Source organism: Cupressus sempervirens, chromosome 11, assembly GCF_028749045.1.
Source record: "Cupressus sempervirens isolate cs-2001-9-10 chromosome 11, ASM2874904v1, whole genome shotgun sequence".
Classification (NCBI taxonomy): Eukaryota; Viridiplantae; Streptophyta; class Pinopsida; order Cupressales; family Cupressaceae; genus Cupressus; species Cupressus sempervirens.
The window spans coordinates 178,520,306-178,664,484 of NC_143128.1; positions in this window are offsets into that span (position 1 = coordinate 178,520,306).

Consider the following 144,179-nt stretch of genomic DNA (forward strand, 5'->3'; position numbering starts at 1 on the left):
TCTTTTGATACAATAACTTCGTCATCTGACTCATGATAGTTATACAAATCAGCAATATTGAATATAGGAGATATATCCATGTCATCAGGTAACTCAACTTCATAATGATTTCCACTATCAAACTTCTTCAATATCTTAAAGGTCCAAACTTCTTCAGCTTTAGCTTAATATATGTTCCAACAAGAAAACTTCCTTTTTTCAAATGAACCATCACCTCATCACCAACTTCAAAAATATGATGTCTTCTAGACTTATCAACATTCTCCTTATACTTCTAATTACTTTGTTCCATCCTCAACTTTACCTCCTTATGCAAAGACTCCATAAAATCAGCAAATTCTTTTCCTACAACACTTCTCTTTTCTTCACCAGCAACATCCCTTAAATTTGAAACTCCTCTAGGCTACATTCATATAACAATCTTGAAAGGTGTTTTCCCTATACGCCTGTTGATAGAATTATTATATGCAAACTCAACTTTTACCGATACCATCTCCCAATTACTTGGCTTATCTCCAACTAAACATCTCAAAAAATTACCTAGGCTTCTATTTAGAATCTCTATCTATCCATCTATTTGTGGATGGAATGTAGAACTAAACTTCAACTCAATACCCATCTTCCACAAAGTCTTCCAAAAATAGCCTACAAACTTATAATCTTTGTCAGAAATAATACTTCTTGGTAATCCATGAAATCTTACAATCTCTCTGAAGAAAATTTCAACAACATGCTTAGCATCTAATGTCTTCTTACAAGGTATGAAATGGGCCATCTTAGAAAATCTATCCTCAAAAAAAAATATAGAATCATACCCCTTTACTATTTTAGGCAATCCAAGAAGAAAATCCATACTAATGTCACTCCAAGGTTTCTCAGGAACATAAATAGGTGTATATGAACCAGTATTCTAACTTACTACTTTTGTAACTTGACAAACTCCACAACTCTTCACAAATTTCTAAACATCCTTATACATTTGTGGCCAATAATACTTCTCTTTTACCAAAATCAATGTCTTATTAATTCCAAAATGTCTAGCCAGTCTACCACTATGCTTTTCATTAATCAAATTCAACCTCATAGCACTTCTAGGGATACACAATTGAATACCTTTGAAAAACATACCTTCTTGAATGAAATAGTCATCATACTTACTTATGTGATCTATTAGATTTGGTGCTCTGCACTTTCTCCATGCCTTAGAAAAATCAGGGTTAGCATCATACAACTCTTTCATTTCATCAAAACCAAGAACTTCAACCTTCATCTCAATCAATAAAGAACATCTTCTACTCAATGCATCAAAAGCTCTGTTAGTAACTCCACTCTTATGCTTAGTGACAAATGTAAAATTCTACAAATACTCAACCTACTTCATATGTCTTTGGTTCAATTTATGTTAACTTCCCAAGTACAATAAAGCTTTATGATCAGTATATAACACAAATTCCTTAGGTATCAAATAATGTCTCCACTTTAATGCTTGAACAATAACAGAAAACTCTTGATCATACATAGAATATTTTCTTTTAGCATCATTCAACTTCTCACTAAAGAAAGCAACAGGTTTACCTTCTTGACTTAGTACAACTCCTATTGCACTACCAAGTGCATCACATTTAACTTGAAATACCTTATTGAAATTAGGGAAAGCCAATATAGGTAACTCAACAACCTTTTGTTTCAAAATCTCAAAACTCTTATCAGCTCCATGTGTCCACTTGAAGTCCATTTTATCTCCTCTCATTCTCTTAGTCATAGCATTACAAACAAACCTAAAATTCCTTATAAACTTTCTATAAAAACTAGCCAAACCATGAAATGGTCTTACCTCTCCCATATTCTCAAGTGTAGACCATTCCATAATTACTTTAACCTTCTTATGATCCATTCTCAAACCATCATTCGAAATCAAAAATCCCAAATACACAATCTCTTCTTGCATAAAAGAACACTTTTTCAGATTAATCACCAACTTCTCCTCTTTCAATCTGTGTAATACTTTCTTAGCATGCTCAAGATTTTCTTCCTTAGTCTTATTGAATATCAAAATATCATGCAAATAAACAATCACAAACTTACCCAAAAATCTTTTTAGAACTTCATTCATTAAGCTCATGAAAGTACTAGGTGCATTAGTCAAACCAAAATGCATAACCAACCATTCATAAAAATCATCTTTTGTTTTAAAAGAAGTCTTCCATCCATCACCTTCTCTGATTCTGATCTAATGATAACTACTCTTCAAGTCAATCTTGGTAAAATACTTTTCTCAACTCAAACAATCCATTATGTCATCCATCCTCAAGATAGGAAACCTATATTTCAATGTGATCTTGTTAATAGCTCTAGAATCAATACACATTCTCCATTCTCCATTCTTGTTAGGTGATAATACAATAGGTACAACAAATGGACTCAAAATTTCTCTAATCAAACCTTTCTGTAACAACTCATGCACTTGTCTATTAAGTTCTTAATTCTCTTTAGGTGTCATCTATATGGTGCTTTATTTGGAAAACTAGCTCTAGGAATCATATCCATACAATGACTTATACTCCTTACTAGTGGTAAACCATTAGATATACCTTCTACAATAATTTCTTTATACTCATTCAACAAGTTTTCAATTTATGCTTGTACTCGGCCTCTACTAGTTTCTTTTGTCACTCGGTTGTTACTAGTTTTAGCTATCACTTGTTCATTACTACTAAAACTTGGTCCTCTAGGAATTATGGAAAAATAGATTTGATTCTTCTTCACTTCCTTTTTAGATTGCTTCCCATTAACCATGCAAACTTTCACAGTATTACAATTAACCTCATCTAAACTTTCAATCAAAGGCAATAATATTTTCTTTCTCCCATTCACCCAAAGAGTATATTGATTCAATCTTCCATCATGTATAGTATATATATCATATGACCAAGGTCTACCCAACAAAATATGATAACAATCCATAAGCATAATATCACACAAAAAATCATCAAAGTAATGCCCAATCTTGAACTTCACAATACATTATTCACTTACCAATATCTTATGCTCATCCTTGATCCATGAAAAATGATAGGGTTTAGGATGCTTTAGCTGCTACAACTACAACTTTGTAACCATCTCTTCTAATGCCAAATTTGTTAAACTTCCTATTGTGGTTCCACAACCCATGCCCCATTTTGATTAGAAATTGGGACCCTGTACTTCTTTTTTGGGATTTTTAGATCCCTAGTCTAGGGTCTGAGTCATTTTGAGGTCTTACCTAGTGTCATAGTTCTTGTCTAGGTCCTAATTGAGAAACCTAGAGGTCAAGATATCATAATTTTAACAAGGAACAAGTCTCTTAAAGTTTTTGGCATACCAGGTGCACTAGTGCATTGAAACTTGAAGATTTTGTATTTTTGTGCATATATGATGAGTAGCTACATAGTTGCACACCTACATAGCTATGCAACACCAAAGGTAATGGTGGCTATATAAAGGGGGGGAGGTCCCCTTCCCCCTTACTTGCCATAATCCTTCACTTACTTGCACCTTGTACCAACTTCTAGCTACAATTTTGTAGTAATAGAGGTGCGCCCCTCTGCAAAAACCCACTGCTACTCCACACACTTAAAAATTTTAAAAAAGCATAATGCATACACCCAAAAGGGGTGCGCATTAGTGCACCTACTCAGGTGTGCATCAATTTGGTTTCAAAAACTAAAATACTAAAAAACAAACCCTTGAAGAAACCCAACACAACCACATGCATAGTAGCACACCTAATTAGGTGTCTACTGCACACTTAAAAAACATAAAGAACACAAAGAGTTACATAGTAGTGCACCTAATGAGGTGCGCTACTATGCACCCATTTCTAGAAATTCTTTATAAAATAAAAGTTCACTAGGTGCACCTATTAGGTGTGGCTGGTGTACAATTTTTTTGTGCATTATAGGTTAAAACTAGTTTTTGGTGATTTTCAAAGTAATTAGGTTATTGGGTTTTGTACAAGTCTATTTTAAGGCATTATTAATCTATTATTCCACAATTCCAAACTAATGAACATACTTTTTGTGCAAATATAATAGCATCTTCCTCATCTTTCCTTGGTGAGAAAATGGCACTAACTAGTAGTGTTTAAGTTCTAGGGTGTTCTGACAAAATAAAGGTCTCAAGATGACAACTCGAAGATTAGAGATACAGATTTGAGACATAGATTTGGGAGAATTCTTGAAGCTTTGTAACAAACTCACTAAGAGGTCTGCTATGGTTTCCACTCTAATTCACTTCAATTTAGTGAACGCAACATCTCACCCAGTGTCAATGCAGTCTTTAGAACTTATTATGACATTGGAAAAAGATTTTGTCCTCAAGAAGAGGGTTGTAAAGAGAATAAAAAGAGAGATCATACTGATCTCCAACCGAAGAACATCAAAAAAGTGTTCCATCTCTCGAGGGTAGATCAATTCATTAGGCTAACCTATGAGCAAGCAAAGAGGTGGTACCAAAAACACATTGAAGAGGCTTATGAGATCATCCAATCTTCATACCTTACAGAGATGACTCCTCTTGGAAAGAAAACCAGCAAAGTGGACATGAAAAAAGGGTACATGAAGGAAGACATTGGGTACTCAATCATACTCTTGAGTAGAGTAATGGGTTTGCCAGTAGCTAGATACCTGAATATTTTCATGGTGCATTTTATCAAGACCATCAAGACAAAAAAGATGCCACTTGATTAGGCCTCTAGTTTGAGTGAGAACTTGGGAGAGTAGTTGGTAGGAGTGAAGAGTAAAAGGAAATTTTATATGAAAACATACTTAGTATACTTGCTAGCTGCAAGAGCAACAAATTATCTAGAGCTCTACAAGAAGGGTAGTATGCAGGATGCCAATGCATGCCCATATATTATATACCCCAAACTAGTGAAGAAAATGATTTTAGAGAAAACCAAAGAATACAGAATTGTGAAAAATGCTTTCATCTTTTCCATAATTCAGTTTATAGAAGGAGATTATGCAAAGAGAATATTAGAGGAGGCAACTAAATAGATTTTACTAGTTAGAGCTTATTACATCTAGTTCTATATATTCACATATTTAAGGGTACCAAGTACAACTCTCAACATGAAGAAGCTACCTAGATACCCTAATGAAAAACTAATTCTCCTAGAGATCTCCTGATAACTCTTGTCTACATATGATAGGGTTAGAAAACAACACAAGATATGTTGGACATGGCCTTTGACTATAGGACCTTTTAGCTTGGATAGGAGATAAGATATCCCTTCCTTTGAATGTAAATGGGTTCAGTATCCATTAAAAGAGTATAATTCTTCATGGCCATATTTTGACAATATTGGGAGAGTGCAGTACTTAGCAAGAAAAACATTTAACCATGAAGAAGCCATTTAAGATCATTGGATGAATGCAACAAATGACTACAATGTCCGCATTAGGGATTATTATAGGATGAATTTGTATTTGGCAGAGAAGGCCATGAAGATGAAGGTTCCACTACAGGTTGTACAACAAGAATTAGAGGAGTTGATAGATCCATTATTCAAGAGATATAAGATTGGTGACTGGCCTATTATGAATGCCAAGATAGATAGAGAAGAAAACTCAGACATCAATCACAGGGTAAGGTACATCATCAAATTGATTTAGGATTAGATCAAGAAACCATTTAAGCTTGATCCAATTCTAAAGAAAGTGATCTTTCATGCACAATCCCATCTAGCCAAAGGTAGAGGAAAAAAGGTCACCATCCCTACATTTATAGCTCAGTCACCAACAAGGCCAAAAATGGTGCACCAACTTGATAGGTTGGTTGGTTATTATCAAGCTCAAAAGGAAAAAGGTAAGAACAAGAGGAAGAGGAATTCTCCTCAACAAGGTGAACCTGAAGAGGGAAAAAATTTGGCACCTCCACAACAAGGAGAGGATAACATACAAGGGCCAAAGAATGTAGAGGTAGTACAAGCTCAAGGGGATCCCCAAGTGCCACCCGTTGAACAACGACAAGGAGGGGATGAAGTAGAAATTCAAGAAATACCTCAGCAGTAAGTACAAGCATCCCCCTCCATGCCTAAGAAGAGAGTAAAGATCAAGACTCTAGTCAAGAAAAGACAAAGGGTGATTCCTTTCCCATCTATCCCTAAGCCTATCCTAGAGGAAGAAGAAGGGGAATAGGATGATGAGGATTTAGAGGATAACTTACCCTTTAATTGAGGACTCAACTGGCTAGAGACACAGAGGAGGAATGGAGGAGAGGTTCCACAACCACAACACTATCTATCCCTAATGAACCTATATAGACCAATACATTAGAAGATAAAATGTAGTAGTGGATAGATGAGTAGGATGTTGAGGGTACTAATGTTTTTTAGATGTCATATTTTGACTATATTCCTATAGGTACTGAGTTGGTCAAGGAAAAGATCAAAGGCACACCAACTAATCAACCTCAATAGGAGGATTGTAATCAAATGCCCCCTGAATCACAAGGACTTGAGATAGTTCCAGATTCCCAACTACAAGTCACATTCTATGTTGACAAGGGATCAACTACTGCTTTGCCTCCAAATAATGGAGAACAATAGGTACAAGAAGAAGAGACCCAACAAGTATCCACCGAAGAAGTGTTGAAAGAAAGGAAAATGAATGAACAACCTCAAAAATATTCTCAAGATACATAGGTGTGAACTATTGACTCCAAGGAAATAGAGACTCCTAGTATAGATCCCTCATAGAAAGAGAAGACTCCAAAGAGGAGTGGTAAGGGAAAAGGCATAGAGAAAAAAACTCCATCTTCCTTAAAAGGAAAATCTCTAGTGGAGCACATCCCAAGGTGGCTCACAAAAGAAGTGATAAGAAACAAGAAACAATGATTTAATACTAAGGAGGAGGATAGAATGGAATTGATAGAAGCTATAAGAAAACCCAATTCACCTCCAAAGGATGCACAAGCATTAGCCTTTATTATGAGTGATTAAGATCAAGAACTTTTTTCTCACGTAGCTATCCCTTCTCTAGAATCAAGTGTTGAATAATTGACTCCAAGGGATTATTAGATCCAGGAAGTTATGCTTGGAAAGCCAACCTTGGATACTACAATGTTGATGGTAACAACGTGGATGAAGGAAGTTTTCAAGAGCCTAGAACAAGATGGGGAAGAATTGATAACACTTTGGCAATAGAATGAAATCCTTAAGGGATATTTGAGCAAACTTCTTGGCCCCTTGGATCACATTGACCCTAAAGAAACTATAAATGCAATAATTTAGAGAAGGGATAGAGGTGTAGTGCTAATGGACCCATTTTTGAATGCATGTCAGAAATGGCAGGAAAGTTTTGAGGAAAAGGGCATACTAATTATCCAAAGAAATCTTAAATTGTTACATGTTATGTAGAAGAATGTGGGTAAGTTAGTAGAAATTTTGAATCAAGATTTTAATTTCATGGATGAAGTGCATACCTAGGGGAAAGACTCATAGGCATTACAGGCAATTAAAGACCAGACGTATCAGATGCTCATAAATGTATATACAGTTGAGGAGTTGGATAAATTAGATGATTGGATAGAGAAAATTGTGGATTGTAATAAAGTAATGGAAAAATTACACACAAAGATCCACAAGCTCAAGGACTAAGCCCAAAAGCAAATTTTGGTTGCTGAGAAACATTATAGTGATGCATGTTTAGACATTTTTGAGGATGATGTGTGGGAGAGACTAATTCTAGTAGAGATAGTAGTGAAGAGACCTTGAAGGACTTTTGAAGAATTTGTCAATATTGATGATATCAGAAAGGCATTCTCAATGGAAGAGGCATTATTGGAGCTTGACAAGAAACTCGAGGATTTTGCAGAAACTCGTATAGAAGTGGATAGCTATAGACAGAAAGTAAAGGATAAATATGAGGCCTTAGATTTTCTAGATGGAGCTCAAGTCACTAAGCTGATGGAGAAATTCAAGGGCAAATATCAGGACATAGCTCTGGGATAAGGGGCAGAAAACCCAAATACCATAATTTCAATTTTGCCACAGTGAAATTTTTCATTTTTGGAACCTCCTTTCCAAGGTGCACTACTGGGCCAATTGTGTTAGGTGCACTGGTGTGCTTTTTGAACAAGTATTTTGGAAGATTTTGAAGAAGTTATAGGTGCACCGATAGTTAACTACTAGTTCTAAAATTAGAGATTTCCATGCATCAAAAATGCATTCTGATAGCAGTTTAACTCCCATAGACACCTAGTAAAGATGGAGTTCCTATTTTTGGCACTTCCAGATTCTACATCAACTAAAGGCTTTCTTCTTATTATTCTTTTATGTTTTTTTTTGTTTTATGATATGTAAAGACTCATGCATCCAATTAATAATATAAAATAGATGGAGTCCTACTTAGCACCAGTTAAATAGTTAGTTTGTACATAAATAGATTTGTTTTATTAGTTTAGAAGAATATGAGTGTATAAAGATATCTCTCACTCTCAACACAAATTAAGGAGAATATTTCTTATAAATTCATGAATGTAACATGTATTCTAGGCTATTGTTATTTTGTAATAATGTATGTTTTTGGTGCTTGCATTTGGAATGTAGTGATTCTTGCCTAAGTGTGTTATATTTTGTGGATGAATGTTCATGGAATGTGATTGAGCCAAAATTTTATTGCATTATTTCAAGTTGTGCAATCTTTTAATTTTGGTGTTTTCTATGGGTCTACAAATTTTTTTGATGTATCTAGTTCGAGAAGAGATCACCATATTGTTCCTACATAGCTTTTTGTCTCTCATGAGTGCACTTTCCATGGCCATGCAATTTGATGAAAAGTGAAACATCCTATAGTTACTAAATCCTCATAGATTATTGTATCGGTGGAATTGAGGAAGTGCTACTCCTACTTTCATTGGTTACCCACCAATATTTTTGAAAGCTTAACTTGTTGACATATTGTTTCGATAGTTATTGTCCATTAGGAATAACTTTTCATGTTATTTTCTTAAACTCCTTGTTACCCTATATTTGTTATTTGATTTATTAACCCCTTGGTTAATTTGGGAATTCATATAGTTGCATTGTTAGATTGCATTCATTAAAAAACAAAAAAATACAAAACATAGTTCTTTTGTGTGTTTATTATTTTGAAGTAGTGAACAAAATCTACATCTTATCCAAAGTTATCGAAACTAGCAAAGGCCTCCTCATCAACACTCATATTTATCTTCAATTGATTGAATTCTAGCAGGTTACAAGATCATCCAAAACCTTGGAGTTGATCTTCAAATTATCTTTTCAAGAGAGGATTTCGAAAGGATTCCTACCGTTAAGCATCATGCAAAATGACAACTCAACACTTCCATTGTCAATGGTCACTTTACAACATTTTCCAACCATCTTATATTTGGTCTTGAAAATACTTCTCCTAAGGATAGGTTCCTCATCACTTCCCTTATTGCATAAGGTTCTTCTCACCATGAAATTTTCTCCAGCCTCAGGTCCACTTGATGAACCCTCAATGTCTCCTTCAATCATAGCATTTCTATTACCTTGCCTACTTTTAGAGGATCTACATCAAAAGATGTATGCCCTTCTTTACCACCTATACAAAAATTACCATGAAAACCACCTCTAGAATAAGAATTACCTCTTCCATGGTAAGAACCAATACCTCCTCGCTAAGAACTGCCTACTTTCCATTCACTCTTGTTTTTGTCATCACTTTTCCATTCAAAATTTCCCTTATCTTGTATAGAATTATCAGATCTACCACCTTCTCCATAGGATCTACCTCTGCCTCTCTAGAATTTACCACCTCTACTTATTTTTCTTTGTTCATGCTTCTTTGTCAAGATCTCCTTAGCTTTCAAGGCATATATTGGTATGCTTCCTCCACACTTTCCAATGTCACAAAACTTATTTCATCCTGAATTCTAGATCTCAATCCATTTAGATATCTTGCAATTTTATCAACATCATCATCCACATGTCTATATTTGATGTCTAATCTATAGAATTCCTTAGTATACTTGTTGTCACTTAGGTTTGCACCATTGTCCAAGGCCTATGCACGAGGACAACCTAGTGAAACATGGAAACAAACTCCAAGCTATGGGACTTGAACTGCGAGGTTGAGTCTCTGGAGAAGGCCAACTTCCTCTTACTATCAGGGTGCACCTAACTATTCTTGGAGAGGAAAAGGGAGAAAGAGAGCACAAAAGCAGATCTACCTAGTCTAATCTAAGGAGGTGATGCACCAAAATAGGGTGTTCAGACTCATTTCTACCCATATATGCACTACCAAAACCAGGATAACATTCAAAGGACATACACACCCAAACTTATGTCAATCAATAACTACATATAGATTAGGAAACCAAACTAAATAACATAAGGAAAAGGATTTCACTTATATATTATCTAATAGGCCAAAAATAGATACAGTATGCAAGCCACAGATCTCAACAATACACCAATGAGAGGCAAGACGGATGCACATACACATTGATGGCTGAAGGAGGTTATATAGAATGTTATACAGCTCAGAGACAAAGGAAATTTTACACTATAGACCTGTGAGCAGTAGCAGAGAAATCAAAAAAAAAGTCCCCTAAGAAAAGATCACAAAATTGCCTTTATAGTTCAGGCATAACTGAGGATTTTTTGCATTACATTTACTTCTCACCTACTAGCATTAACTTCTCACCCTGAAAATCCAATCAAAGATCTGGTGGTTTGAGTACCAAAAAATCTAATATTCCTCTGAGAAAGAGCTTGGAGGAGATAGAACGGTGCCAGAAAACATCCCCTGATATAGTAGATAGATCTATAATGGTGGTAGAATGTCCTTGCACTTTGCATTCACTTCTGAGTCAGTGGCATTGATCACAGGATCAAAATCTCGTGACAAAAAACTTGATTCATTATTTCGGGCTCATGAATCCGTGAGGTTAAAGTAAGTCAAATAGTTCCTTATGTACCAACTGGGCCATGCGAGCCAATCGCTTCTTTTCGTTCTACCACCTGGGAAGTCCTCTATGGTTGACCTTCCTTTATTGAACTAATCGCGCCACCCTCAAACTGCTATCATTAACTATGGTAATTACAAACCTGACCATGACATCAACTGCCAGCTGCTAACTATCAACCCTGGTCTACCAGCGAGACACGTGTTAGCAAGATGCTATGTCGCTATGGTAAAGATCGCACAACTTCACCATAGCGAGACAATGCCTTCTGTTGATTTTCTCTGATTTGATGATCGTAAAGACTCATCATGCTCTGTGCTATCCTTCAACCTCTGGGCTTGTCAAAATTGGTGCCACCTGAGCAATCACACCACACCCAAATGACACTTGGCAATAACTGACCGATGTACCCTGGTGCAACTTGGCCTCGCTGATCCACATGGCGGATGGGTGTTATGTCGCCATGGTAAAGACCATGCAGCTTTACCATAGTGAGATGGCACCTATCATTGATTAGAATCAATTTGGTAGTTACAAGCGACCTAAACCCTTTACTGTGCTAGCTACATGAAAATATGGTCCCACCAGGACACATGGCGCCTAGGCGCTATGTCGCTGTTGATATCTCTCAAGCAGTTCCTCATAGCATGATGGTGCCCATCGTAGATCAATCTTAATCTAATGATCAGAACCACCTTGTACTATGCACATCCCCTAAAAATTGATGGGGCCCGTGAACTGACTACCTACCGACCACTGGGACTCACCGTAGAACACCCTCCGGTCAATCAGGAACTATGTCTCTATCAGAAAACTCATGATTTTTTCGATGGCGACCTAGTGCCTTGCCACATTTTGAACTTTCCAGCCCGTGAAATTGACCGTTCACTGTAAACACTTCTTGGTGATGTAACTGTCTCGTTTGGTCTTTCTGTCAGGCGCTATGTCGCTATGCAAATTTTTTGACCAACACACGATAGCGACATAGTGCCCACGGTGTCGTGGAACTTTTTCGACCTACCAAAACATGTTGCCTAACTTGTTGGACCCACCGAACACATGTCATCAGGGCACCATGTCGCAAACATAAATCTTGCATAGCTTCTGATAGCGAGATAGCGCCAATCGTAGATCTTCTCGAATCTGACGAAGGAGAACTTTCAGGCTGTGAAAACCATGTTATAAGCTTAGGCATTAAAATAATATTAACTTTGGGAATTAGCCATTGGATGGGCTGGATGTTTTGAAATTTGAATCTTGGCGGGGCGAACAAATTATAACATTTCTGGCGACTCATAGGGGACATGAGCCTGCTCGATGCATGACCAATGCTTGTAAACAATCCATTGGGCTACAGGGTTTGAAAAGTATGAATCTGAGAACTACAAAACCCTAACCCTTCCTATGAGAGATTAAAACATGAACACCCTAAAACTCTGCAACTGCAACTAGAACCGAGACAAAACTTCCTCTACAACTTGAGACACCTCAAAATCTGCTACCTCACAGGGAGATGGATGTGCCCGCGCACTTCTTGAAAAGCAGGAAACAACAGAAAAGAAACTAAACTACTTATGTACATGGGTTCTCAATATTTCAGAAACAGGGCTTTAGATAGATTCCATTGATTGGAATGGGCAAAATTTCTCCATTTGGCCTGCTCAACTGAAATGCATTAGCCTATTTGCAACTGGAAATCAGATAAGGACCACTCCATAGTGCATCAAATTTAGAATGTCTTCCTGGTTTTGCTCTGTCTGAATCCCACTTTAGAACCAAATCTCCTTCTCTAAAGGTTCTGACCCTAGTTTTCTTATCAAAACTCCTTTTCATCTGCTATTGATGCATCTCTAGGGTCTGCATAGCTTTATTTCTTTTCTCTTCTAGTTCAATCAGCTCTGCCATTCTTACTAACATAGCATTATCTTCAATCAATTCCAGCTGATGAGCCAACTCCAAGGATGGGAATTCCAATGAAATTAGGAGTCTGGCCTCCCTACCATATACCAGCACAATGGGTGAATTCCCAATAGATCTCTTGGGTGTTATCCTATCAGCCCACAGAGTAGTTCTTAATTTCTTATGCCAAACCCTCTGAATGTCTTCTATTGTCCTCTTCATGATTCTGATCAGATTCTTGTTGGAAGACTCAGCCAAACCATTACCCTGGGGATACTAATTTGATGATGTGCTCAAGTAAATATTGTGATTCATTTCCCATGCACAAATCTGGGTTCCAACAAAAGACTTAGCATTGTTCGAGATGATAGTAGAAGGAGCACCAAACCTAGATACAATCCCATCAAGGAATTCAACAACTGATGGTTCTGTGGCATCCTTCAAGGCAACTGCCTCTTTCCATCTAGTGAAATAATTAGTACCAGCCAAAATCCATTTATGACCTGCACTAGATGGAGGATTAATGGGGCCTATAAAATCCAACCCCCACTGGGTAAAGGCTGATCCACCTGAATAGGATGAAGGGGGAGAGTTGCAAGCCTCTGTTTGCCTGAGAAGAAAGCACATTTCTCACATTTTCTCACATATCTATAACAATCATGAAACAAGGATGGCTAGTAATAACTAGCCTTCATGATCTTCATGGCAGTTGTTCTTGCAAAGAAATGGCCACCATCAGGGCCATCATGAAGTTCCTTAATCATCCTCTCAGCCTGATCCTCTTCAATGCATCTCAACAGGGTTCCATTAGAATCTCTTCTGAATAGGATACCATCAATTACAACATAGGGAATGGACTATAGTCTATATGATCTTCTTTTAGCTCTGTCCAATCCCTAAGGGTATCCATTCTCTGATAAGAAGTTCCTCATGTTATTTATCCAGCTCCTTGATCCATTAATGTCTCCTTCCTCTTGTTGCTCTATTATTACCATAGCAGTTTCTTCATCAGAATCCTGACCTGATAACATTTCTTTGCACAATCCTCTCCCTCTTACTAGCTTGGTAATCTGAATATCAACATCATATTCCATTACCCTAGTGATCCATCCAACTCTCTTTTCACTGATATCTTTGCTTAACAGGAAGTCTTTTACACTGGCATGGGGCACCAACAAATGGATCTTATTGTGGGATAAGAGGTGCTTGAATTTCTTCAAGGCTCTGATGATCGCAAGGGCCTGCTTCTCAATAAAGTTGTACTTATCTTCATATTCTTTGAGCCCTTCACTAAAGAAGGCTATGGGCTGCTCCTCATCCTTGTCATTTTTTTGAGTCAAGATAGCAAAGATACTTGACTCACCACCTAGAGTGTAGAGAATGAAATCTTTTTCAAAATTTTGGTTCATGAGAGTAGGGGCTGAGGCTATGGCTGCCTTGATCTCTTCAAAACTCTCCTTCCCTTCCTTGGTCCATGAGAAGACCATACCTTTCTTAAGCATAGCTGTAAGAGGTTTCACCATGGTAGCAAGATTAGGAATAAATCTTCTTACAAAATTTATCCTACCAAGGAAACTTTGCAGCCCCTTCTTGTGTTTAGGAAGAGGAAGGGCAAGTATTGCCTTTGTTCTTTCTAGATCAATGGTCAGCCCATCCTTAGATACAATGTGTCCCAATAATTTTCCTTTGCTCATAGCAAAGACACACTTGACTAGGTTGAGGGAGACCCCAAACTCTCTACATCTTAGAAATACCTGTCTTAGATGATCAAAGTGATCTTCTACATTTTTTGAATATATAGTTATATCATCAAGGTATACTAATACAAATTTGTCAATTAATTTTTTAAAGGCCATCTCCATTGCCTTCTGAAATGTGGCACCTACATTTGTTAGTCCAAATGGCATCTTGAAATAAGCATAGGTGCCCCATTTATTAGTAAATGTTGTCTTATATCTATCAGATTCTTCAACCAACACTTGGTTATAACCAGAGAATCCATCAAGAAAAGAGAATCTCCTTGACCCACTGACCTTGGATAGAATTTGCTCCATGGAAGGGAGAGGATAGTGATCTTTAAGAGAAGCCTGATTAAGATCCCTAAAGTCCACACACAGTCTGATTTCTCCATTCTTCTTCCTTACAGGGACAAGGTTAGCTACCCATGATGAGTGTTTGATAGGAAATATTATATTAGCCTCTATCAACTTGGATAGTTCTTTTCTCATTAGAGGTTCAATCTTAGGATTCACTAGCCTCTATTTTTGCCTTATTAGTTTGGCCCTATCAATTAAATCTATGGTATGCTAAAAAAAACTAGGATCAAATCCTTTTAATTCATCATATGTCCAAGAAAATACATCATTAAATTCTTGACATAGATGAATGAAATTTTCTTGCTCAGTTTCAAAACATACCTTCCCCATATTTAGAGATTTTCCATCAGCAATTGTAACTGGGGCATAATCATCTTTTTCTATAGCTAGATTCATTCCTTTGCCTCTTGTTTTATCATCAGGATTAAAGACACTCTCCAAGGTAATGAGACCCTTGGGTAACTTGTTAGAACTAAGATGAATGATCTAATCACCATACTAATCTTGTAGCCTTGACTGGTTTCTATCTGAGAATTCTGCTTCATTCTGCAAGAAACTCATAATTTTCTCATCATAATCAAACACCTGCCAATGAGCGTTGTTGTCAAGGATGGTAGGCCTCACTACCACCTTTATTTTTTGCTTCTTTTCTTCCTCAATATTCCTTGGTACATCATAAGTTGCACTCACTACTGCAAGTCTATCAGCATGTTTATTTTCTTTCCTAGGAATACTCTGAATATTAAATGCGTTGAATCCCTCAAGAAAATCCCAAACTCTATATTTGTAAGATTTGAGCAGGCCATTTTTGGTGATATTCTAGTTTCTCACTTGGTTAACTACTAACTCACTATCCCCATATACTCTCAAGGGTTGAATTCCTCTCTTTTGGGCAAGTAAGAGACCTTGAATCAAAGATTCATACTCGGCCACATTATTGGTGTAACTGAATTGGAGCCTAAAGGAGAAGTAGTATCTTATTTGTGTAGGAGAGATCAACATAACACCAGCCCCTAATCCATTTCTATTCCTTGAGCCATCAAAGGACATACTCCATGTTCCACTTATATCATCATTAGTCCCGATTAGATCAGGAACTTGAGCATCTTTCTCTATTATGCAATATGTACTAAGACCTATCTCAAGAGTCTCTGACATAGGCTCAAATTGATACATACTAGCCCATTCATCCAAGAAGAAATTAGGAATCTTTGCTATGGAAGTGGCAGGCTCATTTACTATGTCATTTTCATCCATCTCTAGAATAGGACAATTTATATTGATGAAGTTGGGGGTGTAAGATTTAGTGTGATGAAGGGCTTGAGGTTCTGCTCTAATTGAGGCATTGGCTCCATATCTAGTCTTAAATGACATATATGACCAATCAACAGATATGAATCCACCAATTTGAGCAGTGAAGTCTCTTGAAAGATAGATAGCAAAATACCGCTTGACTTCAACAACAGATATGTCTTGAATCACAGTGTAACTAGGGCATACATGTAGGGCCATCTCCACATTCCTAAGGATACCCACAATTTTGACAATACTACCATCTAATTGTAACACATCCCTAACAATAGGTTCATATTTCATTCCTAAAGCATCAGCAACACACCTAGGCATCACTGAGCTACTAGCCCCTGAATCTATCATGCAATTGTGGACTAATTTTCCCCCTATAATCAGAGCAACATAGAATGGAGGAGGTCTAACCTTTTTAGTTGTCTCCACATCCCCTACAAATTGTACTAGACTTGTGGCACTCTCCATGGTAGATGGCTGATCCTTGGGTTCAATCTTCTCCAACTCTTGTTGCAGCATCCTCTTTTGCATTGGTATGGTAGCAACAACATCCCACATAGAAATATTCACATTGGTCTTCTTCATTTTCTCTACCACACTGAATTGTGTGTTATGAACTTTGGTAGGAACTTTGGGAGCTGCACTTATGAGAGGTTGAGATGGGGCAACATAAGGATCACCTGCATCTTTCCTTCTAGGATCTTGCTTTTGCTGCTGTAAAGTACTTGTTTGTTCATTTGCTGCTTGTATATGAGGTGTAGCACTTGAAGTTGAGGCCTGCTTTGGAGAAGGAGGGGCAGCATGTTCTATAGCTCTCTTCTTACTTCTAGTGTTATGAGCAACAGAATCCTGGTTTACATTACAATGCTCCCCAATCTGATGATTCATGAAAGAGAAATCACCATGTCCTTGAATATATGAGGCCTCCTTGGGATGATCATCCTTGTATGATTGCTTTGCTGCAGGTTCTTGGTCAATTAGGGCCAAATAAGATTCTGCCTTTTGGCACATGAAATAGGCATAAGAATAGTTGCAGGAAGGACAAAAATCTTGATCTTGGGCCAAGTTATTTTGAGGGACTATAGCTCTATTCTAATTTGAGCTTGAAGAAGAAGCATGACTATTTTGTTGACCCTGATCAAAAGAGCTATTCCACTAGTTAGGAGGCCTACCACCATTTGGAGCTTGATATAGCAATTGGGGAGGCTTGCCACCTTGAGCTTGCTGCCTTTCTAAGGCCACCACCTTGTTACTCATTCTTTGTATTATAGAAAAACTATCCTCTAATCTCTTCCCTTGGTCCTTCAACTCCCTCCCCTTCTCTTGCAATTTTTTATCTAGGGTCTTCTCTCTTTTATCTATATTTAGCACTAGACCTTGGAGCATCTCTTTGAGTTCATCTATCCCATTTGAGGATGTGGAAGCTTGGGGAACTGGAGTAAGGGGTTGTGATGTATAAGTTGTAGGAAGAGGGGCTATTGTTGGTTGTTGGTTGGGAACATTAGGAAAGAAAGGCATAGGGGGCCTTGGAGCCAACTTTCCTCCCTATATCAAGATGTTCTCAGCTTTTATGGCTATCTCATAAGCATTAAGCAAGGTATCTCCTCCCATAGTTTGGGTTGTAGTGGCAATATCACTGTTAAAAGCTCTAAGGTAATGCAAGAAGGCATTACCAAGGGTAGGTTTCAGTGTAGTAGGTATTCTATCCCATGTCTTTTGAAATCTATAATTAAAATCATTCATACATTGATGGGGGGGCCTTTTTATAGTAGTTAGCTGCTCTAAAAGTGACAGATGGTCACTTCTATCCTCAAAATGTTTGCATAACCCTGCTCCTAGTCCATCCCAATTGGTTATAGAACCATGAGCTAAGCCTCTATACCACTATAATGCTTTCCCTTTTAAAGATGAGGCTAAAATTCTGACAGCAACATCATCCTCTGTGATACCATGAATATTACAGACATTCGTTACTTCTTGGATATGCTCTAAAGGGGAGATGGAAGTTTCACTAGTAAAATCAGGTATACTTTTTAGTGCAGATACTGGTATATCATGTCTTTGGGCTAACAATAGAGGACTTCCATCATTAAAGGTGGCAAAAGAATATACTCTTGGTTGTGCCATGTAAACAAGTGTTCTATTGATGAGTGTTGATGGCAATCTAGGCTGAGTTCGAGCAACAGGAGGAGTAGAGACAGATCTTACAGGTATATTAACTGTTATTACACCCCTAACTAGTGATAATGAAGTTCTAGTCCTCCTTCTTCTAGGATTTGAAAGAGAAAGCTCTTGATATTGAAATTTACCTCTAGAAGATGCTCTTGTTTCAGCTCTGGGCATGAATCACAACAACTTTGGCCTGGAACCAGATTTTTTGATGTTCAGAGTCACCAAGTGCTTTAAAGAATTAGCCTCTTGAAGGCTTGACTACTAGGGTGCACCTAACTATTTTTGGAGAGGAAAAGGGAGAAGGAGAGCATGAAAGAAAATCTACCTAGTCTAATCTAAGGAGGTGATGCACCAAAATAGAGTGTTCAGACTCATTTCTGCCCATATATACACTACCAAAACTAGGATAACATTCAAAGGACATACACACCCAGACTTATGTCAATCAATAACTACATACAGATCAGGAAACCAAACTAAATAACATAAGGAAAAGGATTTAACTTATATATTATCCAATAGGCCAAAAATAGATACAGTATGCAAGCCATAGATCTCAACAATACACCAATGAGAGGCAAGATGGATGCACATACACATTGATGGTTGAAGGAGATGATACAAAATGTTATACAACTCAGAGACAAAGGGAATTTTACACTGCAGACCTGTGAGCAATAGCAGAGAAATCAGAAAAAAGGTCCCCTAAGAAAAGATCAAAAAATTGCCTTTATAGTTCAGGCATAATTGAGGATTTTTTGCATTACATTTACTTCTCACCTACTGGCATTAACTTCTCACCCTGAAAATCCAATCCAAGATCTGGTGGTTTGAGTACCAAAAAATCTGATATTCCTTTGAGAAAGAGCTTGGAGGAGATAGAACGGTGCCAAAAAACATCCCCTAACATAGTAGATAGATCTATAATGGTGGTAGAATGTCCTTGCACTTTGCATTCACTTCTTAGTTAGTGGCATTGATCACAGGATTGAAATCTCATGGCAAAAAACCTGATTCATTATTTCTGGCTCATGAATCTGCAAGGTCAAAGTAAGTCAAATAGTTCCTTATGTACCAACTAGGTCACGTGGTCCAATCGCTTCTTTTCATTCTGCCACTTGGGAAGTCCTCTGTGATTGACCTTCCTTTATTGAACTAACCACTCCACCCTCAAACTGCTATCATTAACTGTGGTGATTACAAACCTGACCGTGACATTAACTGCCAGCTGCTAACTATTAACCCTGGTCTACCAATGAGACACATGTCAGCAAGACGCTATGTCACTATGGTAAAGATCACACAACTTCACCATAGCGAGACAGTGCCTTCCATTGATCTACTCTAATCTGACAATCGTGAAGACTCGTCATGCTCCGTGTTGTCCTTCAACCTCTGGGCCTGTCAAAATTGGTACCACCTCAGTAACCGCACCACACCAAAATGACACCTGGCAATAATTGACCAATGTACCCTGGAGCAACTTGGCCCTGCTGATCCACGTGACGGATGGGTATTATGTCACTATGGTAAAGACCGTGCAACTTCACCATAGCGAGATGGTGCCTGTCGTTGAACAAAATTGATCTGGCAGTTACGAGCGACCCAAACCCTTTACTGCGCTGGCTACATGAAAATATGGTCCCACCAGGACACGTGGCACTCGAGCACTATGTCGTTGTTGATATCTCTAGAGCAGTTTCTCATAGCGCGATGGTGCCCATCATAGATCAATCTTAATCTGACGATCAAAACCACCTCGTACTATGCACATCCCTTGAAAATTGATGGCGCCCGTGAACTGACCGCCCGTCGACCACTGGGACTCACCGTAGAACACCCTTCGGCTGGCCGGGCACTATGTTGCTATCAAAAAACTCGTGAGTTTTCTGATGGCAACATGGCACCTTGTTGTCTTTTGAACTTTTTGGCCTTTGAAACTGACCGTTCACCGTGAACACTTCCTGGTGACATAACCTGCCCGTTGTTTGGTCTTTCGTTTGGGCACTATGTCGCTATGTAGATTTTTTGGCCAACAAACGATAGCGACATAGCACCCACGGTACCGTGGAACTTTTCTGACCTGCCAAAACATGTTGCCTAGCCCGTTGGACCCATTGGACACGTGTCATCAGGGTGCCATGTCGCGAACATAAATCTTGCGCAGCTTCCGATGGTGAGATAGTGCCAACTGTAGATCTTCTCAGATCTGACGAAGGAGAACTTATGGGCTATGGAAATTATGTTATAAGCTCAGGCATTAAAATAATATTAACTTTGGGAATTAGCTGTTGGACGGGCTGGACATTTTGAAATTTGAATCTTGGCAGGGCGAACAAATGATAACAATACTCTTTCACACTCATGTGTCTTTTTCTCAAATTTTGCATCTTTCTCAACAAAATAACTTGGTAATTAGTAGGAAGGAATTTGTTCTTCACCTTGTTCACTATCTTTGGCCAAGTCTTGATCCACTCCTTTCCTCTCCATTGTCTATCAGTTTGCAAATTCTCCCACCACAATGAAGCATGACCTTTCAACCTAGTGACTATAATTTTCACCTTCCCATTATCAAGAGTATTTTCATACTCAAATAACTTGTCCATATTAGAGATCCAATCCAACATAGTATTGGTGTCCAATTTTTCATCATAAGGAACAACTTATATAGAAGGGTTTGACTATGCCTTAGATAATACTCTCAATAATCTTGCCTCACCTTGATCTTCTTTAGGTTCTAGATTAGGGTTTCGTACTACTACTTCATCATCACTCACATCATCAAGATGTGCTCCTTTCCTCTAGGCTATCTTCACAAAATCTAGTCTGGTTGTAGTTTGTCTCAAAGTATCTAATATTGCATTATCAACATTTCGTCTACCTTGAACCATCTTTATAAATCAGGTTTCTACAAGATCATAACCCTCTACAAGTTATAGGTCAAATCCTTAGATCTACCACCCTATGACCAAAATTTAATCAAGGTTCTACATGATCCAATTTCCATAAGGACAAACCTCAATCTCTAATACCACCTAACATAAGGAGGGAAATAAATAACTAGGGCTAAGGGCACACACAACTATTCAAACCACCTTGCAGAGTAAATACAACAGAAGAAAATAACAGAGAACAAAACCAAGGAGTGAGAGAGAGAAAAATCCTTTATTTATTCATCAAGTAATTAGCATACATGCCAAACTATAAGGCTTTTTAGGTTATGGCTAGATACAAAATACAACTTCTAGATTCATAATCTAGCTTTAAATTCACACTTCTAAACACATGCATTTCACTTCAAAATTCTCTAAGTTCTACCTCAAACTTCTTACCTCTAACCTAAGCCTAAGTACTCTATTTATACTTTCCAAAATGGCTTACAAAAGAATCTAGAACAATCTAAATTAAATATGAAAGTTAGCTCCAACTAAAACCCAAAAAATACAGACAACTCAATCAATGAAGAAATATTCAAACAATACTAGATAGCTTAGCACATACTAGATAACATGACATATGAAGGATAACTCAGTAGCAACTGTAACTCCATAGAAACTAGAACTCGGTAGCAACTAGAACGCGATAGCAATTAGCACTCGGTAGCAACTAGAACTCGATAGAAACTGGAAACTTGGTAGCAACTAGCACTCGATAGCAACTAGTAAAATGAACAAAAGCATAAGTTTACAAGGCAACCCAGGATGCTCCTACATCAATATGATTCAATGAAAGCATAGTTGTCTACAACATTAGCATTGAAGGAACCCAGGAAAATCTTAATCCATTCTTTGAAAAACCTATTAGGCTTTCATTGCCACATTCTCCCTCCCTTAGAAGTTGAAGTTTCTACAACTTCCATGTTTGACACTTGGATTTCTTCTACCTCTTTATCGTACATCTTTAATATATGTTGGAAAACACTATGTAAGTTCTACTCTAAGACAAAGAAAATAATTATCTATGTGCACTAAAAACACTAAAATTGCTCAAATTCTCTTTCTTTGTAAATGGTAAACTATAACTGATTGATAGAATGTCTTTACATCTCAATGTACATTACCAACTTTCATCTTTGCATTGATTCTCAACATGCTCAAGCCATAAAATCAAGTTATTCTATCACCTCAGGGGAGCATCACCATTACTATCCAGCAATGCACCATTTTGTGCCATACTCAAATCTCATTGATCAAGAAGTCCATTGTCATTTCTAGCTCAGAAAAGTGAAACACATTTCATGTCAACTTAGGGTTTACAATCTTAAAATTGTCATAGAAGTCAAACCTTTGTAATATCTTAGATGAGGATCAAAGGCACTACAATCTTAACATCATCACTAAAGAAAGAGGATCCTCATATTATCTTATGATTGAAGAAGAGGTTTTACGATCTTACAAAACCTTGGAAACAATCCCTTATCGAACAATCATAAACCTTGGGAAAAATCCTTATGACCTTAAGGAACATTAGTTATCATGGCATCGGACCTGACTATTGAAACCTTTTATGATCTCACAATAGGTGGTTTATACTCAACCTCGTAGCATCTTACTTCAACCTGCCTTACCTTACAATCTTACAATCATGGTTATCTATCACTTCATAACATCTTAAGTTACCCTTCAAACCTATACGATACTACAAGAATCTGTTACCTTTCTTTACTATAGCATCATTAACTTTATCTTTTACTTTTTATGATCTCATGACACAACCCTCATCATAGCATCATAGCCCTTTATCTAATAGCTTGAGATCTTATGATACACTATTTATCATAAGATTAGAGATCACAATATGTAGTATTAAAATATAACTTTTGTAGGATAAGTTTTTGGCCCCACTAGTCCAACTTGGCATCCACCTAGTGTACATTTCACAATTTACCAATCAAGATTGGACACCCACCACTTATCTGACATTGTACTACCACTTTTCTTTCTCATTTTTCAACTTATGATCTTATGATCATAAGTCTCCCAAGGCATCGCAGCACTTTCAATCTCACTTTCTGATCTTATGGCCAAGGCTTCATCATAACATCTTATAACTTTTCAAAGACCTTCTTGATGTCCCAATCACCTCCTTGTCATAGGATTAGAGAACCTAAAATGCTTCCTTTTTTTATACTTCTATGATCCTATGACAAACTACCTGTCACATGGTCATAACACTTGTCAAATGTCTTTATGATCTCATGATCATCTACTTGTCATAACATCATACATAGGGTTTAGAACATTTTGAAATTGACTTATGATCATATGATACAAAGGGAATCATAAGATCTATCACTTTAACCTTTTCACTTGTGATACTATGACACACTACATATCTTAAGATTGGGGAACTAAAAACACCACGCTACAATCCTCCACTAACCCTCATGTCGTAACATTGTAAGAAAAAATTTGAAAGACAAAATAAAATCCCTCTTAGATATAAAACCTAGGGTAAGAGATATGTTAGAAATAGGGATTACTAGGAGGGGTGGAGGTGAATTAGTAATCTGCAAACTTTACTTGCCAACTGGATATTACTTCTTACTTTAAACCATACATAACAAAGCAATAAAGAAATGTTGAACAATAACAGTAATAATGCACAAAGATAACTCATAACACCATATTTTGTTAACTAGGGAAACCTTGGCCAAGGGAAAACCCTGGTGGGGACGATACCCACTAGATAATATACTGATATTTTAGAGGATGGACCCTATTAGGATTCAAAGACAAAATTCAGTATAAGGAGTCCTTGTTAGGAGACTTTGAATCCCTATTAGGAGATTCCAACCCTGTTAGGAGTTGTAGAACAATAGATGCAAGATGAGCCCATTGCCCAAACATGCACTTCCAATTACAAGAAGAGCTCATTGCTTAAACAAGTAATTAGAATAATTATAAGTATTGTATCTTCTTTCTCAATTAATATCTAATCTTTAGCTTGATCTTGGATCATCAAATAGCTCATACAAAACTTCACATATATCACTTCACAAAAGTTTGCATATAATCACAATTACAAGATAGCACTTGCAATTAAAACTACAAAACTTTCACAACTTATCACAATATTTCCTTTGCATAAATACATTGCCTTTACACAAATTGTTGTTGGATCAGCTAAGACCATAAACCACTTTTTCAAATTAAAATTAACATCTAGGATTTCGGCCTTAATTGGACAAGTAATTTCTTTGTAAAACAAAATAATTCTTTCCTTCAATTCTGTTTTCTTATTTCACTTCAAACATGATTATCTTTGTTCCATACTATCTATATTTACTTTTGAGGTTATACATTTCATCACCAAAATGTATACAATCTCCATGTAACTTCTAAAAATCATAATATGATATTAGCAACAAGTTATAAACAAAACAATACATTGTTGTAAACCAAATTCTATAATTGGACAATTTTCTGATTACCAAACACTAAGTATCTTTATTTTCAAGGTTTCCTATCAGCATATACATCAAGTGTTTCCATAAATGATAATAATTAGATATCACTATTAGCCAATTATCAACAATCTCCACCTTTGGCATTGATAGCAACAAAATAGGAAAAATTGGCTAAGTGACAAAAACAAACTACATCTATTATATGTTAAATTTTTACATAAAGTCCCCATTACAATATAATTTGCACTTGTATCTTCTCTTTACTTGATTTTACAATTTTCACAATATCTCTCCCCCTTTGACATCAATGATAAAGGTCAAAATGTCAAGATCTATTCAAAAAACTGTCCAAAAATATTGTCCTTCCTTATGCTGAAATGATATTCATGCAATCATCAAAATTATTCTTTAGACTATCCATACCCTTAGTCCATGTTTGCTTGGTAGACTCAGCTGATGTGAGAATTTCACGTAAAGAATATGATACAATCTCAACTACCTTAAGATCTAAATACAAAAAAAATGGAATATGTATCCTTTGCCTCTACAACATTCAATAAATTGGTACACTTTTCATCAAAGAATTTCAACACTACTTGTGCTCTTTGTTTAGGATCAGACTCAATGTGTTGTACTACCAAAGTAGTATGCAATCTATCTATAACTTCCATTAGGGTTCTTTGTAAACTCTTCTTTCTTATTCTTCTCAATAATCTTGGTTAGGGATGAGATCATATCTGTTTGATCATCATCATTAGTAGATAAATTGGCAAGAGAGAGAGGAGTGGATGAACTAGATGGTTTAGTATCATCCTTTTTTAATTTCTTCATTGCTTCTTTTGTCCTTATCTCTTCTTCTTCTTTCTTTTCTGTTTCCTCTCTTTCTCTTTTCTCTTCCAATCTCTTCTTTTCATCTTCCTTAGTTTTCTTTCTCATCTCTTCTTCTGCAATTCTTCTCTTTTCTTCCTCTTCCTTTCTTTTATTTCTTCTTCAAGAAATTTCTTCTTGGCTTCTTCTATTTTCTTCTTCTCAGCTTCAAGTAGCCTCTTCTCTTCTTCATTTTTTCTCAATTTATCCTCAATATCCTTGGTGTCTAGTTCATTAGTTTTGGAATCACCAAATGGATTGATATCATCAATGTTAATGGTAATATTGGTTTGATCAATTTGCATAGTATCACTTCTCACTAACACTTTCAAGGTTTTAGGAGCTGGAGGAGATGTTGCCTTTGTCTCTGACATCATTTGACTAATAGATGCCGCAACCTCATTTCTTAGTTTATCCTTTTCACTGACCATAAATAGAAATGGTCCCAATTTATTCCTTAAGTATGATACAAGGTTATTAAATAATATTTTGATTTCATCTTCATCATTAGTCTTTCAAATAGTTCTAAGCATAGACTTATGAAGTTCAAGATCTTCTTCTCTTGCAAGAATCTCCTTATCTATAAGTCTCTCATAGCCTTTTTGATTCACTACTCCCTCAATATCCTTCAAATTTAGATTGTTTTCTCTGATATATCTCATAGTAGATATATCAATTTGATCCTTCTCAAAACTATTATACATGTAGGAGTTGATAAAATTTAACTCTGTAATGTGCCAAGATCACCTGCATGCAAATAGCTTGCCGAAGAGAAACCAAAGGAGCAAGAGCTTGAAGCAAACAATGCAAGAGAAAATATTTCACAATAGGAAAATAAAGTTTTTATGTGAATTGATTTATTGAATTTACAATGAGAGAGAGACCACTTATAAAGGCCTCAAGGAAGCTTGTAGAACAAGCTAGAAGGTGGTAGAAGATAAGGTTGACAACTAAGCTCTCTTCCACAAAAAGGTGGAACATGCTAGAAGGGAACAAACTCCCATGTTGTCAACAACTTATCACTACAACTGTTAACTACATGTATTTACCTAAGTAAGCTTAAGAAATAGAATAAATAAATAAATAATAATTAATTAATTATTTACTTTAACAATACAAATCATAAAACTTGTTCATCTGAACAAAGTTACCTTCATTAGCAATAGTCGTATTGATCTTCTCTATCTTTGGCATCCAAGGTTGCTTTTCTTGTTGATTACTTAGACGAAGTCACTTTTTTTTCTTGCTTGGTTTCTTGTTCCTTATCTTCTTCATCACTAGAATCAATTGTCAACAATTTTTTTTATCTTTTTCCTAGTCTAGTGGCCTGTTGTTTTACTCTCTTTGTCTTGGTAGACACTACTTCCACCAATCCTTCAGATTTTCTTTCAGTTCACTAGGTTGATCATCAGACACTACTACATACAGAATGGTCTATTCCAAAGATGACTCTGCAACTAATACTAACAATGGTTGAATGTTTAGTATACCTTGCTTCATCATTTTTCTTACAACCTCAAATTTTCTCTTTATCATTCTAGCCTCTAATAGTGCCTTCTTCATTATAGACTCAAATTTCTTATGTGATGTCTTCTTTAAGGTTGCTTGATGAGTTGACTGTGTGATCTCATCATATGTACCAAATCTATATTCTACTTTATCTTTGTCTAAATTCAACAATAAATCAATATAACTAACCACTATATCATCATTTAGTTCATAGCTCAAGGGATAAAGAAATGTTTCCCGAGGTTCTACTGCTTGAAGATAAGTATGATCTCATATTTTTATCAACAAAAATACAAATGTCATCCTTAAATTTGTCCACAATTTTAGGTGCAATACTAAATCTCTATTTCATTTCATTTTGAAATGTCCTCATTATCAAGTTGCCACTATCCAATAGCTTGTCTCTAGAGTGCCTTCAACATACTTTTGTAATCTTCTCCATTATGCATCTATCACTACTCATGATTTATATGACTAATAAGTAAGGAAATATTTAAGTACATGAAAGAATATGTGATTGATTAATGACTAGAATCTAAACACACCATTCTATGTCCTCTTGATCTTTTCAAGGTTTTCCAAGAGTTTCATTCTCAGTGTCTCACTAAGATCCACTTGCTCTTTCTCTACACATATCTTGTATGCTGCATATATGAATCTTGTTAAAAGTTCATCAATCTTAGAGCTTGCACAAATAGAATAGGTAATTATTCTACTCAAGAATCTCACATTCATCTTGCTTGATGGTGTTGATTACCCTAGCCTTTCCATTGTATACTGCTTTAGTATAGCTCTCTACTTTCTTATTTACCATTTTCTCATCTATGGGTACACTACCTTGTTTACTAAGACTAGTTACCTCATGAATTAGGTCGGAAAAAATATCAACTACATTGTCTTGTATCCACAATTTTCCACCATGTATCCTACTCAATACAATATGTGTCCATTCATCTATATCTAACTCATAGTAGAAGTGATATTTAAACAAATAAAGTTCCCTTAAATGTTAAAATCCAAACTTCATAGTCATTTTGTGATTGAAAACCAATTCTATGTCTTTGTTCATGAATTCACAACCAATCAACTCAAACTTACAATTCAAATAACTTCCTACATCTTCACAATACACTATGTTGTTCAGAGTGATAGACAATGCTAAGTTAGGGTTTCTTTTAGTAGGTTTAATGGAAACAATCTTCATCTTAGGTCTATCTTCATTCTCAACACTACGCACTACTAACATATCCATGATTCTATCAAACAAGAATTTTTTTTTAAAAACATTTACTGAACAAATTTGTAGAAAAATGATAAAATACCTCTTTTTGAAAATAGGATTTGCTTCTAAATTTCCTTATCAAGTTTCTTCTGAGTGCTCTTTTCTTTGGATGTGTTTTCAATGAAGTGAAAATCAATTATGTACTCCATTTATTCCATCAACTTGAACTTGCATTAATTCCATACTTTTCAAATACGAAAAAGATGTCAATTTTTTTTTGCAATCAAATAGCTATTCATGACACCCAAGGTTTACTGTAACCTCCTTCTATCATGAAAAAGCTCTACCAAACTTCACTTCATGAAATTTTATGCAAAAACATAGTTGTCATCTTGAATTTCTTCATAACTTGTTTAGATAAGCTCCAAATTACTAGTGATTTTAGATACCATCTAAACATAACTAGATACACCTTTCCCCAACTTTTGTACCTCTAGTTATTTCTCTAGATGAAGTTTTTGAATTTTGATGTTGTGAACAAGATTAATTTAACTTAGTTGAATCAAACTCAACAATTTACTTTGATCTTCTTGTCTCATCATCTAAATTTTATTTTGAGATATCTGTTACTTTTATAAATGCTTTATTAAGTTCTTCTTGAAGTTCACTGACCATATTTCTTTTTTCACCATCTTTTTTATTTCCAAAGTTCCTCTCATAGTTCCTTCTATCATTTCCAGAGTTTCTTCTACCATTCCTTCTATTTCTAAAGTTTCTTCCATTGTTCCTTCTATCTCCAAAGTTTCTATCCATTTTGTAGTATTTCACTATATATCTGAAGTTGTTGCATAACTGACATACTGGTGTTTTGCTTCTAGGATTTTTTTGATCATCAACTGCATGACAACTCTAAGCTATTTATCCTAAGTTTTTACACTTGTAACATATGATCTATATTCTATCTTCATAGGATCTTCCTCCTCTCAATATCCTTTCATTAGATCTTCTTCTATCTACAGGGTTAGTATTTCTAGATATTCTACTATTTCTTCCATCATTATCGTACTTAGGTTTCCTACAATCAATTGCATTATGACCCATACCATGACAATTATGACAATAAAATTATTTAACATGATTAAATGATCTACTAGTACAATCCTTTTTCATATGACCTATCTCATTACATAAAAAACACTTACCTTTAAATCCATACCTGGTTTACTTAGGAGATTCCACTTGCTTGGGTTCATCCAAAATTTCAACTTTCTTGATTTACTTAGCTTCTTTAGGTTTATTAGAAGATTGACTAGATTCAATCTTATCATCTTTTTCTTTGATCTCAATTTTCTTTGCAGACATGTTAATTATGTAACCAAGAACAGTCTTATCATAAGTAGGTCTCTATATTGGCATTGAATCGTTAACCTTTTCTCTACTAGAATAAAGCTTCTCAAGCTACTGCTTGAACTGAGTTATTTCATCTTTCACAATGGTATTGTACTTATGAAGTTCTTCATGATCTTCTTTCAATGTTTCAAACTCAGATGTTTTCTTTGACAAACTTTCTCTCAGATTTGCATTTTTAGTCTTCAAATCTAACTCAATTTTGCTAGGATCATTCCTCAAAGTCAACTTTAGATTTTGAATCTTAAATTCATTCTTCAAGATCTTGTACTTTTTCTTTAATTTTGAATAATCATCATCACTAGTTCTAGATTTAGTAGATTCGGGCTTTGATTTGAGATGTTCAATCTTTTCCTTCAATTGTCCAATGTACACTTTGGAATCTTCATATCTGTCCTTCATCTTATCTCTTTCTCTAGTAAGGAGATCAATTTTTTCAAGAGCTTCTTCAAGGTTCTTCATAAACTATTCCATATCCAAAGGGATCTTACTTAAGTTGTTAAGCCTCATCAAAGTAAATGTGCTCTGATACCAATTGTTAGAAATAGGGATTACTGAAGGGGGAGAGGGAGTGAATTAGTAATCTACAAACTTTTCTCACCAACTAGATATTTCTTCTTACTTTAAACCATGCATAAAAAAGCAATAAAGAAATGTTGAACAATAATAGTAACAGTACTCAAAGATAACTCATAACACCATATTTTGTTAACTAGGGGAACCTTGGCCAAGGGAAAACCTCAATGGGGATGATACCCACTAGATAATATACTGATATATAAGTTCCTTGTTAGAGGATGGACCTTGTTAGGGGTCAATGAGAAAATTTAGTATAAGGATTCCCTATTAGGATACTTTGAATCCTTGTTAGGAGATTCCAACCCTATTAGGAGTTGTAGAATAGTAGATGCAAGATTAGCCCACTACCCAAATATGCATTTCCAATTACAAGAATAGCTCACTACTCAAACAAGTAATCAAACCAAGTATAACTACTATATATTCTTCCTTAATTGATCTTTGATCTTCAGCTTCATCTTGGATCACCAAATAGCTCATACAAAACTTCACATATATCACTTTCACAAAAGTTCACATATAATCACAATTACAATATAGCACTTGCAATTACAACTACACAACTTTCACAACTTATCGCAAGATGTCCTTTGCATAAATACCATGTCTTTACACATTTTTGTTGGGACAACTAAGACCATAAACCACTTTTCCAAATTAAAGTTAGCATCTAGGATGTCAACCTTAATTGGACAAGTAATTGCTTTGTAAAAAAAAAAAATTCTTTCCTTTAATTCCTCTATGCTTCAAACATGATTATCTCTATTATGTATAGTCCTTATTGACTTCTAAGCTTATACACATCATCACCAACATGTATGCAATCTCCATGTAACTTTACTAATCATAATATGCCATCAGCAATAAGTTATAAACAAAACAATACACTATTGTAAACCAAATTCTATACTTAGATAATTTTATGATTACCAAACACTAAATATCTTTATTTTTGAGGTGTCCTGTCAGCATGTACATCATGTGTTGCCATAAATGACAATAATTACATATCACTATTAGCCAATTGTCAATAGGCTAGACTTGGATGTTTATGAAATTCCTATAGGATTGAATGAACACGTAACCATAGGGAACCATTTTTCACACTAGGGCAAGGGAAAAAAAACTAGAATAGGGAAAAATACAATGTTAGGGCTATTCTCTAATAATAAAAACAAATAACACATGAACTCTAACATCACAACAATCCTTTAAAACATTTTCACCATAAAATTTGCAATTTTAAGTTCAGTGAAAATAGGGGTTATAAAACTATCCAATGCTACCTTGGAAAAAACTAAGTGTTAGACACTAATAGGAAAATTGGGCTTAGAAATCAACAACACCTATTGTGAAATACTTTAGAATCTTTATAATTAAGTGCTATATTAAGAGAGATGATGATATTGGAAAGTTTGATGCTAGAAGTGATAAAGAAATGTTTCTTGGATATTCATTGAAAATCAAAGCAAATAAATATTTTAATCAAATGTCAAAGATTATTGTTGAGAGTACTAATGTAAGAGTTGATGAAAATTTCAGAATTCAAGATAGGATATTTGATTATAATTCTGATGAGGAGACTAATCAAATAGATAACATTCATAATGTTGAGAAATAATTATTTTATGAAACTAACACTAATTTACAAAGAGAAGAATAGAGAGAAGAACCCATATCAAAATGTAGCAAAGAAATCAAAATTGAACAAGTGACACCTAACAAAAATGTGGCAAAGAATCATCCTAATGAACAAATTATTGGGAGAAAGGACAAAGGAGCTATGACAAGAAACAAGGTACATAAAGAACTATGTTTAATTTCTCAAGTTGAACCTAAGAATGTTGATGAAGCTTATAAAGATGATTATTATATAAAATCTATGAAAGATGAATTAGATATGATTGAGAAGAACAAGATTTCAAAATTAGTTCCTAGACTTAAAGATAAGAGTGTTATTGGAACTAAATGGGTATTTAAAAACAAGATGAATTAACAAGGCAAAGTTGTGAGAAACAAAGAAAGCTTGGTATGCAACACTTATTCATAGTAAGAAGAAATTGATTTTTTAGAGAATTATAACCTTTTTGCTAGACTAGAGGTAGTAAGATTGTTCTTGGCATATTCAACTAACAAAAACTTTATAATTAATCAAATGGCTATCAAGTCAAATTTTCTAAATGGAGAAATTGAAGAGGAAGTAATAATTGAACAACCTGATGGTTTTCCCTTAACATATGAAGAAGACATGGTTTCCACATTAAAGAAGGCATTATATGGACTGAAATAAGCACCTAGAGCCTACTATGCAAGATTGGATAAACATTTGACAAGTTTGGGATTTGTGAAAGGTAATACTGATAATAACTTATATTTGAGAAAAAATGATAATATCATTTTTGGAGGTAATGATGAAGGTAGAAAAACATTTTAAGAAGAAATGGAGAAGGAATTTGAGATGAGTATGATTGGAGAAATGAATTATTTATTGGGATTGAAGATTTTATAGAGAAAAAATGGCATTTTCATATCATGAACAGAGTATCTTAGAGATTTTCTTAAAAAAATTGGATTAGAAAGTTGTAAACTTGTTGGAACATCTATGGTAACTAGATGTAAGTTATCTAGCAAAGATTAATCCCCTAGTATTGAATAGAATAAGGTAACCGTTGTCTTTAGCTTTGGCTCAACGTCAATCTTGATTTGATTATTCAATCCCTTCCACGGTAGCCATAGTTGAGTAAAATCAGTTGGGAGCCATCCTCTTAAGCACGTTGTCCATTCTCTACTTAGAAATATATATTTCTAGGATTTCTACCACATGTATGTCTATAATGTCTTTAATTTGGGGGTCTATAGTTAATTGTATTCTAACATCTTTCAATACTCCAGTAACTTTCACTTTCATCTTGTTGAGTTGTATCATTATCTGATTTGAGAGTTGAGGAGTGACTCCCAGCCTTTGAGCTATTAAAAGTGGCATGAAATTACAAGAAGCTCCTGAATCTATAAGATAATTTTTTAGGTTCTTTCCAAAAATTATTAGATTGAGCAAAAAAGGAGGCACTTTAGCCTTGTCTTTATACATGGTAGGCATTACCAAAGAAGTGTTGACTTGTAGTGATGTTGTCTTTTGAGGGACTATATTTGTATTAGGCATTATGTTTTCTTGATCAAGAGTCTTTAGCATTTCTTCCCTTTGACTAGAAATTTTTTTTAGCATATATAACATGGACATATTAGCTTTGGTTCTCTTTAGGTCTTCCACTGCACTATACCTTTCAGTTGCCCATATAGGGTTCTTCATAATTGTAGGCATGTTCCCTTGATTTTGATTTTGTTTCCCAACCTAGGGTGCTCTAGTGGTACTAAATTTTTATTAGCTCTTTGATCAAGAGGTTTTGGATGCAAGGCAGGAGCAATCCCATCAATCATAGGTTCCCTTCTATTATGTAAATTGTAAGTATTCTGATTGTCAATTTGAAAAGCTACCATCTCTTCTAGTTGAGGATTTGATTCTTGACTAAATGGAAAAGTGAATTCTTCATTAGCTAGTTTCTCCATTTCATGATTTTGTGGAGAATTGTAAGATTATAACATCATAGTGTTGTATTTCATAGAAGACTCACTATTGTTGCCTTGTGAATTCTGGTTCACTTCTTGATTTCCATTGAAATATAAATCATTGTCATTTGGTACATTTTGATTATTGTCATACTGGTTGATGTCCACAAACTAATTATTGTTGTTATTATTAGTAGGGATGCTTCCATTGTTTGGACAAGTATTCCATTATCAATTCTTCCTTTGGAAACCATTGTTGCAACATGGAGGATTATAATTGTTCCCTACGTTGGTATTTCTTGAATTCTTATTTTTGCTAAAATTCTTGTTGTAGTTCTGACCATAGTTGTTGTTGTAAGGGGTTGCATTTGTTCTCTAAAAGTTTTTTTTTCCCTTGCAATAACCTCAAATAGGTTAATTCATTGGTAAATTGAGACATATTCTTTTTCATTTGGCCAATCTCTGATGTGACATTAGTTTCTACTTCAACGGATGTTGATGCATTCTACTCAAAGAAAGCATCTTTTGGAGGTTCATATCCTAGGTAAGTTATGGTTGGAACTAATAAAAATGTTTTTTTTGTAGTAGGACTAGATTCATTAGAATGAATTGATCATGCATTACTAGTGCTCTAGTAGGATATGTTCATATCATTGTAGCCGCTTGAGCTACAACCATCAATCCTCCTCCATTAAGATCAGCTTACTTGGTAAAGGTAATTGCTTCATCAAAGACCTTTTCTAATGTGTCAATGTTTGCAATAGGTAGCTAATGAAAGGATTAAAAGGATTAAAAAATCACATAATCACAACTTCATCACTTATTAGATCAATATTGAAAATTTTGTAAACTTTTAACCAAATCAACAAACTAGGACAGATTCAGACCCGCAATCACCAAAATGGCCATAAATTTTGTAAACCTTAATGAAATTTGACCAAACCAAAACCATAAATAATCTAACTCAAATACCTTTCTGAAAATATAATTTTTTAGTTTGTATCATTTTATATGAATTTTTACCAATAGAAACAATAGTTAGGTTTCTGGAAAATTAGAGAGAAAATTAACATAAACTTTCAAAACAAAAATCTTTTCATTTCTGCTCTTCTCAAAAATATTTTCAACCATTCAAATCTATAAATCATGCAAATTACATGAAATTTAAATGGTTGGAAATATTTTTTAGAAGAATAGAAATGAAAAGAATTTTGTTTTGCAAGATATGTTACTTTTCTGTGTAATTTTCTAGAAACTTGACTATTGTTTCTATTGGTATAAATTCATATAAAATGATATGGACTGAAAAATTATATTTTCAGAAATTTATTTGATTTATCTTTTGTTTAGTTTTGGTTGGGTCAAATTTCATTAAGTTTTGTAGAAGTTAAGGCCATTTTGGCAACTACTTGCTGATTTGGTTAAAAGATTACAAAATGTGCAATATTGCTTTGATAAGTGATGAAGTTGTGATTATGTGATTTTTAAATCCTTGTAATCCTTGCATCAATAGCCTTCATAGAAAGATAGCAGTGAGATGGTCCATAGCATTAAGATAAATCTAGATTGTAGCTTCAACTTGTATAGTATAGGGTGTTTCCAACTTGTGGTAAGCCATGTGAAAGTGATGATTAAAATGTGAAATGGTCTCTACTGGATCTCTTTTGATTGATATGAATTGGTGTATCACAACCGGGTTGAAAAATGTTTTAAATTTCTTGAGGAAAAACTTTTCAAAGGCAACCTAATTCTGGATACATCCTGGTGGAAAATTCATGTACCAGTTAAATGCTACTTCTCCCAATGAGTATGGGAATAAACAAAAGACCCCATTCTCTTGTTGAACTTGCTTTCAATTTCATATTTCTTTAAAGACTTTGATGTGGTTCTCAACTATCTATGTTTCTCTATAGCTGAACCTTGGGCAAAATTTCTTAGGATTTGTGGGAAGGTCATTAAGTGCACCTTGCAAGTTAATTAGTGAATCTACTACATTTGCTGAAAAGGCCATTAGTGGAGGATTTGGTGGAAGAAAGGGTGGAGGTTGGTTCAGAGGTGAAACTAGAGATGATTTGATTTGGAATGGAAGTGATAGAATTTTTGGTAGTCCTTTATCATTGTAAGGCTTATGAAAATGACTAAGTTCTAAGAACTTTGGTTCACTATCTAAAGATCTTAAAGCTCACTAAAATGGAGATGGTCAATTGGGATCTTCCAATTTGAATCAATTCAAGAAAAAGTGCACCTCTATAGAACCACACTCTTTCAAAATAGTGTATATACACCCCTACACACAAGTACATCTCCACACCTTCTGATAGTTTCAAATAGAAAATTTTTTGAACTTCCAAAAACAATAGAATTTCAAAGCAGTGAGCTTTTTTTCTTTTCTGAATGGTTCATGGTCCTCCTAGCACCATATCTATTCAACTATTTTTTTTCATTATGCTTAATGATAGGAATCCTTTCAAACTCCTCTCTTGAAAACCTAATCTAGGATCAACTCCAAGGTTTTGAGCAATCTTACAACCTACTAGAATCCTTTCAATAGAAGATAAATGTGTATGTTCACAAGGAGGCCTTTGATGGTTCAAATAATTTTAGATAAGATGTTTGATCTATTGTTTGAAAAGTAAACACAAAAGAGATATATTTTTGGTATTTTGTATTTTATGATGAATGCAATGTATCAATGCAACTATATGAATTCCTATTTTAAGAAAGTGTGAGCAAAGAAAATAACAAAGATAAGGTAACGTGAGATTAAAGAAAATAACTTGAAAGGGAAATTCCTTACACACATAAACCATGGTAACAACACATCTATGATTTAAATCGTCAAAGAGATCAGGTAGGAAACCAATAAAAATAGGAGCATCACTTCCTCAATTCCACTGATGTAATCATCAATGGGAACTCAATAATAACTAAAAGATATTTCACTTCTCACCAAATTGCAATGCCACAGAAAGTGCACTCATGTGAGACAAGAAGCTATGCAGGAACAATAGGTGATCTTTTCTCCAACTTGGTATGTCAACGGAATTCATTAATACAAGCCAAACATGAGAACTAAAAGGTACACAAACATAACAATGCAATAAAGCCACTGGCTCCATTATTATTCATGAACATGCATTCACAAAAATAACACACTTAACAAGAATAACTACACTCAAAATGAGAGCACTAATAGCATATATTATTGTATCAAAATAATGGCTTGGAGTACACATTACATCCATATATTTATAAGAAATCATATCCCTCCCTTTGTGTTAAGAGAGAGTTTTCAAAATGCAACTCATGCTAAAAACTAATAAAATAAATCTAATTATATACAAACTAAATCTCTAAATGGTGCTAAGTAGGTCTCCACTCTTGTTTATATCAATTTATGGGTGCATGAGCCTTTACAAGACTTAAAACAATAAAAGAAGAAGTAGATATGAATAAATAAGTTGTAAGATGATTTGGGAGTCTTTGGAAGCTCCAAAAATGAAAGCTTGGCCTTCTTTAAGAATTTTTGGGAGTTGAAATTTCATCACAATGCATTTCTAGTGGATGGTTTGCTCTAAATTAGGAACTGATAGTTAACTATTGGCATTGCGCTTCTTCTTCAAAATTGTTGTCATAGCTCTGGGAAAAGCATACCTAGGCACCTTGATTCCAAGTTCCAAAAATTCAAAAAAATTTCAAGTGTCAAAACTAAATTTCTAGCATCTAGGTTTTCTTCCCCTTTATACCAAAACAATATTTGGATGTTTTCTCTTGAATTTCTCTATTATCTCTATCACTTGGGTAGCTTCTAGCAAATCCAAATCTTCATATTTATCCTTTACTAACTGTAGGACTAGAAAATGGGTTAATATCTATCATACTATGAGAAATCAAAAATCTCAATAATCATACACTAAAAACTTCTAGTCTACCATGAAAGCCAACCAAAACAAAGAAAGCAACATAAAGTAAAAACTCCCTCTTTAGTTGTAGCTCTCATGCCCTTCTTTCTATTAGATATAATTGATTAATTGTGTGTTTTCTTTGATGTTACACAAATGTCATATCAGTTTTAGTCAGTGTATGTTGATCTCACTTGGGTAGTAAAGACAATTTTCTATGTCTACCGAGCATTCCAGTGTTTGCCAAGTTCAGAAGGCAGTGTCTATTGAGTTCACCTAGGCGTCAAGGAAAGTCTGCTGAAGATGAATGTTAATCAAGATCACTCAGTTAACGAAGATTAATTGAATGGAATCAGTGCTAATCGAGCTCACTTAGTTTCCAAAGGATTTTCATAATTTTGCAATGTTAACCAAGCTTCTGTTGGTTAACAAAGGAAATCATTTCTAAGTTAGTATTGACCGAGCTATGTAGTATGAATCAAGTTTCACAATATTTGTCGAGTCACCAATATAGACCAAGTTCAAGACTACTTGAAAGTGATCAGTATGGACCGAGCCTGTACATCTATCGAGTGCATGATGATGTCAAATATTGATAGTGGATGTCAAGTATTAGAACCTCACTGAGTTAGTCTTTAGAACACAGGTGTCTACAATTTGGCCAACTTTGTAATTTTGTGTAAACTTGTATTCTAGCTAACTAAGGTGATGAATGTTGATTATTCTAAGTTGTATTTGAGCTGACTTGATAAAGTGGATCATATAAATATAAGGTCAAGTTGTGATTTCAAAGTCTATAATTTCATGATGATATGATTAAAGAGCTAGTAATGAGTAAAGGAAGCACATTTGAAGGATAAGTAGAATATCTTTGTGGAGAAGAAAAGTCATATTTGATCAAGAAGGATCAAGTACAAACTTGAATAAGAGATCTATAATTAGAAAATTAGTTGCATTCAAATTAGGTCATCTCATTGTTACTCTCTAACCATTGTAGCAGTGATCTAAATCTCTTAACAAAGTTGGCTTAATAGCTATTTATAAATCCTCTAACAAGGTGACAATTATATTGAATTGTTTCAAGACCTCTGACAAGGCCACTCCCAATAGGGTGATTAAATTCTCTAATAGGATCACACCTAATAGTGTGTTTTGTAACCTTTAACAAGGTTGGCTCCTAATAGGGCTCACTTCATAAGAATCAAAATAATAACTAGTTGCAATTGGTGATTTTACTCAAATTGGGTTTCCACATTAAATCTTGGTGTCAAATGTGTTCATGCTATTTCTTTTATGTGTTTTGCAAATGATAATCACTATTAATCTGTAAAGTTTTGCATGTTAAATTTTACTGAGCAATCCTAGGTTTTACCAAGTACAACATTTCTTTATTTGTTCAACATCAATAGTTTTTTATTTTTAGAGTTTTATTTTGTATTGACATCTAAGGGATTTGATATTTATTTTAGTGGTAACTAATTCACCCCTCCCCTCTCAGTAACTCCTCTTATATTTTCAAAAATTGGTATCAACGCTTTTGGTGCTTGTAGAGAAGGTTTCAAGGACCTAAGCTAAAGATCAGGATGTCTTACAAAAGAGAGATTCCCAAGCTAAATAGAGACAAATTTATAGCATGGAAAGGACATGTGAGGTTGCATCTAGCTACCATCAATGATTTAGGTTGCAAATATCTTAATATTGAATACAAGACTCCCACTAGAACTTTATCTATTGAAGGTGTTGCTAAAAAGAAGATTCATAATATGATGATGATTGATATTGCATCTGCTCTTAGTTATGCTAAATTCAATGAGGTAAAAGACTACAAAACTACTTTTTAATTGTGGAACAAATTGAAAGATATTTGTGGAGGAGATGAAAGTGTAAAAAGAGCCAAAGTAGAAAGCCTTAGAGAACAATTTGATCAAATGGGAATTAGGGAAGATGAAAACATTTCAAAATATGTGGAAAGGATTAAGGCCAGTGTAAGTGCAATCAAAGCATCTAGAGAAGACATTAAGGAGGAAACTATTGTAAGTAAAGTGCTTAGAACTCTTCTTCCTATTTATGAAATTAAAGTATCTGTTATTCAAAAAATGGGATGTGATCCAAATAGCAAGCTAGGTTTGGATGCTTTAGTTGGAAGATTGACATCTTTTGAATTAGACAACTTTGATAACTATGTTCCTACTTTAAAGAATATTGAATCCACATTTAAAGCCAAACTCTCACTCAAAAAAAGGGAAATAAAATAGGAAGTGAAGAAGATGAAACATCAAAAGAAATCTAAGATAGTGATCTTGAAGTTGTTGAAGCCCTACTTGCAAGAAAATATTCCAAAGGTAGAGGAAAGTATAAAGGAAAAGTTCCTCTAATATACTTTTCCTATGAAGAAGTTGGTCACATTGATGCTAGGTGTCCAAATAGAGAAAACAAAGATGAAAAGAAAAGTAATAAACAAAAAGGTAAAAAGGATTTCAAAAACTACAACCACAAGGAAAAAGGTAAGAAATCTTGTTTTATGGCTAAAGATTTTGATAATAGTGAAGATGAAATGGTATATATTGTTGTGAAAGATGAATCTAATGATGAAGGAGATAAAATGGCACTTATCTCTCATTTTAGCAAAAATGATACATGGATTATTGATAGTGACTGCTCAAATCATATGACTGGAGATAAAACAAAATTTGAGAATATGGAACCTTATGATGGAGGTAGTGTAAGATTTGGAAATAATGAACCTTGTAACATAAAAGGAAAATGATGTATCTTGTTGACCAAAGAACTTATATGTGACAATTCTTAATGGGTTGAAGGACTAAAACTTAATCTACTAAGTGTGGCATAGTTGAACAACATTAGATTCAAGGTAGAATTAATGAAGGGCAAGGCCAAACAATTGGATGGAAAAGAAAATATGGTTGGATTTGGAAAGAAAATAAAAGGTAATTTATTTTATCTTGATCTCAGTGAAAGTTAATGTTTTATTGCTCAAGTAGAGGAAAGTTGGTTATGGCACAAAAGGTTATGTCATGTAAACTTTGATAATCTGGTTAAGATAAGAAAACATAAAAGAGTAAGAGGTCTTCCTAGTTTGAAGAAGCCTGATGTGGATCTATGTGAGAATTGCCAAATTGGTAAGATGGGAAAGATTAGCTTCAAAGGAAAACACTATCAATCAGAAGAAGTTTTAGAAATTGTGCATATAGATATATGTGTTCCTATTGGAATAGAAAGTTATAGTGGAGAAAAGTATTTTATTCTATTTGTTGATGATTATTGTAGAATGATGATTTTAATGTACTTAAAAGAGAAATTTGAAGCCTTTCAAAAATTCAAGTGGTATCTAGCAAGAATAGAAAAAAAACTAGAAAAAGTTTAAAATGTTTAAGATTAGACAAAGGTGGTGAATTCATCTCCAATGAATTCAATAATTTTTGCATTGAAAGAGGAATCAAAAGATAAGTATCAGCTCTTGATACACCATAGTAAAATGGTATAGCTGAAAGAAGAAATAAATCTATCATGGATTAAGAAAGAACCCTGATGATTGAAAAGAATGTTGCTCTCAAATACTAGAAGGAAGCTATTAGCATTACAGTCCATACTTTAGATAGAGTACAGTTAAAGAAAGACTCAATCAAAACACTTTATGAGCAAAGGCAATCTAGAAAAGGAAAATTTGATGTAAAAGGTGATGAAGGCATATTTTTAGGATACTCCTATAAAAGTAAAGCATATAAATATTTGAATTTGTCCACTCATAAAATCATAGAAAGTGCACATGTGAAAATTGATGAGTCTGTAGAAAAGAGTGAAGAAGAAAGCATTAAAGAGCTAGAGGATTACAGAATATTTGTTTACTATGAACATGATACTTTTCCTATCACATCTGAAGGAAATAAGAATTAACCTCTCAAGTCCCCAAAATCTCCTTCAGCTACTGAGTTGCATACAGTGCAAACTGAGTCACAATCTAAAGGACCTGAGTCATAGTCAGAGGCTACTGAGCTAGTTCAAACCGAGTCTAATGGACCCAAGTCACAGTCAGTAGATCCTGAGCCTAACATTGAATTTCATGATGAAATCAATGAAATCCATTCTTTATCCAAAGTACCTATGTTAGCAAGATATGTTAGAAGGCATCATGCACCTGATCAAATCATTGGAGACAAATTTGATGGAATAATGACAATAAGTAAATTGAAAGGTATATGTTTACTTGCTAAATTTAAACTTAGAAATTTTAAAGATGCATTGGACAATGAAAGTTGGGTTAAGGCAATGAATGAAGAAATTAAACAAATTGAAAAGAATAAAAATTGGAGTCTTGTTCCTAGACCCAAGGATAAAAATGTAATTGGCACAAAATGGGTGTTTAGAAATAAGCTGAATGAAGATGGAGAAGTTTCCAAAAATAAAGCAAGATTGGTGTGTGAAGGCTATTCCCGAGAAGAAGGTATTGATTATGGTGAGACTTTTGTTCCTATTGCAAGATTAGAAGGTGTTAAAACTTTACTAGTCTATACAACACATAAAGGTTTTAAAGTGTATCAAATGGACATTAAATTTGCATTCTTGAACAAAATTCTTGAGGAGGAAGTCTACATTAAACAACCAAAAGGTTTTGTAGATCCCAGCAAAAGAGACATAGTCTGCAAATTACCCAAAGCATTATATGGTCTCAAGCAAGCTCCCAAAGCTTGGTATGAAAGACTACATAACTATTTGGTACATATTGGCTTTCAAAGAACAAATGATAATAGTAGCCTATATATCTAAGAAGGACCCAACAAGAAGATTGTATTGGTAGAAATATTTGTAGATGATACCTTATTCATAAGAAATGATGACTTATGCAAGGCATTTTCAGAAGAAATGAGTAAAGAATTTGAAATGTCTATATTTGGAGAGATAAATTCTTTGTTGGGTTGCAGATATAGTAGAACAAAGATGGCATCTACATCACTCAATCTAAATACATCAAGGAGATATTAAAGAAATTTAGAATGGAAAATTCAAAACCTATAGGAACCCCTCTTTCTACTAGAAAAAAGCTTTCAAAAAATTATGATTCCAAGGTAGTAGATTAGACCACATACAGATCAATGATTGGAAAACTATAGTATGTAGTGCATACAAGGCCTAATATTGCATTAGTAATTGGTATGGTGGAAATATTTTTAGCTAATCCTAGAGAAAATCACTTAGTGGCAATCAAGAGAATCTTGAGATATCTAAAAGGTACTGAGTATTATGGCTTATGGCATAAACTTGGAGGCAATTTGGACTTGAAAGTATTTGCCGATGCTGATTGGGTAGGATGTATTGATGATAGAAAAAGCACTAGTGGTGGAGCATTCTTTCTTAGTAAAAGACTAGTGTCTTGGACAAGAAAGAAGTAAAATTGTACATCGCAATCCACGGCTGAGATAGAATATGTGGTAGCAACAGTTAATTTTTCAAACATTGTTTGGTTCAAACAACTATTGACAGGTATGAAGATAGAGATCAAGGATCTAGTTGTCATATAATGTGATAACAACAGTGCAATCAATAGATCAAAGAACCTAGTGATGCATTCCAAGACAAAGCACATTGCTATAAAATATCACTTCTTAAGAGAATTGGTGCTAGATAAAGAAGTCAGATTAGAATATGTTAATATAAAAGAATGGATTGTAGACATATTCACTAAGCCATTACCTAAGGATGCATTTTTGTATCTATGAGGTAAGCTAGGGGTCATTCCCCTATCTGAAGCTCACTAAATAAAGTTTAGTGATGCATCAACCAAAGTATATTGAAGATTAATCAGTTGATGCAAAATTGACAAGGGCATATTGCAAATGAATTAGCACTTGAGGTACATGGATAATAATAGAATTTTTATCTTTGGCATGTGTTGTCAAAGAGGAAGACGTTATGTTGTCATATCTTATAAGAAATTTCTCTAAGAGGGAGAAGTTTACAATAAAAGTGAGAAGTTTACAATAGTTTTCTAATAGAGGGAGAAATCTAAAGATAGGAAAGAGTTCACACTAATAGAGGGAGTTCTCATAGATGAGAATCAGAATCAAACTAAGGATATGTTTCTTATTTCCAAAAATTTCATTATGGTTTGTTTCCATCAATGCCAAAGAGGGAGATTGTTGGATATAATTGATTAATTGTGTGTTGTATTTGACATTACACAAATATCATATCAGTCTCAGTCAGTGTATGCTAAGCTCACTCAAGTAGTGAAGACATTTTTCTATGTCTACTGAGCATTCATGTGCTTGTCAAGTTTAGAAGGTAGTGTTTACCGAGTTCACTCGAGCGTCAAGGAAAGTCTGCTAAAGATGGTTGCTAACCAAGATCACTTAGTTAATGAAGTTTAATTGGATGGAATTAGTGCTATCCTTTGGCAATTGAATGTACTTGATGTTACAAAATTTTATATCAGTTGACATTCAATGCATACCGAGCTTACTTGGTCAGTGAAGATAGTTTTCCTAGTCTACCAAGCATTCCTGAGTTTACTCTATAAAGAAGGTAGTATCTACCAACCTCACTCGAGTGTCAAAGGAAGTTAAGAAAAAAGAGTGTTAATTGAGCTCAGTCAGTTAATAAGGGAAAGTTGAACAGAGTTAGTGTTAATCGAATCCACTTGGTTGCCAAAGGATTTTCACAGCAATAGTGTTAATCAAGCTATGCAATGTGAATCAAGTTTCATAGTATTCATTGAGTCACCAATTTAGATGGAGTTTGAGAATACTAGAAGGTGATCAGTATGGACCAAGCCTCTATGTCTATCGAGTGCATGACAATGCCAAACATTGACAGTGGATGTCGAGTATCAAAACCTCACTGAGCCAGTCTTCTGAACCCAAGTTTCTACATTTTGGCCGACTTTGTAATTTTGTGTAAACTTATATTCTAGCTGAGTGAGGTAACAAATATTAGTTATTATAATTTGTATTTGAGCCAACTTGACAATCTAAAATTTATAAGTAATAGGTCAAGTTTTGATTTCAAGATATGTGAGTGTGATGTGCAAGCTGAAAGAATTGAAAGAGATAAGATGAGAGGAAGTGAACTTGAAGGATAAGCTAGTATCCTTGTGGAGAAAAAAAGTATTATTCAATCAAGAAGGATCAAGTATAAAGATAGAACAAAGATCTCTAATCAAAAATTTAGTTACATCACAATCAGGTCATTTTCATTGTTACTTTCTGACCATTCTAGCAATGATCTAAAACTTCTTAACAAAGTTGGTTTGACAGTCATTTGTAAATCCTCTAACAAGGTGGCAATTCCATTGAATTGTTTCAAGACCTCTTACCAGGCCACTCCTAATAGGATGATTAAATCCTTTAATAGGGTCACACCTAATAGAGTATTTTGTAACCTTTAATAGGGTTGGCTCCTAATTGAGCTCACTTTAGAAGAGTGAAAAATAGTAACTAGTTACATTGGTGGTTTTTCCCAAATGGGGTTTCCATGTTAAATCTTAGTGTCATATGTGTTCATTTCTTTTATCTCATGCATGCAAAATTAAGGTTAAGTAATTACTGACAAAATCTTAAGATCTACTAAATAATACACATTTTTCATTTATCAAGTTTCGAAAAAAAAAATTATGCTTATCATGTATCAGCAGTAATCAATTTTATCAATGTGAATTTTATTAAACATCTAAGGGATAATGGATTAATGTTATTATTAATTGATTCACCCCTCCCCTCTCAATTACTCCTCTTATATTTCCAACAAATGATGGATAGATCAAAGCCATGATCAAATTGATTGATTGATTAAAATTGATAACATTCCAAGGACACATGACATGAATTAAGGATATGTAACATTTAATTGACATTATAAATGTTACAGGGTCAAGATTGATTGATAGGGTTGATCATAATAACATCAATGAACACTGTCAATTTTTTTAAATTGATTTGAAAATGCCACAATCTAACACTGAGGGACTCAACAATGTCAAAGATTGGATGATGTGAACAATAGTTTGACCTAGCACCAAGAGACATGAAAATGCTAAGATCTAATTTGATAAGTTTGATAGGTTTTGATAGGTTTCCAAGGCACTGAGAGACATAAAAATTCCTAGGACTAGATGGATGATGATAGATTTGGGACATTTGACACATTTAGTGTTGATTAAGATTGATTTTAGGTGATTCTAGGTAGATTTGGGGTTATTTTGGCTTGATTTGATATGATTCTAATGATATTGAAATTGTTTTGGGTTGAGCAGATGAGAATCCAAAATCATCTGCAAATGATGTGAAAGGGGATACGAATGATGAAGGACATTGCAAAATCATGGTTGAATGATAATCAAGTTGGCCAAATGATAAGAATTAGTGAAATGAGAAAATGGGATGAATTAGTATGAAAATGTGATTAAACCATAGATGTGAACCATTTTTGAGCATCTACATTTTTCCCCTCTTTGATGCAATGTGATTTAGAGCATTGTATCAAAGAATAACTAATGAAAAAGCCATAACAATGTGCCCTAGTAGGGATGATATATATGGGTTCTCCCTTGATAAATTGGCCAACGAATGAAAATGATAGGTCAAATTTTTTATAATGAAGATGAACCTATAGAAATTGACAGATCAAAAATCAAAGATCAAATGCAAAAGTTATGGGATCCAGAGTGCAGAACAGGGATCACTCAGAGGCCCAAGAGTAATTTCATGGGTTCCCACTCATGAAAGTGGCCAAGTAATGGAAATAATAAGTCACTTTTTTATTAAAAAAGAGATGAATCAAATGCAATTGATAGATTTCATATTGGAGTTCAAAGGCAAAAGTTATGGGGTCCAAAGTACAAAATAGAGGTCAAGTAGGGCCCTGGGAGTAGTTTCAGGCATCCAACTACCATAATTGTGCTCAAAATGCACCCAAGTGCACTTAGTGTGTACTTGGTCATGCCAAGTGCACTCTAAGATGACCAAGCACACCCTGTATACACTTAGGAAGCCCAATTTCTCTCTAACAATATAGACTACACCCTAGAATTGCACTCTAACAATACAGACTACACCCCAAAATCAATTTGACTGGACTCATAATGGCCTGAAACTTGGTGTGCATGCCCAAAACCATATAAAGAGGTCAAAAAATATGTAAACTCAATCAAATATGGTCAAATGTGGCCAAATATGGTTAAACCTAGGTCAAACTAAGGCTAGACTTGCTAAAAAGCCATAGAAGGTTGTTAGATAGTGTATGATTATGTGGGAATGTTGGAATACAAGATGAAGATGCTTTTGGTGTATCAAAGTAAAAGACCATGGTGGTGGTGATCAAGATGGACATTAGGAGATGGGAGAGATGAGGATCAGTTAGTATGATGTGAAGACTTTTTCTTTTAGAAAGTGCATTATATGTCAAAGGATCTTTATTTTGATATGGCAAAGGGGATGCAACACATCATGGCATAAAGGGCCAGAGAAAATATGCAAACCTTTTGCATAAATAAGTACGATGTAGATAGAAAATGATCTTTTCCTTCTTGAGGAATATATACATGCCCTAGAATCTCAAAGGTAAATTTAATAGATAGAAAACAAAAAACAACCATGAACCATCCTGACCACTCTCATATATCAGTTGATATCATTAAGTGGCATAAGAACATGATCGAAGAAAAATAAAGAAAAAATAAATCAATCACTAAACAACATGAGCCAACAACTATTCTTATCCATTATTACTTGTTTTTTAGTGTTTTTAGGTTTGTGTCAGGTTGGTGATGTGTTAGGTGTGATTTTTGGTTTAGTTGATAATGACAAGTTGGATTGATTGTTGGTTTACATTGCTTAGAAAGTGTGATTGTCATTGAAGTTTCGTGCTTTGAGTTTTAGTCTACAAAAGCACAAATGTTTAGGCAAAAGGGGTGTTTATCCATAATAACTATTTACAAGGTTTATTGCAAATTTTTGGTGGGTTTTGTGATTTTTTAGGGATTTTGAGGATATTTGATGTTTTTATGTTACTCATTTCTTCAATTTTATGGTTTTTAGGATTTATTTCATGACATTTTATACTTTTTATTAGTTTTTTCTAGGACATTATATGATTTTTAGTGATTTGTTTAGGACATTTTATTATTTTCATTGATTTGTTTAGGACATTTTGTGATTTTTAGGGATTTGTTTAGGACATTTTTTTATTTTTTATAATTTTTTAAGGATCATATCTAAATTTTTTGAGGATTTTTTTTTAGGATCATATCTAAATGTTTAGGATTTTTTTTAGTATCATCAAGTATTCACAAGTGTTAGCTTCATTTTGATAAGCAATAAGTCCAATGGATGGTATGTGCTTAGAGATATACCCCAAGTTCAAGTTTAAACTCACACACTATGTGGGTAATATGCCCCCAGACAAGACACAAACTATGTATAGAGGCCAAATATAGGGTATGTACAAGTTGGAGATACTTGGGTAAGATAACAATGGATATCAACCAGTGCATGGACCATGATCAAGAACTAGGAATGTCTTGCAATATGATAGATGTGATCAAGGAATGACAAGGGGGAAAAAACCAGATAGAATCCTAATAGATGGAGGAGCAACAGTTGATTACGCATGGTGCCTGTTGGCCAGGTTTTGACCATGGCATTTTCCCAAAGCACCTATTTGCTAGGTTTTCACTTTTGGACAAAAAAATTCTCTTGACTCAAATTTTTGTGTAAAGATGCCTATTTGCCAAGTTTTAATCAATGCATCCATTTTTCATGACTTTTTTCTCTCTTTTTTTCCAGGAATTTTTGCCATTTTAAAAAAAAAATTAGGACTTTTAGATAGAATCATCAATGTTTCTAACAAATGCTAAGAATGAATTTGTTGTCAATGTTTCTATCTAATAATCGCTAGACCCGCAAGTGACTATAACTATGTAGGATTCATTCCAAGTTTGTAGCTAGACTCAAACCTCTTGAATGGCCTTGAGATATACCATCCTATACTATATGTAAGATAGTGTTTGCCTCTCATGAATCAAGGCATCTAAGGATAAATGGGTCAAAAGATCCTTTGTATAGGATGTCACTAGTGATGATGTGTTCAAAGGATTGATAGATAGATGTTTGATTTTGGGTGTTGGATAGGTTAGGTAGTAGGACTTGGGGATAAACAACTGGATATAAGGAAGGACTAAGAGGATTGAGACCAATGACCTCCCACATGAAGGTTGATATAGAGAGAGCTCAAAAAGACTTTGTGGCATGTTGAACATTGGAACACTTATATCCATGACATCATCTTGTTCATATTGTATCCTTAGGAGATGCTTGGATTTTTCTTCTTCATGATCTAATGTGCCTTTTGATTTTCACCAAGAGACCTACTTTTGTCATTTTTTTCATTTTTTTCTTTACAAGTAGAAGATGGAGTTGACTCCCCAAAATATGCTAATGTGTTCAATTCAAGAGAAATTTCTTCTTTATGGTCATCAATTGTAATGCCTTCATATAGTTCAAAGATGTTTATAAGAGTATCCTCATTGTCGAATTGATCAAAGATTGGTGGTCCACATTGGTCCCAATCCAATATTTTAGGATAATTTGAGGGAATGTCATCATTAGTGTTGAATAAGCTTTGGTCAAAGGTATATATATATATATATATATATATATATGAGTCAGTGGTTGTTGGATACAATTGATTAATTGTGTGTTATCTTTGATGTTACAAAAATGTCATATCAATTTCAATTAGTGTATGTTGAGCTCACTTGGGTAGTAAAGACAATTTTATGTGTCTACCAAGTGTTCCTATGTTTGCCTATTCCAAAAGGAAATGTCTACCAAATTCACTCGGGTGTCAAAGGAAATTTTATTGAAGATGAGTGTTAACTAAGCTCACTTAGTTAATGAAGGAAAGATGGATGGAACTAGTGCTAACTGAGCTCACTCAGTTACCGAAGTATTTTTGTGAGTTTGTAGTGTTAATTGAGCTTCTATTGGTTAATAAAGGAAATTGTTTTTGAGTTAGTGTCTACCAAGCTAGGTTGACTAACAAAGGATTTTCTTATTTTATTGTATTAAGCTTTATTGATTCATCTATTGATTCCAACCAACTGAGGTGATGAATATTGATTAATATAAGTTGTATTTGAGCTGACTTGACTGAGTGAAAGATATAAGTATAAGGTCAAGTTTTGATTTCAAAGTGTGTAATTTCATGATGATATGATTGAAGAGATCGTTATGAGAAGAGGAAACAAATTTGAAGGATAAGTAGAATATCCTTGTGGAGTAGCAAAGCCATATTTGATCAAGATTGATCAAGTACAAGCTTGAATAGAGATCTATAATTAGCAAATCATTTGCATTCAAATCAGGTCATCTCATTGTTACTCTCTAATCATTGTAGTAGTGATCTAAATCTCTTAATAGAGTTGGCTTAACAGCTATATGTAAATCCTCTAAAAAGGTGGAAATTCTATTGAATTGTCTTAAGACCTCTAATAAGGCCACTCTTAATAGGGTAATTAAATCCTTTAATAGGGTCACACCTAACAGTGTGTTTTGTAACCTTTACTAGGTTGGCTCCTAACAGGGCTCACTTCAGAAGAGTGAAAATGATAACTAGTTGCAATTGGTGGTTTTCCCAAATTAGGTTTCCATGTTAAATCTTGGTGTAAAATGTGTTCATTCTATTTCTTTTATGTGTTTTGCAACTAAGTTAAAGTAGTGGTAATCATAGATAATATCTAAAGTTCTGCATGTTAATGTTTACCAAGAAATCCTAGTGTTTACCAAGTTATAACATTTCTTTATGTTTGTTGAGCATCAATAATATTAGGTTTTTAGAGTTTGTTTTTGTACTGACATCTAAAGGATCTAGGATTTATTTTAGTGGTAAATAATTCACCCCTCCCCTCTCAATTACTCCTCTTATATTTCCAACAATGATATCATTAGGGTCATCTCAAAAGATGGAGGGCTTGGATCAGTTGTAAGATGGGTATCCTCAAATGCCTTTTCATTATTCAAAACATTCATATTCACAAACGAGGGTACCTTAGGACTAGGAGGACCTATTTTTAATGGTTTAAATCTAAGCCCCAAACTAGGAGGTTGTCCTTTTTTAGTGATAGGTTCAATCATTCCTTGTTTCTGCATAATAGTAAACCTAGGCCTATAATTGTTAGGAGACATCAAAGTGATTTTTTGTTATGCTTTAACTCTCTCAATACAAATGGATTTATTCTCATAGACATGTTCATCATGTAGGCCACCACCACTAATGAAACTAATAGAAGCAGCATGTTGTGTACTGATCTTAGGTTGTTGTTCTTGCAGAAGTTGTGATTTACCATAAGATTGGAGAGAACGTGGTGAATCCCTAATGTGGAATACTTAAGACATAAAGTATTCTCCACAACTTGTGTCTTCAATATTCAAATTTTCCATGGTCTTACTAAGGATTATATCATCATCCACATATTTAGAGGAATTTATGGGTTGTGCTTCATTTTTTGTTAGAACTTGGTGTGTAATAGCATCTCTCAGATTAGCACAAAACTAGAAAGGGTTTGAATCACCAAGGAAAATAACCTCCACATTTTTGTATGAAAATTTTAGTAGTTGATGATATGTCAAGGGCATCACTTTCATAGCATGAATCCAAGGGTGTGTTAGTATAATGTTGCAATTCATTTCAATGTCTAGGACCTGGAATAATGTATTCTCAGTAACTGGACCAACTCTTATGGGTAATATGATCATGCCCTTAGAGATGTGTTTACCATCATCATAGGCCTTTATTTTGATTCTAGGGGAGGGGTCTACATCTTCTTAAGAGTAACCCAGACCTCTGACAACTTTAAGGGTGCAGATATTTAGTCCTACTCCTTCATCTATTAAGACATCTCTAACTTTGGCATTGTGGATAAAGACCTCAAGATGAAGGGGGTTGTTGTGATTGGGTTCATCTTTAGGGACATCCTTGGGTGAAAAGGTGATATGTTGCAAAATATATAGGTTACCAACCATTTCCTAGAATTGGGAAACACTAATTTTATTTGGTACCACTGACTCTTTTAAGGCTTGATCAAGGATCTTCTAGTGTTGAGGGGATGCACATAGTAAGTCAAAAATAGATATTTGTGTGGGGGTCTTGTTGAGCTAGTCAACAAGGCTATAATCAGATGAAGTAGGAGCATTAGGTCTACCAGTGGTTGTAGGTCTAGTAGTAGCAGTGGGTCTAGAAGGAGCTCTAGGTAGAGTGATCTCGATATGACATGTAGTGATAGCATAATGAGGATCCTTAGCCTTTAGAGTGAATTTGGATATATGGGAGTTAGACTCATTGAAACAGTTGATGGTATAATCATCTCCTATGCATGTACAGTTCACATTATCCTATGATTTTGAATTTGAAATAGAGGTCTTCCCTTTGTCATGATTACCTAAAGGATCTTTAAAGATGGTATGATCAGCATTGGATGCTAGCAGTGAAGGATTTACAATAATTATATCATCATTTTTGGTGTAAATAAGTATTTACTTATAACATTTTACTTAAGTTTACTTAGGTTAATGCATTATTTTATTATTATGCATTATATTATTATTTCTTATGTGAGACACTTAGGATTTTACGTACTCTTATGAGTTTTCATGTTGACAACACTAGAGTAAGCAACTCTGATTTGGCACATGATGTCTACAACACTGGAGTTTGCATAATTAACTAAGTTTTCATGTAGACAACATAGTTATTTGCACTCCTATTGTGAGCACATGGTGTCTACAACATAATTTTGTGTGCTACACCTTTGTAAGCTTATACTCTCATCATCATGCTTATTTCTATACTTAATGGAGGATAACCCACTTCTAGTGGACATGTACTTGGTTGTAAGACTTATTAGTATGCTAATTTCTAGGCATTCTAGAAGCATTCTAGAGGCCTTTATATGTAGGCACTCCTAGTGTACTTTTATATCAATTCAATCAATCAATCCATATTGAATGAATATTATATCATCATTCTAATCATACTTTTTTGGTCTACTATTGTGCTTGTGCTTGAGTTCCTTGATCTTGGGTGAATTTTCCCTAAGACTAATTCTTACATGGTATTAGAGCTTAGGGAGATTCTCTTCACATAGCCATTCAAGACCATTCTTACCTCAACACCTCAATCCAAATCTAGAGAATCTACAGATATTGGGAGTGATTAGAGCCAAAGTGAATATTGCCATTGTGTTTGGAATGTCAATTTGGTGAAATTTGACTATAAATTCACTTATCCATTAATATTCAAAATTGAGGCAAATTTTTTTTGCAAACTAGAACCCAAAGGCCCCATTTGTAGAATTGGTATGATCATTTCAGATCTTTAGATTTAATTTATAGATCTGCATTTTTTTCATCTGCATCTCTACAATTTTTTTTGGATCTGCATTATTTTCTAGGAAATTTTTGGACATCAGGCTAGCAGGAGAGATTTTTGCAAGTAAAGACTGAAGCTTGCTAGTGCAAATCAGATATTTGCATCACATTTAGAAGGTCAAAAAACCTCAAAATTGGATTTTGTTTCATCCAAATTGGGCATCTGAGGCAAAATCTAGAGCCATTTGATTTTTGGAGGCACGACAATGGTGATTCAAGAAAAATAATAGCAAAGGTGATTTTCAAATAGTGATATCTCCCTCATATGGACTCCTTTTTGCGAGTAATTTTTTTTGTTTTGGGGTAGAATTTTGTGATCTACACATTGGTGTAGGTGGTTTGAGATCTTTGTTCATGAATGTTTTTGCAACTCACAAATCTTGATTTATGCCACTTTAAATGCTTATTACAGGCTTGTCTGGACACATAATCAGGTTTCATTTTTTTTAAAGTGTATTTTTTTTGTCTATTTTCTAGATCTACAATTAGATTATAGGCTTATGTGGATAGAAATACTACTTTCATAAATAGGCCCTAAATTGATGTGTAGCTATCACACTAAGTGCCAAATCATATAATAGGTGGCTTGATTGATTATTTTTGTATTTTGGGGGGTGCATACATTTATTGATCAAATGGAGTATTGTCACATATGTTAGTCTATTTTAAAACCAAAGTTGACACTAAGAAACTATAAAAAATGGAGTGCCTTAATCATTGCTCATCTCAGAGAACATAAGGAAGTGTTTCCTTCTCTATACTCGAAGATACCACTTTTGCTAAAATATCTTCCTTTTCTTCTTGCCTTAATGTATAGTATTATGAGTAAGGAATATTTTTCTCCTCTTAGACTTGCAAGTTTTCCTCATGATGGTTGGATGAGTCTTTGGAAATAATATGGAAACCCAATAGTTCCTCCCTTTCTAGAAGACATTATATCTCCAGTCAATCCTATTATGGTACCTCCAACTCTAGATGAGATCACACCTCTTGATACTTTTTTCACTACTACTAATCTAGTTCCAACCACAGACACTTCTAATTCAGTGCAGCAAGAAACATTATATCTTCCTAATTCAGCTTCATGGGATGACTTCCTTTCAGATATTGTAGGTCTGTTCATGGAGTCTCACATTGAAGATGTGAGAGACATCATCGATGATATTCATCTTCTCTTTGTTGAGGTGAATACTTCATCCATTGCCACAGCGATAGGTTTAGCACAGCAGGGTACACCTTGTCTTCTAGCTTCAACATTTGTGGATGACTTCTTGACTGACATTTTAGGTTTTTTTGTGAATTCATACATAGAAAATTTGGGAGACTTCATTGATCATATACAACTTCTCTTTGATGAGGTAGATCCTTCTTTCATTTTTGTGAGGGCTCACTCTAACCCTCATGTCCATTCTCTACATGATCAGTCTTCATAGGTTGATGTGATTATGGATTCTTATGTACAGTAGTTGCAAGAGGTCTCTTTATCATTTGAGGAGACACTTTTTTCTTTGAGAAAGGTTCTACATCCATCCTTGCTAGATCAATACTCTTTCTTCTCCATAGTATTGGAAGGAGTGATAGTTAGCATTGACACAAGGATAGTTGAGCAAGTTTCAAAGACACCCTTCATCTTCAAGATTCTTTTTACACATAGGGGAAGCATCTCACCTATACCTCTGCCATTGTTTCTTCCAAAGGATAGGAAGATTATTGAATGGTCATGGATCAGCTTCTACATTGGAGCAACTATCAATGATCGGTACACTACATTTTGTGGAGGGGGAGGGGACTACCATGTCTTCTTCTTCTCTTTTATGGGGGGGCCTTTTTCCTCTTATGGGTTTTTTTCCTTCTCTTTTGTATATACTTGATGTATGTCATAATGGGGGGTCTTGATTACTCCATCCATCCATGCATCTTGTTTTTTCATCTCTCTTTTTGGGGGAGTGTTTTTCCCATGAGGTTTTCCCTCTTTCTCCACTTTATGAGAGATTGCATTGCATTGCATTATGTACATGGATACCTAACATGGCCTAGTAGTTGGGACCCATCTTGTCTTTCATCCTAGCTTTTTTAAGCTTAAGTGCATTCCCCTAAGTTGCACTTAAGGGGGGGTGTTGGTGTAAATAAGTATTTACTTATTACACTTTACTTAAGTTTACTTAGGTTAATGCATTCTTTTATTATTATGCATTATCTTATTATTTCTTAGGTGAGATACTTAAGATTTTGTATACTCTTATGAGTTTTCATGTTGACATTACTAGAGTAAGAAACTCTAATTTAGCACATGGTGTCTACAACACTGGAGTTTTCATAATTAACTGAGTTGTCATGTAGACAATATAGTTATTCACACTCCTATTATAGAACATGATGTCTACAATTTAATTTTGTGTGCTACACCTTTGTAGGCTTATCCTCTCATCATCACACTTATTTCTATGCTTAATGGAGGATAACCCACTTATGGTGGATATGTGCTTGGTTGTAAGACTTATTAGTATGTTGATTTCTAGGCATTCTAGAAGCATTCTAGAGGCTTTTATATATAGGCACTCTTAGTGTACTTTTGTATCAATTCAATCAATCAATCCATATTGAATGAATATCATATCATCATTTTGATCATACTCTTTTGGTCTACTTTTGTGCTTGTGCTTGAGTTCCTTGATCTTGGGTGAATTTACCCTAAGAAAAATTCTTACATGGTATCAGAGCTATACCAAATTCTTATAGTCATCAATGAGCTCTTGTATTTCATGTTTCAACTGAAAACATGAGGTGGTCTTGTGTCCTCTAGTACAATGATAATCACAAAAAAAATTATCATCCCACCAACAAGCCTTTGTTAATGGTTCATCTTTGATAGGAGATAATTGCAAGAAGTTGTTGCTCAATAATTGTTGTAGTGCAATGTCAAGTGGTATCCCCAAGGGTATAAATTTTCTATCTTTTTTTATGGGGAATCTTTCTAGTCTATCTTGTGTAGGAGTCTTAGATTTCTATTGCTAAGGTGGTGTTTGAATGGGAGTTTTTTGATTTTTAGGGCTTGCACCTTTTAGAGTTAGTTGAGATTGTGGTGTACTAATTGTTCATGCACCCACAATGCCATTGTTGCTCACATTCCTTATTCTTTTTTAGGATACCCTTGTAGATGATGGCATCTTCAATGCTAGCTCCTTTTTTTTATCAATTTAGAAATGGTGCTTGGACTTTTGATTTTAAGTTCATACATCAAGTCTAGAACTAAGTTTTCAATGTAGAGTTTGACCTGTTGTTCTTCAAGAATACTCAGTGAGCATTGACTGACTAAGTTTCTCCAACATAATAAGAATCTGATGAGTGGCTCTCCCATCTTTTGTTTAGTTGAGCAAAAATTAGAAAGTGTCACCTCATTTTTAATGTTAAAGGCAAAGTGGGAGATGAATTTGTTTGCTAGTTCTAACCAAGATTTTATGTTACCAGGAAGATTAGAGTACCATTCAAGAGTTGGCCCACCAAGAGAATGAGGGAATAGCCTCACTAGATATGTGGTCTCATCACTAAGTTTGGTACAAGACAAATATAATTCCCTAATGTGATCAACTAGGTTTCCTTTTTGTCGATATTTTTTGAATCTTGGTGCCTCAAAATGTTTTGGAAATGGAGGCATATACAAGCTTTTGTCAAATGGATTAGGGCGTAAATCCCTTTTGGTGTATAGAACTAGTATCTTTTGGATTTCTAATGCCTCAACTTGTTTGGATATTTGTTGGAATTGTTGTAATAGATCCTCACTAGGGTGTTGAATGGCAGTCCTTTCTTTGAGTCTTTTGTGTGTATGAGTAGATAGTTTACTATAGCGAGAGCTATGCCTACTTAGTTCTGACATTTTAGTATTTGAAGACTCAGGTGATGTGTCACTAGGAGGTGGAGGTATGTTGGCACCTCAGAGATAGAAAGGTCCTTGTTGTGGTGCTTGTTGTGGTACTTTTTATGGTATGGAATGTGATTTTTGTACCATAGGTTGTTGTTGTGGTTGTTGTTGTGGTTGTTGTTCTACCATTTGTTGGGGTTGTTTTTGAGATACCTTAGTTGGTTGATTATAAGGCCATGTAAGTGATTTTTATTATGGAGGTATCTATTGAGATCTTTGTGGCATATGCTATTGTTACAACAAGTGTTGTTGATAGGAAATTTATTTCTCTAGGCACTTTTTGTATTCAAACTATTGTTAAATGTTGACCTGTCATTTTACATGATGCTTAACTGTAGGAATCCTTTTGAACTCCTCTCTTGAAAAGTTAATCTTGAGGATCAAATCCAAGGTTCAAGACAATCTTGCAACCTACTAGAATCTACTTAGATGAAGATAAATATGAACGTTCACAAGGAGGCCTTTGCTAGTTCCAATAATTTTGGATATCGACTCTATTCACTGCTTCAAAATGAAACATGCAAAAAGAACTATGTTTTTGTATTTTTATATTTTTCCATGAATGTAATCTAATAATGCACCTAATGGGAATTCCTAATTTAACAAGGGGTTAGTAAAGAAAATAATGAGGATAGGGTAATAAGAAGTTTAAGAAAATAACATGAAAAGAAAATCCTAATGGACATAAGCTGTTAGAATTCTTTAGAATAACTGAGAGGGGGGGGTGAATCAGTTATCCAAGGTCTAAATGCCCTAATAATACTTTTTCTCAAATTATAGTGAGCCCATAAACTTTTCATCTATCCAAGCTTAAATCAATCATCTTAGCAAATTATAATAAATCAATATGCAGGGATAAAACATGCAAGATCAACACATGACACAGTGATTTACGTGGAAACCCAATTTGGGAAAAACCACCAGTAACATGCTACTTGATTCTCACTCTTCTAAAGTGATGCCCTGTTAAAAGCCTGCCCTGTTAAAGGCTTACAACACACTATTAAATGTGACCTTGTTAGATTTACCATACTATTAGGAATGGGCCTAGTCAAAGGACTTTAGAACATTCACTTGGAATGTCACCCTATTAAAGGATTTATAACATGGCTATTAAACCAACCTAAGTCCATAGGATTTAAACTATCTATTACAATTGCTAGAGAGTAACAATAATGGCTTGTTGATCTGATACAACTTACAACATATCTTGCAGATTTTAGTTCAGTCCTTTTACTTGGCTTTAATCACTTCAGCTCTGACAGCTTGTCATCTAAAGCTTCATCTCCTTAAGTCTTCTTACTCATCATTCCAATGCAACCATATCTGTGGTCATCTGTTGAAGCAGAGAAACTATGCTCTCTTACTCCTTAGCACCTCCTTCAGCACTTTATGCTTTCATGCTTGACCTCGTCTCTTCTGCTTTGTGACCTTATTACTCCTTAAATAGAAATTTGGATTGCCTTTGCTGCTTGATTCTCCCTCTCCAACTTTTAGGGTTTCAAATGGATTAGGTAGGATAAAATGTATCTACCCCATATCTTGCTCTTATCTAGAAACTTCATCTAGAGTCCAATTGTATTCTCCAAAAATGTTCTACATGGTGTTCTGTGCCACCAGCTCATCATTCTTATCTTCTATTTAATTCAGAGAATTCTAGATAACAACCTTGTCAGCTTAGATCTGACGAATCTTCAATTTTTGAAATAATTCAGCAACTCGGCACTATTGGTTTACTGATGCTCAGCATCTTTGTGTTACTTGGCAATTGTATTTTCTCGGCACCTGAATATGCTCAACACTTGTATCTTGACTCGGCACTTGTATCTACTCGATACTTGTATCTTGACTTAGCACTTGTATCTTCTCGGTACTTGTATCTTGACTTGGCACTTGTATCTGGTTGGCATCTGAAGTTCACTCAGCACTTACTGAAGTTGAACTTGCTCTTCTTCAATTAGGAATCTATTCAGCACTTATTAGCTTGCTCGGCTCTCTCTTTCTAATGAACTTAGTTAGGCTTTACAAATGACTTAGCTAAAACCTTACATCTTTGATAGGTTTTAGTGTGCCCATTTTTTGTGTCTTAGAGTATGTTATCAATACACTTTTTCATCAATGGCTTAGTTGATCCTTGTACTTCATTACAACATCATAACTTCAACCTTTCTCTAGGTGTTCTAGTTACATCTTATTGATTGCCTCCTCCTTGTCAATCAACCAATTGATAGTGTTTGGATCACTAAAGCAATTGTCATTCCTGCAAGTAGCAAGTTTGACATCAATGAAAAAACAATGATTGAGAACATTCTTTACCAGTTCCATTACTTTTTATATATGATCTCTTCAGTCATTTCCAACAATCTCCCTCATGATCTTTTCAATAATTTCCAACATAAGCTATCGAAACAATACATCTACGAGTTAAGCCTTTGAAGAGATTGGTGGGTAACTAATGAAAATAGGAGCAGTACTTCCTTAATTCCACTAATGCAATCATCTATGAGAAATTTGGTAAATGTATGATGTTTCTCTTTTCATCAGATTGCAAGGCCATGAAAAGTGCGCTCATGCAAGACAAAAAGCTATAAAGGAACAAAGATGGTGATCTCTTCTTGAACTAGATATGTTAGTAGAATTTGTAAACTTGTAGCAAACACCAGAATTAAAAGATTGCACAACCAAAAATTATGCAATAAACTTTTAGCTCAATCACAATTCCATGAACATACATTCACATAAATATGACACACTAAGGCAAGAATCACTACACTCCAAATGTGAGCACCAAAAGCATATATTATTGAAAAATAATGGAAGCCTTGATTACATATTACAATCTGGTATTTATAAGAAATTATCTCATCAATTTGTATTGAGAGAGAGAGATATCTTCATGCAATCATATGCTTCTAAACTAATTAAACAAATCTATTCATGTTTAAACTAACTATAAAACCAGTGTTTAGTAATACTTCATCCATTTTTGTATCATTAATTGGATGCATGAGCCTTTACATATTTTAAAACAAAGAAATCATGAGAAAACAAGAATAGAGCCTTTAGTTGATGTAGGAATATCTTGAAGTGCCAAAAATTGAAGCTCCATTTTTAATAGGCATTTGTTAGAGTTAATTTGCTATCAGAATGTGTTTTCAATGCATGGAAAGCTCTATTTTTGGAACTAGTAGTTAACTATCGGCACACCTCTAAATAAGTGCACCTCTGACTTCCCCAAAATTCTTCCAACACATTGTTGCAAAAATTACACCAATGCACCTAGCACACCAGCATAGTAGCACACCTCAATGGTCCAAAAATGAAAAATTTCACTGAGTGTCAAAATTGAAATTCTGGCTTCTGGCTTTTGTCCCCCTTCATACCAGAGCTATGTCTAGATGTTTTCCCTTGAATTTCTCTATTATTTCAATGGCCTTTGATGCATCTAGTAAATCTAAGGAATTATATTTATCTTTGACCTCTTCTTATAATTATCTACACAATATGAGTCTATGCAAAATCTCTAAGTTTAGTATCCAGCTCTAGCAAAGCTTCTTCTATCCTGAATGCTTGTCGAATATCTTCATTAGTAGAAACTTCTTCAAAATATTTCTAAATTTCTAGACTACTATCTCTACAAGTATTAACTTCTCTCATGCATCATCTTAAAAAAGGTCTAGACATGCATCACTATAGTACTTCTCTGCTTCCAATATTTGCTCTCAAGTTTGGTCCTAAAGCCAATGGATCTCCACATGTAATGAATCCATTACTTTATTGCTATCCACTATTTTCTCAATCAAATCATCAATTAAATCTAACTCTTCTACCATATATACATCCATGAGCATTCTATATCTCTAGCCTTTTATTACTTGTAACACCTGTAAATCCTTTCACCAAGTATGTACCACATCTATAAGACTAAAATCTTGATTCAAAATTACTACCACTTTATCTACATTCTCCTACATGACATGTAGTAGCTTCATATTTCCTTGAATAATGATTACACCCTTCTCTTCAAAACTTTCCTACCATTGCTAACAGGTATTCAAAAATGGATCCAATCTCACTGACCCCCAATCTCTCCTTTCAACTACTAAACTTAAAGTATCTTTGGGGTGTTCAAGATCTAATGGACCAAAAACTTTAGTTAAATTTCCCTTTAGGATTTCATTCTTTCTTCAAAGTGTTATCAGTTCTACCCCTTCCTTCTATAAACTTTTGAATACTTCTTTCATTCCCATTGTGACCATCATCTTGGCTATATCTAGTGTAGGATTTCCAAGCATAACCTCTCTGATTTGATAGTCTTGTCTATCCAAATCTTCTATTTCTATATCAGGAGTAGGAATAACCACCTATGCAAACAAATCTTGGTTCCAGTCATTGTTGATAAAAGCTAATTCTCTTGCATCCTTTGATGAAGACCTAGGTTTTTGAAGAACCTCAATTAACTCTATCATATCCTCCTCATCTGCATTGAATTGTTGCTTCTTATTTCTTATTATTTCTTTCCATAACCATCTTGGGATCTGCTCCACCAAGGTCTTGCTTTTTGAGGATGAAGGAGTAATTTTAGCTACCCCCTTTCCCTTATCAATCCTCTACAGGGTTTTCTCCCTCTATGGTGGCTTTTCTTCTATAATATTTATTTTGGTGGAGCCCACAGTTCTCACCTATGTGTCTTGGGAAGCTTGTTGAGGTTGCTCACCTATTTTTTCATCTTCCAACACTTCATTAGTGGATACTTGTTGGGGTTATTCCTCATGTTCTCCTCAAACTCATTCTTCTTCCATGTTTTGTGGTAGAGAGGTGGCTAATCCCTTATCAACACAAAATGTGACTTGTGGTTAGGATTCCAAAACCATCTCAGCTCCTTGTGGCTCGGGGGGTATCTAAGTCCAATCCTCTTGTTGAGGTTGGTTAGTTTGTGTATCCTAGATCTTATCCCCAACTAATTCAGTTCCTATAGGCATGAAATTAAAATTTGACATCTTAAAGACATCAGTCCCCTCAACATCCTACTTATCAATCCATTGTTGCATTTCATCCTCTGATGTGGTAGTTTGCAGAGGTTATTCTGGGATTGATAGGGGTGTAATCCTAGAACTTCTTCTTTCCTATTCTATGGCTCTAGCTAACCAAGTCCTCCTATTCAAAGGTACATCCTCCTCTTCATCTTCTTTTAGAATAGGTTTAGGGATGGATGGGATAGGAACTACTTTCCTAATCACTCTTTTCATCTTTTTGACTGGAGTCTTGATCTTTCTTCTCTTTTTAGGCACAAAGGGAGATGCTTGTTTTGTTGGCTTAGGTGGGGAAACTTCTTGAATCTCAACCTATGTTTCCATTTGGCTTGGTGCAACTAGTGGCACTTGAGGATCACCCTGGGCTTGTGCAGCTTTAATATTGTCTAGCACTTGTATGTTTTCTTCTCCTTGTGGAGGTGTCAGGACTTCACCTTCTTTAGGTTATACTCTTTGAGGAGAATTCCTCTTTCTTTTCCCCTTTCCTCTTTTCTCCTAAGTGTGATAGTACCCAACTAGTCTATCAAGTTGGTACACTATTTTGGGTCTTAGAGGAGACTAAGTTGAAAAGGTAAGGATGGTGACTTTCTTCCCTATACCTTTGGCTGAATGGGCTTGTGCATGAAAAATTATTGTTTCAGGTATTGGATCAAGTTTAAATAGTTTCTTGATCCAATCCTACATCATTTTAATGATGTGCCTCGCCCTATGGTTAATGTTAGAATTCTCTTCTTTGTCAACCTTAGCATTCATAATGGGTTGTTCCCCAATTTTATCTGCATTGAACAAAGGGTCAATCAACTCCCCTAAGTCTTGTTGCAATATCTTCAATGCAATCTTTATTTTTAAGGCCTTTTCTACCAAGTACAAAATCATCCTACAATAATCCCTTATTCAAATATCATAATCAATTGCGGCATTCATCTAATGGTCTTCAAAAGCTTCTTCATGTGTGAATGCTTTGCCTACTAGATATTGTACTCTTCCAATGTTATCAAAACATGGCCTTGGAGAATTGTACTCTTCTAAGGGATACTAATCCCATTCACATTCAAAAGATGAAATATCTTGTTTCTAAAGCACTCAAAAAGGTCCTATGGTTAGAGGTCATGTCCAACAATGTTTATGTTGTTTCCTAACTCTATCATATGTAGACAAGAGTTGTCAAGCAATCTCTAAGAGAATAATTTTACCACAAGGATACCTTGGGAGATTTTTCAAGTTTATAGTGGTACCAACTACCCTTATATATGTAAATGTTTTGAATTGAATGTAGTATGCTCCAAGTACTATTATCTATGCCACTACATCATCTAATAATCTCTTCACATAATCTCCATCTGTGAATTTGATTATGGTGAATATGAAGGCATCATTAACAATTTTTTATTCCTTGCTTTACTCCAAGAGCCTCTTCCTTACCAACTGAGGATAGACAATATATGGCCATGCGTTAGGATCCTACATGCTACCTCTCTTGTATAGCCCTAGATAGTCTATCACTCTTGCAGCTAACAAGTAAACCAAGTAGGATGTCATGTAAAATTTCCTTTTTTTCTTTGTTTCCTCCAACTATTTAGAAAAAATTTCACTCAAAGTAGAGGCCCAATCAAGTGGTATCCTTACCATCTTGATGGTCTAGATAAAATGCACCATAAAGATGTTCAAATGTCTAGTTGTCGGCAAACCCATAACCCTACTCAAAAGTATAATTGAGTATCTAATGTCTTCTTTCATGCATCCTTTGGCCATATAAACTTTACCAATATTCTTTCCCAAAGGAGTCTTCTCTATAAGGTAGGATGATTGAATGATCTCAGAGGCTTCCTCAATATGCTTTCGGTACCACCTTTACGCTTGCTCATAGGTAATCTTGATGAATTGATATGCATGTGGGAGATGAAATACTTTCTCAATGTTGTCAATTCATAGATCAAGGATGATGTCTCCCATTATGCTCTTCACAACCCTCTCCTTAGCGACAAAGTGTTCTGCAAGTGTCATTATGAGCTCCAAAGATTGTACTGACACTGGGAGTGAAGCTACATTCACTAACCCTGAGAGAATCAAAGTAGAGACCATAGCAAACCTCTCAGTGGGTTTTTTACAAATCTTTAGGAATTCCCCCAAATCTGTATGCACCAAATCGGTATCCTTGATTTCTAAGTAGTCGTCTTGAAATCTTGATTTCATTGGAATGCCTTAGAATTTGAAGATCACAGGTTTCATTGCCATTTTCTCACCCAAGGAAGATGAAGAAGATGCCATTATATCTGCACACAAAAATGTCCATTAGTCCAAGGTTGGACAAAGAAAATGATTAATTAAGACCCTAGATTATCACCAACAAACCTCTAAAAAAACTAATTCTCGAAAAAACATGAAAAACCTAGTTAGACAGTCTTAGAATACAAAAAAAAAAAGGGTACACTTGGTGCACCTGATAGGTATGCCTAATGTACCCTTTAAAGGCAATTTTATTGGTGCACATCAGAGCACCTGATGGCATGCACTAATGCGCACCTCACATTTATGTTTGGAAATTTATCTCTTTTAAATGAGTAAGGGTGCACACTAGCACACCAAATTAAGTACACTATTGCACTCCCTATTTAGCTTAGGACACTTTTTTTATTTTGTTTTTAGTTCTTTCTTGTATTTAGGTTTTGCAAAAATGGGTGTGCATCAACGCACCTGGAAAAGTGCACTGGGGCACATCCATTTTCAAGTGTTTTAACTTATGTTTGTTTGTGTCTTGGTAGGATGGAGGATGAAGGATGCACACCTCAGAGCTATGATGTTGTGCATTGGAGTTTTGGTAGAGGAGAATAAAGGTGAAGACAACAATGGGGAGAGAAAGGGGGCGTAAAGAGTTTTAATAGACTCGAGTTCATGGGGTGCTGTATAGGTGCGTTGTTGTGCATCTATACAGCACAAATGTATCTACTTCTTGGTTTTAAGAGGTTTCGTGCACTAGCACACTTGATGAGGTGCATTGGTGCACCATTTAAATTTTGCAACTTTTACATATATCCTCTGATATTTTAATTTTTGAAAATTAGGTTTCTCTATCAAGACCTGCGATGTGAACTAGGGGGCTAAGTAAGACCTTGAAAATGACTCAGACCTTGGACTGGGGCCCTAAAAAAAGGAAAAAAATAAAGTAGGGAGTCCCTATTTCTAACTGAAATGGGGTGTTTGTTGTGGAACCACAACAAATAGCCCTAACAAAAGGAAGAAATGACATTAGTGTTTCTTCATTAGCAAACATTCCTCCAACATTTTGTCAAATACCAACTACATCCCGAACATTTCAAGAGTATTTTGAATGACTTCATAGTCAAAACTTTAGGATCCAAAACCTCCAAGCTTAATGTTTTTTTAGTGTATTCATTTTCTTTGACATCTTAGGATTTAATCTATTAGAAATTTCTAACTTGGAAACAAACTTCTACCCCATCCAACTCATTCATCATGAATCTTCACAAAAATTGTTTGTCGATCCTTTGTCTAACCAAATGAGAGAATTAGTTTAAGGGCTCTTAGTAGGTTGTCACTTTTCTTTTGAATTTCTTGGTAATCCTTTTAATACTTGCTCTATATAATTCATAATGTTCCCATTTGATCACTTAATGAAACAAGGTTTTGGCATCGGATAGCTTATCTTGAGTGCATACCCATTTATTAGATTACCCTACTTTTTAGACCTTTTAGAATCCTTCATTCTTAACACCATTCTTTTATTTTTTATTTTTTTTCTATATACTAACCATTCTTAGAAGGTGTGGCCATGACATTGGTTTCATTTCTTAGATTTGGTCTTTAGTAACATCCCTTCCATTCCTCTTTTAAAAACTTTTAGAAACTCTCACGCCAAACAATAATCTTAGCAATTCCTTCAAGAAGACCCTTCTATTTGAACCAATTGGGGTTTGGATCATCCCTTGCTATCTTCAACCTCAATTCAACAAACATCTGAGACAATTGATCTTTAAATTTACAAAGTGTCGAGAACTTATTGATCTACAATCCTAAATTCAAGACTGAAAATCCCCTATTACTACAAGTAACATCTATTCCTCAGTTGGTATAAGACACACAATCCTCAAAATTCTTTGACAAAGAAATAGCTCTTCCTAAAATCAGAACCAAAAAATTAGTTAGTAAGATTCACCATGATAAAATCTTGAGTTCACCTACCCTTAGACTAACACAACTTTGAAAACAAACACACAACTAAAAGAAAACATGCAACTGAAAAGAAAACACACATGTAGAAAATAAACACACTTGTAGAAATGAAATCTATCTAATTTATTTATTTTTTGGGCATCTTCTAGGCTTCAAGATAATGTTTCAGTTCCTATTGACTAGCAATGGAACTAATTCTTCCTATAAGGAACTGAGCCTAAAAGTATTTTCTCTGAGAATCCCTGCAATCTAATAGGGACCAATCCACAAGTGTTGAAACTTGGTATGGTTGCCCAGCTTCTCTTTTGCCTTATCCCAAAGTAGAAAAAGGTCAAAAATTTTGAAGGATTTTATCATGGCCCTCTTGTCAAACCACCTCTTGACGATTGCTTAATGTTTAGCCATATGCTCCAATGCAGTTATCCATTTCTCATCGATGTCTAGAAGATTCATCAATCTAATTTGTATTATGTTAGCATCTTCAGCATACCCTCTCATGAATTTCAAAATATGAATCTTGAGATTAAGTAGGAATATTGGTTCTTGTCCATAAACAAGAAAATATGGAGATGTCCCCAAAGCATTTTTAACCCTTACTCAGTCTATTCATAGAGCATATTTGAGTTGTGTATGCCAATTTTAGGATTCTCCTTCAACAAACGTCTTATTACTGTGATCAAGTTTTTGTTCATAGATTCTGCTACACCATTCTCTTATGGATAATAATTTGAAGAGAACTTGATAATAACCTAATTTTTGAATTCCAATTGAGTTAAGAAAATTGATGCAAAAGCTGATCTGTTATTGCACACTAGAGAAAATGGCATCCCAAATCTAGTAACAATGTGTTATTTAAGGAATTCTATTACCACTTTAGTTGTGTAGTTTCTGAATGTCTCTACTTCTATCCATCATGTACAATAATCAATATTTGTGAGAATAAAAGTGGATCTAGTTGACAATGGTGGATTGACTGGACCAATAAAATCTAGTCCCCACTTTGCGAAGGGGCATACCTCAAACACAGGTTGTAATGGCATTGCATGATGTCTTTCTCTGTTAGCACTAGTTTGAAAAATATGGCAAGTATGCACATGCTCAAAAGTATCTTTGAATATTGTGGGCCAGAAATAACCTAATCTTAAAATCATATGATTCATTGTTTCTACTGAACAATGACCTATACCATGCTTATCATGAAATTGTTCGAGAACTTCTTTTACTTCATCTCATCCCAAGAATTTTAGGTAGATCCCTTCATATTTTCATTTCTATAATTTTCTGTCATGTAGCATATAGGACTTGAACTTCATTTTAAGTCCCCTACATTGTGAACTATTCATGCAATTAGGATACTAATTTTGCAAAATATAATAAACAATATCCTGGTACCAAACTTCAATTACTACACCCTAATCAATATTAACTTGAGATACTACAATTTTCTTCTGATCCTCCAAATTTGTTTCACTATCAAATCTGAATTTCTTTTCATCCCCAACCTAGTTATTAGCTATCATATTTGATAATCCTTGACCTTTGAATAATTTCATGGGTTGGATCTCTAGATCAAATTCTTCAAGTATGTCCATCCATTTCCCTCGTCTTTCACCAAGGTCATTTTGCATAAATAATGTCTTTACCACTAGGTTAGGTACAATTGTATACACCTTACTTCTAAGTATATAATGATGGAACTTCTTTACTACCTTAATCAAAGCAAAATACTATTTATCAAGGTTGGAATAATTTAACTCAACATTTTTTAGAGGACAACTCATAAAAGCAATGGGTCTTTCATCTTTCTTTTCCTTCTTCTATGTAAGAATCCCTATGCATGAATATTCTGAGGCAAAAGAGTATATTTTGAAAGGTAGTCCATAATCTGGACTCACCAGTACTAGGGCTGTAGAAATGGCCACTTTGATATCCTCAAATGACTTCTTGATCTTTGGAACCCATTTTGTTTTAGCTCCCTTATTGAGTAAATCATTAAGTGGACGAACTATCTCTATGAATATGCTTATGAATTTTCACACAAAATTTATCTTCCCAAAGAAAGACTTAAGTTTTTTCTAACTGTGAGGAGATGACAACTTTAGGATAGCTTCAATTCTATTGGAATTAATAGAGATTCCTTCTTTAAAGATGATATGACCTAGGAGCTTTCCTTTAGTGACCCTAAATTAACATTTCTTAGGATTGAGAGATATGCGATACTTACAACACCTATTGAATATCTATCTTAAATTGACAATATGAGTGCTTCAATCCTTTGTAAAGATAGTTAAGTCATATATGTAGATGACTATACACTTGTTTATTAATCCTTTAAATGCTTCATCTATGACTCATTGAAATGTATCCCCTACATTAATCAGCCCAAAAGGCATTCTTCTATAGGCAAAAGTTCCTCATTTAGTCATGAAAGCTATCTTTAGCCTATCTTCTTCATCAACTATTACTTTATTATATGCCAAATATCCATCCATCACTTTTGAACTATTTATGATTTGTAGGCTTCATCTAGTGAAGGCAAAGCATAGTTGTCCTTTTGAGATGCAAGGTTCAAGTTACAAAAATCTACACAAACATGAATCTCTTCAATCTTTTTCTACATAGGAACCAAATTAGCCACCCATGTAGAATGATGAATGGGGAATATGATCTTGGCATCAAGCAACTTCTTAATTTCCTTCATTATTAGTGGTTTAATAATAGGATTAATAGGTAGTTGCCTTTGATGGAAAGGTTTTGCATCTGGCTTCAACAGAATGTCAACTGTAATCATCTTTAGATCACATATTTTCAACTCTTCATAGCTCCAAGCAATGACATCCTTATACTTAGTAAGCAATTTTAACATGTCTTCCCTCTCCTATACATTGAACACTTTCCTATTCATACCATCCTAGGATCTTCATCAATACCTAAGTTGTATGAGTTACATTCCTTGATTCCCTTCTTTTTGACCATTCTTCTATTAAGTGTTGATTCATCACAGTCAAAAATGTGCTCCAACTCAAATATTCCCTTAGGAATAGTGTTAATTTTTAAGTTAAGGATCCCATCCTCATCTTCAATTTCATCTTTCTTAGGTTTTTTCTCTAGAGTTTCATCAACTTATTGCCCTTGAAAGTGGCTACTACACATGATAAATTCAAGTATATGTTGATCATCTTGAAAGACCTAAAAGTTTGTAATATTATCCAGGATAGATGGAGCAACAACCAATTCAATAGAAAATCTTTTCAATTTTGTCCTCTAAACTGGTTGTAATGCACTAGCTAAAATGGCGAGAACATCTTCTACCATATTTTTCCTTCTCAGAATTGACTTTATGTTCAAAGCTTCAAAATCATCCATTAAGTCCCATACTCTTTTTCTATAAGTAAGCAACCTTTTGTCATTGTAGGAGTATAATGATTTTACTTGTTTGATTACTAATTGAGAATCTCCTTCAATAATGAGAGTTGTGATTCCTTTCTCCAGTGTTAAAAGAAGTCCTTGGATCAATGCTTTGTACTCTACAACATTAGTACATCTGAACTGTAATTGATATGCAACATAGAAAGACTTACCTTTTGAGTTGACCAACTCGATACCTACTCTAGATCCTGATTTTCATTTGGAACCATCAAAGTGAAGTGTCCATATTGGATATTCTTTGGGTTTCCTAACCTTATGTTTTTTTTCCATAGTTTCTCTTTCACTTGGGCTTGAAAGGATTGTCTCTTGGGTACCCACTTTAATCTTTCGCGAGGTGGACTTGATGATTTTCCATTATTGTTCCTTGATACTAGGAGTGTATGTTTTTCTTGCTTATCTTGAATTTCCCCAATCAATTCCTTAATTTCATGTATTTTGGGTTTTGTATGGATGACTACTGAAGTCCATCCTTGACCTTTCACATACCATCTTCTTCTTTGAACTTTGATCATTCCTGGTGGAGAAGAAGACAAACCTCCACCATCTGAAGAGGTGTCACTATATGATGCATTTAGATCTTCAATTTCCTCTTCAACCCTTTTAATAGATTTAGGTGTATTTAGAGAACTTTGATTTCCTACTGTAGACACCTAAAAACCTTTAGAAAATAAAGTATTTTTATTTTCTGAAAAAGTCCTGATGACATCATCATTTATTAATTAATTAATTAATTAATTTTTATGCCATTAAATCCCTTTATCTTAATTAAAAATATTTAATTAAGGAATCCCTCCCAAAAATGTTTAAATCTTATTTAAACATTATTTCCTTATTTATTAATTATTTAATTAATAAATTGACCAAAAATCCTTAAAAAAATAAAAAAATTATTTTTTGCCCAAAACTTGGCCAATTTCCTTATGACCAATAACCTCTTCCAAAATCTTCTAATCCTTCTTTAATTTCGATTAAAGGCTAATCTCATCATTTCCTACCCCTAACCCCAACTCAAAATATTTAATTAAAATTAAATATTAATCCTCATGTTTATTAAAAAAGTTTTAATAAATATCTCCTCAACCCAAACCCTTGAAATAAATAAAACTTTATTTATTTTCTAAAAATCTAATTTATCCTCATCCTAAGAAGTTCTAGACTCTTCTAGAAAGTCTTCATCCTCATCCTAGGAAATTCTAGACTATTCTAGAAAGTCTTTATCCTCATCCAAAGTCTAGACTCTTCTAGAAGATGTCTTTAAAACTAATCTTAATCCCCTCCTAACCTTGTCACATTCCCTAAACATGAGTTAAAACTTCCTAACCCAAGCCAAAGTTAACAAATATCTCCTCCTTCACCCACCCTCATTAAATGCCATCCACTTGCCTATCCCTAAGCTAATCCTAAACCATCCTAATCCATCCTCTAATCATTTGCACAAGCCTAAGCAAGCTTAAAACCTTCCTAATCAAGTCCAAGTCGAATTTTCTCTCATCACCCTCAAAATATCTCAACCATAAAACTTTATGAAGTCCACTAGGTCATAAATGACTCTTACAAGCTCTTTTATTGCTCTTATAAGTCATTATGAGGGTCTTTATGAAGATTTTATCTCTTGAGCCTCCTTTGTTGACTCATCCTTGCCCTTTCCTCCATCCTCTCACCATGTGACATGTGTCACTCTTTGATTGGCTATAAAGAAGCACAATCCATGTGCTCTCTTCTCATGCAATCTGAGCCCTCCATGAGCTTTTTCCCATCCTTGCATCTTAGCCCTTAATCCCTCAAGCCTCTTGCCTATAAATTGGATCCTTCCCCTTTGCAAAATAACACAATCCATGAAGTAAAGTTATAATGCTATTTTGAGAGCCAAATCCATACTAAAGCCATCTATCCACACCAAAAATCCACAATCATCCATTGAAGCCTTTGGAAGCATATTGAGCATACATCCTATCCATTTAGATAAAGCCACTCAACAAGAGAGCTTCTCATTGAGAGAGCCCATTAATGGCTCATATTTTCAATTGAGAGCTCATCTTAGTCTATCTTGAATTTTATGAATTTTGTTTAGTTTGTAGAAGCTTTATTTAAATTTGGTTTCTATTAGCATACTAACATTGCTCATATACATTTTGGCACGCCCGGTGGGACCCCGCATGGGTCATCTTCATTAGCTTTTTTAGTCAAGTTTTGTATGTCATTTGCTGATTTTGGCTAATTTTACTTGTTTTTGTGATTGGTAGGATTGTATAAATTTGTTTTGTAGGTCCACATGAGCATGAAGAAGACAAAGGAACTCATAATCTATCTCATAGTGTTTGCAAATTTTTCAAGCTTATAGGTGGACAAAGAACTTAAAATTCTTCTTCCTCTTCTTGTCTATATTCTTCTTATTCCATCTACTACTTCTTCTTCTTCTTGTGGGAGATCTTGGCCATTTTTTTTTTAAGGAAGCAAAATCATACACACTTCTTTTTAGTGCTTAAAATGAACCCCCAAATCATACTTAAATCCATTAAAAAATTAAAAATTTGCAAAAAAGAAAAAATCTTTTAACAAGTGAAACTAAACCAATCTAATCATTTGCATCCTTGCAACATCAAGGTTTTAGATGCATTCATGCAAAGTTAGGAACACTTCATTTTTGGGAATTTAAAAAGAACTTCAAGTTTCCATTTCAAAAGGTTCAAAATCAACACTAAGTGCACACTAAAATCTAAATCAAACTCAAAGCATCAATAAATGATAAAATGAACCTCATTTGCAAATATGTTAAAGTTCTTTTAAAAATCTCATGAAAACTAAGAGTCCTAAATGGTTGCCAAAATTGTCCTAAAAAGCTTTGTTATTTGTTCCAAACAAATGTCTTGTTGCAAAATCTTGAATGTTTCTTAGGTTTTTTATGCATCAAAACAATCTAGGAATATCATTTTTGGGCTTAAAACATGCAAACTAGAACACAAAATCTTGAATGAAAAACAAAGTCCAAAGAGTCATTTTCACTTTTGAGTCCAAAAAAAATCTTGAATGATCTAAGGTTAAAACAAAGCACTTCAAAGTTCTTAAAACAACACACAAAATCTCAATCTTGAATGCTCAAAGGAAAAAACTTGAATGTTTAATCACTTGTCTTTGAATGCATGTTGCTAAAATCACTCTTGAGTGCCATGGATTAAAATCAAGTTTGTTTTTTTATGAATGCATGATTAAAACAACAAATCCAATCTTGAATGCCATAGATCAAATAATCATCTTTTGGGGCATAAAAAGAATCCACATTTTTGAAATCTTCTAAGTTATAAAAACTAATAAAAATGCTTTGAGTGAGTTTGTCGTTGGACTCACCCTCTTTAATCACCCATCAATTTAACCATTGGTTGCAATCTCAGCGCCATTTATGGGGATGGGTCTACTTGAAAAAGGTGTTAAATGTTCCACAATCTAACTCACTCACTTGGTCTTTGAATGTTTGCTTTAACTTTATCAAAATTCTTAAATGATCAAAACTCTAGATTAAATCGATCAAACTTCAAGTTTGGGCACTAAAATTGAACAACAACTGACGTGGAGAGCCTCCGGGTGCACGCTTGACAAATCGAGTTTCACATATCTTTGTTTTGGGCTTAAAACAAACTCACACTCAATCTTGAATGCCTAACAATCAATGAACATCGCATGGTTTTGACGCATTTTCAATGACGCTCGCATTTCTTATGTTGACGATCTCTCGACTTCCATTATGCTAATGACGCTGTCAAATTGGAATGAACATTGTATGCCATAATCACAAGTGTCTTCAATCATAGCTTACAAAATCTAAATCATCAATTGGAATGAATGTGTGTCTTTTAAAGCCCAAGATCATGTATGTGGTCTTGTTTTACACTTTTTAGGAGGCCTGCTTGGGGATTTCATCACCCCTTGGGACGACCTCAACTCCAGCGTTCCGGCGGAGTATAAAAATTGGGAGGTGAATCCAAAGACACCTCTCTTGGAATCAAGATTTTGTCACTCGGGCTAAGCCTCAAGGAACTTTATACCCTTGAGAAGTGAAAGAGGAGAAGTGGGTTACCGCTCCTCTCGGCTATGTGACATCTTTTTGGTTTCATCTACAGATTTGGGCCTCACGTACCTTGTGTATATCGAGGACTCCCTAGCTAAACCAAATTTCATCCTTGTAGAAAGCTTGCTAGGATGTTGGTGTGTTTGATGTGCTTGCTCCAAAACTTTTGTCTGCTTTTTTGTTCATAGCTTTTGAATGAATGTTTGCAAATTTTGGTCGAAATCTTAAAAAAGCAGAAATCTCCCAACTCAAGGCATACTTAGCGTAGTCACTGCCTTATCAAAAAATCATCCAAGCTCCCCCAATGCAATCGAATCTATCTAGTTCTTTTCTTTAGAACAATCCCAAATCCAAAGTCCATCCAAATCATCCCCCCAACTAGCTAGCAACCCAATCCAAAATCACCCAAGCCTTTAAAGAGTTGTTGTCACTTTGCTAGATTTTTCTATCCAATCAATCCTACCAATCAACCAATCTCACCAAGGTTATCCCTTTGACAGAGCATTGTCTAGGGTAATCCAGCTTTGTCACTTGTATCCCTCATCACCTTGAGCTAAATATTAGGATCCACAAGTGGTCAATCTCATGTCATGCCATAGGATCACTAGTCTATCCTTAAGTTGACACAATCACCACGAATCCTGCACATAGGAAAGCAAAACTCTCACTTTTTGATAGCATACCCTTGAAGTCTTCCACCCACAAGAAAGACAAAAATCTCCAGCCAATCCTCCTTAGGTCTGTCATACAGTTTTGACTCTCCCTAGGAAATCTTTCATCAGCCAATCCAAAATCTGTGCTTAATCCAAATCCAACCATGAGCTTCCGTGTTCATCCATATGCAAGACCCCATCCCCATCAAACTCATCATCAAAGCATAAAGTACCAATCCTATCATGATGTGTTTGGTCGCATTGTCCTTGCTCCCGCCACCTCCTATTCCAATGATGATGAAAATCTTGTTGACTATGACGGGTATATTGAAAGCCTTAGAAACATTCCCCCAAGCATCCCCCAAAATCCAAGAGTTATTCCAAACTATCTAGTCATGCCATCCGATATTCCAGCTTCCCCTCCATCACCCCATCAACCAAGCTTCCAATCTTCCACCCCCATCACACTAGCTATTCCTATCAATCCACCTCCACCTTCGACACACGAGTCTCCAAGGAATCTCCTAGAGGAAATACAAGAAAAGTTGCCTCCAACAGTCGATAAGCCATGTCATCTAATCCAACCATGTGAAGTAGTCAGTGATGAAGCTTCCCCATCTATAATATCACCTCCATCTCCCATAGCTATCATCCCCATACCATCCATCAAATTGCTTAAAATCCTTCCACTTCCCGCAAGCATCAAAATCCCACCACCTGTCAAATCCCTCCAAATCCTATCCACATCGCCTCCAAGCATTTCCCAAATCTCTCATAATGACCCTTATGCATCCATCTTCTACTCACCCATCTCCACTATTGAATCCCCTATCTATCCATCTACTACCTTTGAAGAATCCATCCCTTCACCTCCTATCGCACCATCCACTCCAAACCAATCCTATCAAGATCCTACCCAAAAGCATGTTGACATCCCCCAAAGCATAAATGAAGATATCATCGTACCATGTCTTCCATCCATAGTGCAGTCACCATCTCCTCCATCTCCAAAACCTCAAGCCATATCTCCTCCACTACAAGATATCTTGTCATCCCACCAGCTACATCAAGATCCTATCCTTCCATCTCCCCCGCTCCATGCTTCCATCTTACCACCTATCCAAGCTATTCCACCATCTATAATTTACCCTCTTGGTTCACTTACATTCATTCATAGTGGCCCTCTCTCAGCAGAAGAATTAAGAACAATATCTCCCCATTTCAATACACCTAATAAATCACTTCTACCATTTTCTGCAAGAAAAAAGTTTCCTCAGCTTGTTCAAATGCTCAATCGATGGAATTATCAAGGTCAAGGTTTAGGACCACAACAGCAAGGAATCAGAGAGCCTATTATTGCACAAAAAAATCTAGGATTTCATGGTCTTGGATATGTATCCAAAGGCTCACCATCTAAAGGTGTTGGTACACCACACCCCCAAACCAAGCCTATCTCCAAGCCCACCATGCCAGCCTCCCATCACTCCTTCAAGAAATCTTATGTCATCCCCCCTCCACCATATTTGCAACCCAAAACAACCTACCATATCCCCCCTTCATCCGCTAAATCCATTTTGGGTCCCTATGTCCCAAAATCTACCATCCTCCATCCTCCTATCAGCCATCATAAAAATCCTATTCCATCCATTTCTATGCAAGATCAACAAAGGCACATATCAGGGCACATCATCCATCATCATCCCCCTACATGCTCTTTCATATCCTCTCCATCTCACAAAGCTTCTCCTAACCATCTTCCCAAAGCTTACCACAGTAATGTGAATGCCAACTTCAAAATGCATAAAGCTAAAAATCCACATCCTAGGCAATCATATGTCTATTCTAAAAGACATACTCCAAAAAGGAAAAATCCAATCAAAGAATGCAAAACAATGCAAAAGCCTATGAAAAGAAAATCCAAAACCATGTGGATCCCCAAGAAAAAATTTGAAACCCAATGCATAATGGCATCCACCATTGCTAATCCCCCATCTAGTGACTCATGTCCCCCATCTCCTAACTCCATCTTGGGTGCCTATATCCCCAAGCACGCTTCCACAAATCCTCCATCACGCCTGCATCTACCATCTATCCCCCATATGCTCTTTTCACACCCATTCCAACATGTGCCAATGTTTCTCTTGCAAGCATCCCTATCTCATGCTCCTTTCTAGCATTTTCGTCCCTCCATCTCCTACCATCAATCCCATCTAATCCGATCTATTGCATAAATCACACATTCGGTGTACCAACAGCTAGCAACAAAATTGAACATTCCAACAGCTAGCGAAAAATCCCAAAAAAGCCAAAATAGCTGAAGAAAGCCAAAATCATTCCAGCTAAGTCCAAAGTCAAAAAGTCAAAAAAAGTAAAGAAAAATAAAGCGTCCACTGGTGAAAACTTGGCAATTCAAGCGCCTTGGACAAGTACCATGATGAAAACTTAGCAAACAAGCATCATGCGTAATCCCGCCATCCCTAGCTTAGCCTATCACCCTCATGCTTTTGGTCATCTCTTGACATCCAAATCCATCTTCCAATCTATCCACCTATCCTCCACCCTCCATCTTCCATCTCACACCGTCTACTAATCTCCTGCAACTTCAGCCAATCATCCTAGCTATCATCCATCTCCCTAGCCCCTTCAGCTTTTTCCATCCTAGCTTCAATCTTATCAAATCCATCATAAGACCTCCTTCTGCATGTTATCTTCTGATTGGGGGCACTATATTCCTTGGAGATCTTGTCTTGTCCATCCTCCCTTGTCATTGGTATCTAGCTCTAGGCTATCTCATGCAAACCCAATGTCATCTCTTTATATCCATCATAATCCTAGCTATCTACCATCCTATCCATCCATCTCATCCTGCTCCTCTAGCTATCCTTGGTCACAGATCTATCATCATCATTGGATGCATCCTGCCAAATCCATATCTTTCGCTATCACTCCATCCTTAGCTTTCGCATCTTGCACCAACTTGAGCCATCCCGCTATCCTATCATCCTGAGCTTTTGCCTACTTGTAACTATCTTGGTCAGCTTCAGCTTGTAAATATCTTGGTCCATTAGCTTGTACATCCTCTTTAGCTTAGTACCATTGTATCTATCTAGCTTTTGTCTCAGTTCCTCCTTGATCAGCATCTTGCACACATCGCACATCTTGGTTAGCTATTCCAATGCATCCTTTAGCTAGATTTCCTATCACCAAAGTGTTATCTTTCTTAGTTCAGTTTGCTAGATGCATCACTCATCCAAATCCACCAGCTTAGGTGCTCTCCGATAGGTCCTTGCAGGATATAGCTTTCCTCATGTCTGATCTTGGTCCGTTAGTACCTCATCCTACCCATCTCGTTGGCAAACGGTTCTCTTTTGGATTTTTGCTTTCTTTTGATTTGGACTCTTCCCTATTGGGTCTTGAAATATCTTTTCCAAGCAATCTCCTTGTTCCCTCCTCAAGGTTGCCACGATCTTCCATATCATGGTATACTGTGAATGGGGCAATCAGAGCGTAAGGTCTTGATCATGTCTTTTGCTTGTTTTCTTTTTTGCTTGTGGGTTACCCAGTGTCGTTTCCACACTGCTTCCTCTAGGATTCATGTGTGATGCTAGGGCAATCCTTGTGTTTTTGTTTTGAGTCAGTTCGTCAGTCCTCTGGGCAATTGGCGAAAAGGCCTTGATGTTCTTGGTAACCTTGGCAATTAACCAACAGTCCTATAGCAAATCTAGTGCTCAACTATATGGTGGTACTTCTCTTTGAAGTATCTCCCCGCTCAAAAAGCTTCAATGGTTTTCCTTCACCTCCATCTCCCCATCCTGGATTCCTTTTATAGCGCTCCGCTCCTTCATCCTCTGCAATCCCTGAGATCTTAAGCTTGCTTCCTCTTGTGCCTCTGATTCTCCCTTTATCATTCTCCCGTAGTGAGAGTTTGAGCTAACCAAACCTTTTCTCTTAAGAAAATTTGAGTCTTCTTGCTCATCTCGGACTCTTGTACTTTTCAAGAAGTCATTGAGCCTCGCTTTCTCTCCTCACCGCCTTCTTGAGGGGGCATCTCACAGTCCATTCTCTCCTCTTCTGCTCTAGCCTTGGGCATCTTATTTTCTTATCTTTGATGCCATGCCACTTGCGGCATCACATCAAAGAGGGGCAAAATGTAGACACCTAAAAACCTTTAGAAAATAAAGTATTTTTATTTTCTAAAAAAGTCCTGATGACATCATCATTTATTAATTAATTAATTAATTAATTAATTAATTTTTATGCCATTAAATCCCTTTATCTTAATTAAAAATATTTAATTAAGGAATCCCTCCCAAAAATGTTTAAATCTTATTTAAACATTATTTCCTTATTTATTAATTATTTAATTAATAAATTGACCAAAAATCCTTTAAAAAATAAAAAATTTATTTTTTGCCCAAAACTTGGCCAATTTTCTTATGACCAATAACCTCTTCCAAAATCTTCTAATCCTTCTTTAATTTCGATTAAAGGCTAATCTTATCATTTCCTACCCCTAACCCCAACTCAAAATATTTAATTAAAATTAAATATTAATCCTCATGTTTATTAAAAAAGTTTTAATAAATATCTCCTCAACCCAAACCCTTGAAATAAATAAAACTTTATTTATTTCCTAAAAATCTAATTTATCCTCATCCTAAGAAGTTCTAGACTCTTCTAGAAAGTCTTCATCCTCATCCTAGGAAATTCTAGACTATTCTAGAAAGTCTTTATCCTCGTCCAAAGTCTAGACTCTTCTAGAAGATGTCTTTAAAACTAATCCTAATCCCCTCCTAACCTTGTCACATTCCCTAAACATGAGTTAAAACTTCCTAACCCAAGCCAAAGTTAACAAATATCTCCTCCTTCACCCACCCTCATTAAATGCCATCCACTTGCCTATCCCTAAGCTAATCCTAAACCATCCTAATCCATCCTCTAATCATTTGCACAAGCCTAAGCAAGCTTAAAACCTTCCTAATCAAGTCCAAGTTGAATTTTCTCTCATCACCCTCAAAATATCTCAACCATAAAACTTTATGAAGTCCACTAGGTCATAAATGACTCTTACAAGCCCTTTTATTGCTCTTACAAGTCATTATGAGGGTCTTTATGAAGATTTTATCTCTTGAGCCTCCTTTGTTGACTCATCCTTGCCCTTTTCTCCATCCTCTCACCATGTGACATGTGTCACTCTTTCATTGGCTATAAAGAAGCACAATCCATGTGCTCTCTTCTCATGCAATCTGAGCCCTCCACGAGCTTTTTCCCATCCTTGCATCTTAGCCCTTAATCCCTCAAGCCTCTTGCCTATAAATTGGATCCTTCCCCTTTGCAAAATAACACAATCCATGAAGTAAAGTTATAATGCTATTTTGAGAGCCAAATCCATACTAAAGCCATCTATCCACACCAAAAATCCACAATCATCCATTGAAGTCTTTGGAAGCATATTGAGCATACATCCTATCCATTTAGATAAAGCCACTCAACAAGAGAGCTTCTCATTGAGAGAGCCCATTAATGGCTCATATTTTCAATTGAGAGCTCATCTTAGTCTATCTTGAAGTTTATGAATTTTGTTTAGTTTGTAGAAGCTTTATTTAAATTTGGTTTCTATTAGCATACTAACATTGCTCATATACACCTACATGTTCATCTTCTAGGGTGTTATCACTCTTTACTTCCATCATTTGTGTTAATACCTTAGCAACTACTTCTTGGCATGATGAACATTTGAACTCTGAATGGCTAACTTTATGTAACTGGCAAAATCTTGGGAGAAGTAGAATACGAGGGTTGGCTTCTTCTCATAAACATTGTAAATTAGCCACCATGTTATCAATGAATTATGTTATGAGTTCCTTCTTTGGGATTGAAATCTTGGACTTTTCATTTTGATCATCTGATATTTTGGTTGAAATTGAATCAAAATCCAACACTTTGTAAGTGTCATGCCACAAATTTTGATAGAAGAACACAACCAATTTTATTTTTTTACTTTAAAAGATACATTAACATTTATTATTTAGCTGAATGATTTGGTGTACACTATGCAGGGGTTTACACTCCTATCAGGTTGTGGTTATACTTGACTGTTACTATGTGTAATTAAATGTGTGAGTTGCATTCTAAGTTTATAGTTTACAATGAAGATTCGAAAGTTGCTTGACTATTTTGAATGTGTCGATCAAATAAGAGGATACACTATCCATATTTAAACTTGGAGTTGTTTAAGTTCACTAATGGATCAAGATGGCTCCACCAGGGAATTTAGATTATGAGCCCTTATTGTTCTGTACATAAACCAAGACACTCTGATGTGCAGGTGTGATCCCAATTATGTAAATATAACAGTGATAGCCATGATAACTACAATGAGAGGATGGATCATTAATCAATTTGCTTCCATCAGTATTAGGGTTACCCTTATATCAATTATTATTATACTTACTAGTATTATTTAACTAGTATTATAGTTGTAACTTAAATACACCCATAGCCCCTATTCTTCGGTTACATCTTTCATGAAAATGCTAACATTATCATTATCAATTATTAAATTAATCAATTATTAAATCAAAGCTACTATGCTTGGAGTCATTGTGCAATTATTATCCCGATTAGATTACCATCTAATCGTGTACCTCCTTATATTGACATCAAAACATCGTTAATTTTGGCTAAGAACAATGGCAATGGCCAAGAAATTATGTATCAACATATTCAAAATTAAGTGTCCTACTTGTTTATCTTATCTATTCTACTCCTAACCAAAATAACCACTAAATAATATAATGTATATTTAAATAATATAATAAATATTACTTTGTAATAGAAGGATGGAATTTAGTTACCTTTCCATATAAATTCCAAAGAGATAAATGGGCACCTTCAGCTAGTTAGTTTTTATGTTCCTTACACTTTATATGTATTATTTTGATTTTCTTCTCCCTTAATAGAGGTCATCCACCATAGATTATTATAATGATACATTATGAATCATTAAACTTATTCTTACATTTTAAATTAATAAAATTATTAGATCATTTGGACAAGGGACTCAATTTAAAACAACATATGGAAAAACATGTTGGAAGTCTTAGATGAATCAAACTGAATTAATTCTAATCTATAAGTATTGAAATTGAGTAAATCATTTGCTCAAGAGCTAGTATTCCATTCATCTATAAGGATCTAATGCTAGTATGCATGCATCTCAATTTATTTAAAGAAATTGAAATAAAATTTCCATGCCAATACCATTATATGATCTGATACTTGTAGTTAATTCTATCCTTTCATGATAATGAGAGTCATTCTTGCAATCTAAATAGATAAGAAGAAACACATCAACTTAAATAACCAAGACTACTTATCTCCTCACACACTTTACATGTTTCCATCAATGATTCTTCCCATACATAAAAGGTGGTGAGATTTATTTAGTTAGCTAGTACAATAGAAATTCTACTCCTTAAACTTAGATGTTTCTCCAAAACTTCTTGACAATGGAAAGCACTAAAGCTATTCAATTTTACTCATAGCTTCAACTCAAAATACAACAAGAATGTTTTCAGCTCCTATGCACCTGGAAGTCATTGAGAGCTCCAAGTTTTCAAGAATCATTCAATAAGGACCTTCAGATAAGAGATAAAAATAATGAACCATGGAGGCTCACCTCCCAACCTAGGCCTCAAGGAGACCACCCACGCACTAGGGGAAACAAGGCTCAATTAGGATACATCCAAACATTACCATGGCAACATGAACTAACAAGATCGCACATTTAGCAACACATTTACAACCCCAACCAAGGTTTGCACAATGATTCACAAATGGAATCATAACATTGGGTGAAGGTGGTCTTTCAATTAGGAGACTTTCCATTGCATACCAAAGCTAACATAACAATTTTCATGCCCTTTAGGGGCTTTCACAAACAACAAGTTTTCATGCCCTTTCGAGGCTTTCACAAACTTTCTCCAGTCATATTCCCATCAACCAAAGAATCCTTGAATTTCCATACTTCCTCAACCTTCTTATCACACCATCACTCTCCTTACTATCCTTAACAAATTATGAAAACAATGGCATACAATGGAGGCCATACTCCAAGGTTCTCAACTATATCACAAGCCCAACTAACCCCTTCACCCAAGGCTTGCTCTTCCCTCCCAAGGGTGAGTGAAGCCTTCACACCCATGAACAACTTTCAACAAACAAACAACACAAGAAACTTTTAAAGGAACCCCAAGAAATTTCATGAACAAAACACACCCTCACAAGACAACACAACACAAGAATCCCAAGAACAATCCTAAAAAAGGCACTCTTACAATTTTCCAATTTCAATTATATGATATAAAAAAAGCATGGCATGAAGCACTAACCTGCTTACAAGCTATGGCAATGGAATGAAGACCTCTTCCTACTTGGCTTCCAAACTTCTCCTTTCCAATCCTTGTGGGTCTCTAAAATTAGAGAGTGGGTGAATGAATCACCAAGATTGGCACAAACTCCCTATAAAGACCTTCACTTTCATCCTCACCTACCTCTCTTACTTTCTTTTGTCTTTCCACCAATGAGGACTTAACCAAGTGGTGTAATGAGGGAAGAAGTCAAGTGATAATATGATTTTCGAATTGGCCTGGAAATGACTTTTTTTTGAGGGTCCTCTAGGTCCCCTAGACCCACCTATGGTTATATTTAAACCCCCAACCCATACTATTACCATGTGGGTAACTTATTTTCACAAATTAACACTTAGGAATCACTTTAGGCTCTCTAAAGTTCTTGTCAACTTATAACTTAAATTCTATCAAGAAGATGACTCTTCCTAACACTCTCCAAGGTGGTTTAATTGATTTTGCAATGAGGGTTAGGCTTAGGTTAAGTGACTTCATGCCAAAGAACCCTATTTGACATGTCATTACACATAGACAATACAAGTGTCAAATGACACACACACATAAAAACACTTTACACATTACGATGACATGTCCCTAATTAATCATGCTCTCTATCTATAACACTCATGCACAATCACATTATGAAATAAACACAATACAATGAGGTTTTGAATCTCCCAAAGATTCACCTTGGCTTTATTGTATTCACATAAGATTGAACCTTGTTTCCACATTAATCTCCATGGGTCAACTTTCCTGCACACTCAACTTAACATCAGTAACCCAATAAAATAATATAGGATACATACAAACATGTACAGCATAGATCCAACATCTCATACTTCTCATTAACGTATATAATTAATTATCATCTAATCATTTATGTTCTAAGTACTATCAATAAAAAATTGCAATATCATATTCCATTTAACTTTCATCTAAGTGCATATGCAAAACATTACATTACCATTCTCATAAAATATTTAAAACATTGAAATATCGAATATGTGTATCAATAGTAATCTTTCTTAATATAAATCCTTTTCAATCAGAGTATCATCACAACTCTTTCTCACATAACAATGAAATTCTAAGTCATCTTTAGTGAATTCTAAAAACAATATAAAATGGATATGTGCAGACCAGTTAACTAGTAACTTTAGATCAAGTTAAACATAGTGACGTTCCTAGCAATAACCCTTTTTCACATTATGAGGGGTTTGTGTGATTTTCCAAGTTTAACTCCACAGACTGTTAGAATGTTTCATTAATTATGTCATAATAATTTAGAACCAATTTTCAAGCATATCCATATATCTGATTGTCATCATAACCTATACTCATAGTTGTTCTTAGTAGGCCAAATGTTATTTTATCCTTCCTAACTGCCTAGTAGATCATCCATAGTGTCTCATGGTCAAGTTCTTGTCTTGAACATTTTAAATCTCATTTCCATATGGTCTTATCTTATTGAACTAATGTTACTAGAGAGAGTATCAAAATCTACATTAGTCTCCTATAGGATCCCTTAAATCATGATTCGTAAGAAAAACAAAATGTAAATCATAACTCAATTAACTCAATTAACTCCTAACCATTTTTATTTCATCAGGATCTAGAATAGGGTACTAGTGTGGGCTTTATAGTAAGAGCCCAAATCTGATTTGCCACCTCATTCAAAGCATTATATTCTGTAATCATTATTTTTAACTTTGGCTCTACATCTATCTTGATTTGATTGTTCAACCCCTTCCATGATAACCATAATTTGGTAAAATACATAGAAAACCATCCCCTTAGGCATTTCGTCCACTCTATCATTAATAGCATTCCATATGTCTCACATATATCAACCACATGTATATCAATGATGTCTTGAATTCAAGGGTCAACTATCAACTACATTCAAACATCTTTCAAAACTCTGATGACTTTCACCTCTATTTTATCTAACTATATCACTATTCGATTGGAAGGCTAGGGAGTGACTCCTAGCCTTTTTGCAATTGATATTGGCATTACATTACATGAGGCTCCTAAATAAATTAAGCAATTATGAAGATTCTTCCATATATCCTGATGCTAAGTAGAAATGGAGGCACCTCAACCTTGTCTTTGAACATAGTTGGCATTGCTTCTAAAGCATTGACTTGTTGAGATACTATCTTTTGAGGAGTAGTAATAATATTATGGGGTACCTTTTTATGATCCAAAGTTTTCATTAGTACTTCTCATTGTTGAGGACAATTTTACAACATGTCAAACATGGAAATATTGGCCTTTGTTCATTTCAAATCTTCCATTGCATTATATTTCTCAGTAGACCAAGCTAGATTTTTTAAGATTGTTGGCACTATTGCTTGATCCTAATTCTATTGTCCTCCATATAGGGGCCTGCTTGGTACTAGATTATTACTCACTTTTGGATTAGGAGGAGTTGGTTGTAGTCCTAGAGGAATTCCATCTATCAAGGGTTCTTTTCTACTTCATAGATTGTATGTGTTCTGATTATCATTGTGAAAAGAAAACATCTCTTCAGATTCAATGTTTGCTTCTTGACTAAATGGAAATAACAATTATTCGTTAGCTAGTTGTTTGACCTATGCATTCTATGTAGAATCATAGGAATCTAGTAGCATAGAATTAAACTGCATATGAGGGATGTTGTCATTCACTTCTAAATTTTGAGTCATTTCTTGATTTCCATTGTAGTACGAACCATCATCGTTAGATGCATTTTGAACATTGTCATATTGATTGAAATCATCATATTGAACATTGTTGTTATTGTTATCTGTAGGAATGCTTCCATTATTTGGATGAGTGTTCCATTATCGGTTCTATTTTTGGAAGCCATTGTTACAATTAGGAGGATTGAAGTTGCTTCCCCTAGCATTATTTCTTGTATTGTTGTTACCACTAGAATTGTTTTTTCTGGCAAAATTCCTATTGTAATTCTTATTGTAATTGTTATTGTTGTAAGGACCATCACTATTTCTTTGAAAGTTGTTATTATTTCCTTGCAAAAATCTTAAATGAGTCAGCTCATTGTTCATTTGTGCATTGGTCTTCTTCAGCTGACCAAATTCAAAGGCAAAATTGTTGTCTATTTTTGCAAAAATTGTTGCCTTTTGTTCAAAGAAAGTAGCTTTCAAAGGTTCATACCCTGGATATGTCAAAGCTAAATTTTGTGGAGCGGGAACCTACTATAGAGAAACTAGATTTATAAGTATGAACTAGCTAGACATTGTAGGTGTTTTGACTAGGTATGTTGGCGTTGTTGCAATGGCTTGAGCTGGAAGCATCAATCCTCCTTCATTAGGATTGGCTTGCCTAGTGAAGGTAATTGCTTCTGCAAAGACTCTTTCCAATGTATTGATGCTTTTTGTAGGAAGTCTTCTTAGAAAGATAGTAATAAGATGGTCCATAGCATTTAGATAAATCTAAATAGTAGTTGCAACTGGTATAGTGTATGGTGCTTCCAACTTGTGGTATGCCATATGAAAGTGATGGTTGAAGTGCAAAATTGTTTCAGTTGGGTCCCTTTTGATTTATATGAATTATTGATGTATCACAGTGGGATTGATGAAAGTTTTGAATTGCTCCATGAATAATTTTTCAAAAGTATCCCAATTTGTAATGCACCTAGGTGGTAGATTTACATACCAATTAAAAGAAAATTCCCCCAAAGAGTAGGGGAATAATCAAAGAACCACATTCTCATTAGCAATCTACTTTCGGTTGTAAATTTCCTTGAATACCTTGATGCGATCTTTAGTAGTTCTTATCTCTCCATAGATGAACCTTGGGAAAAACTTCTCAAGATTCTTAGGAAGATCATTGAGTACACCTATCAAGTTGATGGGTGAGTCTATAACATTTGCAAAAAAGGCCATTGGAGTATTTGGTGGACCGAGGGGTAGTTGTTGTGGAGGTGGAATTGTTGGGATATTTGGTGGTCTTTCAGGTGGCTATAGTGGAAGTAGAGCTAAAGAAGATGATGAAATGTCAAATGGAAGTAGTAGAGTTCAAGGAAATCCTTTTTCACTACGAGGCTTGTAGAAATGGGTGAGCTCGAGGAACTTGTGTGCACTTTGTGAAGATCTTAAAGTTTGCTAAAATGGGGATTCTGGATTAGGTTCTTCCAATTTTCATCAATTCTAGAAAAAATACACCTATATAGAAGTAAAATTTCTCACAAATAAGGAACACTCTAGAATTTGGTGCACCAGTGCAATAGTGCACCTAAATTTCTCTAAAACTTAGAATATTTTTTGAACTTGTAAAAAGTGCAAAATTTTGAAGTTTTGACAAAAAAAATTTCTAATCTGAATGTTAAGATTCCCTCCTTCTAGTGCCACTTCTATTGAGCTATCATTTTGCACAATGCTTACTGATAGGAATTCTATCAAACTCCTCTCTTGAAAAGTTAATCTTGAGGAACAACTCCAAGGTTATGGGTCATCTTGTGACCTACTAGAATTCACTTGGTTGAAGATAAATGTGAATGTTCATGAGGATGGCTTTGTTGGTTCTAATAATTTTAGATAAGATGTTGAATTTGTTCGCTGCTTCAAAATAAAACACGCAAATAGAACTATGTTCTTGTATTTTTCTATTTTTCAATGAATGCAATCTAACAATGCAACTAATATGAATTCCTAATTTAACAAGGGGTTAGTAAAGAAAATAAAAAGGATAGGGTAACAAGAAGTTTAAGAAAATAACATGAAAAATAAATCCTAATAGACACAAACTACAGAAACAACACATCTGTGCATTAAGCCTTTGAAAAGATCTGTGGGTAACTAATGAAAATAGGACCAGCACTTCCTTAATTCCACTGATGCAATCATCTATGAGAACTTTGGTAACCGTATGATGTTTCACTTTTCATCAGATCATAAGGCCACAAAAAGTGTGCTCATGCGAGACAAAAAGCTATGAAGGAACAAAGATGGTGATCTCTTCTCGATCTAGATGTAGACACCTAAATTTGATTACACTTCTTTAGTAATCCTATTTAGTTATCTCTAAAGGCATCATTAATTAAATTTTTATTTAATTAATCCTTTGCCATCCCTAGTTGATTAATTTAATTAATCATCTATAGTCCTAATTGATGAATCAAATAACCTATTATTTATCAATTAAATCCTATTCTTCTATCTAATTCCAAAAATCCCCATTTATTAAATAAATCTATTTGATAAATAAAATCTTCAAATCTAAAAACCCCTAACTTATCCCTAATCCTCCATTTAGCCTAATCCACCCCATCCACCCATACTAACCTAGCTTAGCCACTAACTCACCCACCCTCATTAATGCCATCCACTTGCACATCTCTAACATCTCTAATCTAATCCTAAACCCAAGCCTAATCCACCCCCTAATGTTGTCACATTCCTTAAACAAGTTTAAGACTTTCCTAATCCAAACCAAAGTCTTCCCTCAAAAATCCCAACCACCAAGTCATGAGTGCTCTTACAAACCATAAAAGACTCTTACAAGCCCACTCATGACTCTTACATCCATCTTTCACACTCTTCCCTCTTCCACACTCATTCCTCTTACATCTCTCTTACATACTCAACCCCACTCATCATGCCTTTAACCAACCCTTTACCCTACCCTCTCGCACTCATCCTCCTTGTGACAAGTGTCACCTTCCCATTGGTGCTAAACAAGCACAATCCATGTGCTCCCCTTTGAGTGCATCTTAGCCCCCCTTAACCATTTCCCCATCCTTGCATCTAAGCCCTCCATCCTCTACCCCTTGGCCTATAAATTGAATCCCATCCCAAGCCATTTCACCAACAATCTTTGAGCTAAAGTTACCATGCTATTTTGAGAACAAAAGCCATCAATCTTACCCTTATAATGCCAAATTGAGAGCTCACAAAGCTACCAATTTGCCATTACCCATCCACCATTGAAGCAACTTTGAGCATCTTGAGCATACATCCACATCAAAGGACGCATCTACAAAATCAAAGAAGCATGGAGTGTTTTCTCTTTTGAGGTTTACATTTCTTGTTTGCTTTCTTTGTCTAAGCTTATATGAGAATTTAGTTTATGTTTGTGAATGTTTCTATTATTGCTAATGTTCCTTGCACACTAAAATCTTGTTCTACACTAGATACGTTAGCAAAATTTGTAAACCCATAGCAAACACCATAATTAAAATATCACATGACTAGAAATTATGCAATAAACTTTTGGCTAAATCACAATTCCATGAACATACATTCACAAAAATATGACACACTTAGGCAAGAATCACTAGACTCCAAATGCAAGCACCAAAAGCATATACTATTACAAACTAATGGCAGCCTTGATTACATATTACACTCTTGTATTTATGAAAAATCATCTCCTCAATTTGTGTTGAGAGTGAGAGATATCTTCATACAATCATATGCTTCTAAACTAATAAAACAAATCTATTCATGTACAAACTAACTATAAAACTAGTGCTTAGTAGGACTCCATCCATTTTTATATCATTAATTGGATACACGAGCCTTTACATGTTTTAAAACAAAGAAATTATGAGAAAATAAGAATAAGAGAGCCTTTAGTCGATGTAGGAGTATCTACAAGTGCCAAAAAAAGAAGCTCCATCTTCACTAGGTGTTTGTCGAAGTTAAAATTTTGTCAGAATGTGTTTTCGATGCATGGAAAGCTCTATTTTTGGAACTAGCAGTTGATTTTCAGTGCACCTCTGAATAAGCACACCTCTGACTTCAAAAAAATTCTTCCAACACATTGTTGCAAAAAGTGCACCAACACACTTGGTGTAGCAATGCACCTGGTGCACCCACATAGCAATGCACCTATCACACCAATGTAGTAGCGCACCTCAAGGGTCCAAAAATGCAAAATTTCACTAAGTGACAAATTTGAAATTCTGGCTTCTGGGTTTTGTCCCCCTTCATACCAAATCTATGACTGGATGCTTGCCCTTGAATTTCTCTATTATTTCAGTGACCTTTTCTACATTTGGTAAATCTAAGGCATTATATTTATATTTGACATTCTACCTATAATTATCTACCTCAATACGGATCTTAGCAAAATCCCTGAGTTTAGTATCCAGCTTTAGCAAAGCTTCTTCTATCCTGAATGCTTGCCAAATATCTTCATTAGTAGAAACTTCTTCAAAAATCTTCCTAAATTTTTGGACTACTATCTCTACAGGTATCAACTTCTCACATGCATCATCTTTAAAAATGTCTAGACATGCATCACTATAGTGCTTCTCTACTTTCAAAATTTACTCTCGGGCTTGGTCCTTGAACCGGTGGATCTTTGCATGTAATGATTCCATTAGTTTATTGCTATCCACTATTTTCTCAATCCAATCATCAATTAAATCTAACTCTTCTGCCATATATACATCCATTAGCATTCTAAATCTATGGCCTTTTATTACCTGTAACACCTCTAAATCATTTTGCCAAGTATGTACCTCATCCATAAGACTAAAATCTTGATTCAAAATTGCTACCATTTTATCTACATTCTCTTGCATGATATGTATTAGCTTAAGATTTCCTTGAATAATGAGTACACCCTTCTCTTCAAAACTTTCTTGCCATTGCTGATGGGCATTCAAAAATGGATCCAATCTCATCACCCCTATCTCTCCTTTCAACTACTACACTTAAAGTATCTTTGAGGTATTCAAGATCTAATGGACAAACACTTCGGTTAAATATCCCTTTAAGATTTCATTTTTTCTTTAGAGTGTTATCAATTATGCCCCTTCCTGCTCTAAACTTCAAAATACTTCTTTCATTCCCATCGTGACCATCAGCTTAGCTATATCCAATGTAGGCTTTCTAAGAATAACCTTTCTAATTTGATAGTCTTGTGGATCCAAATCTTCTATTTCTATATCAGGAGGAATAGCCACCTATGTAAACAAATCTAGGTTCTGGTCACTATTGATAAAAGCTAATGCTCTTGCATCCTTTGATGGAAACCCAGGTTTTGGAAGAACGTCAATTAACTCTATCATATCCTCCTCATCTGCATTGAATTATTGCTTCTTATTTCTTATCATTTTTTTTGGAACCATCTTGGGATCTGCTCCATTGAGGTCTTTATTTTTTAGGATGAAGGAGTCATTTCAGCTACCCCCTTTCCCTTATCAGTCCTCTTTAGGGTTTTCTCACTTTGCGGTGGCTCTTCTTCCACAATCTCTATTTTAGTGGAACCCACAGTTCTCACCTATGTATCCTAGGAAGCTTGTTGAGGTTGCTCACCTATTTGTCCCTCTTCCAAGACTTCATTAGTAGATACTTGTTGGGGTTCTTCATCATGTTCTCCTTGAACTCATTCTTCTTTCATGTTTGGTGGTAGAGGGGTGGCCAATCCCTTGTCAACACAAACTGTGACTTGTGGTTGGGATTCTAGAACCATCTCAGGTCCTTGTGGCTCAGGGGGCATCTAAGTCCAATCCTCTTTTTAAGGTTGGTCCGTTGGTGTATCCTAGATCTTATCCCTAACTAATTTAGTTCCTATGAGTATGAAATCAAAGTGTGACATCTTAAAGACATCATTCTCCTCAATATCTTGATCATTAATGAATTTTTGCATTTCATCCTCTAATGTCATAGTTTGCAAAGGTTCTTCTGGTATTGATAAGGGCATAACCATAGAACTTCTTCTTCTTTCCTATTATGTGGCTCTAGCTAGTTGGGTCCTCCTATTCAAAGATACATCATCCTCATCATCATCCTCTTCATCTTCTTCAGGAACAAGTTCAAGGATGGATGGGATAGGAACTACTCTCCTAATCACCCTTCACCTCTTTTTAACCACAGTCTTGATCTTTCTTCTCTTTTTAGGCATAGAGTAGGATGCTTGTTCTATTGTTTGAGGTGGGGAAACATCTTGAATCTCAACCTTTGTTTCCCTTTGGCTTGGTGCAACTGGTGGAAATTAAGGATCACCCTAGGCTTGTGTGGCTTTAGTATTATCCGGCCCTTGTATGTTTTCTTCTCCTTGTGGAGCTTTTGAGACATCACCTTCTTCAAGTACCACTCTTTGAGGAGAATTCCTCTTTCTTTTTCCCTTTCCTCTTTTCTCCTAAGTGTGATACTATCCAACTAGTCTGTCAAGTTGGTACACCATTTTCAATCTTATAGGAGACTGAGATGAAAAGGTAGGGATGGTGACTTTCTTCCCTCTACCTTTGGCTAGATAGGCTTGTCAACCTCAGCATTCATAATGGTCAGTTCCCCAATTTTATCTGCATTAAAAAAAGGATCAAGTAACTCCCTTGAGTCTTGTTGCAATATCTCCAATATAATCTTTATTTTTAAGGTTTTTTTTTGCCAAGTACAAATTCATCCTACAATAATCCCTTATTTGGATATCGTAGTCATTTATGGCATTCATCCAATGGTCTTCAATAGCTTCTTCATGTGAGAATGATTTGCCTCCTAGATATTGTACTTTCTTGATGTTATCAAAACATGGCCTTGGAGAATTATACTCTTCTAAGGAATATTGATCCTATTCACATTCAAAAGATGAAATATTTTGTTTTTGAAGCACCTAAAAAGGTCCTATGGTTAGAGGCCATGTCCAACAATGTTTATGTTGTTTCCTAACTCTATCATATGCAGATAAGAGTTGTTTGGGTGATCTCTAAGAGAACAAGGCTATCACAAGGATACCTTAGGAGCTTTTTTAGGTTGATAGTGGTACTAGCTACCCTTAGATATGTAAATTTTTTGAATTGAATGTAGTAGGCTCCAAGTACTATTATCTGTGCCACTGCATCATCTAATAATTTCTTTGCATAATCTCCCTATATGAGTCTGATTATGGTGAATATTAAGGCATCATTAACAATTATGTATTCCTTTCTTTGCTTTGAGAGCCTCTTCCTTACTAGCTAAGGATAGACAATATATGGCCATGCATTAGGATCCTACATGCTACCTCTCTTGTATAGCCCTAGATAGTCTATCACTCTTGCAACTAACAAGTACACCAAGTAGGATGTCATGTAAAATTTCCTTTTGTTCTTTGTCACCTCTAACTATTCACAAAGATTTTCACTCAAAGTAGAGGCCCAATCAAGTGGCATACTTGTTGTCTTGATGGTCTCAATAAAATGCACCATATAGATGTTCAAATGTCCAGCTGTTGGCAGACCCATAACCCTACTCAAAAGTATAATTGAGTATCCAATGTCTTTTTTCATGTATCCTCAAGTCATATCAACTTCAACAATCTTCTTTTCCAAAGGAGTCTTCCCTATAAGGTAGGATGATTGAATGATCTCAGAGGTTTCCTCAATATGCTCCTAGTACCACCATTTTGCTTGCTCATAGGTAATCTTGATGAATTGATCTGTACATGGGAGATGAAATACTTCCTAATGTTGTTAGGTTGTAGATCAAGGATGATCTCTCCTGTTATGATCTTGACAACCCTTTTCTTGGGGACAAAGTCTTCAGCAAGTGTCATTATGAGCTCCAAATATTGTACCAACACTGGGTGTGAAGCTACATTCACTAACCTTGAGTGAATCATAGCAAAGACATAGTAGACCTCTTAGTGGCTTTGTTACAAATCTTTAGAAATTCCCCCAAATCTGTATGCCCTAAATTAGTATCCTTGATGTCTGAGTAGTCATCTTGAAATCTTGATTTCATTGGAATGCCTTAGAATTTGAATATCACAGGTTTTAGTGTCATATTCTCATCCAAGGAAGATGGAGAAGATGCCATTATATCTGCACACAAAAATGTCCATTAGTCCAAGGTTGGAGAAAAAAAATATTAATTAAGACCTTATATTATCACTAACAAACCTCTAAAAAATATGACACTCAAAAAAACACGAAAAACCTAGTTAGACAGTCCTGCAATACAAAACAAAAATGGGCGAACCTAGCACACCTAATAGGTGTGCCTAGTGTGCCCTTTAAAGGAAATTTTATAAGTGGGGTTTGCTAATGTGTACCTCATGTTTATCTTTGGTGCTTCCTCTCTTTTAAATGAGTGAGGTTGTGTACTAGCACACCTAATTAGGTGTGCTAATGTGCACCCTATTTAGCTTAGGACTTGTTTTTTATTTTATTTTTATGATTTATTTTGTTTAGTTTTGCAAAAATGGGCGTGCATCAATGCACCCAGACAGGTACACTAGTGTGCACCCATTTTCAAGTGTTTTAACTTATGTTTTTTTGTGTCTTGGTAGAATGGAGGATGAAGGATGCACACCTTAGAGGTGCAATGCTATGCATTGGAGCTCTAGCAGAGAAGAATGAAGGTTAAGAAAATAATGGTGAGAGAAAGGGGGGTTAAAGGGTTTAAATAGACCTAGGTTCATGTGGTGTTACGTAGCTACACAGGTGCACTACTGTGCATCTATACAACACAAATGCATTTATTTCTTGGTTTTAAGAGGTTTGGCACACTAGCGCACTTGATAAGGTGTGTTGGTGCACCATTTTTTATTTTGCAACTTTGACTTATATCCTCTGATATTTTAATTTTTGACAACTGGGTTTCTTTGTCAGGACCTAAGACATGAACTAGGGGGCTAAGTAAGACCTTTAAAATAACTCAAAGCCTAGACTAGGGCCCCAAAAAAATCCAAAAAAATAAAGTAGGGGGTCCCCATTTTTGACTAAAATGGGGCTTGTGTTGTGGAACCACAACATTTAAGTTTCTCTTGTTGTTTGGAAAACATATCTTCTTTTTGTTGGAATTATTATTGGGACATTGCATGTAGATCCAGTACATTAATGTTGAGTTCCTTGTTAGGGACATTGAGTCCTTGTACCACTTGGAGTTGTTGTTTTTATTATTGACTTGGATTTTGATATGCTATGTTAAGTGATATTTGACTCGGTTGTGTGTGAGAGATGTTAAGTCCTTGTGTTATTTGAGTTTTGTGTTATCTTGGAAGTTGGTTATGTCCTTTAGTGGTGAACATCATATTAGTGTCTCTCTTTTGATATACTTGGATATTGGATGTTTGACCTTGTGATATCATATTGATTTGGCAATGAGACATATTCTTTTGGGGAATTAGGAAAATGTCTATAAGACTCTTCCTTTGCTTGTCAATAGGGGTTTTTTCCATAGGTGTTGATGTTGCACATGGTATACTCATAGGGGGTTCCATAGTATTTAATGTTGTGGTAGTTGGTAATGTTAGCAACAACAGAGTATTTTTTTGATTCTCCTCCAAGGGAGGTATGTATGGCATCCCCATTGTGTATGTTACCTTAGGCACCTCTTGTTGTTGTATTATTTGGTTGAGATCAATTCTCAATGTTCTCTTGGGGTACTTAGGAAGAGTCTTGTTGCCGTTGATAGATGAAGGTTCATTGAACAAGGGATTGATATTAATGTGTTTGAATGTACTTTGGAGAATTTCAATGGTGGATTCTTGGTGAGATCTTATGGGTGTTATCTCCATGTTTGAAAAATCCAAAGGTTGTTTACCCTTTTCTAAGTCTAAATTGATGATAGGTTGGATGTGTTCAAATGTATGGATATATTGATGTTTAGACTTAGGCCCTTCCAATTTTGGATTAAATTTAACGATTTCTTGGGTTGCCAAGAGTTTAAAATTCTTTTGAAAAGTTTTATCTTAGCATGCACTAGCCATTTCTTCATCAATGATGTCATAATCTATGTTGGAGTCATCACTTAGGTGTACAATACCTTGTTGTATGTTTGATATGTTAGGGTTGAAGGTACTTGTGTTGGGTTTGTTGAATTCGAAGGAGTGTTTTTGTTCATTCTCAAGTGTGGTTGGTACACTTCCAACTTTGGGTGGTATCGGTACAAATATAGGTTAAAATTTAGGGCTCCATTGAACCATTTTGTGTGTAGGAAAACTATTTAGAGGGAATGTCATGGTAAATGGGTTATTGGTGGGTGGTTGTGCCATTTCTTGATGGTTAGGGTTTTATGGATACATTCTTAATGGGTCTATGAGAAAAGGTTGTGAGGCTTCATTCTGATCCATGTCAAGTGTTTATTGGGGTTTCTTAGTATTTTCTATCTTGGATGAGCTTTAGGTTGTGCCCTAGGTTGCATTTGAACCTCTGAAAACAAGGGTTAGTAGAAGTCTTCTAGTTTATGGACTGACTATGTTCTTGTAAATGTTAGCATGATACCTAAAGGTGCAGATAAAATGGAGGAAACCCTAAATTGACTTTCTGCATTCCAAGTGCACACCTAAACTACCAACTATGCTCCAATAGTACCAAGTGCACCCTTGGTGCCATTGGGGCCTTGAAGGTATGCAATTGGTAAGAAGAAGGTATGTAGTTGGTAAAGGGACATGTTAGGGTGACAAAAATGTGGAGTGTAAATGATTTGAGTGGTTTTAGGTGTTTTCTAGGGTTTAGGGATGAAATGAAAGCTATGAAATTGATTAGAGTTTTAGAACCTAAAATGAAATCCCTAATTACCAAGTGTGCACTAAAACTACCAACTACACCCTTGGTGCACTTGGGGACCTCAAGGTGTACTGTAGTTGGTAAAATAAGCCAAAAATTTGATAATTAGGATGTGGGTATGCAAGATATAAGTGTTTTTTGGATTTCTAAGGGTTTTAGAATGTTGGGCAACATAAGGAATTGAAAAATTACCTAGGGTTTTGATATGAAAGATGCAAATGTCCTAAGGGAATGATGCAAAATGCAAATGTGAGTGACATTTTGAGATTTTGACTAAGGGGGATGAAAAATGTAGATTAGGGTATGCAAAATGAAGATTAGAGTTAAACTTTATACTTGAGAAGGATTTCAAAGATTGATTTATGCAAGGTTGATTATGCAAATGGAGGTATGCTAGGGTTGATAATGATGTTTAGGAGATGCAACATGAGGACATGAGATCAAAACAATTGATAGGTTTGATAAAAGATTTGGATAAGTTGATTATGCGATTTATTGATGGGATTTGATGTTTGGAGTGAATTTTAGGGTTTTGGACTATTAAAAATGGAGTAATCATGCAACTAAGGATAAGAAAAATGATGTTTAGGGAGCCTAGGAATATGATAATGCTATGATAAGGGTATTGTTAGTTATTTTTCTCTTCCTACTAGAACTGAAGAATTTGAATTCAAACATGCTCAATATTCATATATTTGAATATTCAAATTAGGGAACACAAAAATAAATCTTTAAAACCTTAGTTTATCCCTTTTTCCTAAGTACTATGCATTTTAATATTTCTATGGGCCCATAACATATTCATCGTCAAATCAAGGAGGATCAGTAAATGTTGCTTTGTCGGTGTCAAAATTTGTAGAACTTTTTGTCATAGAAACAAAGAGACAATTTTGGATATAGCACCATGAGTCCCTTTCCTTGGTCAGCATAGTTGTCAGTTGGTTTGTTCTCTCCATAGTCTGATCTTTTGAGATCTACAATTGTCACTTTATCTCTTTTCAGAAATGCATGAGCTTTATTTTATGTGACAAAGCAACAGATGAACACATGTACATGGTGGGCCTTCTTTCTCTATGGCTGGTGAGTCCGCTGACAGGAGTCTAATTGGTAGGTTTTTATTCAATTTTTCTTTGTGGGCTAGTGTTTCTTCTATGTTTTTCATTCACCATTAGATCTTGCAACATTTAGGGTTATTGTGTTGTCTCTTTGTGAAGATGTGTGGGTTTTAATTCATGCGAGATAGCATACAATTGAAATGTTGCATGTGGGTCCTACTTTTTTCTTGTGGGCTATAGGTGAGGTGGACAACATGTCAAGAAGGTTGACAAAAAGAAACATTCTCATTAGTTGATGTGCTGATAATATTAATGCATTTTTGAAGTCGTCAGATGAGTTAAGATCCATGGTTGTTGCTATGTCACTTTGTACAAATGCAAGGACTTTAATTCACATCACATAATGATAGGATTCCACATGTATAAATGGCAATAGTTCATAATTATTTATCCACAAATGGTTAGAAATGAGATTTTGGTGGTGATAGTTAGTATTTTCTAGCCATGGTGAACATAAAGATTAAAAAGAAAATGTGGCGAATGTTATATGATATGGTGGTAAAACTTGTGAAAACCTTGCAGGGTGACAAAATGAAATAAGACCATTGGTCCACATGTCTCTTTCTATTTTCTTGCCTCATTTGAGTGTTAATTTTGATGATTTGGCAAGATAGAAACAAAGAAAAGGGTAGTTTTCTTGCACAATCTAATCTCCATGATCTACCTCAACCACTCCAAAATGAATGCAAAGCTAGTAACAAAGAAAAGGACATTTGATCACCACCTAGTTATCCATCTACTTGGTTGTGATGATTAATGGCATCATTTCTATCACTTCAAGGTTCCTTCTAGACAAAGTTGTGATGATTTTCATGCCTCTAAAGATGTACTAGATTAGATCTATTGCCTAGATCATATCCAATCAAGCTTTGATTTTTATGTGAAACCTTGAATGCATTTTTTGTTCTTTACCTTAGGGTCAAGGTTATCTGAGTTATACCTAACCTATAAAAGAACATTTTGTATCCCTTCTTAGGGTTGGTCTTCTCTCTAACCTCTAGTATTGCCCTATGCTCTACTTCTATGATTTCCCTGTCTCTACATTAGTATAATCTCTATTTGTATCTCTTTTTTCCATTAATATATAGTGCAAACATTCCTTTCCTCTTGTTAATGTATTGTCTATTTCTCTCTAATTGCATGACCATATCTATCTTTAGCTTTTGAATGTTATAATGTGAAGGTTCTTCCTTGTAGCATTCTCTTGTTTTATGATATGCATGTGATAGTTGAGATAAACAAAGTTAGAATCTGTATATTTTGAGATTGTGTTAATGAACTATGCATTCTTAGATAGAGTTAGGATTGAACACTCTATTTTGGTGCATCACCTTATTAGGATAGATTAGGTTAGCATTCTATCCATGCCTTCTTCCCCTTTCCCCTTCAAGAGTAGTTAGGTGCATCCTGATAGCAAAGGAAGTTGACCTTCTCCAAAGACTCAATCTCATTGTTCAAGTCCCACAACTTGGAGGTTGTTTCCATGTTTCACATGGTTTCCTTTAGGTAAAAACTTTAGGCAACGGTGAAAACTTTTGTGACAATAGTTTTTGGCATGCTCAGTAGGAGAATCATATCAAAAGATTTGAAGTTCACTAGTGTCAAAGAAAGAAGAATTTCAAGTTGATGCTGAGAAGATAGTGTTGTTCTTAGTGTTTTAGGCCTTCAAGAGGCTTATTTTCAAGTACTTGGTGACTCTACTCCATTTCCACATATGGTTTCAAACCATAGTTGCTATGATTCATGCCCAAATCTAAAACAAGGGCATCTTCTAGAGGTAAGTTTCAATACAACAAGCTTTCATTTCCAAATATTAGAAGAAGAAAGACTAGAGTATCCTTATCACTAGTTAGGAGTGCAGTAGTAATACATACACCTACAAGATCCATCTCCACTCCTCATGTTGTTAGATCTCAACCTAGAATACCATCTACTCATATCAATAGATCACTTTCCTATATGGCTAGAGCTCATGCTTTTACCACGTTTAATGGTGGAAGTCCTCTCCTATTGGATCAAAGACATGACATACCAGTATCAACTCTTAAAAGTCTACCTGATCTTACTAGTGAAACTTTCATCTCTCCTATAGAACATATCCAAGAAATATCTAATGTCTGCAATATCCATGGAATAACTGAAGATGATTTAGTACTCATCCTTCTAGACTCATCCTTGAAAGGAAAAGCATTACAATGGCATAAAGGGTTTCCTCATAACTCTATAACAGATTGGGATGGGTTAGGAGCAACCCTATGAAAACATTTTGAGGAGAAAAGGGACTATCTTTCACTCTTAGATCAGTTTAATACTATTAAAAGAGCCCCACATAAATACATGACTGACTTCAATTATAGATTTTAGAAACATGGGACAGAATACCTATTACAGTGAAGCCTACCCTTGGTAATGCTTTCTTACATTAACTGATTCTCATGAGTTAGTAATACAAACAATACAAACCATGGGAGGAGATACATTACCTAATGCTTATGAGATAGAAATAAGGGTAGAGAACATTTTGATACAAGGAGGTAAGTTATCCCCAAGGCCTCTTATGCCCTTCTCTCCTAATATCCTAAATTTCCAACCAACAATAGCCCCTATCCCACAACTTCTATATCACAAGCCCTTGCTCTAGCTCCTCAAGCTTCCACATCATCTAGTGAGATAGGAGAGTTCAAGGCCCTAATTAAAGATATTGGGAAAAAGTTACAAATCCAAGATAAGTAGTTGGAGGATAGCTTCTCTGTAATTCAAAAGGTGAGAAACATAGTGGTGACTTTGGAGAGGTAACAAGATTAGGGTAAAAAGGCTCCTCAATTGCAATATTAGACTCGTGAATGGTCAAACTATAATTGAAGGAATACTTCTTTTGATCAAAATAGGTATAATAATCATGCTTCTACTTCAAATACAAATCAAAGTAGGACCCTAATCCCTCAAAACAATATGGCTCAAGATCAATATTTTTGCCCCTCCTACAATTATTCTTATGCCTATTATATGTACCAAAGGTTTGAATCCTATTTAGCTTTGACCACTCAAGAACTTGTAGTAGGAAAATTAGATAATATAGGCCAACCCAAATATGTCTCACATCTACAATGGCAAGGTGATTGATTCTTCATAAATCATCAAGTGGAGGAACATTGCCATGTGAATCAACATCTCATTGCTCACAACACTAGGAGCAAGAGAAAAGCCACTGAATATGTTACCCCTCCTCCTCCTAATTAGGCCTCAACATAAAATTAAATACCTCATGTACAAGCAATACATGATCAATCAAATTCCCCCCAGTAACAAAAGAAAAATAATAACAGAAGAGATGTGAATGGTCCTCAAGTTATTCCATCTCAACCTCCTACACATGAAGCTCCAAAGGTTCTTACCAAAGCACCTAATGCATCATTTAGTGTGGTGGAATAGATGAAGAAAAAAAATGTGAACATTTCTATGTGGGATGTTGTTGTTACCATACCCATGCAAAAGAAGCTATGACAACAAGAATTAGAGAGCATTGAACCAAAGCATCAGCCATCTAGTATGGAGAGTGCCACAAGTCTTGTGCAACCATCAAGGGAGGTAGAAATAAGTAAAAAGGTTAGACCTCCTCCATTTATATTTCTTTGATTATAGGGGATATTCTATTCCACAATTGCATGATGGATTCAGGGGCTAGTAGTTTAGTGATGCCTAAGTGTGTTGTTGATGTCTTAGAAATGAAATATGAGCCCATTGTTAGGGATTTATTGTAGTTGGATGGTAGTATTGTCAAGAATGTAGGAATCTTTAAGAATGTTGAAATGGCCCTACATGCATGTCATGGTTGTACTATGATCCAAGATATATCAATTGCTAAAGTTAAGCCACACATTGTCATCCATCTCTTAAGAGACTTTACTACCCAAATAGGTGGCTACATATAATCTAATTGGTCATATATGTTTTTTAGAACAAGATATGGGACTAAAGCTTCAATCAGAGAAGAACCCTTAGCCCTCCATCATATTGAACCCTACACTCTGAACCTCATCAATATGAATTTTACTACCCTAGAGATAAATGAAAATGATATAGTGCAATAACCTACTACTTCTTTGATAGGGATACCTTATTCTCTCTTAGATGAATGGGTTAATGCATACCAATTTGATCCTATATCTAAAATCCTAGAGATGAGCCTTAGAACATATTTTATATTAGAAAAAGATGCTCTTGTCCCTAACCTTATGAAGACCAAAGAAGAGACAACTAGGATATGGAGCATGTACTTTGATGGGTCAAGGAATAAGAATGGATTAGTGGCTAGTGTGATGTTGGTTTCTCCTACACTAGAAAGGTACTACTTCTCATTTAGGCTTCAATTTAGTTGTACTAGTAACATAGAAGAGTATGAGGCATTGATTCAAGGTCTCCTACTTGCTCAAAAAAAGGGGATTCAAGCCTTGAGTGTATATGGAGATAGTAAGTTGATTGTCAATTGGGTGAGAAATCATAATGTCACCAAGAATGGTTTTCTCAAGTCTTACAAACATAGAGTATGGGATTTGCTTGAAGGTTACAATGCATTTAATATTCAAAGCATCCCTAGGAAAGAGAATAGCCATGTTGATAGATTTTTCATAGTGGGTGCATCTTATGATGTGTCAAAGAGCCTTGACTATGAGAAGAAGTAAAAGATCAAAGTGGTGGTTAGGCTTGATGTCCTTGATAATAATTTCAATTGGAAAGTGTTTGAATCTGATGCACAAATTGTGAGTTTCCTACAAAATAAGGTAGATTTCTCAAATAGAAACAGTTAAGACTACAAGACTAGTATGGGGATCAAATCATTAATCTTAGTTCCAATCAGTTGCCTAAGGGTTTGATTAACTTAGAATGTGCTTTCACTCCTAATGATCGAGAAAGAGATAGAGGCTTGAAACTTACTACAAGAAAAGATGATCATATACCTATCAATGTTGTTGATGGAAAGACCTTAAACATGGGAAAGGTATGTATTGAAATTGAACAATAAAATTGCATTCCTCTATGTCAAGAATTTAGTGATATATTTGCATGGACCTATGATGATCTAAAGGGTTTTGACCCAAGTCTATTTCAGCATAACATAGATTTGAATTATAATGTCAAACTAGTAAGACAAAAATAGAGGCCAATGAATACTAAAATTGAACCATTAATGAGAAAGGAACTATCTAAATTGATTGAGGCCAACATTATCTTTCCTATTAGGCACTCATCATGCCTAGCCAACCTTGTCCCTGTTAGGAAGAAGAGTGGAGAAATCAAATTGTGTGTAGTCTTTAAGGACCTTAACCAATCCTCCCTTAAGGACCATCATCCCTTTCCTTCCATGCAAAAAATCCTATCTAAGGTTAGTGGTTCGGAAAGGTTCTCATTCCTAGATGGATTCTCAAGCTATAACCAAGTGTTAGTCAAAGAGTCTGATAGATACAAGACTGCATTCTCCACAAAGTGGGGCACCTATGCTCATAGGAAGATGTCATTTGGGCTAACAAATGTAGGTGTCACTTTCAAAAAGGCAATGGAGATGGCCTTCAATAATATGATAGAAAAATTTGTATTGGTCTATCTTGATGACATAACAGTATACTTAAAAAATGTCATAGATAATTTTGGCCATCTAAGAAAGGTGTTTATTAGATGTAGAGAGTATGGAGTGTCACTAAATCCAAGCAAGTGTATCTTTGCCACTAATTAAGGGAAATTGTTAGGAAACATTGTATCCAAGGATGGTCTGACTATTGATCCAAAGAGATTTAGGATTAACCTCAAGTAGAAATAACAATTACATGCAAATATAACCAATACTAGAAAATAATAGATTGCATAAAAGAGAAAACAAGACACCAAGATTTAACATGGTTCACCCAATCCCTAGGCTACATCCATGAATAGAAAGTCCAATATTATTATTATCTAGTGATTACAACCCGATTATAATCTGTAATCCCTTACAACTCAATACCACCACAAGAAGCTACAATATCACCATAATGTCACCATTACATTATGAAATCCCTAACCCTAAGCATTTTTATACAAGCTTTTGCCAGTTACAAAATTAGGGCTAGAATAATAATAAAATAGTAGTCGATGCCTTTTACAATATAAGGGAATTTTTGGCTTCAGGGGGTGCTACCCCTAAAAACATCCACGAGCACATTTCCCCTTGACCCCACCTTATACTATGATAGGGAACCCCACAAGGGTGCTTCCCCTTAACCCTATCTTGGGGGCGCTACAATCAAACCCCCGTAAAAATAATATGGGGAAGAAATTGTGTTAAATAAACCTCTGAGTCTTATTAGGCTCCACATCACAACAATCTCCCATTTGGAGATTGATCAGACTCCACAATAATAACCTCCCACTTGGAGATTGATCATAGCACTGCTAAACCTATAGCTCCCACTAGAATATCAAACCACCCTGGACTCTGCTATTCTTTTATTTTATTCAATCGAGAAGACCAACCGAAGCTAAAGAGGAATTCAGCTTCTCCATTATTAGTATCTTTGTAAACATATCTAATGGATTATCAGTTGTATGTATCTTGTCCAACTTTAACTAACCATCGTCCAAAACTGACCAAATGAAATGGTACTACAACTAAATGTGTTTTGTTTTTGAATATAGAGCTGAAATCTTTGCAAGATTAATGGCACTCTAGCTCTCTATAAACAAATAATTATCCCTCTAAGGGTGTCCCAATTCTTCCAAGAAGAATTGAAGCCATATCATCTCCTTGGCTACCTTTGTAGCAACAACATACTCTGCCTCTATAGTGGATAAAGCATTAACCTTTTGTAATTGAGAAACCCATCTCATGGTTGCCCCACCAATAGTAAATATATAACTTCTAGTTCTCCTCCTAGTATCAATATCTCCTATCAAATTTGAGTCAACATATCCTTGTAAATTAGTAGTAGAGCCCCCAAAGTGTAAACACTTACTAGATGTTCCTCTCAAATATCTGAGAATCCATTTAACTACATTCCAATGCTCAATTCCTATATGACTCGTATACCTGCTAACAACTCCCACTACATGTGCAATATTTTTCCTAGCACATACCATGGCATACATCAAGCTTCCTATAGATGAAGCATAAGGTACCTTAGACACCTTGTCCTCCTCTTATTGTGTCTTGGGACACATCTCCTTATTCAACTTCAAATGACCAGGTAAAGGTGTGCTAATAGCTTTAGCACTCTCCATAGAGAAATGTTGGAACACCTTCTCAATATAATCAACCTAAGATAATATCAATTTTATGTTCTTCCTATCTCCACAAATCTTCATACCAAGGATTTTTTTTTCTGCCCCCAAATTCTTCATAGCAAATGCATGTGCTAATTGGCATTTCAGCCCCTTAACTCGATCCATGTTAACCCAACTACAAGCATATCATCAACATATAAACATAAAATAATGTAGCTATCATCATCCAACCTCTTAAAATAAATACAATCATCTAAATGACACTTGTTATATTCATTTTCATGCATAAAACTGTCAAATTTTAGATACCATTGTCAAGGTGCTTTCTTTAAGCCATATAAACTTTTCTTCAATCTGCACAATAAGTTCTTCTTACCTTTGACCTCAAATCCCTGTGGCTATGCCATAAATATCTCTTCATCCAAATCACCATGAAGGAAGGTTGTTTTAACATCAAGCTGCTCCAAATGCAAATCTTCAATAGACACAATACTTAAAACAGTGCAAATAGAATTCATTTTAACAATAGGAGAAAATATCTCATCAAAATCAATGCCCTTTTTCTATGCAAATCCTTTTACCACTAATCTGGCTTTAAATCTTTTCATACCTCTATCCTATTCATTCAACCTATAAACCCATTTATTCTGTAAAGAATTTTTACCCACAAGTAACTTGCACAAATCCCATGTCTTGTTTTTCAAAAAAGAGTCCATTTCTTCTTTCATTGCAGACTCCCACTGAATCTTTGTATCCACCTACATAGATTCATCATAACATTCAGATTCACCAGCATCAGTAAGTAAAATAGAATACAAGGAAGGAGAAAAATTTTTTGGAGATCTAATCATACTTGTTGACCATCTAACATTTACTAGCGTGTGTGGTATTTCTTGTTGCAATTGTTGCACATCATGAGGAATTTCTTGAACATCAACTTTTGGAGTATCATCCAACACTACATAATCATTTTCTTTCTTCTCATGTTGTTGCAATAGATCTTTGTACAACACTTTCTCATTGAATATGACATCCTTATTTCTTATGATTTTATGATTTTAAAAATTTCAAAGCCTATAACCAAATTCATTAATGCCATATTTAACAAATACACATTTCTTTGACTTAGCTTCCAGCTTGGTTCTATTTTCAGAATCTATGTAAGCAAATGCTTCATAACCAAAGGTTCTGAGAACAGAATAACTCACCTTCTTACCAGTCCATGCTTCCTTTGGAATACCATAAGCCAAAGGAGTAGAGGAACCTTTATTAATCAAATATATAGTAGTATTGATAGCCTCCACTCACATATGTAAGGGAAACCTAGCATGCAACCTCATGCTTTGTGCACGCTCCATTATAGTCATGTTCATGTGTTCAACCACTCCATTTTCCTGTGGAGTCCTTGGAATAGTTTTTTGTCGATGAATACCATTAGCATAGTAATATTCTTCAAATTCATGACTTAAATACTGACCACCATCATCAGATCTCAGACATTTTAATTCCTTTCCAATCTCATTTTCAACCAAGCATTTCCATTTCTTAAAAGTTTGAAATACATCATATTTTTTTCTAAGGAAATAAAACCATACTTTTCTAGTTGCATCATCAATAAATGTAACATAATAATGAGAGCCACCAAGGGAATATACCCAAGCTAGTCCCCATACATTTGTATGCAGAAGCTCTAATCTCTCATTTTTATTTTCCTTACCAGTCTTCACAAAACTCACTCTCTTTTATTTTCCATACACACAACTTTCACAAAAATCTATATTAAAAAATTTTAGACCTGGCAAAAATTTATTTGAATGAATTACTTTCATACCTTTCTCACTTATGTGGCCAAGTCTATTATACCACATCGTTGTATCAGAATCTACAACAACTATTTGTTCTCCCTGCTCAACTATAGCAATTGTTCCTGAACATTCATTTTTCTCTCAAACAATTAAAGTAGAAGGAACAATATGACTTGTACAAATATATAAGGTGCCTACTTTCATTTATTTTGCTACTACAAAGGAATCTTTTGAAACCTTCCAATTTTTATCATTAAAAGTAACTGCACAACCCTCATCATTGAGTTGCCCTACTAAAATTAAATTCCTACTCAGCCTTGGAATATGTCTTACCTCATGTAGTAGCTAATGATTCCCATTCTAAAACTTAATCTTAACTTTTCCTTTTCCAACAATATGACAAGGTTCATTATCCCCAAAATAAACAAGCCCAAAATCCCCTTGGACATAATCAATGAAATAAGCTCTATGAGGTGTAACATGAAATGAATCACTAGAATCTAAAACTCATGAATCATCAACACTTTCTAAAGATTGAAGCAAAGCATCCTCTTCGAATTTATTACTTATCACATTTTCCTCTTTGTTCCCTTCTAGTTTATCTCCTTCATTGTTCTCTCAAGTCCAAAAATTTTTCTTTTTATGCCCTGATTTTCTACAATACCAGTAATCTCTCAGTCCTCTGGATTGAGACCTCTTCCCCTTTGACTTTCCTCTTGATTTCCCATGATTTCTAGAATTATTTCCTCTCTCAGTCATTCTACCTCTACTTTGTGCATTCAAAAAACTTTCTAATATAGATCCACCTGAGGATTTCCTATGGGTTTCTTCACTCAAAATAACACTGATCATATCATCATATTTTAGGGTACTAGATCCAACAACATAATTAATCACAATCATTTTAGCTTTTAGTCAAAGAACACAAAACCAAGAGAGCCCTAATTTCTTCATCAAAATTGATACCCATAGAAGATAACTGACTAGTAATAGTATTAAACTCATTTAAATTATCCACAACAGATCCACCTTCTATCATTTTCATATTAAATAAATGCTTCATGAGAAATACCTTGTTTGAAGCGGAGGGATTTTCATACAACTTTGCTAGGGTTAGCATCAACTCTTCTATTGTCTTCACTTTTGTAATATGAAATGCCACCAAAGGTGCCAGGCATAATTGAATGCTTCCAAGTGCCTTTCTATCTAAAAGATCCTATTTTTCATTTGACATAGATCTCTTATTCTTGGTTTTTCCTTCCAACAACTTCTATAAATCCTTCTGATAAAGATAGTCTTTCATTTGCATCTTCCATAACTGAAATTTCTATCCATTAAACTTGTTAACCCTTAGCTTACCCTCATCTTCTATCACTCCCACTCAACTGTCAGACCTTCCTATAGAGGATTTCTTTTTTTAAAAAAATTGATGATGGTTTGGCTAAAAAAAATGATGACTGTCTGGCTCTAATACAACTTGTTAGGATTAACCTCGGGCAGAAATAACAGTTACATCCAAATATACCCAATACCAAAAAATAGTAGATCACATAAAAAAGAAGAAAAGACACCAAGATTTAAAGTGGTTCACCTAATCCCTATGCTACATCTACCAACAACAAGTCCAATATTATTATTATCCAGTGATTACAACATGATGACAATCTATAATCCCTTATAGCTCAATATCACTACAAGAAGCTACAATATCACCATTACATTATGAAATACCTAACCCTAAGCCTTTTTATACAAGATTTTGCTGCTTACAAAATTAGGTCTAGAATAATAATAAAATAGTAGCCAACACCTTTTATAATATAAGGGCATTTTTGGCTTCAAGGGTGCAGCCCCTAAAAACTCCCACCCTATACTGCGATAGGGAGTGCACCTAGGGCATTATCCCTAAACCCCTATAGAAATAATATGGGGAAAAAATGTGTTGAATAAACCTCTGAGTTTGATTAGGCTCCACATCACAATAAGAGAACAAAAGAAATATGTTCTCTCTCTATTCCTAACCACAAAAAAGGGCTACAAAGTTTTCTTAGTAGAATAAATTTTGTGAGGAGATTTATTCCTAATTTATCTACCATGGTGAAACCTCTTATAGCTATTCTCAAGAAGAGTATGGTCTTTGCATGGACCAAGGAAGGGAAAAAAGTTTTGAAGATATCAAAGTAGCCATAGCCTTAGCTCCCACCCTCATCAATCAAATTTTTGAGAAAGATTTCATTCTTTATAGCTTAGGAGGTGAGTCAAGTATCTATGTTGTTTTGACTCAATCAAATGACAAGAATGAAGAGAAACCCATAACCTTCTTTTGTGAAGGGTTTAAAGAATATGAAGACAAGTATAGTTATGTGGAGAAGAAAGCCCTTGCAGTCATAAGATCTTTGAAGAAATTTAGACATCTTTTGTCACACAATAAGATCCACTTATTGGTCCCTCATGCAAGTGTTAAATATTTCCCCTTGAGCAAAGATATTAGTGAGAAAATAGTATATTGGATCACCAAAGTCATCGAGTATGATGTGGACATCTAGGCCACCAAGTTGGTAAGAGCGAAAGGATTGTGCAAGCAGATGGTCTTGTCTCAAGAATTTGATGAAGAATTTGCCTTGGTATTGACAGAACAACATGAAGTAAGAGATGAAAATTCAAGGAGTTGGATGGATGAGATGATAACCTTATTAGGAAATGGATATCCTAGGGGATTAGATAGAGCTAAAAGAAGACATTTTGGGTTGCATTCAATTCCTTATGCCATAGTTGATGGTATTCTTTCTAGGAAGGACTTCAATGGACCTTTACTAGGATGTATTGATGTAGATCAAGCTAAGAGAATGGTTAAGGAGCTTCATGATGGTCCTAATGGTGGCCACTTTTTAGAAAGAACCACTGCCATGAAGATAATCAGAGTGGGTCATTACTTGTTGTCCTTGTCCATGATTGTCATAGATATGTCAGGAAGTGTGAGAAATGTGCCTTCTTTTTAGGGTGAAAACTTTTGTGACAATAGGTATATGCAAGGTTTTGAATTTAGGATAAATTTTTGAAAGGTATTAACCTAAGAGTTTAATGTTATGACAATAGACTTTGGATCTTGATCGAAAAGAGATAAAAGTGAAAAGATCAAAATGACAAGGTAAAATCCATCTCGACATAGATATATTTTGACCCAAGAAAATGATAAAAAGACCATGGACAAGATCCATTATCCATTCACATAATGAAATACTCTAGAGTTTAGATTTTTACTAGGTTCAAAGGGTTTGGGTTCAAAAATTTTAGAATCTGAAAAGATTGATAAGCTAGAAAATTAGTGCAAAGAATAGATATCTAAACTACAAATGCAAATGATACAAAATCAAAAGAGCAACATAGAGTTAGTCTCCAAGAGAGTAATGCAAATGTTGGAAGCAAAATAACATTAAGAGGATGCAAAATAAATCAATCTCAAATACAAGCTAGGTAGCACGCTTATATAGACTAGGAAGACAGAGGAGGTGGCAACACCGACCAATGAGGAGCAACCATCTATCAGACTAAAGATAGCAAAGTATCTTCCTGAGATAGCTAATGGATGCTCACATGTAGGAAGGTGAAACTTCGCAACCACTTTCTAAATAAGACATGTTTTATTAACCTAAACAAGATTATTAAAAGTGTAGGAAAAACCTAGCAATATAGGGAAGAATAAATAACCCACTAGGAAATTTAAAAACTAAAGTGACACCCTCCCATAAGAGAAGCTTAGGTGGATGTAAAAATGGGTCCTAGAAAGTCAAGCCTAATGAGGTACCCATGTACATAAAAGTCCCCCAAACGAGAGAGAAAAGAGACTCCCCAAAAAAAATAGGACTCTAAGTGAGAGGAAGAGGCCCCCCCTGAAAAGATGAAGCATCCTGCACCCCTAGCAAAGCTCACAAATTTTTTTCGATAGATCCACTTACATCAAACAAGTTTTCTTACCTTAGGAAGAGAGACAAGATCCCAAGTGTGGTTCCTCATCAAGGAATTATACTCTTCCTACATAGTTGTATCCCACTCAAGAATACTAGACACCTCATGAAAGGATGGTGGATCTAAAGCAGTAATAAAGACATGTGGAGCATCCTAGAATTATGAATGAGTTTGCCTGGTGTCTAATGGATCCCCAACCCAATCACCTATAGACTGCAACATCTATCTAGCCCAAAGTGGACCAGAAGATGGAGAATCTAGAAGAGAATCATCAACCTATGAATGATGACTAGGAGAGGAAGGAGGTGAGTCCTCTAAATCACTCTCTACATTGGAAATGGACATAGAAGATAGCTCAGGTGAATCTGACTCATCAGAAGATCTATCATGTGTTCCAAGTGACTTTAATGTCAAAGTAGCAGTTGGAGAAGTGATAGAAAGGGAGCTTGAAGGTCCCTCATCAAACTAAACACTTCTCTCAATGAACAACTCATGTGTAATAGGGTGGAGCAACTGATAACCCTTCACACCATCAGGATAACCTACAAATATGCAAGGTCTACTTTGCGGATCCAAGGCTTTGCATTTCTCTATAGGAATGTGGCCCATGTAGGAGAGCCAAAAACTCAAAAGTGCTTAACTAATGGTTTTTTACCATTCCAAGCTTTAAAAGGAGTAACTCCCTTCAAGGCTTGGTGAGGAACAAGATTTTGGATATAACAAGCACTAGCTTCTACCTAATACTATGGTGCAAGAGATCTAGAGTGAATCATATAGTTTTCCATTTCCTTCAAGGATCTATTCTTCCATTCTGCAATATCATTCTATTGAGGGTTGTATGGACTGAATTTTGTAAATCAATCCCCTCTAAAGTGCAAAATCTTTCAAATTGATGGTTGACATACTCACCACCATTGTTTGTGCACAAAACATTGATGGCTTTCCTAGATTGTTTCTCTACAAAAAATTTGAAGTACTAAAAATGATCAAATACCTCTTACTTCTATTTGAGAAAGTACACCCAAGTATATCGAGAAAAGTCATTAATGACTGTGAGGACATATCGAACCTTGCTAAAAGAAGGATGTTGAAATTGACCAGCCAAATCACTATGAACTAACTCTAGTATCTATGAAGCTCTCCATGCCTTACTTTTGTCAAAATTTTCCTTAAGATCTTACCAATAATGTAACCTTGGCAAACATTGCCTAAGAACTCAACCAAAGGCAACCTTATGACCATGCTCTATTGGTTGACCTGATGCAAATAGAAAAAGTTAAGATGGCCAAATTGCTCATGCCATAATTTACTCACATCGCTAGAGTGAGTGAGCAAAATAGACGAAGGAGGATTAGGAACAAAGTGAGAAAATAGATAGAGTTGTCATTAATGATCTGCTCTTCCAACTGCAACTATAGAATCATTCTGCAACTCACATATCTCCATTAAATTAGGAGTGAACTCAACCCACTTGCTTGAACCTATGTGAGTGATCTAGTATACTGATAGGAGATTAGTTGATAATGAGGATACACAAAGAACATCATGGAATGTGTCATCCCCCACATCAATAGACCCTCTCCCACACACCTCAATAAGAGTTTCATCACCCATCAAAATAGAAGGCATAGTACATGGCTCCAAAGATGCAAGTTCTTCCTTAGATGAAGCCATGTGGTGTGAAGCACCCAAATCAAGAACCCAAGTGGATGGTGAGGAAGCAACTACAACAAGGGCCTTGCCCTTTCCTTTTCCCTTGCTATTTTCTTTTTCCTTGTTAGACCCTTCATTAGAACTTTGTTTGATAGACTCAGGAACAATGATATTATTCTTCTCAAGAATGGATGTCAAGTGATCAATTTGTTCTTCAAACATTTATGTTCATCATGACCAAGTCTTTTACAATAGGCACATTTGACCTTTTCTTTCTTAGGCATATCACCCTTGGAAGATGGGGTATCAATAGTTGCTTTTGAAGCAACTAGTATCTGATCCTTCTTTTCCTCACTATTATTTTGTTTTTGATCCTTACTATTGTTGTTAATACTTTGTCCCTTTTGTTCTTTTATGCCTTGTTTGGTAGCCAAGGCATGTGACTTAGAGGAATTAAGAGTGCCCATTTGGATTAGCTTGTCTTGTTCTCAAGTGAGATTGATAGCAAAATCATCAAAAGATGGCATGGTGAATTGAGTACCAAGCACACCCTTAGTAGCATAGAAGGTAGAGAAAAACATAGAATATTTTGAACTTAGCTTAAAGAGAATACTAAGAATTAGTTGTTCATCTTTCTTTTCAATTCTACATTGTTTTAACTGCAACCTTAGTGACTTCAATTTAGTGAAGAAATCTTAGATTGTATTGAAATTTCTTGGACTTAAACTAATTAGTTCATTTTCTAACATATGACCCCTCATCGAATCTTGTGTGCCAAATGGTGTTTCTAGCTTTAACCATATTTCATTTGGTGTATTCAAAGATTCAATGTAAAATAGAAAATTAGGAGAAACAGACAAACATAGTCTTCCATATGCCTCATCACATTTGTTAAACCACTTAAGCTTATCTTCATCTTTATCAAGTTCAGTTTCAAGTCTCATAGTTATCCTATTTAATCCATCTTTCCTTAAGTGAATTTTCATTTGTGATTTCTACTCAAAGTAATTATATGGAGTTAGGATGGGAATATTTATTTGATCCATAATGAAGAAATGCAAAGAAGAAATGCCAAAAAAAAAGAACCTAGCCATGACAATGCCCCCCCCCCCCCCTTTTTACTCAATCAAAGAACCCCCCGCCCCAAAGAAATATGATTTGGGACTTTATTTTAGTGCATTTACAACTACCACTAGAAAGAAATACTTAGTGGTTTTGATTTTAATGCATTACAAACCCTCATGAAGAGCATATGTTGAAAGTGAAACTTGAGCAGAATAATCAAAGAAACAAATAGCACCATTGTGATCTACTCAAAAAATATGCACTTTCAAAAAAAGAATCACCTTGATATGAGGTCATATGAGAAAGTTATGATCCTTCAAAGTTTCCAAAATGAGAACTATGCACAGTCATGGCTGAGAATCTACAATTTCTAAAAACTTTATGCATAAAAATCAAAAACCAACTCCACTAGTGGATAGAGCACAAAAAAATAGCCAAGGTCATAATAAGAATCATTGAAATCAAAGTCCATATGAGCAATAATGAGGCATTTTAAAACTGCATTCAAATCTGTGACTGCCAACAGAGAGGGGTATGGTTGTAGCTTTTTATTCCCAAATTTTCAAAATATACAGCTTTTATGCAAAAACTAAAAGACACCCAGATGGTTTTTCAGTGCTGCAAACAAAACCCAAAAATAGTTTTTTTTTTTTTATGTACAAAAGATGCAGTTGTAGTGTAAATCAGATGCCTTTAACAATAAAAAAATTGCTCCAAAAACCAAGAAATGCCCTCAGCAACCAAAAGATGACATGCAAATGTTGAATCAGCTTCCTAAGCCCATCAATGGCATGCTGGAATTTGCAATGCTAATTGAAAATTTCAAATATGCATGTTGGTTGTCAGATTTGAGATTGAAACCCTAGAGATTAAAAATGTTTTTGTCAAAACTTTTTTTATTCTCAAGATCATCCAAAGATGCAAGAGAAGAGCATACTTCATTTTTTAAAATACTACAATAAGATTTATTAGCCCCCCTGAATCTCTCAAATAAGGAAACTAAAATCTACTCTTGCACATAGAAAAGCTTTGATACCATGTTAGAATCTAAAAAGATTGATAATGCAAAAAACTAGTCCAAAGAATAGATATCTAAACTATGAATGCAAATGATACAAAATTAAAAAAAGCAACATAGAGTTAGTCTCCAAGAGAGTAATGCAAATGCTGGAAGCAAAATAACATTAAGAGGATGCAAAAGAAATTGATCTCAAATACAAGCCAAGTAGGATGCTTATATAGACTAGGAAGAGGGAGGAGGTGGCAACACTGACCAATGAGTAGCAACCATCTATTGGACTAAAGATAGCAAAGTATCTTCCTAAGATAACTAACGGATGCTACATGTAGAAAGGTGACACCTCACAACCACTTTCTAAATAAGACATGTTTTATTAACCTAAGCAAGATTATTAAAAGTGTAGGAAAAACCTAGCAATATAGGGAAAAATAAATAACCCACTAGGAAATTGAAAAACTACACTAGCAAAAATGATGTTTAGGGCGATCAAAATGATGATTATGCTGATTTTATATGCAATATGAAAAGGTCCTAGGATGTAAAATGATTTTTGGGGTGAAGAATGATGTTTTGGGTTGTGTTCAAATTGATGACCTATACAAGGTTCTAGAGGCAGTTTTAGGGTCCCAAAATGCAGTCTAGAGGCCTAAAATGGTTATGCAGGTCACCAAGTGTGCTATGATAGTACCAAGTGTGCTCCAAAAACACCAACTATGCCTATGGTTCACTTGGGGCTAGTTTGAGTGTAGTTGGTAGTTTCATGGCATAGTTGAGAGACTAGGTTTAAAGTGTGTTGAACCAGAACTTATAGGTGATTGTTAGGTTTATATACTGGAGAGTTAGGTTGCTAGGGATGATCTGAGGATCAGATTGGAGATGTAGAATGAAGGTTATGACTTGATAAATGAATCCCTAGGTGAGCACAATGAATTTTAGGACATGTAGAATCAAGTTTAGGACATGCTGAGAAAGGGGGAGTTTACAAGCATTTGGTGGCTATCCTAAGGTCCCAAAATGACATCTGGAAGTCAAAAATGGGTTTTTAGGTGACCAAGTGCACTCAAGAAGAGCCAACTACACCCTTGGTGCACTTGGGGCCTATTAGAGTGCAATTGGTATTTTCTAAGAATAGTTGGTAAGCTAGGCTAAAACTAGAGAGATTTTGGGTTTTGTGGATTCCAAACTATTGTTCCAGGGGGATAAATGATAGAGGAAAGTGCTAAGATCATAATGAAGGTGTAAAATGATGGTTGACACCTAGAATGAGGGTTAAAATGTGTAAAATTAAGGTTGGGTGTGAAAAATTATAAAGATAAGGTAACGAGAGATTAAAGAAAATAACTTGAAAGGGAAATTCCTTACGGACATAAACCACAGTAATAGCATGTCTGCAAGTTAAATCATCAAAAAGATTAGGTAGGAAACCAATCAAAGTAAGAGAAATTCTTCCTTAATTTCACTGATGCAATCATCAATGGGAATTCGATAATAACTAAAAGATGTTTCACTTCTCATCAAATTGCAAGGTCATAGAAATTGTGCTCATGTGAGACAAGAAGCTATGCAGGAACAATCGGTGATCTTTTCTCCAACATAGTATGTTAGTAGAATTTGTTAACATCAGGCAAACACCAAAGCTAAAAGGTTTCACAATCATAACAATGCAATGAAACCATTGGCTCCATTATTAATCATGAACATGCATTCACAAAAATAACACACTTTGGCAAGAATAACTACACTTAGAATGAGAGCACCAATAGAATATATTATTATATCAAAATAATGGCCTAGAGTACATATTACATCCATATATTTATAAGAAATCATATCCTCCATTTTTGTTAGGAGACAGAGTTTTTAAAATGCAACTCATGCTAAAAACTAATAAAACAAATCTAAATATATAAAAACCAGCTCTCTAAATGGTGCTAAGTAGATCTCCACCCTTGCTTACATCAATTCATGGGTGTATAAGTTTTTACAAGACTTAAAAGAATAAAAGAAGAAGTAGATAAGAATAAATAAGTTGTAAGGTGATCTAGGAGTCTTTGGAAGCTTGTCCTTCTCGAAGAATTTTTGGGAGTTGAACTATCATCACAATGCATTTCTAGTGCATGGAATGTTCTAAATTAGGAACTAACAGTTAACTATTGGCACATTGCTTCTTCGTCAAAATTGTTGTCACACCTCTATGAAAAGAACACCTGGGCACCTTGATGGCAGGTTCCAAAAATTCAGAATTTTCCAAAGTGTCAAAACTAAATTTCTAGCATCTAGGTTTTCTTCCCCTTTATACCAAAACAATGTCTAGATGATTTCTCTTGAATTTCTCTATTATTTCTATCACTTGGGTAGTTTCTGGGAAATCCAAAGCTTCATATTTATCCTTTTCTAACTGTAGGAGGAGAAAATGGGTTAATACCAAGCATACTATGAGAAATCACAAAACTCAATAATCATACACTAAAAACCATCTAGTCTACCATGAAATCCAGCCAAAACAAAAATAGAAACATCAAGTCAAAACTCCCTCTTTAGTTGTAGCTCTCATGTCCTTTCTTCTCCGTATAATGTAGCTCCAATTGCTTATAATGGACACAATTGAAACCAAAAGCCTATGTTATGATGATGATATCGAGAGTAATAGAAGAAGTAATTTCAAGTCTAATGGATGATATGGATGAAGAGCCTAAGAATGTTAAAGAATGTTGAATTTATCAAAGGATGTCAAAGAACTAGAAATGGGAGCAATATGGCTCATTTTATAGCCAACACGCAAGGGGAGAACATTGAACTTGTCACCTTGGATATGCAACATGGAAAGATATTCCCTTTGAAAATCTATGACACATGTGGCACAAGATGGCAAATGTAAGATTGTATGACATATGGAAGTCAGCTTGACTAAAAATGGAGAGGAGCCTATGACATCCCAATACCACTTGTAGCCAAGAATCTATGACGATGGAGGCTTATTATTTCCACACGTAAGGAATCAAATATAACCAATATAATGCACTTAGCCTATTGTAAATGGAGAAACTATGATGTTCCATGCCCATGTGTCATGATGATGTCAAGATTATGTGGAATATTTGAATAAAAAATTCATTATTCCACACAAATGAACATTAGTAAAAATGGAATTAGTGGTGGAAAATATGACTTGGGAAATTGATAATTTCCATGGATTGTGTATGGTGAACCAATTAATTAATAATATTAATTAATTGAGGATGCTTGGTTAGTGAGAATAATTAGTAATGCATAATGAAAATTATTGGAATGACATATGATTAAATTATGCATTACTTAATCCTATAGAGAAAATTAGTAACTAATTGGCCAATTTGATTAGATAAGTGCAGGATGAAATGTGATGATTACGTAGATCGACTAGGATGATGGTGGATAGACCAAAGCCATGATCAAATTGATTGATTGATTGAAATTGATAATATGCCAAGGACATGTGACATGAATTAAGGACACATAACATTTAACTAACATTGTAAGTGCTACAAGATTGAGATTGATTGATATGGTTGATTATAATAACATCGACAGACAATATCAATTTTATTAAATTGATTTGATAATGCCACAATCTAACACTGAGGGACTCGAGAATTTTAAAGGTTGGCTGATGTGAATGATAGTTTGACCTAGCGCTTAAAGACATGACATTGCTAAGGTCCAATTTGATAAGTTTGATATTTTTTGATAGGTTTCCAAGGCACTGAGAGACATGACAATGCTTAGGCTTGGATAGATGATGATAGATTTGGGACATTTGACATGTTCCAAGTTGATTAAGACTGATTTTGAGTGATTCTAAGAAGATTTGGGGTGATTATGGGTTGATTTGATATGATTTTGAGTTGATTTGATATGACTCTAATGATGTTGAAATGGTTTTGGGTTGAGTGGATGAGATTCTGAAATGATCTACAAATGATGTGAAAGGGGATAGGAATGATGAAGGACATTTCTAAATCATGTTCGAATGATAATCAAGTTGGCCAAATGATCAAAATTAGTGAAATGAGAAAATGGGACAAGTTAGTATGAAAATGTGATTAAACCATAGACACGAACCATTTTTTAGTGTCTACACTAACTGTCGATAGTTGCTGACTTCTATTTAGGTTGTTGCAAAATTCTCAAGTTTAGTGTCCAGCTCCAACAATACCTCATTACTCTTGAATGCTTGCCTTATATCTTCATCTGATGAAGCATCTTTGATGTGAGGCCTCACCTGATCTGCCCTAGCATAGATAACATATTTGCATTATGATACTTCTAATTCTATGTTTTGATACAATTTTGAGACTATCAAGTTTTGTCATCTTGATATATGCATTTTGATGATCCACAGTTATGTCTACACATTAGGACCTAATCAATATATTTAATGATTTCATTCCATGTTCTAAATTGTTTGCATTGCTTTAATAGAAATTGAATTGTAGAAATGCTTGTAATGTAAGAATGTAATGTTTAAGTGGAAACTAGAGTTTAAGGATATATTGTGTTATGCACTAGGACCTAATCTGCATGCCTAGTGACTCAATAGTTATGGATTCAACATCTTGCCACAATGATAGAAAATAGATTATGAAGTTATTTAGAATATTAAATCGATTATGCTATGTAAAGTTTAATGCTAATAAGCAGAGTTTGATATTATAGTATTCTAAACATTTTATGTGAAAATTATTAGAAAAAATAAGATGGAAATGATGAAGTATGGAACCGAAATGTTAAATATGGTATGCAAATTTTGATATTTTAATATTTTGAATGATTATAAATGCAGATAAATGCTAATTTGATAATGGTGACTTTTGACATGTAGATTTTGATATTTTAACATTTTGAATGGAATAATTAAAATGACTAGGAAAGGAAATTAATTTGAATTATTTAAATATGGATATCATTATATGCATTTATGTTATATATGTTTATATGACCCCTTGGACTACTGATGCTCGAGTTTAGTGTACAGGAAGTGGAACCATGGAAACTCTTAGGGGGAAATAAGTTCTAAACATATATGAACACCATTTAACCAAGGTTAATCTTTGGAAGATTCAAAAGCCTCGTTGTGAAAGTATTTTGTGTCAGAAATTAATTTTTCTTGTACGAGGAAATGTTATGTCACTTGACACTTGTGAACTTTTTGTGTAATTGACATGTCATTTAGGGTTTTGAACAAGGTGGGAATTTACCCTATTAATAATTAAACCCTCTTGACAAGGGGAAGGATGGGTCTCAATCATAAGAAATTCGAATTTGGGCTTGTCTAGGGTTTTGAGGGGTCACTAGGTGGTCTGAAGGTGTCTTTTATGTTAAAATAAGTTACCCATATGATAGTATAACAAGTTAGGGACCTAATTTTGACCATGTGAGTGCCTAGAAAACCTAGGGGGGGCCTTTACCCATTCATTCTTCAATCAATTCGAATTTGGATTTTTCACATGTGTTTTCTCCCATGGTCCCACTAAGTCAAATATAGAAAATTTAGAGGAGACAAGTTTGTAAGAGGAAGTGGCTAGGTGTTTTTGCTAAAATAGATAGTGGGAAGGCCTTATTAGGGAGTCTTGGCCAAATTAGTGGGTTGTTCACCCACTCTCTAAGTTTAGAGATAGTTAGATTTTGGAGGGAGACTAAGGGAGCTTTGCTACAACTATCATTACCCTAGCTTGGACCAAGGTCGGTGTTTCAAACTATGCTTCATTTTCTTTCTTGAGTATTGCAAAGTAGATCTACAAGTATGAGGAATGTGTCCATCGAGTGTGCATTGTAGTGAGAGTCTTTGCATTATGGATTTTGATATTGTGTTGTGGCAATTTGAAAATGTATTATGTTCTTGAAGATTTCTTGTTTTTGTTTTCTTGTTTGGATTGGAATGTGAATGTGATCATGGGTGTGAGGGCTTCACTCACCCTTTTGGGAAGGGAAGAGAAGTCCAAGGTGAAGGGCATAGTTGGGGTTGAAACATAGTTGAGGACCTTAGAGTATGGGCTCCATTGTATGCCATTTTCATTCATATCTTGCTTTGGGGGTGATAAGGGAAAAATGGTGAAGAAAGGAAGTAAATAAAGTATGGGTTTTCAAGGAAGCTATAGTGGTTGGTAGAGTGTTTTGGAGGATGTTTATGGAAGCCCTGAAAGGGCATGATAATTTGTTAATTTTTGAAGCCCTAAAAGGGCATGAAAGTTGTTTATTGCAGATATGATATGATATGGAAAACCTCCTTTGAAAAGCACACCTTTACCCTACGGTTAAGGTTCCATTGGTGAACCTTTGTGAAATACCTTGGGATGGGATTGTTGAAAACTTGTAATGCGATGTTCATGCATTTGTAAGCTGGGAATGAAACCCAGTTTGGCCCTTGTTTCCCTTGCTCGATGGGTGGCTTCATAGAAGCCTAGGATGGGAGATGAGCCTCCATGGGTCCTAGTTTGTGTGCATGTGCAGGTTTTGTGAAGATGGGTCCCTTGAAGATATTAAGGTTTCACCCTAGACAGAGTGAAAAGAGATTCCAATGTTTCATTCCATCTCAATTATGTTGTGATACCAAGATTTCATTGTTATTTTGATTATGATGTAAGAGAAAATGTTTTTTCATGGTATGATGCTAGAAATTGTGGAAGGAAATTTTGAAAAAATGTATATTGTTGCTTGCTAGTAAATGTTCATTGTAAGTTTTTCCACATTATTTGATTGATGTAATAATGAGGAAGCTATGAAATGAAACCCTCTTCTTTTGATGATCTATAGGTGATTTGTTAGAGATATTGCATAGTTTTTTGGTACAAGACTTCATGGTTGTAGTTGACTCAATTCAAAATATAGGTGATTGATTTGTAAGTTCACATGTTATGTATTGGAAGAAAATTATTTTACTTGACAGTTCATTTTATGTTATGGTCATTAATTCAATTGGTTTGCAAGTTCAAACAAATCTTCTAAGAAAATAACATCATTCTATCATCAAATATATTTACATAAATCCTATGGTAGGATAAACAAACACAAAAAAAAAAATTGTTTGAAAAATAGTAAACATTATTAAACCTAAACTATGACAGACTTGTTATAGTTCCACATTATGCTCTCTGGAAAAGGTATGGGGAAGAAAAATAATTCCTTCCCCATAATACAAAGTAATAAAATAATAATCAGCTTACACATTAGGACCTAGTACACCTAATATCAATAGAAAAATATATTTCATCCTAAGAGAGAATGCTTAAACATCACAAGTACCCATACCCTAGGTTACAAAGGGAAAACTCATTGAGTCATGTGACAAGGGGTCACTATCACTCCAAATTCAAAATGAAATTTATATTAATATAAATAATACAATAAAGTAAATAAATAAATAAAATAAAAATGCTTACCAAACAAATGAGGAAACAAATATAGTTAATTTAAATAACTCATATACTAAAGAGTTAAATTAGATCATAATTAAGTTATTAAATTATGTTTAAATTATTAAATTATAATTGAGTTACTGAATCATATTCATGAGTTAGTAGGTGGTAAAGAGGAACTTGATTAATTATAGGGTTAAATTTTATTTGAGGAACTAATTTATATTTATTGAACCATCACTCTATCATAATAGAATACAAGATTAAGATGAAAGTAGTAAGTTAGGAAAGTGATGTGAAATGTTTGGAGCCTTTATATTTTCCTAAATTATTTAACCCTTAAATTGATAATGGTATAACCCCTTGTTAGGATATAAACTTAATGTGACAATCCCCATAAAACCTAGTTATTAACCAACACCAAAATGTTGACTATCAACAATTAGGTCTTAGAGGAAATTAAAATTATGATAATAATAAAGTAGTAAGTGAATAAATACGTGGTCAATAGTCAATTTAATGGTACAAAACTTGACGATCTTATTTCAAATGTTAATCAATGCTTAAAGGTGTTATAATAAGATTTTAGAAGTAGAAGAATTGAAATGTATAGTACATTTTTATGTTATCAGGGTCAAGTAATGGTATAGGAACCTATGAAAGGACCGTGCACAAGATGATCATCAAATCTAGTGTACGTAAATAAAAGAAGATGATAAAATTAAATAATAATAATAGAATAAAATGAAACGAGATTGGTAATTCATAACACATCATTGAAAATTGATAGATACACAAACCATACGTAATTTAAAATACTTAGTGGTAAAACATCTAGATGACTAGAGTGGGAAAAAGACATGGTGCAAAACTTTCTTGAGATAGTCCTACCATATTAATTTAGGGTCAAAATAGGACATAGAATGTAATGAGTGAAGACCATTTACTTAGGACATTTATCAAAAGTAGTTATAGAATCTAGTATAACAACATTAGCATAGAAATTTTGTTTCACACATACATAGGCCTCACTCTGAGGATAGGAGGTGAATTCTAATATAACAACATTACCTAGCTAGTATGTTATACCTAGGTACTTTGTTAATGATTGACCTTCTATGAAAAATTGATGAACATGACTTCAAATGGAAACAAATTTCATTCCACCAATTAACTTTATCACCCCCAGACATAATAATCAAAGTGGTACTTTCTAACATGAGTGATGGACCAGGCATTCCACAGTTTGATAAAACATTCATATCAACTATAGTTCTAAAAACTTTCTCTTTAGCTTCCCTTAAAAAAAAAAAAACGGTCATGTTTTCACCTAGTAAAATCAAGGCATGACATTTGAAAGCTCCTCAAAATTGTTAGACTAATGATTGCAAAATATTGAGCTTAGTCTTTGGCCCATCTTCAAAAATCTCAAGGAAAGCAACATTGTAATACATGTTAGAGTAATAAAGTGTTATCTTATTAATTAAATCATATTAATTTAATTATTAAGTCACTTATTATCTCTAGTTTACTTAAGGTAGACTTTGGGCATATAATAATTAATTATTATCATGCAACCTAGGTTAGTTACATGTTAGGGTTTTGATCTCCTTTTATAAGGATTGATCTCTTTGTAATCTATTAATTCACTTTTGATATAGAAATTTTTTTTTTTCTCATCAAGAATGTCTCATCTATGGATCTGGCAATTTCAACCTCCATGGCCTTTTACTTCTCTCTTCTATGACAAGTGTTTGCATGCGCATGATTCTTGGGAGTTGTGGGGTTGATCTTTCATAAACTTCAACATGGTATCAGAGCTCTAGATCTTCATGCCCCTATTCTTTTTATGAGAGGTTTGTCTTGGCTTTCAGATCTAGGCATTTTCTTTTAGAGGGTTTCATTTTCCAAATAGTTTTTGTATTGAATCTGGGGGGGGGGTCACCATTTTTTGGTACACTTTGAGCCCAAATAGACCTCACCTTTAAGCTTAGAGTGCCCAAAAACCCCTATTTTCATATAAAATTTTCCCAATTTGGACATAGTTGGAATTTTAGGCAAAATAATATTGCTCTGATATTGGGCATGTTTCTTGATGTAGAAATTTTCTTATTTTTGTTATGCAAATTAAAATTTGTCTATTCAAAAATAAAAATCTTGGTACATTTCCCGATATGACAATTTTTTGATGGTCCCACAAATCAAGAATTTTTTGGCTCAAAAATCAAGATTTTTTAACACAAATCAAAAATTTTGGTCTGCAAATCATTATTTTTGGTGTACAAATTCAGATTTTTGGCATGTATACTGATATTTTTTGGGTGTGAAAATTGAGATTTTACACATGGATTGACATAATTTGGTATGGTAAAAATTATTTTGGCGTGAATTCCAGGATAATTTTGGGTACCGGTGGGTACACTTTATAGTGTATTATGGCATGAATCCCAATGCAATATTTTCTTTTCTTTTCCAGTGCTTCTTTGACTTACCTATGGTTTTTTTGTTGTAACTTTATCATCCGGACTCTATTTTTTGCAAACAAAATGTTGTCAAAAAGCTAGTTTCGAACTCATCATAATGGTGTAGTTTATTTGGGATTTTGATGCTGTTTGGTTGTCAATTTATGAAATCAAAATTAGATGGTTTATTTTGCACTCTGAGAGACATATTTTGAGAGATTCTATTTTCCAAATTTTTCTCCAAGATTATCCCATTCAATTTTTTTCATTTTTGTACTCCAGTGGATATCTTGGTTGTTTTAGGTCTAGAGATCAATTTTATATTTTCATATGATTTTTCAAGGGTTGTACTATCTCTTTTATGATCCTTATATCTCTTTTGATCTTTTTTGACATCCTTTTGTAGTATTTTTACAAATGCACTAAGATAAAGTGCCACTCTATTGCATTTTGAGATCTTGTTGATCTTTGTGTTTTATTGTACTCGCACTACATTATAAAGTGCCTTGGGGGGTTTCATGTTTGCCATATTAGCAATCTTCCTTTGTTAACTGAGTTTTCCTTCCATGACATTAGCCTTGTGATGTCTTGATGACACGTGCCAATTTAGGTGTTTATACTTCTTTTGCAATCTCGATGTTCTTAGGTCTTCTTTCTACACGAGATATATCATTCAATTTTAGTGTTCATTTCTTACCTCTCAACATTATAGGGGGGTTATGTTGGTTCTATTTATTTCTTAGTTTGATGGAGTGAACAATGTATTTGATATTTGATCCTATGTACTAGGCGATTGCAGTGGCTGGATACTTGTGCATTTTGATGAGATGGATCATGTACTGTATAGACATTTTTTCATTCCTATTTTTGGATTCCATGAAGATACCTTCCATATTTGATTAATAATTTATTTAGACTTATTCTTCTCTACCTATTCATGTTCTATATAGTGGAGGTTCTTTAGATTAGCAGTTTAGCAGTGTTTGTAACTTCATGCTTCAGTGGTGTTCTTCATGATCATCTTTTTGTTCCTATCTTCTGGAAAATTTTATTTCCATCTCTTTTTGGAGTAGGGTTTTTCCCATGTGATTTTCTCTATTTCTTCTCTTTACAAATATTTCATTGTGTTTGGGTACCTCATCAGGCCTTTGTTTCTCATACCCAAATTTCGTTTCACTAGTAGTTTATAGTTTTTTAGCTACTCCATAAGTTTATCTTAAGGGGGTTATTAGAGTAATAAAGTTTTCTCTTATTAATTAATTCATATTAATTTAATTATTAAGTTACTTATTATCTCTAGTTTACTTAAGCTAAACTTTGGACATATAATAATTAATTCTTTTATTAATTATTATCATGCAACCTAGGTTAGTTACCCATTAGGGTTTTGATCTACTTTTATAAGGATTGATCTCTTTGGAATTTATTAATTCAATTTTGATATAGAAATTTAACTTTTTGCTCATTAATAATGTCTTGTCTATGGATCTCACAATTTTAGCCTCCATAACCTTTTGCTTCTCTCTTTTGTGACACGTGTTTGCATGCAAGTGATTCTTGAGAGTTGTGGGGTTGATTTTTCATCAACTTCAATAATATCTTTCTACTTCCAAAAAATTTTGTTGAGTTTGGTCTCTTATATTCTGAATATCTACATGTAGACCCTCTATGACTTTATTTCTGATAGATATCTTCTCTATTCATTCATTCAACTTATCAAGCTCCTCAGTGGAGAATACTTCCATGAGTATACAATCGATACCTTTGGCCTTTTATTGATTCAAAGTGCTTGTAGGTCTTTAGCCTATGTATGTACCTCATCCATCAATCCAAAATCCTAGCTCACTATGGATACCATCTTATCCACATTTGATTGAATATAGTGCAATAGGTTCAAGTTCCCGTATATTATTTCTACATCTTTCTCCTCAAAATTGTCATGCTATTGTTGACATGCCTCCAAAAATGGGTCTAATTGTACATTTCCCTTTTCTTTCCTCTCTAATTTCATAGCAAGAGTGATCTCTAGATTATCCAAGTCTATAGGGCCCACAAATCCATGCAAATAGCCTCTTAAATGCTCATTATGTTTTTGTAGTGAAATCAACTTAGACTCATCTAGGTCCATATGTTTAAACACCTCTACATCCCTATAGAGATCATCACTTTAGCAGTGTCTACCATAGGTCTACCCAAAATTACTTCCTTTATTTGATAGTCCTTAGGAGTCATTTGTTCAATGTCAGCATGCAAAGGAGGAATAGCTATGTGTGCTAGCAAGTCTTGATCTTGGTCTTTAATTATAAAGGCCACCATTTGTGCATCACCTATATGTGGCTCAAGATTCTTGATGGATTTGACCATCTCTCTCATTCTCTCCTCAAAAGTTAAATCCAACTTCTTCTTTTGTCAAAAGATAATCTCCCTCTTCAACCATGTCAATGTAGTGCCCATTGGAGACTTGACTGAAGAGGTGGTTTCCACTACATGCCCATTTCCCTTATCCATCCTCTCTAGAGTCTTTTCCCATTAAGAAAGATCACCAGTTGGAATCTCCATATATTATTGGACTAAGGTCCTAGCCTCTATATTGCAAGGATTTCATTGAGGCTCTTCAAGTATTTTCCATTTCTCTGATACTTCATTGGCTTGCATTTTTTGAGACTTGGCTTCCTTCGTTGCTTGTTCTTCTATTTATGTAGCCTTTGAAAGTGGTGTTACTAATCCTTTATCCAAAAATGTTAAGTACTAAGATGGTGATGGTGGGATTCTTAGAGGTCCTTGAGGTAGAGGTAGCATTTGATTTTAGTCCTCTCCTAAGGGTTCACTCATGGGAGTATATCTTATCTTCTCTCCCACCATCTCAATACCTACTAGCATGAAATAAAAATCAAGAGGTTAAAGACATCAATTTCTTGACCCTCCATGTTAGCTATCCACTATTACTTCTCATCCTCTCATGTAGAAACCTGAATAAGTTCTTTTGGAATCGATGGAGGTGTCAAGGTTGATCTTCTTTTCCTTTATTCTTCTATTGCCCTACCAGAGTGAGTCCTTTGACTCAAGGGAAAATATTCAATTTTCTCCCTTCTTCTTCTTGCACTTATCTTCCAAGATTATTTCAAGGACTTAAGGAGATGGAGTAGTTTTATTCTTTAACTTTCTCCCCCTTGTTCCCACAACCTGTGATTTAATTCTTTTTTGAGTTGAGGGGGAGACTTCTTCCTCTTGTGTAGATACTGGTAGTACCCTCTAATCTTCAAGCTCCCCTTCTTTACCATGTTTTTCCTACACCTATTCTTCATGTAGAGGCACTTATGGCTCTTGGCTAGGTTCTTGAGCTTCAGGCTCAACTTATGGATCTTCATATGTAGGTGTTACCTATTCTTGTATAGGTACTTGATCCTTAGCCATCTACTTCTTTTCCTTTTTAGGAGACCTCTTCCTTTTGACACCCCTATCTACCTCAAAATACTCAACCTCCCATTCATGTTGATGCACCATTTCCATCCTCACAAGAGATTGAGTCAAGAAGGTTGGTACTGTAAATTTTGCACGTTAACCCTTCATAGGGCATTACTAGTTGAATAGTTTGAGTTGTTTGCTTGAATGGTAGTTTTTAACTTTTCAAGATCTTTTGTATCACTTCATCATCTTTCTTAGTTCCACCAAGAGATTGAATTCTTGCAACAATTTCTAATATTGTATCAACACAACTTCTTATTGATTCATCTTCCATCATCTTAGCATCTTGAAATTTGCAAATCCAATTTTGCAATCTCATTCTTTTTGCATGATCATCACCTTCAAAAGTAACTTCTAATGTTTTCTAAATTACATAAGAAATTTGAAATGTCTTTACCTGATTATATTCATTCTCTGGAAGAGCTAACAATAGGGCTTCTCTAGCTCTCATGTTACATATGAACATATCTCTTTCTCCTTCATTGCATTCCTCAGGCTTTGATTCTTCAATAATTGTCTTCTTAGCTTTCATCAAAAGCCAATATCCTGGACCCATGCATAACAGATGAGTCCTCCTATTTTCCTTCATAGTTGGCCCCATCAAATCTTAGACTATCCTTCATGAACATATTCGCCATTGTTCTCCCAAGGTTGTTAAACCTTATCTTCAAGGACTTGAAGCTCTAATACCAATTTTTAGAATATATAGTCCACTAATATAACTTAGAGGGGGGGTGAATCAATTATCGAACTATTATCATAATTATTAACCTTAAACAAACATAACCATGTGAGTACTATAAACTCAAACCACAACAAGATACTCGTACACAATTAACGTGAGATATGTTAACTAGGGAAACCCTTGATTAATGGAAAACCTTGATGGGGATGGTACCCACAAGATGATGTACTAATATAAATTTTCATTGTTAGAGGATAGACCCTATTAGGAGTCTATTACAACATTTAGTACATATGATTCCCTGTTAGGACAATTTGAATCCCTATTAGGAGTTGTGGAAGATAGTTGGACCCATTGCCCGAACAACTTTAAGGTTAAGATCAATGAACCCACTGTCCAAATGATCTTTGTATTATTTCTTATGGAATAATAAAATAAAAGTGTACTTCTTCTTCTATCTATTTCTTTTCAACCATAATTTTTCTCCTTTAGATCTTGTAACCAGATCTCATACTATGCATCCAATGATCCCTTGGATCGCTTACATGTATTCAAGAAGTATTTTGCTCCTTCTCACTTTGCACACTAATGCTACACATCCCACTTGGTCCTCTAATCCAAGTTCTCAAAAAAAACAAGGAAAAAAACTTTCCTTTATGTTGTATCTTCATAATAATTCCTTGAGTTGGCCTTGACGCTTTCCCAATTAATTAAAACAAGATAATTAATTAATTCACAATAACAATTGCACTGTCAGCTCACAGTCTATACAAATCTTCACACATGTGAAACCACATCCTACACACAAATTGGCATCATCACATGACCATCCTCTATCATTTATGTATATGCATCATCTTCATCACATCTCAAATGAAATATAGTGATAGATCATCTAAACTCTATTTTCCAATGCTTTGTTTCTACATTTCTTCTAGTAAATCAAGTGTAACTTTTGGACACCATCAAATCAAACTTAATCCTCTTAACCACATCATTAGGACATACTCACAAACATTTCCTCCACTGCACATCATATAACACTTCCTCATTTTGTGTGCATCATAAGATTATTGGTTGCTATTCTTCTAGTCTTTATAGAATTGCTGCTATGTTAACATCAATGACAAACACAATCATGAATGAAACATATAAATACTCTCCAATTCTTAGAATTCTCCCCCAATGTAGTATCATCAGCATTCATGCTAACAATCACACCCTTTAGCATTGATGGAAATATAGATGAAAAACATCTAAGTTCCAAGAATACCAAACTATACTCAGTTGTTGTTGTTGTTATCTTCTCTTCAAATCCTCTTCATCAATTTGAAATCTTCTGGCTACTAATGGGGACACAACCCAAGAATAGAATGGACACAATAGAAGAGGGAAATTGTATTAACTAATAAAATAAGCTAGTACAAATAGTACAGAGAAAATAAACTTCAAAACATGCCCTAAAGGCTTACAATAGCATAAATCTAGAGATAATTTTTCCTTTCAGTACCTCCTCTCAAACTCCACTCCGAACTGCCTTTTACAATGCCAATAATCTCCTTAAATAGACCCTGAAGGGTTAAGGACTAGGAGTACATTCTAGAAAGTGCCTGTAGGCATCCACCAACCAAATAGAAGGTTTTGGAAGCTGTGGTAGAAGTTGGCGCAAATCTAGAAGAATCTAGAAACGGTAACCGAACTTCTGAGAGGCATAACTTTTTAACTGTAGCTTCGATTGATGAATCGTTTACATTTTTGGAAAGCTCTCAAAGTGCTCTATAGCCTTATGGACCAGCTTCACTCATCCCCCATTTTTTGGCCCTTTTTGAGGTCATTTAATGCCCCTAACCTGACTTTGAAGCATTCTTAGGAGGTCTCCAAAACCCAAAAAACTGCAATAACTTTCAAACCGTGGGGCCTTTTGACCTGATTCTTTTTCTGGAATACTCTAAATCAAAATTACATTCATCTGGCCAATTCACACCTTCTAGGTCACCAAAATGATGGCCAAATTGCATGCTCCTATTTTTTTGAGATTTTCTAGCACACTGATAGTTGAACTGTAAGAGTTGTAACCTTTATTTGACCCAAATGGGTATCCAAAAATGTAAAGACATGAAACAGAAACTAAGTCTAAGTACATTTTTTTTGGGTGACACAGGATTGCCCTTATACCTCTGAATGCTCCTACATCAGCTACTAGCATGTTCATGGTGAACATCTTACACTACTTTCTAAATTCATATCATTTTGTGCATGATCATTTCCTTATGTGTACTAAAATATTCTTCTGCACACTCACATAGACTTTTGTGCACTTACATATCCTTCTGGGCACTTACATATCCTTTTGCGCACTAACATATCCTTCTACACACTTACATGAATCTTTCTAAATCTCCCTAAAGAGATAACACTCCCCCATTGACAACTCAATAGGTGCTTCTCTTCACATATTCTCTCCCCTATTGATTAGGAGATATTTTTCATGTGTATCTTCTCCCCCATTGACATCAATGTCAAAGGTGTCAAATACAAGTACAAAATATCAATTGCAAAATAGCAATTGTTATAATATACTTTTTCAACTCTTCTATCAACTCAAGTGTCCAAAGACACTATTTAATACAAGATACCAAATACCAAGAGTCCTCAATGACTTAGTACATACTAGATACTCCACCATACAAGAAGCATCAACATTTAGTCTAGTCTAACCATAGTGCTTTGTACCACTAGATTGATGCACTCCTTGCATCATTTACTCTGAAGTAGGTAGGGGCATTGTTAGGATAAACCATGGACAGAAATAAAAAACTACATGCAAATATAACCAATAACAAAAAATAATAGAACACAGAAATGAACACAAGGCACCAAGATTTAACATGGTTCACCCAATCCCTGGGCTACATCCACCAAACAGCAAGTCCGATCTTATTACAATCCAGTGATTACAACCTGATTACAATCTTTAATCCCTTATAGCTCAATACTGCCGCAAGAACCAATTTCGTATCACAACATTATGAAAAATACCCAACCCTAAGCCCTTTTATACAAGTATTAAACCGCTTTAGGTTTATAACATGTTGGCCATAAGTCGGCCATAATATGTCGGCTACCATGTCGGCTACTACCCAAAAAAAAAAAATTGAAGTATGTACAGTACTTTCCTGATCAGTCACCACAGTCTAACAGGCATAAGCCCTAGCATACCTCTTAGGTACCCAAAAGTATCTTTAGACAAAGGCTTCATTAAGATATCTGCAATCTAGTCTTTAGTACTTACATACTCCAACCTTATCTCCTTCTCTACTACTTTCTCTCTCAAAACATGATACTTTATGGATATGTGGTTTTTCTTAGAATGCAATATTGGATTCTTAGACATACTCATTGTACTTATGTTATCATAGTAAATGATAACAAGATCTACAAACTCAATTTCAATATCCTTCATCATTTGCTTCATCCACATAACTTGATTATAGTTATTAGGTGCTACAACATACTCTACCTCAGTTGTGCTCTGAGAGGTGCAATAATGTTTCTTTCTCAACCAAGAAACCAATCTTCCTCCAAGAAAGAATGTTCCACCACTAGTGCTCTTTATTTCATCCATATTGCCTACTCAATCTACATTAGTATATGTACACAAGGTAAAATCACTTGATCTATCATACCAAGTTCCATAATCAGATGTTCCCTTCAAATATCTAAAAATCCTCTTCACTACTACATAATGGTACTCTTTTAGATAAGCTTGGAATCTTTCCATAATCCCAACTACATTTTTTATATCTGCTCTAGTGTGAGTCAGATATTGCAATCCTCTAATCATAGATCTATACTTCTTCTGGTCAACTATAGGTGTCTCATCTTTATTGGATAACTTGTAACCAGTTATCATGGGTGTGCCAATAGGTTTCAACTTTTCAAACCAAATCTTTTCAACAAGTCTTTTAGATACTTTCTGTGTGAAATAAATATCCCATCTTTTCTTTGCATAATCTGTAAATCTAGGAAAAACTTCATTTCTCCTATCATGCTCATTTCAAATTCATTTTTTGTCTCTTCAGAAAACTTGTCACTTTCTTTATCATTTCCTCCAAATATTATGTCATCAAAAAATATTAAAATGATAAATAAACCATCATCAACTTTCCCTAAATATAGATTATCATCTATTATACCTTTAGTAAATCCAAGCTTAGACAATACCTATCGAATCTTGCATACCAAGTTCTAGGTGCTTGCTTTAGACCATACAGAGCTTTCTCAGTCTACATACAAGCTCTCTTTCTTTTGTCAAATTAAATTCATTAGGTTTCTCAATGTAGACTTCTTCTTCAAGTTCTCCATTTAGAAAAGCTGACTTGACATCCATCTAATAAACCTTGAAATTCTTGGTTGTTGTGTAAGCCAAGAACATCATTATTGTTGTTATTCTTGCCATAGGTGCATATTTCTCTTCATAATCTATGGCTTTTTGCTGTGAGTAACCTTTGCAAAAAATTTTGGCCTTGTTTCTCACAACTTCTCCTTGCTCATTCATCTTATTTCTAAATATCCACTTGGTTCCTATCACATTCTTTTCTTTAGGTCTAGGAACTATTTCCCATGTTTCACTCTTCACAGTCTAATTTAATTATTCTTTCATTTCTTGCATCCTATGATCATCCTTACATGCTTCTTCTATGCTCTTAGGTTCCACTTGAGAAATCAGACACACTTCATCATTCACCCTACTCCTTGTCATCACACCTTTATCTCTACTCCCAATTATCTTCTCTAGAGGGTGATGCTTTGTCATGTTTCTATTAGAGGTAGGAGTTGACATCTCAATTATTATCTCACCTCTAGGTTCAGTTCTCTATTATTCTATATGCTCAATAGGTACATCATTCTGTAAGTTATTATTCATCTCAAAAAGAACTTCAACATTATGTCTAACAATTCCAAAACTATCCTCTTCTTCATCAAAATTATAATCTACCATCTTTTCTTTAGTACCAAACTTTTCATCAATCCTTACTTTTGCGCACTCAACTATTGTCTTAGTTCTATAGTTGAAACATCTGTATGCTTTACTTTTTAATGAGTAACCAAGAAACATACCTTCATCACTTCTATGATCAAACTCACCAATATCATCATCTCTCTTTATATAACACTTGCTTCCAGATATTTTAAAATATTTGACTAATGGAAAATGACCAAACCATGGCTCATAGGGTGTCTTGATCATCCCTTTTCTTATCTGTACTATGTTTAAAGTATATATTGTAGTGTTAACTATTTCTTTCCAAAAAAAATTTGAGACATCATTCTCAAATAACATTTCTCTATCTACTTCTGCTACTAACTTTTTTCTTCTTTTAGCAATCCCATTTTGTTCAAGTGTTCTAGGTGAAGATAACTATCTTTTGATTCCATTCTCTTCACAGAACATGTTGAACTCTCTAGAGGTAAAATCTCTTCCTCTATCTGATCTTAAACATTTAATCTTGACACCAAATTCATTTTCAAATCTATTCTTGAATATCTTAAATTAATCAAAAGCTTTAGACTTTTCTTTAAGAAATGCTACCCACATCAAACTAGTGAAATCATCAACAAAAATTATAAAGTACCTTTCACCATAGAATCCTCTGGTTCTTGCAAGACTAGTTGGATCTATGTGAATAATCTCCAATTTCTCTGTAGTAGAGATTTTCTTGGTAGGAAATGACATTTTCCTCTGCTTAGCCAAGATACACTCCTTGCAAACAACATTAGTAGGCTTAATAATCTTAGGCAAATATCTTACTACAAATGTACTGCTAAACTTCACAATGTCATCAAAGTTTATGTGATAGAATCTTCTATGCCATAACCAACTATTATCAACCTTTGCAACCAAACATGTTATTTTAGTAGGATTCAATTGAAATACATTACCTCTGGATCTAGTTCCAATACCAATCAGCTTACCATCTTTGTCTTTGTTAATGCAAGTCTTCTCTATGAACTATAGCATATAACCCTTGTCTACCAACTATCCAACACTTGACAAAGTATGGTTCAAACCATCAACAAAGTAAACATCATTAGTGTTATTTTTATCATCAAGAGTAATAGATCCAATTCTTATGATATTATAGGTTGCATTGTTACCAACCCTAGCAATACCTCCATCATGATTTCTAAACTTAACAAATTTGTTCATATCATAAGTCATGTGATGTGACCATCCACTATCAATTATCCAATCTGATTTCTTCTCAACTTGGGTAACTAGAGCTAAATCCTCTCTAATTTCTCTATCAAGATCATTTTCCTTGATAGCTACAAATCCAAATTCATCATCACTTTCACTCTAACATATTTCATCAAATTCTTCATCCTCATTTGCATACAAACAATTTCTATCTTTATCTCTTCTAGAATTGATTTTTCCTCTAAACATTTTCTCTCTTTTAGGAAATTTAGATACATAATGATCATATTCATCACAAGTCTAGCATTTAAATATTTTCTTACCATCTCTCTCTCTCCTTACTAGAAGGGCTATTCATTCTTCAATCTTCTTATCTTCTTCAAATTTTCTACTACTAGAAAAATCTCCTCTTGCACTTGTACTTCTTGACAGATTAGGTCAAATTTTTAGAGCACTAAAAGCTTTCCCAACTTTGGCTAATTCTCCAAACTATCTCATTTTTACTTCTACTTCTACTCTTCCAAGTAGTGTTTCTTTAGTGAAATCTTTGGTGTAGGGAATTACTAGCTAAATCATCTGAGTTATCTACTTGAATGGTGGTGTTAAACTTTCCAAGATGATCCATATCACTTCACCATCTTTCTTAGTTCCACCAAGAGACCAAATTCCTATAGTAATTTTTGATATTCTACCAACATAACTTCTTATTGATTCATCTTCCATCATCTTAGCATCTTGAAATGCACAAATCCAATTTTGTAATCTCATTCTTTTTGCATTATTGTCACCTTCAAAAGTAACTTCTAATTCTTTCCAAATTTCATAACTTTGAAATTTCTTTACCAAATTATATTCATTCTTTGGAAGATATGGTATTAGGGCTTCTCTAGCTCTCATGTTACACATGAACATATCCCTTTCTCCCTCATTGCATTCCTCAAGTTTTGATTCTTCAATAATTGTCTTCTTAGATTTTGTCAAAATCCATTATTTTGCACCCATACATAACAGATGAGTCTTCCTCTTTTCCTTCCAATTATCATATTTGGCCCCATCGAATCTTGCACTATCCTTCCTAAAGATATTCTCCATTGATCTCCCAAGGTTGTTAAACCTTATCTTCATGGACCTAAATTAGTTAGAATATATAATCCACTGATATAACTAAGAGAGGGGGGTGAATTAGGTATCCAATTATTATCACAATTATTAACCTTAAACAAACTTAACTTTGTGAGTAATATAAACTTAAACCACAACAAGATACTCATACATAATTAACACCAGATATGTTAACTAGGGAAACCCTTGATTAGAGGGAAAACCTTGGTGGGGATGGTGCCCACAAGATGATGTACTAAAATAAATATTCCTTGTTAGAAGATAGACCCTTTTAGGAGTCTGTTACAATATTTAGTACATATGAGTCCCTATTAGGAGACTTTGAATCCCTGTTAGGAGATTCCAACCTTGTTAGGAGTTGTGCCAACCCTGTTAGTAGTTTTGGAAGACAGCTAGACCCACTACCCAAATAGCTTCGTGGTTAAGATCAATAAACCCATTGTCCAAATGATCTCTATATTAATCCTTGTAGGACATTAGAACTGAAATGTAATTCTTCCTCTATCTTTTTCCTATAACCTAGATGTTTTCTCCTTCAAATCTTGTAACTAGATCTCATACTACACATGTAATGATCCCTTGGATTGCTTACATGCATTCAAAAAGCATTCTGCTCCTTCTTTCTCTATGCACTAATACTTTGCATCACACTTGGTCCTCTAATCCAAGTTCACACAAAAAATAAGGAAAATAACTTTTCTTTATACCGTATCTTTATAATAATTCCTTGATTTGGCCTTGAGGCTTTCCCAATTAATTAAAACAAGATAATTAATTAATTCACAATAACAATAGCATTGTTAGCTCATAATTTATATAAATCTTCACATGTGTAAAACCACATCTTGCGCACACACTAGCATCATCACATGATTTTCCTCTATCACATATGGTTGTGCATCATCTTGATTACATCTCAGATGAAATATGGTGATAGATCATCTAAACTATGTTTTCAATGGTATGTTTCTACACTGCTTCTAGTAGATCAAGTGTAACTTATGTACACCATTGAATCAAACTTAATCCTCTTGACCATGTCATTAGGACAACCTCATGAACATGTAATCCAGTAGGCTTCATCTAACACTTCATTAGCTTCTACATATTGTAAGATTACTAATTTTTATTCTTCTAATCTTTACATAATTACTGCTATGTTGACATCAATGACAAACATAGTCATCAGTGAAACATATCAATACTCTCCAATGCTTAGGATACTCTCCCCATGTAGTACCATCAACATTCATGCAAATAGAACATGTCTATGGCTACATATGTGTGTAAGTCTAGATAGCATAGAGAGAAATGAGAAGATGGAGGGGATCTAGGGTATATATAGACCTTGAGCCTTGGTGCGCACCTTTCCAAGTGCACACCTTTGTAGGTGCGCACCCTCCAAAGGTGTGCACATGTACAAGTACATATGAGTGCATCTCCAAAAGGAGATGAGTCGAGTCATCATGTGCACCTTGAAAAGGTCTACATGTGTACTAGTGTGCACTTTATCACTTAAAACACCAAAAAACTCCATTTTTAAATATTAGGCTCTCCGGGCTTCCCCATACAAAAACTGGGGATTGACCGAGACCAGTGGGGGAGTCCAATCATAACCTAGGCCCTAGACTAGGGGTTTAGAAGAAAAAATTTTATTAGGGGGTTCCCATTTCTAGGAGAAATGGGGAGTGCATTGTGACACCACAACAAGTATATGTGCCAAATAGAACAATTAGTAGTAATCTAGTGATGACTAAGTGTTAGAACATAGTGTTGACTGAGGGACAACATTTGATAGATTATAAGGAAATTGTGATTTCTAGTTAATATAGTTAATATCTTGGAATATGTAAAAAAATTTGAAGAAAAGGATGGATGACTTGCTGCATTTAGTTAAACAAAAACCATGTTTGAACATTTCTATGCAAGAATTCAATGAGAAGTTTAGAGAATTTTCTATAAGAGACAAAAGGAGATAAAATAATGAAAGGATTCGATGAATTAGACCTAACCCTAATATCTACGATGATTTTTAAGTGGAAAAAGATTAGAATTATCTACTTAAGTAGGTACAAGGGATAAATATATAGAGATTAGCAGAGCTGGTGAAGACCTTAACAAGGTTGGAGTAGTTGTCAATGTTATTGATTAGCAAACTTGAGAAAGAGACTGAGAAGGGTTGTGAAGAGGTGAAGTATGATTGCTTGGAGTAATAAATTACTAAACATTATATCAATATTAAAATCCTTTAATCAAGGTTGACCTAATAGTCATGTGTAAATCCTTTAATCAAGGTGACATTCTAATTGAATGTTCTTAAGCCCTCTAAAAAGGCCACTCCTAACTAGGTGATTAAATCCTTTAACAAGGTCACATTTAATAGTGTGTTTTGTAACCTTTAATAAGGTTGGCTCCTAATAGAGCTCACTTCATAAGCGTAAAAATTTGGTGACATGTTACTGGTGGTTTTCTATATTGGGTTTCCATGTTCAATCCTAGTCATACTTGTGTGGATGTTAACTAAAATGTTTTACTATTAATGTTTTACATTTTTCAAAGTTTGTTACTATTAGGATAGTAAACTACAATTTTATGTTACTGATTATATGCTATAGAAAGGTACTTGGAGCTAAAGATCAAGATGTACAAAAAGGAGGTGTCAAGATTGAACAAAGAGAACTTCCCTGCATGGAAGACTTTGATGAAGTTGCATCTGGTAGGAATTAGAGATGGTGCAATACACTATGTGGAACATGCATATGTGATAATACCAAGTCCTCTAATAGCTTAACAAAGGAAAGAAAAGAAAGAACATAACCAAGCTATGCTGGAGATTGCATCAGCCCTAAGCTATGTCCATTTTGATGACATAAAAGAATGTACTACATCAAAGAAAATGTCGGATACATTATAGACAATCTTGTTGGTATCTCTAACCACTATTGTTTATTAATGTCAAACACTTAGTCATTTTCAAGGCAGAGTCAAACGGTCATCACCATGACTGAGATACTCTATAGAGGCAAAGTAAGTTTATGGTCACTAAGTAATTTCTATATGAGCCAAGCTCAACATCAAATGAGAAAGTTTTAAGCATACAAGTTTCAAGTTACATAGTGTGTGCCAAGTAAAATATATGTTGAGAATTAGAAGAGCACAATATAGACCGAGCAACAACAATGTTGAGCATTAGAAAATAGTAAAGGTTGAGTGACACAGAGTTTACATAAAAGTTGGAAATGAAATAGAATTTGAGGTAACACATTTTACAAGATAACTTGGAAGAAAAATTTAAAGTTTTTAGATGTTGTTATAGAACATTTAATACATGTAGAAGTTGTTACAGAAAATTTAAATGATGTTGATTACATATCCCTATGTTGTGCAATCAAAGATTCAAATGGAGAGGCTATTATGGAAGAATCTAGAAAATTATTTATGAAAATCTTTAAATAGAAATGATCTTAACCTAGATCATGTGGAATGTGACAGGGATATAAGAAGATTAGATGTGTGAACATGGAGCAATATATACTGAAGGACTGCTCAAGTATAGATTAGAAGTCAATGAAGGGTTATGTTATCATCTAATAGAGCAAGTGACCTATTCATAGCAATGAAGTGAAAAGGAAAGAAACATTTATCAAATTAGAGGAAAGGATCAATTAGCCAGGAGAAGACTTGAAATTTTCTTATAGAGCATATCGAGAGTTAGGTACTAAATTAGTTTTAACCAACTTGAATTAGGGTAAATCTCTAAAGAAAGTGGTCTTAACAAATCTTTGTAAATCTCCTGATAGTGTCCTTACTTTGTTAAGTGTTAAATCCTCTAACAAGGTGAGACCTAGCAACCTCTTAAGCTTTTAATAGGGCAAACCCCTCATAGGGTAGATCATATATTTTGATCAAACATCATAACCATCACATGTTAATTTTAGTACTACAATAGTGAAGATTTGTGAGTGTCATCCCCACCCCATTTTTACCTTCACCTTCAAGAATTTCTAGGTAACAAATATTGTGTTATGTGTTAATTTTCATGCATGTGGTAGATCCAATTTATATGTTACATCATATTTACATTACAAGTTTTACATGCACAAGTTTACTGATAGATGTGAATGAATTGGTGAAAAAATTTAAGTGTTTAATATTTTTATTCAACCTTGACTCCCCTCTTAGTATATTTTTTATCCTATTTATAACTCCATCAATCAAAAATTGGTATTAGATCTTTGGTTCTCTAAGAGAATCTTAATAGCTTGGAGGCTAGATCTTGGGGATTCGAGCTTTCAAACTGGACAAGGTTATTGAAAATTAGGTGACTGACATTCAACTCATACTATAAAAGCTTGAGAAGGAAAGAGAAGATATGAAGGATTCCCTAAAGAGGAGAAAGGAAATTTTTATCCAAATAAAACAATTTTCCTATGAAGAAGTTGAGACTAAAGGACTGCTTGAATCAATCGATCCAAATGAAAAAGCATTTGTAGATCTACTTGACAAGAATAAACTTATGAATGAAAAAATAAGAGGACTAAAAAGATAACGTAAAATCCAATCAGTAGGACTATATGAAATGGTTGAACAAAAGAAGAAAGCTAAAGAAGACAGGACTATGGAAGAAGAAGACAAAACGGTAATGGCTACCAAGATTGAAGAAAGGATATCAGATGTATAGAAGCTCACAAACACTCAAATTGACATGATGAATCAACTAATGGTTGAAAATCAAGAATTGAATCACAAGGATGTGGAAATTTCAAATCTCAAATCACTAAAGCACATACTGAAGAATGAATTGAAAACTAGGAAAGAATCCATGGAGAGATTCAACAAACCAAAAGAGGCAATGAGTACTTTGAAGAACATATGAATTCATCAAGTTATTCTAATGGGTTAGGACATTCATGCACTAAATAAGGAGAATCATCTAGGAATGGAGAACTAGGGAATGCAAAGTCAAAGGAAAAACCAACATTCTATCACTGTGCAAAACTTGGTCATATTGCAAATATCTATCAAAGAAAACATGGAATGCAAAATTCTAAACCTAAGTTTACTGGTTACTAATTTTACTACAAGAAACAATGACATCAAATACATCAGTTTAGGTCAAGAATGAGGAATACATCTACTACATCTAGATTTGAGAAATATTGATATATGGGCATAGAGCATATGAATGTAGTGTTGAAATATTCAAATTGGGAAGAATACTTTAAGAGGGGGGGTGAATCAAAAGTAATATATTTTAACCATTAAAATGTTTAACTAAAAATAAATTGCATGCATGTAAACATATCAAATAAATATAAAGTAAACACATGCATCAACAACACATAACACCAAATTTGGTAACCCAGAAACCCTCCAAAATGAGAAGGTAAAATTGGGGTGGTGATGATACCCACAAAACATCACTACAAAAATAATGTTTGACCACTTCTGATGGTCTACCCTAGTGACCTTTTTAAAGGATTTACAAACACTTTGCATGAAGTGTCACCCTGTTAAAGGATTTAATCACCTTGTCAAAGGTTCTACAACTTAGCTATTAAGCTAACTTATCAACATAGGATTTCCTTTCTAATACAATTGCTAGAGATTATTAGACTTAATAAACTTGATAGCTTACAATCTTGATTGTTGAATTGAAGCACTTGATCTACTCTCTCTGATTTTAATCCTCTAAGATCTAATATATGTTCGATGCCCTTGCTCTATTTTGATCAGCTAAATACTGCAATGTTGCTCTCATCCTCTAAGTCTTTTCACACTTCTCTCTGAATTTAACAATAGTTTCCCCATACACTTCACTCATCCATGCATACAATGGGCTTTCATCTTCCTTATAAAGATTTTTGAAGACTTAGGGTTAGATATGAATCTACAATCCATATTGAATCTTCATTTCCTGCTCATTTCTTGCATTTTTCTTATTGATTGCATGCCTTCTACATTTTTTTTATTGGCTGCATGCAAATTACATAGGAAATATAAAAAAATCATTTTTATCTTTAATGTCCTTCAAGATCCTTCTATGTTAGCTCAAAAAAAATGATTTACATAAGTATTTGTATAGTTACAAACAACTATGTCTAAACGGTGTTACTCAGCACTTATTACCTCTAATGCTTAGCACCTATATGATTTTGACTTGCTCAGCACGTGTAGTATTCTAGCTTGCTTGTCACATGTAGATCACTCTACATTTGTATCATGCTCAGCATACATTGTAGCTTAGCATCAACTATGACTTGGCACATATATATCACTCAACTCATATTGTTCACTCAGCACCTGTTGGAATTCTGGCTCAACACATATAGTGTACTCAGCTTCTATATAAAAATTAGTTAAGTGTGTTGACACTCAATGGTCAAAACCAATATGAGATCAACAATCTCCCCCTTTGACATGAGTGTCAAAAACACTTAACTCAGCATTATTTATCTGGCCTTATGAGCACATTATCCAATCTATTCAGCATATATACAAAATTTCAAAAACTTGTTCAAAATTTTGTAAAGAACAATATACCTCAAAAAATCTTATAACTCCCCTTGAGCTAATTGTGCCATCTCATTCTTGTAACCAAAATTTTTGTGCTGAATTTGTCTCATGCTGATGTATCTGATACTCTTTGCCTTTACCTGTTTCTGTACTCTGTTCATTCTTATTTACAACTCACCAAAACATTATATCTCTCCCTATACTATATCTCCCCTTTTATTATATCTCCCCCTTTTCGACACTTATGTCAAACGGTACTAAGGGTTAAGATCATATTTTACCAAAAATGAACTATTTACCTCCATAATAATTTTCAGAGTTGCATACCAATTATTCAAAGCAGTTTCCAATGACTTGTGTTGGATGACAGTCTATGTAGCAAGGTGAACAAGTCCATCTAAAGTACAAAGATTAGGATCTTTCTTGAGAAATTTCTTTGCATAGGCTTTTCTTTATGGAGTACTTCCAAGTGTGGGGTCATGGAAGATTTTATTTGCATCAATTTGGCCTTGATGTTGGCCTCATCTACTATCAACATAGCTAATTCTTTCTGAGTGTGAAGCATTTCAGCAAAATGCTTCTCACTCTATGTTGGATCTTTTGGCAACTATATGTTGGATATCTTTAAGTTTCTCTCCAAGCTCATTATTCTTTGGCTTGTCTCCTATGTGAAATATGAAAAGTCACACAACTTGTTGTACAATGAGAATACATTCTCAAGTACCTTTTTCACTTTGTCAATCACCTTTGCCAATTCAACCTATGAAAGTGCTATTTCACTTGATATTTTTTCATTTACTTTCCCTTGGAATTTCTTCTCAGACCATTTCATAAGTTTTACATTTGTCTCCTAGTCTTCATTTGTCACCTGGTCAACAATATTTGACAATTGTTCCATTATAGGATTTGTCTCATCTAGTGACTGCAAGCTAAAGGCATCCATAAAGATGTCCTTAATCTCATGCAATGCTTGCTTATTTTTATACTCCTTCCTGAGTATTTCTTACCTCTTCCTTCTATTCAATGCATCTTGCATCTCTGTGATCTACTCAATGGTGATTGTCTTGGAGTCATAGGCAAGTATGACAATTTCTTCATCAAACTCAGTGTCTCCATAGTGAAGTACCATGGTCACTTTGGTTGATCTTGAGCCTAGTGTGGATATTTGCAAAGGTATGGCATCAATGCTTAGCTTCTGAAGAGTTTTTGTAGGAGTGCCTATTTTTGGTAACTCTACCAATGTTTGTATTTTGATTTGTTCTCCTTTTCCATTTCTATTCTCCCCTGATCAATCACAATAATCTAAGGTGTACCTATTGAGTGTACTGTAGGATCAGATGTAGCAACTTGTCCTATTTTCTCTCTATGTTTCACTACTTCAACACTCAGCTTCTAAACTAGGGTACCAACTGTTACAAATGTATCAATTATTGTAATTTGTGCTGGAAACATTTGAAGTTGACCACTAGTAGTTGTCAAGATGATGGAAGGTGGTTCTTGTGGATTCACGTTATCTCTAATTGAGTCAACTAGTACCTTTTGTAGCTCATCCACATTGACAAATACAAGATTTGTACATAATTTTTCTTGCTATGTGGATTGGTCAAGGATCTTTTTGAGATCCTCTACAGTCAATGGATTGATGTTCTAAGAAAAAGTGTCAGGAACATCCTTCACATTTATAGTGTCTACAAGTGTAATGGTTACATGAGGAGGGCTAGGGGGTGGTAATTGTGTGTCTTGCACACTCTAGTCTTGTTGTTGCTCCTACTTAGCTTTTGCCATTTGATCTTCTTTTTGTGTCTCCTCCTCCTCAACTTTTTCTTTCTCCTCTTCATCTTTCTTCTCTTCTTCTCCTTTTTTTGTTTCCTCTACCTTCTCCTTCTCACTAGCCTCTTCCTTATCTACATCTTTATCCTCTTTAGTATTTTTTCCATCAACGGGATCTTCTTCTCCATCCTAGACAGTTGTCAAGCCATAG